Source organism: Symphalangus syndactylus, chromosome 1, assembly GCF_028878055.3.
Source record: "Symphalangus syndactylus isolate Jambi chromosome 1, NHGRI_mSymSyn1-v2.1_pri, whole genome shotgun sequence".
In the NCBI taxonomy this organism is placed as follows: Eukaryota; Metazoa; Chordata; class Mammalia; order Primates; family Hylobatidae; genus Symphalangus; species Symphalangus syndactylus.
In genome coordinates, this window is record NC_072423.2 from 93,667,907 (window position 1) to 93,775,564 (window position 107,658).

At 50.3% G+C, this 107,658-nt stretch overlaps 5 protein-coding genes across 16 annotated transcripts in view; 1 reads left to right on the forward strand and 4 right to left on the reverse strand.

Annotated features, from left to right (window-relative positions):
- The window catches only part of ATG2A (autophagy related 2A), a 23,113-nt gene extending 12,280 nt beyond the window's left edge, over window positions 1-10,833 (reverse strand). For 4 of the 7 annotated variants that reach the window (XM_063635543.1, XM_055247551.2, XM_063635538.1 and 1 more), the window contains exons 1-21: window positions 10,556-10,833; window positions 7,975-8,137; window positions 7,718-7,870; window positions 7,458-7,560; window positions 6,903-7,038; window positions 6,674-6,772; window positions 5,957-6,053; window positions 5,715-5,879; window positions 5,482-5,622; window positions 4,678-4,915; window positions 4,447-4,594; window positions 4,256-4,348; window positions 3,672-3,827; window positions 3,314-3,557; window positions 2,906-3,002; window positions 2,626-2,785; window positions 1,254-1,396; window positions 1,031-1,170; window positions 761-921; window positions 171-321; window positions 1-39 (exon numbers count right to left, since the gene is read on the reverse strand). The exon at window positions 1-39 is cut by the window's left edge and continues 161 nt beyond it. In XM_063635543.1, the coding sequence (XP_063491613.1) occupies window positions 1-39; window positions 171-321; window positions 761-921; window positions 1,031-1,170; window positions 1,254-1,396; window positions 2,626-2,785; window positions 2,906-3,002; window positions 3,314-3,557; window positions 3,672-3,827; window positions 4,256-4,348; window positions 4,447-4,594; window positions 4,678-4,915; window positions 5,482-5,622; window positions 5,715-5,879; window positions 5,957-6,053; window positions 6,674-6,772; window positions 6,903-7,038; window positions 7,458-7,560; window positions 7,718-7,870; window positions 7,975-8,137; window positions 10,556-10,726 (2,998 nt within the window). In that variant the 5' untranslated portion in view covers window positions 10,727-10,833. Of the gene's footprint in view, window positions 40-170; window positions 322-760; window positions 946-1,030; window positions 1,171-1,253; window positions 1,397-2,625; window positions 2,786-2,905; window positions 3,003-3,313; window positions 3,558-3,671; window positions 3,828-4,255; window positions 4,349-4,446; window positions 4,595-4,677; window positions 4,916-5,481; window positions 5,623-5,714; window positions 5,880-5,956; window positions 6,054-6,673; window positions 6,773-6,902; window positions 7,039-7,457; window positions 7,561-7,717; window positions 7,871-7,974; window positions 8,138-10,555 lie in introns of all 7 variants that reach the window. The other 3 variants (XM_055247384.2, XM_055247299.2, XM_063635536.1) reach the window with 2 other exon arrangements.
- A 7,514-nt stretch (window positions 10,834-18,347) lies between these two features.
- Window positions 18,348-28,441, forward strand: PPP2R5B (protein phosphatase 2 regulatory subunit B'beta). Of its 2 annotated transcripts, XM_055247927.2 has the most exons (14): window positions 18,348-19,221; window positions 19,664-20,129; window positions 20,908-21,104; window positions 21,998-22,099; window positions 22,262-22,354; window positions 22,485-22,615; window positions 24,305-24,364; window positions 24,464-24,572; window positions 25,415-25,468; window positions 25,542-25,592; window positions 25,732-25,851; window positions 26,750-26,877; window positions 27,125-27,226; window positions 27,660-28,441. In XM_055247927.2, the coding sequence occupies exons 2-14, from the start codon at window positions 19,931-19,933 to the stop codon at window positions 27,805-27,807; spliced, it is 1,494 nt and encodes a 497-aa protein (XP_055103902.1). In that variant the 5' UTR covers window positions 18,348-19,221; window positions 19,664-19,930; the 3' UTR covers window positions 27,808-28,441. The 2 variants fall into 2 exon arrangements, with proteins under 2 accessions (XP_055103902.1, XP_055103988.1); XM_055248013.2 differs by lacking the exon at window positions 22,262-22,354 and having other exon boundaries at window positions 18,395-19,221.
- GPHA2 (glycoprotein hormone subunit alpha 2) lies at window positions 28,434-29,932 on the reverse strand. The gene is made up of 4 exons (XM_055249864.2): window positions 29,802-29,932; window positions 29,334-29,436; window positions 28,963-29,147; window positions 28,434-28,838 (listed from the first exon to the last, which is right to left on the reverse strand). Exons 1-4 carry the CDS (start codon window positions 29,898-29,900, stop codon window positions 28,737-28,739), a joined length of 489 nt encoding a protein of 162 aa, XP_055105839.2. The 5' UTR covers window positions 29,901-29,932; the 3' UTR covers window positions 28,434-28,736.
- Window positions 29,933-32,169: 2,237 nt separating this feature from the next.
- MAJIN (membrane anchored junction protein) lies at window positions 32,170-65,391 on the reverse strand. 3 transcript variants are annotated; one of them, XM_055248729.2, is made up of 12 exons: window positions 65,170-65,369; window positions 53,431-53,477; window positions 52,351-52,468; window positions 49,005-49,050; window positions 44,577-44,652; window positions 43,966-44,091; window positions 42,053-42,084; window positions 41,638-41,729; window positions 40,360-40,423; window positions 34,508-34,580; window positions 33,596-33,701; window positions 32,170-32,518 (listed from the first exon to the last, which is right to left on the reverse strand). In XM_055248729.2, exons 3-12 carry the CDS (start codon window positions 52,449-52,451, stop codon window positions 32,470-32,472), a joined length of 765 nt encoding a protein of 254 aa, XP_055104704.2. In that variant the 5' UTR covers window positions 52,452-52,468; window positions 53,431-53,477; window positions 65,170-65,369; the 3' UTR covers window positions 32,170-32,469. The 3 variants fall into 3 exon arrangements, with proteins under 3 accessions (XP_055104704.2, XP_055104551.2, XP_055105061.2); XM_055248576.2 differs by having other exon boundaries at window positions 41,638-41,846; XM_055249086.2 differs by lacking the exons at window positions 42,053-42,084; window positions 43,966-44,091; window positions 44,577-44,652 and having other exon boundaries at window positions 65,170-65,391.
- Window positions 65,392-80,509: 15,118 nt separating this feature from the next.
- On the reverse strand, window positions 80,510-89,637 carry BATF2 (basic leucine zipper ATF-like transcription factor 2). Of its 3 annotated transcripts, none has more exons than XM_055249358.2 (3): window positions 89,525-89,637; window positions 87,053-87,154; window positions 80,510-82,377 (listed from the first exon to the last, which is right to left on the reverse strand). In XM_055249358.2, the coding sequence occupies exons 1-3, from the start codon at window positions 89,561-89,563 to the stop codon at window positions 81,694-81,696; spliced, it is 825 nt and encodes a 274-aa protein (XP_055105333.2). In that variant the 5' UTR covers window positions 89,564-89,637; the 3' UTR covers window positions 80,510-81,693. The 3 variants fall into 3 exon arrangements, with proteins under 3 accessions (XP_055105333.2, XP_055105423.2, XP_063499339.1); XM_063643269.1 differs by having other exon boundaries at window positions 81,694-82,374; XM_055249448.2 differs by lacking the exons at window positions 87,053-87,154; window positions 89,525-89,637 and adding an exon at window positions 82,638-82,841.
- Window positions 89,638-107,658: the final 18,021 nt, after the last annotated feature.

Here is a 107,658-nt window from a genome sequence, read left to right on the forward strand (position 1 = left end):
GGTCCAGGTGACTGGGCAGCGGGTAGTCATCCACGGCCGCTGGGGAGGGGTCTCATGAGCCCCCTGCCAAGCCAACTGGCTACCCACTCCACCCAGGGCCCACATCTGTCCTGAAAGCCCTCCACCCCCAACCCTGGGCCCCAGTGGTGACCCGCCCCCAGGCCTCACACCTCGGTGGTAGAGTGTTGCCTTTTCAGCTTCCAGACAGAAGTAGCCAAGTCCTGGCTGGCCACAGTACTGGGAGACACTGAAGAGGGTACCATGCTCCATGTCCAGCACCAGCTCCCCATGCACAGCCTCCAGCCGCTTCCCACACTCATCCTGCAGAAGGAGCACACGGCCTGGCTTCCCCAGCTGCACTCAGCAACCCTCAAGCCCTCGGGGGGTTGGCGGCTCCTGGAGCCCTGGCCTAAGAGGGTCAGCTCCAGTTTCCACCACGGACGCTGCTGGAGGCCCTGGATGGCACTTGCCTCTTCTGCCAGGAGAAAAATAATCTCTTCCGGGTCTGCCCCCTCAGAGTGGGAACGGTGGGTGCTCCATGCCCATCCCGACCCCTAGCATGGTGCTTTACATACAGCAGGGGGTCAGAAGGAGCTGATGGGCTGTGATAGGGTGGGCAGGCTGGCGTGGGTGGGCTGGTGCTGCCCACTAAGGCCTCCTGCTCTCCACATTCTTGACCTGGAGCTGCTCGTGCTGGTCTTGCTTTGCCGCCAATGGGAGCTCTGAAGTTTGGGGCCCACCTGCCCAGGGCTGCACTCACCTTGGTCTCACAGAGGGCTGTGATCCGCCCCTTCAGCACTGTCACCAGTGTAGAGAAGGTGCTCTGCAAGTGAAGACTTGGGGCCTCAGGGGCAGGGGCCTGTGGGCCGCCTGATGCCCCCACTGAGAAGAAGTGGGCATCCTCGTCATCCGAGTCCGAGTCTGGGGTGAGATCAAAGCAGTTGGCTGGGAAGGAGACCGCGAAGGGCTAGCCTGGCCCTTCCCAGACCTGGGGGTCCTCCCTCTAGCCCTGCATTAGCACCTCTCATACCCAGCTTGAAGGTTGACTTGCACATCTTAAAGCTGTCGTGCCAGAAGCCTGAGGGGCCGGGGAAGCCCGAGGGCTGGGTGGCGGGGTCAGGGGTGGGAAGCAGATCTGCGGGCTCCCACATGAGCAGGTCGTTGTTGATCCTGAGACAGGCGGGTGGACAGCAGGTAAGGGAGGCCAGGCCCACGCCGTGTCCAGTCCCGCCCTGCTGGCCCCGCGTCTCCACCTGTTGTAGATGCTCTCGTAGACCTCCTTGCTGGGCAGAAAGATGTGGACACTGGGCAGGATCACTTCCAGGCTGTAGCGGGACAGTGCCAGGGTCCGGCTCTGGAACGTCCTCATCTCCTCAGGGTCTCCAGGGATCACCATCTGGACAGGGTGAGGTGGAAAGAGCAGGAGGGCCATCTTAGAGATGCTGGCTGGGGCCTGTCTCTGGTCTCAGTCCTGCCCTCCTATCGTTCATCATTCATTCATTCATAGGAGCCCTTCTCTACTGGGGATGCATGATAGCCATATGGATACAGTGCTGATGGCACACCTGTGCTGTTCTAAGGGCTTCAGGTATGTTAACTCCTTTCATCCTCACAACAGGCCTATGACACAGGTCATGGTTAGGCTGGGCGCAGTGCCTCGCACCTGTAATCCTAGCACTTGTGGGAGGGTGAGGAGGGCAGATCACTTGAGGTCAGGAGTTTGAGACCAGCCTGGCCAACATGGTGAAACCCTGTGTCTACTAAAAATACAAAATTAGGCCGGGCGCGGTGGCTCATGCCTATAATCCCAGCACTTTGGGAGGCTGAGGCGGGTGATCATTTGAGGTCAGGAGTTCGAGACCAGCCTGGCCAACATGGTGAAACCCTGTGTCTACTAAAAATACAAAATTAGGCCGGGCACGGTGGCTCACGCCTATAATCCCAGCACTTTGGGAGGCTGAGGCGGGTGATCATTTGAGGTCAGGAGTTCGAGACCAGCCTGGCCAACATGGTGAAACCCCGTCTCTACTAAAAATATAAAAATTAGCCAGGCGTGGTGGCACGCGCCTGTAATCCCAGCTACTCAGGAGGCTGAGGCAGGAGAATCGCTTGAGCCTGGGAGGTGGAGGTTGTGGTGAGCTGAGATCGTGCCACTGCACTCCAGCCTCGGCGACAGAGCAAAACTCTATCTCAAAAAAAAAAAAGAAAAAAAAGAGAGACAGGTCATGGTGCCCATTTTCCAGGGGAAGAAACTCATCTATAGGTAACTCTTCAAGGTCAGGTAACTCCCCAAGGTGATGACACAGTCCCAAGTGGCAGAGCCTGGCCCTTAACTGCCTCTCCAAGTGTACAGTGCTGATCGACCAGTCAGGTGGGGCGGGACCTGATCTTTCCAATTGAGGACTCATGCTCCCGAGGGGCCTGCCCTCACCAGTGCCCTTTCAGAAAGACTCTGATTGGCTGGAAAGAATGGAAGAGCCGAAATCCTCACTGGTCTTGGGTCAGCTCATGCCCACCCCAGCTGGTCGTGCTGCCCTGGCCCACAGCCACACAGGTGGCTTCTATGGCAGGAACCCGGGCGGTGGGCGGGAGGGGGTCCTGGGAAGAGGTAGGGCCAAGTCTCACCTCCTCTGTCTCATACATGGTCCTCTTAGAGGAGAAGGGCGAGGGCTCAGGTTCCCGCAGCTCACAGGGACTCTCCACTGACAGCTCCAGCTCCTCTCCCTTCTCCTGGGCCACCTCCCACTGTGTGCTGCTGGACTGGGGGTTCACAGTCACCACTACCCTGCCGGGGCACAGGCCTGTCACTGGCCTGCAGGGCCCCCGGCACCCAGTTCCAAACTGGCCCCCTGCCACCCCCAGCAGAACCCTCCTCTCCTGGGCCCCATCCAGAGCCCCTACTTACTGGGGCAGGAAGTACTTGCGCCCAGTGCTCTTGGGGTCCAGGGCTTTGGAGACACGCAGGCAGGGGACAGGTGGCTTCCCTCCATCTTCATAGATACCTGGAGGGGGATGGGGAATTAGGGGGGTCATCACTGCTGCCTTTTCCTATTTCTTCCCCAATGCCCGGGTCAGCTCAGAGCTGTGCCCCCGACTCCACACACACCTTGGTGGGCAGAGAAAGCCAGAGACAAAGGGTCCACCCTTTGTCAGCGAGGAGGCCAGGGACAGGCAGTGCTGGGACCCCAAGAGCTGGTAAAGGCCTGGGCCAGGGGCTGCTCGGGTTGTGACTGGGCCCCTTCCATAGCCCCAAGCCCACCTCTCCCAGAAGCCAGGCCTCTTGCCCCAAGTTCTGTCACTCAGGGGCTCTTACCATGTAGGTCGGAGCAGGTGAGTTCCAGGTGGGTGGGGACTGGGGGACCAGGCCCACTGCTAAGCTCTGACCGGAACTGGGGCTCACTCAGCTCCAGCCGAAGCTGCTCAGCCCGCACGGCCTGGCCCGCCCAGGGGTCCCGCTCAGGCCGCAGGTCGGCAATGGGGAAGCGCAGACGCAGCGTGGCCCGGGGTGCAGAGAGCCGAAATACCGTCTGCTGCTCCATTGCCGGCAGGGGCTCTGTCTGCAGGAGGATTGGGGGTCAGAGCCGCCATCGGAGCCCCTCCCACTGTGACCAAGAGCTGAAGGACACAGGCCCTGCACCCACCCCCGGCCTGGCCCTGGCGGGGCCTCTCACCAACAGGCCGGCTGGAGGCTTGGCAGGTACAGTGGCCAGGCGCAGTAGGGCGGCCAGCCGGTCCAGGGCCCCCAGCTCCACGTCCGCCTGGAAATTGGCCAGGTCCAGGGCCAGTTCTGAGTGGTAGTGGCAGGCAACTGAGCGCCGGGGTCGGCTCTGAGGGCAAGGGCGTTCAGGTCAGTGAGGGCTGAGTGGTACTCAGGGGGTGGGACAGGAAGGCCCTCTCTGGTAGTGGGAGAAAAGCTGGGGCAGGGGCCACGAGGGCACTAAGGAGGCCTGCCCCACCTTTGCCCGATGCACAAAATGTGCTTGTTTACTTGTAAAAGCCACCCGACATGCGCCACTCTTAGCCACAGAGGCCAGCCAGGGGGCCATGTTGAGACAGGGCAAGGGCATGACCAGGCTCAGAGACTGGCATGGGAAGGGCCAGGCAGATATTTGAGGGCCCCAGCATGGTGACATGTGGAGCACAGGGGAAGAGGGACAGGGCTGGGCAGCAGAGGAGGCCCTGGCAGAGGCCAGGGTGGGGTCAACATGCCATGGGGAGCAGCCGACAGCCTGGTGGCCTGGAGCGGGTGGGTTACCTTAGGCACACGGCGCAGGGTCTGTGTGTGGCGCAGATGGGCGCAGGGCCGAGCTGAGGCCTGGGAGCCCAGCATACCAGGAAAGGTCAGGATCTGGGATGGGACCCGGGAGGCACATAGGGTCAGGCCTGGCCCCACAGCCACCCAAACCTCCAGACCCCGCCTCGCACACATTCTGCCTCTGCCCTCACCTCCGTGTACTCAGGCTCGGAGGTGCCCCGGGGCCACAGACACTCCAGCACCTCCAGCTGCCCGAAGTGCACTTCCATGCTGGTTGTCCGCCGGCCCCGACTGCCCGTCCGTAGCTCCCAGGACAGCTGCACAGCTGTGCCCGTTAGCCTGCGGGGAAGAGGACAGGCGTCAAAAGGTGCACTTAGGGGGCTCTGATGGTCTCTCCTCAGGCCCTGGCCTCGGGCTTATACCGAACATGGCTACAGGGACAGGCCCTCTGGAAGCATGGTCGAAGGTGGTGGAAGTCTCGGGAACCGAAGGGCCCATCCTTGGTGGCATCAAACTTGGTGAAAAAGTGCGTGGCGAGGTCAGGTGGTCCGGAAGATGGGGCAGACGTCTGAAGCAAGGTCAGGGTCACACCCCCTAAGGTCATCTTCAGCAGCGAGTCAGGGCGCATGGTGTCCAGGAGGGGGTTGGGGGCCATCTTGCCTGAGGGGACAGAGGCTTCACCAGGGGCTCCCAAGAGATTCTGGGTACCCCAGGTGGAGCAATAGTTCGCCACCAGGCTGGGGGTTGGGAGGCCAAGTCTGCCCCACCATGTGGCTCTGGCAGAAGGCTTGGTCAGGAAGGGGTGACACCGGTGCCTCCAGTAGGCCAGGCCCTCTGCCCAGGCTCAACTGAACCCTCCACAGTGTGCTGGAAGGATAGGATGTGATAAAGCACCCAGCCTAGCACCCACCCACAATAAGCTCTCAATAAACATGAACCCAAATATACAGCCTGGCAAAGGGCGATCTCACCATTCTCTTCCTATGGAAGAGGAAGCTGAGTCTCAGAGAGTTTAAGTGCTTGACTAAGATCAATGACTGAAAAACCTAGGCTCTGTCCACTGTATCACCAGCTCCCACCTCGTTTGGTCCCCAGGGAACCAAGTCACAGATGGTAGATATCCAGGCATCGCTGGGGATTTCCTGTGTGCCTCTGACATCCCACGGCACTAAGGCCTCTTCCAGTCCTTCCTGTCCCTGGAGTACCCCCAGGGTGCTCCAACTCACCAGCTGAGTGGGCCTGGGCAGAGAGCCGGCGGGAGGCCATGTCGCTGTGCACAGAAGAGGCCAGGTCTACATCGGAGAGGGAGAGCTCAGAGAGGGCTGAGGCCACACTGCTTGTGAGGCCAGCCATGGAGAAGAAGAGGTCTGTGGGTGAAGTAAGGAGTGTCAGGGACAGCCCCTAGGCTCCTGCACCCACACTAGCTGCCCCTCCAACCACGGTCTGACCCCACACCCACCAGTGCTATCCAGGTTGAGAAGGGGGTTGGTAAGAGGGTCTGGGTTGAGGGGCTCAGCCACCACCCCTGCCTGCAGCTGCTGGTTCAGGTCCTGCTCAATCAGCCACAGGTCTTCGGCACCTAGCGGGCGGCTCTTGTTCAGCTTGTCAGCCAGGCCCTCGTGGTCTGCAGGGGAGGAGACTTCAGTCTGGGCTGGCTGGCCCTCCCAGCCACCCCACCCCCATGCCACCCAGAGGCCTCACCTGTAAGGCTCAAGGCGCTGAGCAGTTCCTGAAGTTGCTGGAGCTGCTTCGGGGTCAGGAGCAGGTGCAGGGAGCCCAGCTGTCCCGCCACTTCCAACTGGGGGCCAAGGGGGCAGCCATGGAGCCTAGGCCCACCACCCAGCTCCTCTAAGAGCTACCACCCGCCGGTCCTCGCCCTGGGAAAGCAGGATGCTGGCTGCCAAGCTAAACTCTTGTTACCAACTAGCTGTATGAACCGGGCCACAACTTGCCCTCTCAGCCTCAGTTTCTTTTTTTCTTTTTTTTGAGATGGAGTTTCGCTCTTGTTGCCCAGGCTGCAGTGCAATGGTGCAATCTTGGCTCACTGCAACGTCTGCCTCCTGGGTTCAAGCGATTCTCCTGCCTCAGCCTCCCAAGAAGTTGGGATTACAGGCATGTGCCACCACGCCTGGCTAATTTTGTATTTTTAGTAGAGACGGGGTTTCACCATGTTGGCCAGGCTGGTCTTGAACTCCTGACCTCAGATGATCCACCCACCTTGGCCTCCCAAAGTGCTGGGATTACAGGCGTGAATCCTGCGCCTGACCTACAGCCTCAGTTTCTTTAGCTGCCAAGAAGGAAGTAAATCCCCCACTTGACATCCATCCCCCACTCTGGTCTGCAGATAATCAGCCTTGCTGAGGAGGAGGAGTCTTGAGATGGGGCACTCACCCCGTCCCCAGGAACCTGGGGACCCACCTTGGGGCCAGGGAAGGCCTCATTTTGCTTCAACTTCACCATCAGCTCCATGTACCCTGAGCAGCTGCCGATCTGCAAGGGGGGCTCTGGAGGCTCTTCCTGGGAGGCGGGAGGATACAAGAGGGGAAGGTTGAGAAAATAGAGTCAGAGATGGTCAGAAAGGATGGGAGGGGGGTCAGCGGGCTCAAGGGATAGGAGACAGGGGCTGTGGGAATCAGAGCCCGCTCACCTGTGCAGGGAGCTCCTCGTAGTGCAGGCGGACCCCTGCCAGCTGCAGCAGCTTGTGCAGGAAGGCAGGCGGCTGATGCACGTCCACCGGCGGCACCTGGCTTGGGTCCCGCACTGCCTCGTCACAGTACTCCAGTCTAGAGAGTGTAGGGTCAGCCCGTGCCCTGGCCACCCCAGGCCTGGAGCCCCTCTCTCCACACAGTGCTCTGTTCTAGGGGCACGGGCTCAGGAAGCCTGGCCTGCAGAGCTGCCCCATCATCCCCAGGCCGTCCTGAACCGCCATGTCCAGCCCAGAGGCTCAGGCCAGCCGTTGCTCCTCAGACCCTCAGCATCTAACTTGGTTCTTGGGGCCTCGGCCACTCTGGGCCGGTATCACCTGGCCTCTGGACACCAGTCCAGGGTCACGATGCAGCCCACCTCCCCAACCCTACCACCACCGAGGCCCATCCAGATCCACCCTGCCTCTTCCCAGGAACCTAGGCTGCGGGTGGGGGCCATCCAGCAGCCCCCACTCCCCATCTTCACACCAGTCCACCCCAGATCAGCCTGCCCTTACCTCTGCACACGGACCTCGACGGCCACACCACGTTCCCCATCACCCGGAGAGTGCTCCACCCTCACGACAGTGTCCAGGAAGGTCACTTTGATCCTCCGAAGCACTGAGGAGTCGGGGAGGGGTCTCAGGTCAGGTGGAGCAGCAAAAGGGAGGTAGAATTTCCCATCTGGGCACCAGGGTGGCCATGCCGTTGTCTGGAGCCCCTGTTCTGTGTGCCACTGAAGGGCAGGAGACAGGGCGGCCAGGAGGGGCCTGCTCACCAGTCTCAATGGTCTGGGCAAACATCTCCAGCCCCTCCAGGGGCTGTGGTGGTTCAGAAGGCTCTGGTAGCCCATCCCGCAGACACTCCTGGGCCAGCTGCAGGCTTGTGGTCATGCATGAGGCCCAGCTCTGTGGGTCGGCAGCCCCTGGCGCTGTAGGGAGAAACGAGGTCTCAAGGCAGGCAGGCCCAGTCAGGTCCTGGACGCCCTGGCCCACTCTCCCCACTTGCCTGCCCCCAGCCTCGCCCTGCCCTCACCTGGACCCCGGCGGGGCTGCAAGGTGAGCTGGAGGCCGGACACGCGCACTGTGCAGTGGTCGGTGAGCAGAGCAGCCCAGGGCACGGCCACCTCGATGGAGCCCACGAAGCCTTCCACCAGCTCCAGCGGTGACTCCATCGACTCCAGCACCTCGTTCACAGACTGGGAGCAAGCAAGAGACAAAACCAGCTCAGGGAAACCCCAAATCCCACAGGCTGGCACAGCCTTATCTGGCCATGGTGCTTTGGAGAGCACCCTTGGCTTGCCCGTCCCTCCACGCGTTATCTACAAGGTCCTACCTATGCTCATGCTGTCCCCTACTACAGGCCAGCCCCCCTACCCCATCACCCAAAGGTGCCTAATCCTTCAAGCCAGAGCAAATGTTTCCCTCACCACTTAATTCAAGATAATATTTACTGAGCACTTTCTACATGCTGACACTGAGACTAGATGGGTAAATAAAATGTCTTCATTCCCCAGCCAAGCTAGGCTCCAGGCAGGGACTCAGAGCAACTAGGATGAAACTCAGAGGTGAGCAGGTGCTGGGAGGTGGTGAGGGGGCCGGTGGGGGAGCCATGGGGAAGACGCCTAACCCAGCCTGGGCCGTCAGAGGAGGGGCAAGCTGAAGAATAAAGGGAGGGGGGATAGGTGCTGGTAGAAGGTGGTGTGTTGCATGCCCAGAACAACATGGGCATATGTGTGGCAGAGTCCGGAATACCCATGTTCACCCTGGTGAGCAGAGTTCAAAGGGACAGTGTCCAAGAGAGGGGCTGACCTGATGCCAGATGGGACCCCCCAACCCCAAACACCTAGTGTAGCTATACCTCTCTGTGAGGCACAAGGCTGAGCCCCTGGCTAAAATGTCCATGCTGGAGTTGTACCCTGCCAACCTGGAGGGCTGTACCCCACCTACCTCCCCCGTGACCCCAGATGCCACCCAGAAAGGGCCTCAGTAAACTGATTGGATCCAAGAATAAAAAAGCACATGGCAGAGCAGATGGGAGTCCAAATTCCTCACCCAGAGACCCACAGCTCGGGAAACTGAGGCCTAGAGACAGGACTAATCTAGTCACCCAGTATACAACAGGGACTGAGACTGGGATCCGGGCCTCTCTCTCCTTATGCCACTTCAGAGGCCCCAGATACTCAGTTTCTTTGGGGGCCTTCAAAGCGGGGCCTGCAAGCTGAACTGGGAGGAGGGGCTGGTTATCAAGAAAGTGCCTGCATTCCACCAGGGCCCTAGAGAAGCCAATTCAATCCCCAACAAGAGGGCAGGGAACAGGAGTAGGGCGTTTTCTGGAGCTGAAAGTAAGAAGGGGAAGCCTAGGGCTGGGTATGGTAGTTCACGCCTATAATCTCAGCACTTTGGGAGGCTGAGGTGGGAGGATCCCTTCAGGAGTTCAAGACTAGCCTGGGCAACATAGCGAAATCCTGTCTCTATAAAAATAAAAAAGGGGCAGCCTAGAAACGGCCCTAGAGGCTAAGGTTAGAGGTCAGAGAGGGCTTCCTACACCAGAATTCACAGACAGCAGGCCACTGGGGGGTGCCCCCAGTTCAGGGCCCAGGGTTATCCTACCCCACATTTGCTCACCAGGGCCTGGCCTACCCCCAAAGCCTAGCTCTTCTGCCCAGATTAGCAGACCCCTGAGTCCAGCCACAAAACTGGGAAGTCCCTGCCTCCATGCCCACCCCTGCTGCTCTGGACCTGGTGGATTGACCAGGACGCGCCTCTAATTGGTGGCTCCTTCAAAGCTCCCCGGGTCAGCTGAGCTGTGCATCAGGGCTCCTCACCGTTCCCAGCCTCAAGCCTCTGACCTTACACCTCTTGGCCTCCCTAGCATCTCCCTTGGCCTCCTCCCGGCTTGAAGCCAGATCTCCCCACCTTTCCTCCAGGGTCTCCCTCCAGGCAGGGACACTGAGCTGGCAGGTCGGTGGGAAATGTGGGTGGGGGCCATCCAGTCCCTCCCTAGACACCCACTTGGCCCATCCCACTCTCCCAAAAGCAGGAAGTAGGCAGCGACCCAGGCACACGAGGTGTTGATCAACACTGGTACTGACGCGGTTGTTGACATACACATCCGGTGGTTTGTTGATCCCACCTACGGGCCCAGGACCGTGGGGTCAAGAGGTCAGGGCACATGATCCACAGGTGTCCTCGCCAGGGCTCCGGACCCCTACGAGCTTCCCCCACCAGCTGCGCAGGCCCAAGTCTGTCACTGCCCTGGCCCACCTCTGTTCGTACGCTCCCTCCCCAGCCACTCCTCAGCCCGAGAGCCACCCTCCTTAACTCAGCCCCCAAACTAGACGAGTTTGTCTTGCATTCTCCAGACAGGTGATCTCGCCCTCTCCAGCCTCAGTTTCTCCTCCCGTGGAGACAGAAACCCCTTCCCGCTCAGTTTCTGGCTCTGGTAAGGAACTGAAGAGGCCAGCCGGGGTGCCTCTGACGCCTGGAGAGGGCAAGATTCCCCTGGCCTCTCTACGCTCGGTGCCTGATCCCCCAGCCCGATCCTGCCGCAGGGAGCCTCAGGTCGCTGCGCTCCCACCCTCCGCACCTTCCTAGACTCGGGCCTGGCTCCTCACCCAGATTTCCAGGTGGATGTCTCGCAGGGCAACGCTGCCCTTGTACAGATCGAGGCTGAGCTGGTCCAGGCTGAGGTGCTCTTGGAAGAAGTGACCTAAGTAGTGGTGCAGCAAGTAGCGGCAGACCCGCTCTTTCACACAGTTTGACCATGGCCACAGCCATCGTGACATCTCGGAGACCGCCGGGCCTGGGCCGCCTCCGCTTGCCGCCCGCCGGCAATCCCCGTCCGGCTCCGCTGTTCACTAGAGCCCCCGGCTCGCCCCGCCGCTTCTCTCGGCGCCAGGCCGCGCCCCCGGACGCCCAGCCACGCCCCCTACGCTCACTGTCATTGGCTATTGTAAAGGGCGAGGCCTACTGATTGGCTGCGCGGGGCGGAGCCTTCGGGCGCGAAAAAGGGACTGGGCTCTCTGCATGATATAGTGCCCTCAGTCATGATTTACGCTTGCGTAAAGTACTGTGTGGGCGGACCTTTAACCCCCTCTACAGGCTCTGGGAAGGCTGTTGCTCCAGGTGCCGGCCCCTCAAAGGAATGCGCATGTGCTGATTCGTCCAACCACTTTAAGTGGTTGGGGAGGATTTAAAGGGACAGTGTCCCATCAAACTTCGTAGAAGCCTTCCCCACAGGAGTAAACTCAGTGCGCGATCTTAAGCGCGCATCTGTGGAAACAATTAAGTGAGTAAACATTTGCATTTTGCAAAATCCTTTACCATCCTTTATCTCATTGAGCCCTCTTAACAATCGTTCAAGGTAGGGATTATTGCCACCCCTTTACAGGTAAGAAAAACAGATTTAGATACGAGAAAGACCCTGCCTCAAAAACAAACAAAAATAAATAAAGGCTCTGAATCCATCACCAAGGAAGGTCTTTTTTTCCCTCCTCACCCCAGAATGCTCAGAGGGAGATTAACTGACCCTCCCTTCTCTCTGCCGTCGGTCAGGCCTTGGGCCCCTCTCTGGAATAATAATAGCTTTTCATATCTCTAGTCCTAAAATCAAAGAGTGGATTCTGCCTCCTTTAAGCAGGGGGGCGTTATTTTTGTACAGCCTTTGAGCTAAGTATGGTTTTTATGTTTTTTAAGTGGTTAGGGGAAAAATCAAAAGAAGAATGAACTTTTCATGGCATGTGAAAATCATATGAAATTCACATTCCAGTGTTTATACTTAACGTTTTAGTGTCCCACAGTCTTGCTCATTTGCTTAAGTTCTGTCCAGGGCTGCTTTCTTGCTACAAGAGCAGAATTCAGTACTTGAGACAGAGGCCTGCAAAGCCTAAAATATTTATTTTCTGGCCCTTCACAGAAAAAGTTTGCCAACCACTGCTCCGTAGGGGGAGGCCACACAAAACCTCTTACATCATGGGCGACTTCAGGAACAGCCATAGGTAATTATGTTTCTTTTCTTTCTGAGACAGACTCTGTCACCCAGGCTGGAGTGCAGTGGCACAATCTTGGCTCACTGCAACCTCTGCCTCCTGGGGTCAAATGATTCTCCTGCCTTGGCCTCCTGGAGTAGCTGGGATTACAGACGTGCACCACCGCACCTGGCTAATTATCGTGTTGGCCAGGCTGGTCTCGAACTCCTGACCTTAGGTGATCAGCCTGCCTTGGCCTCCCAAAGTGTTGGGATTACAGGCATCAACCACCGTGCCCGGCCTATGTTTCTATTTTTTTTTTTTTTTTTTGAGACGGAGTCTTGCTCTGTTTGCCAGGCTGGAGTGCAGTGGTGCAGTCTCGGCTCACGCAACCTCTGCCTCCTGGGTTCAAATGATTCTCCTGCCTTGGCCTCCTGGAGTAGCTGGGATTACAGGCATGCGCCAGCACACCTGGCTGTGTTGGCCAGGCTGGTCTCAAACTCCTGACCTTAGGTAATCAGCCTGCCTTGGCCTCCCAAAGTGTTGGGATTACAGGCATGAGCCACCGCGCCCAGCCTGTGTTTCTATTTTATTTATTTTTTATTTATTTATCTTTTTTGAGACGGAGTCACGCTCTGTTGCTGAGGCTGGAGTGCAGTGGTGCAGTCTCGGCTCACGCAACCTCTGCCTCCTGGGTTCAAGGGATTCTGAGTAGCTGGGATTATGGGTGTGAGCTATCCCGCCTAGCCTGTTTCTATTTTAATCTTACTTGGGAGCTGGACTCCTACATTCTAATGCCAAAACTCAGCCTAAAGCAAGGACAACCGCCCTGGCCCATGGGGCAGGGACCTGTATTCCAGTCCCACCCATGGGTGGTTTCTTCTCCTCTTGTGACCCTCAGTTTTATCCTCTGTAACTGGGGTTGGGTTAGTAGGTGGAGATAGTTCATTACCTGGAAGGAACAGGCTCCATTCAGGGAGGCAGGCTGATAGGACAGCCATTCAGAAAGTGCTTATGGGCCGGGCGCCATGGCTCATGCCTGTAATCCCAGCACTTTGGGAGGTCCCGGCGGTTGGATCATGAGGTCAGGAGATTGAGACCACCCTGGCTAACACGGTGAAACCCCATCTCTACTAAAAAATACAAAAAAAATTAGCTGAGCTTGATGGCGGGCGCCTGTAGTCCCAGCTACTCGAGAGGCTGAGGCAGGAAAATGATATGAACCCGGGAGGCGGAGCTTCCAGTGAGCCGAGTTTGTGCCACTGCATTCCAGCCTGGGCGACAGAGCGAGACTCCGTTTCAAAAAAAAAGAGAAACTGCTTGTGGAAGGAATCGAGAGCTCTGCCTTCTTCCATGGCAGGCGGGGGGCAGTACTGTGCTCACCAACTGATTATTACATTAATAATAATAGACCGGGTTGGGTTGCTCACTCCTGTAATCCCAGCACTTTGGGAGGCTGAGGCAGAAGGATCGCTTGAGCCTAGGAGTTTGAGACCAGCCTGGGCAACATAGCTGAATCCCTGTGTCTACAAAAAAAAAAAAAAAATGTTTCAAAAAATTAGCTGGGCATGGTGGTGTGTGCCTGTGGTCATTTGAGCCCAGGAGTTTGAAGTTGCAGTGAAGCTATGAATGCACCACTGCACTCCGGCCTGGGTGACAGACGGAGATCTTGTCTAAAAAAAAATTAATAGTAAATAGAATTGCCGCCATGAATTAAGCCTGTGTGATGTCCTAGGCTTTGGGCTTGTTACTTTACATGCACGATCTCATCTGCTCTGCTGTTCACCATATGCTCATGAGGGAGGTTCTATTAATATCCCCATTCTTAAGGGAGAGGAGACCAAGGCTACGTGCCTAAATGCTGTGGAGCGAATGAATGAAAAAGCATTAAGATTCAGAAATCACAAAAAGAAAAAAGAGGCTGGGAACAGTGGCTTATGCGTGTAATCCCAGCATTTTTGGGAGGCTGAGGTGGCCAGAGTCACTTGATCCCGGGAGGCAGAGGTTGCAGTGAGCTGAGATTGCACCACTGCACTCCAGCCTGGGCGACAGAGCAAGACTCCATCTCAAAAACACAAAAAAGGAAAGAAAAAAGAAAAAACACCACTTCTCCTCCTTCCAAAGGCAGTGGGGATAGCAGGGGATATTCTCTTGGTCCAAGAAAAGTTGTCCTTTCTAGGCCCCTGGCGCCACTCTGGAAGTTTGCTCTCCTCCAGTGAGGGAGACCCCAGGGTCAGGCTGCACTCACATCTGTCTCTTGTAACTTAACTGGTGGGCACATCCGTCTCTTAAGAGTTGGTGCCTGCGGGTCCATTCCTGAGCCCCAGTTCCCAGTGCCGTGTGTGTGCCACAGCAGAAGATTAGACAGGACTGAGAGGATGCAAAGATACTTCCCCAGACAAGCTCAGTAGAAAACCAACTCCAGAGACAGTCATTCTCCAACCTAGCCTCGGAGGAGGAGCTAAAGGAGTGAGCAAAAAATCCTTGCACAGTAAAGGGGATGATATTCTCTTGGGAGGAAATGGGGTGTTGGGAACCCCATGGGGCATTCTGCAACGAAGCCCCAAGCCCCACTTTAGGTCCAGCAGTTATTTTTTTTTTTTTTTTTGAGACGGAGTCTCGCTCTGTCTCCCAGCCTGGAGTGCAGTGGCGCAATCTCAGCTCGCTGCGACTTCTACCTCCAGGGTTCAAGTGATTCTCCTGCCTCAGCTTCCTGAGTAGCTGGAATTACAGGTGCCCACCATCACGCCTGGCTAATTTTTCTATTTTTAGTAGAGACGGGGTTTCACTGTGTTGGTCAGGTTGGTCTCGAAGTTTTGACCTCGTGATCTGCCCGCCTCAGCCTCCCAAAGTGCTGGGATTACAGGTGTGAGCCACTGCGCCCAGCCTTAGGTCCAGCAGTTCTGTGTGTGTGTGTGTATATATATATATATATATATATATATATATGTAATTTTTTTTTGAGACAGTACCTCACTCTTGCTCAGGCTGGAGTGCAGGGGCGTGATCACAGTTCACTGCAACCTCTGCCTCCCGTCCTCAAGCAATCCTCCCACCTCAGCCTCCCCGAGTAGCTGGGACTACAGGCTCATGCCACCATGCCCAGCTAATTTTTCTATTTTTTGTAGAGATGGAGGTTTACCATGTGGCCCAGGCTGGTCTTGAACTCTTGGGCTCAAGCAATCCGCCTGCCTCTGCCTCCCAAAGTGCTGGGATTACAGGCGTGAGCCCCTGCACCTGGCCTAGGTCCAGCAGTGCTAACAAATACACTGGCCCTGGGCACTGCATTTAGGGGCTTCCTCTACTGGACAACTGGATTGCAGTCAACTCAAGAGGTCAGGGGAAGTTTGGGGTCAGGATTCCTCCCCGTAGAGAGAAAATGGGGAGGGCCAGGCTTTGCCCAGGCCGGGGGGCATCCTTCCCACCTTAGATTAAGTGAAAACTCATCAGGCAAACTGTGTGCTCCAGGCCTCAGGGGCCCTGAAGGAGTCTCTCGCTTCCCCCAGGGATGGCCCACCCTCTGGGGTGAGAAAGGGATCACGGAGGTGGCCTGGGGGCTGTGGCTTTTGACTCTGTCCTGGGTGGAGAGCTTGGGTTTTATCAGAGGGAAGGGCTTTCATGGAGGAAGACAGGCCATCCCTCAAGGATGGGTGGAGCTGGAGGGAGGAGATCCTAGGCAGATGGCAGGGAACTGGGTGTCCAGGCCAGAGGAGCTCCTCCAGGTAGCTCAGGGGCACCAGGAGAACAGGGGGATCTGGACACACCTGAAAAAGCAAACTTCATCTATAAATACATGGAACTTCATCTATAAATACAATACTGTTGAATTGTACAACTAAAATGGGTGACTTTTTTTTGTTTTGAACATACATCTGTCGTTGCATATAACACAATGTAATGCATTTCTTTTTTTTTTTTTTTTTGAGACGGAGTCTTGCTCTGTCACCCAGGCTGGAGTGCAGTGGCGCAATCTCGGCTCACTGCAAGCTCCGCCTCCCGGGTTCACGCCATTCTCCTGCCTCAGCCTCTCCGAGTAGCTGGGACTACAGGCGCCCGCCACCACGCCCGGCTAATTTTTTTGTATTTTTTTTTAGTAGAGACGGGGTTTCACCGTGGTCTCGATCTCCTGACCTCGTGATCCACCCGCCTCAGCCTCCCAAAGTGCTGGGATTACAGGCGTGAGCCACCGCGCCCGGCTTAATGCATTTCATTTAAATTGTGGTAAAAGCCACACATGGTGGCTCACACCTGTAGTCCCAGCATTTTGGGAGGCCAAGGCGGGAGGATCACTTGAGCCCAGGAGTTAGAGACCAGTCTGGGCAACATGGCAAAACCCTGTCTCTACAAAGAATACAAAAAATTAGCCAGGAGTGGTGGCATGCGCCTGTGGTCTCAGTTACTCGGGACTGAGGCTGAGGTGGGAGGACTGCTTGAGCCTGGGAGGCAGAGGTTGCAGTGAGCCAGGATCGCGCCACTGCAAAAAAAAAAAAAAAAAAAAAAGCCGGGTGCAGTGGCTCACGCCTGTTATCCCAGCATTTAGGAGGCTGCGGCAAATGGATCACTTGAGCTCAGGAGTTTGAGACCAGCCTGCGCAACATGGCGAAACCCTGTCTCTACCAAAAAAACAAAAATTAGCCTGGCATGATGGTGTGCGTCTGTGGTTCCAGCTACTTGGGAGGCTGAGGCAGGAGGATTGCTTGGGCCCGGGAGGTGGAGGTTGCAGCAGTGAGCTGAGATGGTGCCACTGCACTCAAGCCTGGGTGACACAGTGAGACTCTGTCTCAAAAACAAAAAAAAGAATGTTCAACCTTGCATCCCCCAAGTGACACTGTGCCTATTTTGAGACCCAGTTCAAATGCCACCACTTCAGAAGTCTCTTTTTTCAGCCGGGCACGGTGGCTCACGCCTGTAATCCCAGCAGTTTGGGAGGCCGAGGTGGGCGGATCACGAGGTCAGGAGATCGAGACCATCCTGGCTAACACGGTGAAACCCCGTCTCTACTAAAAATACAAAAAAACTAGCTGGGCTTGGTGGTGGGTGCCTGAAGTCCCAGCTATTCAGGAGGCTGAGGCAGGAGAATGGTGTGAACCCAGGAGGCAGAGCTTGCAGTGAGCCGAGTTTGTGCCACTGCACTCCAGCTTGGGCGACAGAGCCAGACTCCGTCTCAAAAAAAAAAAATTTTTTTTTTTCTTCCAGGAGTCTTATCCCTCTCCTCTACTCTTCAGTGCCCCATTTCTCAAATGGAACATCTCTGTTTTTTGTTTTGTGTTTGGGCCAGGGTCTCTGTCACCCAGGCTGGAATGCAACAGCACAATCACAGCTTACTGCAGCCTCTAACTCCTGGGCTTATGTGATCTTCCCACCTCAGCCTCCCAAAGTATCCAGACTACAGGTGTGAGCCATCACACCTGGCCTTAGCACTTCCTTTATATAAAACACCAGTCCTGTGTGGTCAGTCTAGCTTGAGACCAGGGCACTGGTACCCAGGGGGCTTGTGGAGGTGGGCTGTAGCCAGCTGGGAGGTGGAAGCCTGGCCCCTGGCCCGAACTTTTGATGACACGCTGTGTGACACTGGGCAAGGCGCTTCTCCTCTCTTTGCCTCCAGGTCCTTGCCTGGCTGCAGAGGCTCTGTGGGCCTGCCCTCCCTCAGCTTGTTCAGGGATGCAGAGGAGCCTGGGAGGTGGGCAAGGAGGGAGATCATGGATTCCCATTGGACAGACAGAGACACCAAGGGCTGGATGGGCAAGGCCTGCCGGAGGTTCCTGAGCAAGCACAGCACTTGCTGGGTCTCCAGTGCCGGAGTCCCGGACCCCAGCCTGGTGAACTGCGGCCCTCAGTGCAGGCCTCTGCCTTCTGTTGCTTTGGTAGGCGGGCACTTCTTGGGCACCCAGGCTTCCTCTGCAACCGAGAGGATGGCTGGGTGGTTCCGCTGGAGCACTGAGTGGTCACCAATACCCAAAGCAGGATGGGGCAGACTCTGAAAAGGCCCCTAGTCCCCTCCCCGACCTCATTATCTGGTTTCATCACCCTTTCCTGCTGCTCACCATGGACCAGCTGCTCATCCAGGCAACATTTCAGGGTGGAGATTTCACAGCAGTGTAGCAGGATGGAGTTCAGGGCTATAAAGAGTGTTGGGGTCCAGGATCCTAGGAGGGGGGCCCAGGACTGCAGGCTGGGAACTTTTGGTTAGCATGCCAAACTCCTAGACTCCCACTTGTGCCTTGCATACCAGCAGCAGGATTTTGAGCAAGAGGCACTGTCCCACCCAGCCCATCTTAGGGTCCAGGGGGGCTGAAAGGTCCATCCGGGAAGGCCAGGCTGCCTGGGATGAGGTGGCAGCTCCAGGAGAAAACCTCCTCCTCTCGGGCTTTGCCACTCCAGGACTGGCCCTTTAAACCGGAGACCATGATGTCACCATAGACAGCAAGGGACGGGAGGGGGACTGCAGGCCTGAGGATGGACTGCATCTCCCAGCAGGCTTGGGTGTACCACACCCCTCCCAGCAAGCACTGACTCATCGCAGACTTTTAACTAGTCCAGTGCTGGTTTCCAAGGGGTTTCTGAAGTGTCTGGTGGTTCTGGGGTGAGGGTGAGGTTCCTGGGGTGATGGCCTAGGGCATAGAAGGCCCAGGCCAAATCTGTGGGCCTGGCATAGCTTGCTGCGACTCCTTCCTGTCAGTGTCCTGGCATCACCCCACTTTCCTGGTGCAAACTCCTAAGCCCTCCTCTTTCCCTATGCAGCCTCCCTTCTAGAATCCAGGCTTCCCGCCCCCGGCTAGAGCCCATCCCACTCTGCTCTCTGGCTGCAAAAGCTTCGGTCTTCATCCCGAGTCTGCCCTCAAGGGTGTCCCCTTTGGTCTGGCAGCTCACTTTAAACGGCGCGGGGACTACATCTCCCAGCGGCCCCGGGCCTTCCTGACGCAGCCCCCCCTTTCAGCCCGCGGGGAGGTGCGGGCCGGGCGGGGGGAGGTGACTTGATGTCATCCTGAGCAGCTGGGCGGCGGGTGCCGGTGCGCACGGAGCCGAGCCGGGGCTCCCGCTGCGCTGCACCGCGTTGGGTCGGAGTCCCAGGACTTCAGCGGAGATCCGCGCGCTGCGACGGCCGGTGCAGAGCCCGCCGAGCGCCCAGTCCCGGCCCGGGGCTGAGTTGGGGGCATGCTCTAGCCCCCCCGGAGCCCGGGAGAGAACCCAGGAGCGCCGCCGCCCAGCCCCAGCGCCCCGAGCGGAACCGCTGCGAAGGGGCCCTGAACGGCCGTCGCCCTCCCTAGGGGCAGCCCCCGGGGGTTGGCGACCGAAGTCTGGGTTTTCGAGAAGTGAGTGTCCCCCACCCCATGAGGTTTGGGGGGCCAGGAAGGAGGAGCTGAGGTGGGGGAGGGTGCCGGGTTCTAGGAGCGGGGTGGCATCGGGACAGCACCTCCAGTCTTGGGGTTGTCCCAAGTGGCCGGGTTTAGTGGAGCAGCGATGTGTTCCATTCTGAAAGGGGCAAGGATGACGATCGGGGCTCCATTCGGAGTCGGGGCTGGCTTAGGGGATAGGCCCTGTTCTGGGAGGGGTTGTTTTGGAGCCTTTCTGTCTGAGAGAAGGGAGGGACATGTCCAGGATGGGAGGGGGCTGCACCCCTATTTTAGGGTCTGGGCAAGGATAGGAGGGAAAAGACCTGGGCACTCCACGCAGCCTCCCGGCTCTCCTGAGGAACTGATGGGCTTTCTCTGTCTCTTTCTTGTTGACCTTTCTGCCTGACTTCGTTTTCAAAAGAGCCAGGGTGGGAACCCTAACTGGACTCTTCAGGACCCCCAGGAAGGATCTGAGGCCTGAGCCATCCTCCTTTCTACTCTGCCTGCCCCCCAGGACTGGGCAGTTGCAGGAGGCCCTGGGGGGGGGCCCAGGACTGTGGTTGTGCCCCCCCCCCCCCCACGCCTGGACAGGATGGGACCAAGTTAGTCTGTCCAGTCTCACCCAGCACCTCCCAGGCCCAGAGAGAACCCCCGGGGCTCTGAAAGCTTGACCTGCTGCCTGACCGCCATGGAGACGAAGCTGCCCCCTGCAAGCACTCCCACTAGCCCCTCCTCCCCCGGGCTGTCGCCTGTGCCCCCACCCGACAAGGTGGACGGCTTCTCCCGCCGTTCCCTCCGCAGAGCCCGGCCCCGCCGCTCCCACAGCTCCTCTCAGTTCCGCTATCAGAGCAACCAGCAGGAGCTCACGCCGCTGCCCCTGCTCAAAGGTGAGCTGGCTGCTGGCCACTGGGGGAACCGAACCCCCGAGGGGACCAGCAGGGCCGTGGGGTGGAGTGGGAGGCAGCGGGCAGCTGCCAAGAGAGGGAGTTTGGATACCCCTCCAGGCTAGGTTCTCCGCCATCAGAACTGACCCCAGCTCTCCAGCCCTCTCTGCTGACGCATGGCCTGACTGGCCTGTCATCGTTGGAGGTGGGACATCCGAAGGTGGTGCCACCCTAGGGGCAGACCAGGGCCAAGGGTGGGGCCCATAACCTGGGTTCCAGGGGACCACTATCAGCCCAGCCAGCTGCCGGATCCCTGGAGCAGGCACTTGGCAGGGTTCCCTGGGATCACCACATAGCTCCCTTCCCCAGCCTTGGGCCATAGGGCCAGACTGGCCAAGCCTAAGGACACCGTAGAGATCCTTGGCCCTGAACCCCTCTCCATTTCTGGCCCTTAGAACAGGGTGCCACCTGAGAGGGAGGCAGCAGCTGTTTGGGGCACCTGTGGAAAGCTGCTGCATCCAGGACTTGTGATCTTGCTTTAAAACTCAGGCCATCATACTCTCTGAGCCTGGATTAGGAGGAAGAAAAGCAACCCTCGACCCCCAGGAATGGAGGAAGGGACAGTAGTTGTTTGCTGTCTGCAAGGAGCGGGAGATGGCACAAGAGCATGGGGCCTGGGGACAGCAGAGGCAGCCCTGGAGATTAGGAGGGTCTGCCCCACCCAGAGCTGGGGCAGCTGGGGGAGCTGGGGCCCAGGCTCAGGATGCCCTCTCCTCCCCAGATGTGCCGGCTTCGGAGCTGCATGAGCTGCTGAGCCGGAAGCTGGCCCAGTGTGGGGTGATGTTTGACTTCTTGGACTGTGTGGCCGACCTCAAGGGGAAGGAGGTGAAGCGGGCAGCCCTCAATGAGCTGGTGGAGTGCGTGGGGAGCACCCGGGGTGTCCTCATCGAGCCCGTCTACCCAGACATCATCCGCATGGTGAGCACCTGCCACCCAGGCTCCGAGGGCCGGCCGAGAGGGCGTGTGAGCCCCGTTTCCTGTCCACAGGACCCCTGCGTGGAGAATAACCCTGTACTCATCGGCCTGGCCTCAGTCCACGTCTTCCTTCCCCCCGACCCGCTGCTGCCCAACACCCACTGAATGCCTCCTGGCCTGCCCCACCTCCACACCTTTGCTTATGCTTGCCTGAGACCTGGAGTGCCCTGCCCCACACCCCATACCATCCATGGCCTGGCTCAGGTGCCACCTCTGCCAAGAAGCCACTCTCAATACCCAAGCTGGAAATCTCCCTTTTCCTGCCCATAGACCTCACAGCTTCTAGCCTTGTTCTCCCCACTGGACTGCACCTGCCTAGAAGGCAGTGATGTGTCCCATTCACCCTTGGGTTCCCAGCCCCTGGCCCAGGGCTTGCACGAACTAGGCGTTCAGGTGATGATTGCCCAAGGAATGAACTGCTTGCTGGGGCAGATGCTGAAATCAACCCATTAGAACTTTAAATGAGGGCCAGGAGCAGCAGCTCACATCTGTAATCCCAGCACTTTGGGCCGAGGCAAGAGGATCACTTGAGGCAAGGGGTTTGAGACCAGCCTGACAGTGAGACTGCATCACTACAAAAATTTAAAAATTTCTGGGCATGGTGGTGTGCTACTGTAGTCCAGCTACTCAGAAGGCTGAGGTGAGAGGATCGCTTGAGCCTGCCTCGGAGGTTGAGGTTGCAGTCAGTCGAGATTGCACCACTGTGCTCCAGCTTGGGCAACAGAGCGAGACCCTGTCTTGGGAAAGAAAAAAAAAGAAAAGAACTTTGAATGAGGGACTCCCTGGCTTCTGGCTTCAAGGGCTTTTCCTTAATGAACCCCAACTCTGCCACTCAGATCTCAGTGAATATCTTCCGGACTCTGCCGCCCAGTGAGAACCCTGAATTTGACCCTGAAGAGGATGAGCCCAACCTTGAGCCTTCGTGGCCACACCTGCAGGTCTGAAGGGTTGGGGAAGACAGAGATCCAAGTTTCAGAAGAGATCCAAGGCATGGGGAGAGGGCCTCTTTAGCCCCTAGACAGTTGGATGAGGGCCATAGGGTGGAATGAGTGGGTGAGGCTGTTACTGAACTCACCTTTTTGTCTGTCCCCCTCCCCCAGCTGGTATATGAGTTTTTCCTGCGTTTCTTGGAGAGCCCAGACTTCCAGCCCTCCGTGGCCAAGAGATATGTGGATCAAAAGTTTGTCCTGATGGTGAAGTGGGGAGCCCAGGCTGGGTGGTACCACAAGGCAGGGGCAGACTCTCTGAGGGGCCAGGGATAGGATGGAAGCAATCTGGGGTGGACCTTTCCCCTGACCCTGACCCTGAATCTGGTTCCCACAGCTCCTGGAGCTATTTGATAGCGAGGACCCCCGGGAGCGTGAGTACCTCAAGACCATCCTGCACCGGGTCTACGGCAAGTTCCTGGGTCTCCGGGCCTACATCCGCAAACAGTGCAACCACATCTTCCTCCGGTGAGTGGCTGCTGCCTGCCAAGCAGAGACCTGGGGAGGGTGAGAGGGCTGTTAGAAGACTGTGGCAAAGGCCATGTGTGGTGGCTCATACCTGTAATCCCAGCACTTTGGGAAGCTGAGGTGGATGGATCACCTAAGGTGAGGAGTTTGAGACCAACCTGGCCAACATGGTGAAACCTCATCTCTAATAAAAATACAAACATTAGCTGGGCATGGTGGTGGGCACCTGTAATCTCAGCTACTAGGGAGGCTGAGACAAGGATTATTTGAACCCAGGAGGTGGAGGTTGCAGTGAGCCGAGATCATGCCACTGCACTCCAGCCTGGGCGACAGAGGGAGACTGTGTCTCAAAAAAAAAAAGAAAAGAAAAGAAAAAAAAGAAGACTGCAGCAAAGGCTCCTGGGCTGCAGGGGCCCTTGTGGAACTTCTGTTTCCCAAGCCCTTTCTCAGTAACGTATTACATATTGATTATACAAAGCCTGTGAAGTTGACAGAGAATGGGTATTTATTTCCATCGTATAGACGAGAAAGTAGAGGCCAAGAGAGATGAAATGGTTTGCAGGGACTGGGTCAGTCCAGGGGCCTAGGAGCTAAATCATTTGACCCTTATCATGCCAGGCCATAAGGACCCAGAGAGAGATTCTTTCTGCAAACATGCACTGAGCACCAGCACCCACTGGGCATCAAGGCTCACGTGACCTTGTAGTTGAGACCATGGCTCTGAAGCTATATGGCCTACATTTGAGTTTGGTTCCAACGTTTGGGTGAACTTTGGCAAATTACTTAAGCTCTCTCCTAGTTTGCTCGTCTTTAAAATGGGAATGCTGGCTGGGTGCAGTGGCTCATGCCTGTAATCCCAGCACTTTGGGAGTCAGAGGTGGGCAGATCACTTGAGATCAGGAGTTCGAGACCAGCCTGGCCAATGTGGTGAAACCCCGTCTCTACTGAAAATACAAAAATTAGCTGAGTGTGGTGGTAAACACCTGTAATCCCAGCTACTTGGGAGGCTGAGGCAGGAGAATCGCTTGAGCCTGGGAGGTGGAGGTTGCAATGAGCCAAGATTGCACCACTGAACTCCTGCCTGGGCAACAGAGGGAGATTCCATCTCAAAGATAAGATAAAAATGGGGATGCTGCTTGTACTAACTCAGGGACCATCATCAAGGTGACATGGGGCCTTGCCTCCAAAGCACTCAGCATAGCTCCTAGACTGAGGCTGGGACTCTGAAACATTAGTTGTTATTGTTATTAGCTACAAAATGGGTGAGCCATGATCCCTGTCCTCCAGCACCTTGGAGTCCATTAGATTCCCTATTAACATTGGGGTTGTTTTATTTAACTGCTGAGTCTTGATTTCTTCATCCATGTGATGGATTTCATAAGCCCCATCTCCCTGGATAATTTTGAGACTTACATGGTACAGAGTAGATGCGCTAAGTGTTTGTCATTCTCTTGGTTGACTGGCAAGAGAGCCTTGAGCTTGGGACTCAGTGCAGAGGTGGCTGGGCTGAGAAGGGCATTTCAGTGTGGAGGGACGGGGACCTCAATGGCGCCTGATTTGGGATGTTGGGAAGGGAGTGTGGCCTCTGGGTTGGGGGAGAGTTGGATGAGCATGCCGTGCAGGTGAGGGTGGGCAGGCAGGATGCCTAAGGGGGCACTGGGCCTACCCACCTGCGTTCTTCTCTTGCAGGTTCATCTATGAATTCGAGCACTTCAATGGTGTGGCTGAGCTGCTGGAGATCCTAGGAAGGTGATTCTCCCTGGGCCTCAGCTGGAGCTCAGGATTCCGGAAGGAGGGACTGGGGCCAGGTCACCTGAGCCCTCTTCCTCTCTTCTGCCTCCTCCTCAGCATCATCAATGGCTTTGCGCTGCCCCTGAAGACAGAGCACAAGCAGTTCCTGGTTCGCGTCCTGATCCCCCTGCACTCTGTCAAGTCGCTGTCTGTCTTCCATGCCCAGGTGAGGCCCAGGCCTGGCCCTGCTGCAGCAGGAGCTCCAGACAGTCAGGGCAGCCAGTGGGTCCTGGAGGTCAGATCCTCCAGGGATCCTATCTCACCTTCTTTGTCTTTATAATTCTGTTCCATCTACCTTAGAAAATTCCCACCGGCACTTTAAAGCTAACCTCAGATATCAGCTCTGTGAAGCCAGGCTTTTCTTCTCTACCCTCCCTTGGCAGAATTACATTCTTCTCCCTCTATATTCCCAAATATTTGGATACACAAATCTATTATGGGAGATTTTGATACACAAATTTTTCTTGAGACAAAACCCTACTCTGTTGCCTCAGCTGGAAAGCAGTGGTAGGAACATGGCTCACTGAAGCCTCTACCTCCTAGGCTCAAGCAGTCCTCCCTTCTCAGCCTCCCAAGTAGCTAGGACCACAGATGTATGCCACATGCCTGGCTAATTTAAAAAAAAAATTTTTTTGTAGAGACAGTGTCTTGCTCTGTTACCTAGGCTGGTCTCAAACTCCTGGGCTCAAGTGATTCTGCCGCCTCGGCCTCCCATAGTGCTTGGATTACAGGCATGAGCCACCACACTAGCCATATTATGGAACCTTTTGCAAAACTTATAAAGATGAGTTTGTTGACTGTCCCCACTCCCCGCGAGATCATAGTTGTATTCCCAGCACACTGAGTGTGATGCCTGGTACATCCTAGGCAGGTGATACATGCTTGGTGAGTAAGAAAGTAACAGGCCGTGGGTGAGCAGTGTTTGGCATTCTGTCCTGGGCAGCAAGTCCTTGGCACCTGGTGCCTTCCTGACCTGTCTTCCTTCCCTCCACCTGTCACCCCCTGCAGCTGGCATACTGTGTGGTGCAGTTCCTGGAGAAGGATGCCACTCTGACGGAGCACGTGAGTACCTCTGGGGGCTAAGGCAGCCTCTCACCTCTGCAGGCGTGACTCCTTTCTGTCTCACCTCCCACAGGTGATCCGGGGGCTGCTCAAATACTGGCCAAAAACCTGCACCCAGAAGGAGGTATGAAGAAGGGCTTCAATGCCCACCAGAGGGAGGCTGGGAGGGCTCGGCCTCTAGAAGGCAGTCAGGTGTGTGTATGTGTAGGGGGAGATGTGAGCTGCTGCCCCTCTGTCCCTACTCCCCTCCCCAACCCACCCAGGTGATGTTTCTGGGGGAGATGGAAGAGATTCTTGATGTCATCGAGCCCTCCCAGTTTGTGAAGATCCAGGAGCCCCTTTTTAAGCAGGTGGCTCGCTGTGTTTCCAGCCCCCATTTCCAGGTATGAGGCAGGACAGGCGGGGATGGGAGCAGGGCTGGCCTGGAAAGGTTGGGTAGCTGACCTAATAAAGCTCCCTTTGCCCTCAGTTTCTCCTCCAATCCCGGGTCTGGTAATGGGGAGATGCTGGACTTAGGGTCAGGAGACCTAGGGTGAAGCCTTGGACCTGCCTTCCACTGGCTGAGGGGCCTTGAGCAAATCACTGCGCCGCTCTGATTCTGATTAAGCTTCCGCAGCTATAAAATGGGCCAACGACCTCTTCACAGGGTGGGGATAAGGATGGAAGAGATTGTGAGTGTAAACGTGTTTGGTAAACTGAAGTGTGCTCCAGAATGCGATGGAGGACTGTTATCGCTTTTCCCCTTTTGCTAGTGGCCTTAGATTTCATTAGACTCACTTTGGGATGCAGCCAGGCTTCCCCACACCATCCCAGCTAACTCTAACTCATGTTCTGCTGCAAGCATGTGTAGACTTCCTCCCGTTCTTATGGGCCATAACCCAGTGGAAGTCAAGTCTTCCTCAAAGTGATTCTGGCACTTCGGTTCATTAAACACCTAGAAGTCTAGTATCTCATTTGATTCTTATAACATCCTGTTGAGATAGGTATTATTAGCCCATTTTACAGATGAGAAAACTGAGGCTGGGAGGTTAAATGCCTCTCCCAAGGTCGCAGGGCGTAGTGGAGTCTGTAGTGGTTAGGATTCACCCCGCAGCATTGGATTCCGTATCTAGTACTCTTTTCCCTTCAACAACGTTGCTTCCTCCAGGGCTCAGATAAGCCCTGAAGGTGGGGTGTGTGAAGGTCAGGGGGCCTGGGCGTTGAGGTAGTGATGGACACCAGACCTTGCACACAGAGAGAAGCCACTGCCAGTTAATCACTCTGCCATCTTGTCTGCCCCAGGTTGCAGAGCGGGCTCTGTATTTCTGGAACAATGAGTATATCCTAAGCCTCATTGAGGACAACTGCCATACTGTGCTGCCTGCTGTGTTTGGGACCCTCTACCAAGTCTCCAAGGAGCACTGGAACCAGTGAGTGCCAGGCCATGACCTAACTCACAGAAACTGGGACCAGGGCCAGCCAGTCCAGACCCTAGGGTTACTCCTAGCTGGAGAGTATCAGAGAAAGCATCAAAACATGGCCCAGGGGTGGTGAAAAGGACAGGAAAGTGGGCAGTGCTTGTGTTCAGGTGGAATGCTGTATGTGAAGGGCAGGGAAAGGGAGAGGTGGGAAAACCGAAGCTGTTTCATCTCCTCGTCCCTCCTTGACCCTGCCAAGAACCATCGTATCACTGATCTACAATGTGCTCAAGACCTTCATGGAGATGAATGGGAAGCTGTTTGATGAGCTCACAGCCTCCTACAAGCTGGAAAAGCAGCAGTGAGTGTTGGGGGCTGGGCGTGGGGGAAGGGAGATGAGCAGGGAGGAATCAGACCCCCATGGCTGGAGGGAACCCGAGGACCACCCCAAACTCTGTCTGATCAGATGCTGCAAGACTGTCCATGCTCCTGCCATCCTATGCCTGACTGTCTGCCCCTGTATCCTCCTGTCATTCTTCGAGTAGCTCAGACTTGTTCTGACTCCCTGTAGCTTCCTACAGAAGCCAGAACCACTCAGGCCCCACCCATCATCTTCTCCGTGACTGCAGGCTGGGATCTGTCTGTCCTCTGCTCTCTTCCCTCAGTAGAGGGTTTTTATGGAGTCACAGAACAAAAATGGTTCCATGCCTTCCCTTTGCCGGTGGGGTGGTAGTGAGAGAGTTTGGACTGTGGGGGGCCCCAGGAAAGGGAGCTGCCTCACCCTCTCTCCCCAGGGAGCAGCAGAAGGCCCAGGAGCGTCAGGAGTTATGGCAAGGTCTGGAGGAGCTGCGGCTACGCCGGCTACAGGGGACCCAGGGGGCCAAGGAGGCCCCCCTCCAGCGGCTTACACCCCAGGTGGCCACCAGTGGGGGTCAGAGCTAGACAGCACCTCAGAAGGGGAGAAGCTAAACCCAGAGCTGTCAGTCCCTCTATCCCTTCTCCTGTCCAGGGGCCCAGAGAGAAACACACCTACCCCTGGCCTTGCCAGAGTGGCTTCTGAGGACTCCCTGCCCAGCCCAGCTTTCACTGGGGGGAGACAAGGAGAGGCAATGGTGGTCTTGGCAACAGAATGCTCAGCCCCTCGTGGCAGGACTTGACAAGGGCAAGCTTGACCAGGAAGCTGCCATCAGGGATCTTCCCCTGCCCCACAAAGCTGGGCTCCGACTGCAGGCGGGCTCCCACCCTCTGCTTCTGGCCTTGGGCAAGGGCACTCAGCGCCTCGCCTGCCCCTGCCTCGGCCAACACGAGGTCCTTCCTCATCCCCACCATGGGGTCCATGGTCTATTTATTCTCGCCCAGCTCACCCTCTACACAGACACTGTCCTGGGTGCACACTCCTCCCTTCCCTCGCTGTGTACTTCCTTGTCCCCTTTTTATTTATTGGGCAGGGGGAGGGTGAGGGCACAGGCAAGAAGAGATTCACAGTGTCCTGGGGTGAGGGGGGGTTCACAGTAATCATGGTCTACCCCTCTTTCCCTGGCTGGGGGTAGTCTTAATAAAGAGAGAAATTCAAGAACTGCTTGCTTTATTTAGGGGTAAGGGCAAAGAGGGAAGTAAAATGATGAAAGATTAGTTTAGAAGGGCCCGGCAGAGGCAGGGAAGAAGCAGAAACTCCCCTCTTCTCAGGTGACAGTCACAAAATCTTACAAAGGGTCAAAGCTGGAACAACCCTCCCCTTATTAAAAAAAAATTCCATAGCAAGTAACCAGCAGGAATGGAGCTCCTTCCAGTTTTTGAATCTCAAACACAGGTTTCCCCCACCAGAATGTCAAGCCCTGTGACCCAGGGGAGAAAGGAGGGGAGAGGATGGGCTAGTAGCGAGAGAGGCGACACATGTCACACTGGCAGGCCCTGGCCGTGAAGATCTCGAGCTCCTCCCTCCGGCTCCCCACACACTGCAGCTGTACTTTGACCTGCGGGAGATGGGAGTCCGGGAGTCCGTGCTGCAGTCCCCTTTCTCAGGGCTGTCTTAGATCTCCATCTCCCCGGTCTTCCCCGGATCCCAACATCCATCCACTGGGTTCGGGCCCTTCTCACCTTCTTCAGGCCACTGATGGTGCAGCACTGAGAGATGGAGGTGATGTTGTGTCGGTAACCACTGGCCACCAGCACAGAGTACCGAGAAGGGAAGGCACTGGACTCACAGTGGCCCACACAGGCCTGTGCCACGTGGGAGCCCTGGCAGGTGCCTTGGCGGTCACTTCGCACTGTCACATTGAAGGCTAGAAGGAGATAGGCAAGCAGTAGACGGCGCCTCTGCCAAGGTTTGCCTCCCCCCAGCTCCTGTTGCCTGTGCCTCAGTGTGGGGCCCTCTAGGGTACTGCCGGCATCACCATCCACTCTATTAGCTCTTCGCTCCCACCCAGAACCTCCACTCCTCCTAGCCCTCCGGTCTCAGAGGTACTCACGGTGCAAGTGGCAGCCTGGGATGACTGCCTCCTGGCCCCAGGCTTCAGTGACTGCCAGGACCAGCAGACAGAGGACCAGGGTTTGAGGGGACGCCATAGGCATCTGAAACACAGTGGGGAGATGTCTCTACGTGGGTGTGCTGGTGGTATGGCGAGTTCTTTAAATACTGCATTCCAGGTGAGCGAGCCAGGGCTGGCTGGTCTGACAGGTGAGGTGTGCCTGAATGGTGCTGCCTTTTCCCTGTATCTGCCTTTGTGTGTGTGTGTATGGGTGTGAGTGTGAGCAGCTGTCTCTGGAAAGGACCTGTGTGTCAGCCCTCTGTGCAGTGATTCTCCCTTCCCTGGAATTTCCTTCACCATCTGGAGCGCAAACATCTTCCTCCCTCCATCTGCCCCATCTTGGCCTGCAGGGCCCTCGTCCACATTCCCAGACCCTCCCCAGAGCTCCTCCTGCCTCAGCGAGCTCACCACTTCCGAGGCCCAGGAACAGAGCGGCTTGCAGTTTTCCTGTGCCTCCTGCTGGTCTCCAGCTTGGTGCTGGCTCTCCAGGCTTTTATTTGCCAGCATTTTGGAGCCACGCCCTCTTGGAGATCGGCTTTCAAAACAGCCTCCCCTGCCTGAAGCCTCAGAGCGATCCCACCTGGAGGATCTTGCTCTTTGAGGTGCGGTCCTCGGAGAGCAGCTCCTGCTGCTTTCTGCTTCTTTCTGTCCAAAAAGCTACCCACAGCCCAGGCCTGGAAAAGTCAGATGTGGAGAGAAGCCTAGGAGCTGGTGGAGTGTGCAGCGTGTGTGCAGTTGACACAGGGGTCAAGACTTTTGGCTGAGTTGTGGGCACCTGGGTTCTCTTTGCTCTGTGACCTTGGACAGAACATTTCCCTGTTCAGGGCCTGATCACCCCTAACTTTATTATTATTTATTACTATTATTTTGAGAGGGTCTGGCTCTGTCACCTAGGCTGGAGTGTGGTGGTGTTATCTCGGCTCACTGCAACTCTCAGCCTCCCAGGCTCAAGCCATCCTCTCCCTTAGCCTCCCCAGTAGCTGGGACCACAGGCGCACCACTAAGACCAACTAACTTTTATATTTTTTTGTAGAGATGGGATTTCACCATGTTGCCCACGGTGGTCTTGAACTGCTAAGCTCAAGTGATCCGCCTGCCTAGGCCTCCCAAAGTGCTAGAATTACAGGCATGAGACACTGTGCCTGGCCACACCCCTAATTTTAAAACCACTAAACTCAGCCCTGCTTGCCTTTTTCTAACTGCAAAGGAAAGGGATTGGAGAAGGAGATTCTTAGGGACAAAGGAAATTATACCAGTGGAGGTCTCCTGAGATGCGCTTGGTGGCAGGGCCGGGGGTTTGGGGGTTGCTGTCTGTTTCAGAGCTGCATGGCCATGGTGTCAGTGGATGATTCGCATCCTGTGCTACAGAGTGACGTTCTGAGCTGGAGTGCTCCCCTAGCCCTGGAATAACAGGGACCTGACTCCTGGAAGGGCCTGAAGTCATCAACCCCAGCAAAGCTGATCTATTTGTCCAGCTCCGGTTTTATAGATGAGGCAACTAAGGCTCGAAGAAGGAAAGTTACTAAAAGTCACCCAGCTAGTTAATGTTGGGGCTGATTTCAAATTCAAATCTGCTGTCCATCCATGGTGCTAAGCTACACTTGAGCAAGAATGTGGCAAGTTGGAGAAAGACCCCTAGACAGCAGTGGCCAGAGGGGTTGGGGCAAGGTGGAGAGCCAAAGGAAGCCTGTGGTGATTCTGGGCAGCCCCCTTCGGGGTCATTGCCTCACTGGTCTGCTCAGAAAGAGCAGGGCCAGTCACAGACTGCTAGAGCTAGAAGGCACTTTATAACTCACCAAATCCTACCCCCTCATTTTCTGGATGAGAAAATAAGAGCTCAGCGGAAAACAACTTCCTAAAGCTTCACTGTAAGCTAGTCAGAGTCAGGGCAGGCACTCACAGCTCCAGATTTGGAGCTGTGCTTCTTAGCAGCTTTGTAAAACAGGCAATGTTTGGGACAGTCGAGTAAAGGCTGTAAACACAATTTGAGAGGAATTGATGTTACTGATGTCACTAATCCTTAAATTCCCACACCCTACGGTTTCCCCATCAGCCCCCATCCCCTCAAGACCTGGGTCCTCGTTTGCCAGGTCCTCCACAGCAGTCCACCTCTTCTCCCCACCAAGGGTGCAGGCAGCATAGCAACAGGACGCAGCGGGAACTCAGCAGTTCAGCCTCTACTCTCCCACTCATGAGGGGCACCCTCTGGCATGTGACAGATGATGACTTCTGTTTAAAGCATTTGGGTGACAAGGCTCATTACCTTATGAGGTAGCCCACTCTAATATTGGACATCTCTAACAGGTAAAAAGTGACTCCTTTGTTGTGAGCTAAAATGAGTTTCCCTACATTTCCATAGATCATTTTGGTTCTCCACGGCCACACAAGGCTAAAGTGTCTGTTACAGATCAGTCCTTTAGTTGAAGGCAGCTCAGGTGCCCAGGCCTTCTCCAGGGGTGCCAACCTGGATTGACTTCCAGTTAATCTGATAAACGAATCTGTATTGCTGTCAAACAGAGGGATAGAGAGGTGGGAAACATTTTGTCTATGGAGAGGCAACCATTTGGGGCCAAACTGGAACTGGGGAAGAGGTCTCTTAGGTGAGCAGTGCTCAGGACAGTGAGTCTTGAAAGACCCCATTCCCTAACCTCTGGCACCTACCCAAAGTGATCCTGTGAATAGTAACCAGGTAGACCTAGGGAAGTTTCATGCATTTTCTCTGTATCTTCAGGGAAGAATTTGTTCTCTTTTACTCTATTCCACTAAATTCAATCAATAACTCTTCATAAATAATTTATTGTCATTAGGATCCTAAGTGCCGAAGACAAAAGGCCTAAACTGGCCCTCAGGACATGAACATTTTAGAAAGTTCCATTCTTAATGTTTTAAATTGGGGAAAAATAATCTATTATAAAGGGGCAAAGGACAGGATAAAACCACAGAGGACTCAGCATGGGGACCTCATTCCCTGCGACTGAAGTGTCATAAGAAAAGGATAGAGTTGGAGGAAGAATGGCTTGGGAGGAGTCACTGCAAGAAAGAGATGATCCTCTTTCCAGCGCTGCATTTGGAAGGCTCAAGAATGGCTGCTCTTCCTGAAGAAATATCGAAATGGGAAGAGAGAGCTGCAAGAATGAGAACAGAGTAGACTGAGACTATATGAGGTCTCCTTCCCTTCTCCCCATTTCCCATTAGTGCTTCACTAGCTAGGGCATTTTTGCTCTGGGGAACCATTGAATGGAAATTCAAGACTGGAATAGCATTTGAAAAGGTACCCAAATTAGATTATACTCAGGAGGGGGAAATAAAGAAAAAGAATTGCAATGGGATGGCAGAGAGAGAGAGAGACATTTGCTAACTGTCCTCTGCAAACACAACCTAGATTCAGAGGGGAGAATGGAAATGTTTGGTAACCAAATCATCTGAATGGCTCAAGTAAACTAAGAATAGACTTTGTTCAAGTTAATGTTTTTGTTTGGTTGGTTTTTTTGAGACACAGTCTTGCTCTGTTGCCCAGGCTGGAGTGCAATGGCACGATCTCAGCTCACTGCAACCTCTGCCTCCCAGGTTAAAGCAATTCTCCTGCCTCCGCACCCCCTAGTAGCTGGGATTATAGGATTGTGCCACCACATCTGGCTAATTTTATTTTATTTTTTTAATCTCGGCTCACTGCAACCTCTAACTCTCGGGTTCAAGAGATTCTCCTGCCTCAGCCTCACCACCACCTCCCAGGGTCAAGCGATTCTCCTGCCTCAGCCTCCCTCCCAAGTAGCTGGTATTATAGGCATGTGCCACCATGCCCAGCTAATTTTGTATTTTTAGTAGAGATGGGGCTTCACCATGTTGGCCAGGCTGGTCTTGAACTTCTGACCTCAAGTGATCTACCTGCCTTGGCCTCCCAAAGTGCTGAGATTATAGGTGTGAGCCACCCAGCCTGGCCCAAGTTACTGTTTATGAGCTTGGCTTTATCCCAGACACATCAGGGTGGAGGTGGGTTGTGTAAAAATAAGTAAAACACAGTCTTTATTAAATGCACAATTAGGGATTTTGTTCTTAATCTCATTTCCATCATCTATCCTAGACATAAGTGAGAAGCCTCTGTGAGTAATCTGCTTTCTTTTCTATTCTAATTTCCCTGAAAGACTCAGTGAGCCACTCTGAGCTGGATCTTGAGTCTGATGGCCGCACAGAAGCTGTCTTACCTTAGAAACCCAATGAAGCCGCTGGCTGCTTGCTCCTTAGGTGGAGGTGAGTTGTGCTGCAGGGGTGGGACAATTCGCCCTGGCAGGCTGTGCCCCCACTCAGAATCTGTAAGGAAAACAATCAGGCAGGAGCAAGATGTTTGTCCATAGGCCGTTTTCATGTGAGCAGAAGGCAAAACACTCAGTATGAGCCAGAGGCAGTCTCACGCCAAGAGTTCTTTAAAGTCAGGTGAATTGTTTGTTCTGACCTTCCCAATTTCATCTCAGCTCAGTAAGATGCTATTCTGACCTCAGAGTATTTTCAGTCAAGCTTCTGGGATATTTACACAGCTCAAGTTCCAGCCATACACTCCGGCTGGTATGTCTTCACATAAAATGACAAGTTGTTGAAGGACTCACTGGCCTACATCCCTGTTTCTGTGATAACTGCAGTCCACATTGAATCCTCGTGCTGGGTAAAAGATCAGCAAGTAGGGAGGGCAATAGCTCGACATGCATTCCCAGCCCTTGCAAAGCATCCATTTGTAACTTCAATATTAACTCTAATGCCTCAAAGGGAAGAGATCATTCTCCAACAGTACAGAAAAGGGAAACACATCCCTCTCAACATTTCTATAAAGTTTATCACCTCACTCGGAAATGTTTTGAAATAGTGAGAGCATAACTTCACTATCAGAAGCAGAGGAAGGGCATGCACTACCTCCCTTCACTCCTTCTGGGAGCTGGGGGGCTTCTATTACTCTAGGACAGGCCCCCAGACCAGAGGATGGCTAACAAGCACCTCCACGGGAGCAAGGCACATTACCCACTGAGGGTACCCAGACTCAGCTCTGTGCTGCTCTACATATCAGAGAACTACAAGGGAAAGGGTGATTATTAAAGGAGAATAAATGGAAATTTCCCAGGACCTACCTTGTTTCTGGACATCAGTGATATCAGAGGCCAGAGTCTCCTGCAATCCTTGTTGGGTTTTTCTTTCCCTATTCTGTTAAAAAGAAGACCAAGAAAAGTCTTAAACTTTCCTCCTACACTGCCTGGCGATCTGAATGCTATTTGCTGGTGAACTGATTTCACATCAGCACTGGGGCCTGGCTTCTGACTGCCTAGACAGATTCTATATTTCTTTCCATTTCTTTCCATAGGACTGTCCTTTTTTCTTTTCTTTCTTTCTTTTTTTTTTTTTTTTTTTGAGACTGAGTCTCACTCTGTCACCCAGGCTGGAGTGCAGTGGCACCATCTCAGCTCACTGCAAGCTCTGCCTCTCCAGTTCACACCATTCTCCTGCCTCAGCCTCCTGAGTAGCTGGGACTACAGGTGCCCGCCACCACACCCGGCTAAATTTTCATATTTTTAGTAGAGACAGGGTTTCACTGTGTTAGCCAGGATGGTCTCGATCTCCTGACTTCATGATCCACCCGTCTCCGCCTCCCAAAGTGCTGGAATTATAGGCGTGAGCCACCGCGCCTGGCCAGGACTGTCCTTTTTTCATCTCAACATCCAAACTACTGTCCCTCTAAAACCATAAGATTTAAGAGCCAAGAATAAATCAAGCTGGGATTAACTTATCATCCCATGTTACTGAGTACCTACTATTACCAAGGACAGAACATTGAGGTTTCAGAAATCAGGAGGACCTTAAATTTACCTTGGAGAAATGTATAATCTATGGAGCAAAATGGACATAAACTAAGTCAAGACAGTGTGATGGCCGGGTATGGTGACTCATGCCTGTAATCCCAGCAATTTGGGAGGCCAAGGCGGATGGATCATCCAAGGTCAGCAGTTCGAGACCAGCCTGGCCAACATGGTCAAACCCTGTCTCTACTAAAAATACAAAAAAATCAGCCGGGCATGCTGGCGGGCACCTGTAATCTCAACTACTCAGGAGGCTGAGGCAGGAGAATCGCTTGAACCCAGGAGGCAGAGTGAACCAAGATCGCGCCATTGCATTCCAGCCTGGGGCGACAGAGCGAGACTCCATCCCCAAAAAAAAGAAAAAGAAAAAGAAAAAAAAAAAGAGTGTAATAAGACCACCCAACGAATCCATATAGAGTGCTGTGGTTGCTGAAAGGACATTAATGGAGCAGGTGGCGTTAGTCAAGGAAGGCTTCACAGGGGAAGTGAAATTTGAATGGAGCCTTGATGGATGAGTGGGATGTTGTCATAATGGGGGTGAGGAGGTGGTCAGTCACAGCAGGGCATTCCAGACAGGGACATGATATATGAGGGCACAGTGCCATTAAAGAATAAATAGGATCAGCATGGCTAGAGCCAGGCATGGTAGAAACATGACTGTGGCATTAGCAACCAGCACAATATAACACAATCTTATTATTTCTCCATGTGCTGCTGCTTTATAGAAATTTCTTTGTACTCTGAAGAGGACATTTTACAACCTGATTCCAGGCCCACAACATTTTCCAGTAAACACCCTGATAATCAGAAATATGGTTATTATATTTTCTTTGGGAATCTCTGCCACTGGCTACTACTCTCTTCGCCCAGTCAGAAACTAGGGGCTTTACCCAGCAGTGATGGAGCTCCTCAAGCTGTTTTGCTGGTGAAGAGTTCTTTTTTTTCTTTTGGGTGTGCAGTTCTGTGAATTTTTTTCCCATTTTTTAAAATTTATTTTTTATTTCAATAGGTTTTTGGGGAGTGAGTGGTGGCTGGTTACATGAATAAGTTTTTTTAGTGGTGATTTCTGAGATTTTGGTGCACCCATCACCCAAGTAGTGTACGCTATACCCAATGTATAGTCTTTTATCCCTCACCCCCTTCCCACCCTTTCCCCCAAGTCCCCAAAGTCCATTGTATCATTCTTAAGGCTTTGCAACCTCATAGCTTAGCTCCCATGGCGAAGAGTTCTAGAGCAAGGGGCTGCAGACTGTAAAGGTAGGTTCTGGGAGGCAGAGGCATGGCAAGTCTCTAGAAAAGCTAGGACTAGCCCCCATCCTAAGAATAAACTTCGGATTAGAATGGCATATATCTCTGAACTAAGCCTCTTCACAAACCGCTCAAATCCCAGACCACATGGGCAGCCACCGAAGTCATATTCCTATAAAAGCAACAGGGAACTCTGGGGAGGAAGGAGACCATTCTTACCTTTTCTATAGAGAGTGGAGATGGAATTTAGAGGGCCAAGCTCTGGTTTCTGGCTTGAGGGAATGATTCTTACAAATTTAATGAAACTATGGTTTGGGGCTTTAATTCTGCTGCATACAGTAGCCCTAATGAAAGCATCTGTTAAGGGTGGGAGGAGGAACAGGAGGGCAAAGGCCCTGGGATAGAGGTACAGCCTACCTCTGAACCAGGGAAGAGTCTCCTCACAAGACAGTGTAGCCTTTTTGTGATCTCTCAAAATCTTGAGAGATGTCTTCTCAAGAAAAAGTCTTAAGAGAGGAAAAATATTATAGCTGGAATTCAGACTGAAGGTATCATCTTGGACCTCTATCAGAACATAATACTCTGAAAACCTGATGCAAGACTGTCCTCCGTATGTTCAGGACCAGATCTGTTTAGAAGTGCAGTTCAAACAGATATAGCAAAACAACAACAACAACAAAATGCGACGTGCAGTTACTCTGTTTCATTTCTGGGCCATTCATCTGCTCCCTCCCATTTTTTATCCTTCCAAAGTCTGGATCTCTAGATCTGGGACCTGAAGTAACAAAGGCAAGGGGGTTTTCTCTTCCTTCGCATTCTCCCTAAACACTTCTTATGAAACAGAGGTACATGTTGTATTCTTCTAAGCTTTCCCCACACAGGCTCCCAATGTGTTCAGACATGCACATGCACAGTGACTGTGATCCTACACCCTAACTCCCTGCAAAGGGGGCAGAACATATTAAGCAATGGACCATAGGAGCAAATTCAATTTTTCCAGCTCAAGTGACTTACACTGAGAGTCACTGTGATCACCTTAATTTAGGAGAAATCATCTTCCTGGGAACAGGGTCCATGATGGTGAATGTCTTTGGGCCTTGAGTCAAAATCAATAAACATGTTCCTTTTACTAGAGTTTTTTCTAAAGCCAGAATCAGGTTGAAAAGGTAATTATGTTGAGTAAGAAGCTGTGGGTACTGTTCTTGAGGGAGATGATGTGTCAAATTAAGAATAGGAAGATACAAAGGGTAGAGAGCATGGAAAATGTTCCTTTAATAATAATTATCTTGGTTGTATAAAGTGTCTTTGTTCTCCAGAGCTTCAAGTACTCCGCATGTACTTTCTCATTTCTTTTTCTTACCCCCTAAAGGATGGGAGGCATAGAAGGGGTTGACTATCTGCCCAAAATCACTCAGTGGGCCAGCTGGCCACAGCACAACTGGGGCCCTGGACTCTTCCTCTGCACACAGAGGCAGAGGTATAAATCCCCAAGGATATACTCCTTCCCCAACTAAATTACAAGCTCCTAGAAAAAAGAAATCAGGGTTTACATATGTTTGTGTGTGCCCCAGCACCCAACACAATGCCTTGTGAGAAAGAGACAGAACAATCCTTTAGAAATGAAAATAACTTCATTTTTCTACTTAAAAATGTTTTACAGAATTCCTGTGATCTTGAAGGTAGTCTCAAGGCTTTTCATGATCCAGTCCATTCGGACTTCTCCAGTAACATTTCTCAGCACTGGACTTTAAGCTATTCTGGGAATCCTTCCCTCCTGGCCACTTTATGCTCCCTTTGTATCCTGTGCTTCCTTCTACCCCTGCACATGACACATCTATCAGTAACTGTCTGCCTAGCTGTACATTGTTGGTGTATCCCTGGTACTTGGCACATAGTAGACACTCAATGAAAATTTGTTGAATGCATTCTGGGCAACATGGCAAAACCCCATCTCTACAAAAAATACAAAAATCAGCCAGGTGTGATGACACATGCCAGTAGTCCTAGCTACTCTAGAGGCTGAAATGAGAGGATCACTTGAGCCTGAGAGGTGGAGGTTGCTGTGAGCCAAGATTGCACCACTGCACTCCAGCCTGGACAATAGAGTGTGACCCTGTCTCAAAAAAGAAAAAAAAGGCCGGGCGTGGTGGCTCACGCCTGTAATCCCAGCACTTTGGGAGGCCAAGGCGGGCGGATCACAAGGTCAGGAGATCGAGGCCATCCTGGCTAACACAGTGAAACCCCGTCTCTACTAAAAAATACAAAAAATTAGCCGGGCGTGGTGGCGGGCGCCTGTAGTCCCAGCTACGCGGGAGGCTGAGGCAGGAGAATGGTGTGAACCCGGGAGGCAGAGCTTGCAGTGAGCCGAGATCGCGCCATTGCACTCCAGCCTGAGCGACAGAGCGAGACTCCGTCTCAGAACAAAACAAAACAAAAAATTTGTTGAATGAATGCATATGTAAATGTTTACTCGATAACTGCTCATGTTATGAGTCCTGGGAAGGTGAAGAAAGTGAGTTGTTTGTGTTTGGATACTTAGGGTCACAGCAACTTTGGAGACATACAGAAAAAAAGAAAGGATCTTTAAGGCATCGCTTCTCGGCCTTTTGGCTAAGATCAAGTGTGGATCTTTAAGGCATGGATACCAGCTAACAGCTATTTAAAGAGGGGAGAACAAGAAAAAGTCACTATTTTAGAGAATATATAGAAAAGAAGTCCTGAAATGGAGGAAGGGTATCAGATATATGAATATCTAAATGGGAAACATACCCCATAAATGAAATCTAATTCCATCAGGGGCCAGCCCTTCACTGCTCTAGAAGTTTTCTCTTACCAGTTATCAGTGCTGATACATGCCTAGCTCATTTGTTAAAACTAGATGTTCTGGCCGGGCTCGGTGGCTCACGCCTGTAATCCTAGCACTTTGGGAGGCCGAGGCAGGTGGATCACGAGGTTAGGAGGTCGAGACCATCCTGGCTAACATGGTGAAACCCCGTCTCTACTAAAAAATACAAAAAATTAGCCGGGCGTGGTGGCACACGCCTGTAGTCCCAGCTACTCGGGAGGCTGAGGCAGGAGAATGGCATGAACCCGGGAGGCAGAGCTTGCAGTGAGCCAAGATCGCACCACTGCACTCCAGCCTGGGTGACAGAGTGAGACTCCGTCTCAAAAAACAAAGAAACAAAAAAACAAACTAGATGTTCCCAGACTCAGACCCCAGTGTAGATGAAGGCAAAGTTTCCTAAAGGGAAAATTCTATACTGGATCCCACCTTAATTCTATACAGACATATTTTCTTATTTCAACTGCAGAGTACAAGTAGCTTTTTAAGCTGAGAAGAGAGGATTTTTTTTTTTTTTTTTTTGAGATGGAGTCTCATTCTGTTGCCCAGGCTGGAGGGCAGTGGCATGAACTTGGCTCACTGCAACCTCTGCCTCCTGGGTTCAAGAGATTCTCTTGCCTCAGCCTCCCCAGTAGCTGGGATTACAGAAGCCCACCACCACACTTGGCTAATTTTTTGTATTTTTAGTAGAGACTGGGTCTCACCAGGTTGGCCAGCCTGGTCTTGAACTCCTGACTTCAGGTGATCCGCCCGCCTCAGCCTCCCAAAATGCTGGAATTACAGGCATGAGCCACCGTACCAGGCAAAGAGAGGACTTTTTAACAAAAAAATTCATCGATGCATGTATTATGCAGTCACTTTGGGATGCGTTGTGACAAGGGCATAATAGTTGAATGTTATTCTGCAGACAGTGAAATCCAAGAATGAGTTCAGTCAATTCAATCTGCACGAAAAACCAAGATGTGCTGGTAACCGGAATCCTGACTTGTAATGGAACAGGAATAGCTAACAGCCTCTAAGGCTCCATTTTAGTACTTACTCTCCTGGTTTCCACAGGGGGCTTCTTTTTGCTGGGTCCTTGGCTGGAAGTCCCTATCTTGGCCCTGAGGTGGGGGGAAAATATGCAGGAAATGTTACTGGCAGAGGCAATATCACTACATTCAAGCAAATGTGGCCCAAATGAATATTTCAGCAGGTTGGCTATTTTTATACTACTCCTGGCTGGCAGAATAAATTGGGTGGCCAAATTTTCTTTGGGTGCTGCTTTACTTCACAGCAGAATCCCAGTTTGAGACACTTAGGGATCTGGGATTTGAGAAAGTGAAAATGTGATTGACAGCAGGTATCAGATTTTGAAATACTTGATTGTGCATCAAAACCCAGAGAAAGGGAAGATCTGAGACCTAATTTGCATGGAAAATTCAGTCGAATGGAACAGAGCAAAGCTTCATACCTCCAAGTACCCTCACATTCCACCTAGCTTGGAAAGGAGCTCCCTACCTCTTCACCTACATGTGCATCTGGAGAGCATGGGGTCAGCTTCCTAGTGGTCTACCTTATTTCTCCTGTATGTCTAGGGGTCCACAGAGTCCCAGGAAAAGGGTAGCTGTTCTCTGTGGGCCCAGGGTGGAAGCATCTTGGGCTAGAGAACAAACCACACCTTGGATTATTCCAGCAGCATTGTTATTAGCTTTCTAGGGTGCTAATAAGAATGACTGAATTGTCTTACTGACTCATTTTGTCCCTGATAGAGAATTGAAAGAAGAACATAAGTGGCCTCCACAATATGTTAGGGATGTACTCAACATTCCCCCTAATATCACAGCACTCCACCCAATGATTGATACATACCCTCTTGCAAACATTTATATTTTAGTCTGGACTGCATCTTAAGGTTCCAAAAGCTAACTGCTCACTGGGTAAAATAGAATTATATTTTATTTGTTCTTACTCTTTCAAGAGTTTCCCTATGTTTTTGTAAATATTCTGAGACTTCATAAGTCTTGTGCCTTCTGGTGACATTAACATAGTAAGTATTACTGAATGTGCTGAATTCAATTGTTTAGATCAGATTGTATTTCTTCTCAGCCTTCATCTTGAAAAGAAAAATCATACTTTGCTGAAAAAGGGACTGTGTTCAAATTATATTGTAAATATTAACTTGCTCCCTTTCCTTAGTCCACCCACTGTAATAGGCAGATACTGATGAAGTCCTGCAAAAGAAAGTGACTCGCCCAAGGACAGGATTAACCAACGGTAATAGCTGGCAAAGCCTAACTAGGACGCAGGAGCGAGCCTCTCTCCCCGCACCACTGACCCGTCCAGCCCTGGCCTGCTGGGGGAGCTGGGCTCGTCCATGTGTTTTCGTTTCCTCATCACAGCTCCTACTGCTGTCTTCTCAGCTGGGACCTTCAGGAGGAAGCAGATGCCTGTTACTCCTCCTTTCCAGAGTTGCTCACAGCTCATGAAGGCACAGTGAAGAAAACTCCCCATCTTTAAACTGCCAAAGGCAACTTTTAACACCAGCTTTGCAAGAAAGAATAGACATTCTATTACAGACATGGTCTCAGAAATCTAGCCAAGGGTGAAAATATGGTCTTATGTTTACAATTCTGACTGGACCTGGGCAGCAACTGAGGGGCAAAGTAAGGGGAAGAGGCAAGAGCAGGACTTTTTGGACAAAAGAAGGTGATAAAGGCAATTTTCATTTTGTACGGAAAAGGTAAACTTACCAACCCAAGAGGACTGTCACTTATTGGTTTCCCTACAATAGGAAATTTGAGTGTCATAATAGACTTAAGACTTTTTTTTTTTTTTTGAGATTAAGTCTCTGTCCCCCAGACTGGAGTGCAGTGGTGCGATCTCGGCTCACTGCAGCCTCCGTCTCTTGAGTTCAAGCGATTCTCCTCCCTCAGCCTCCCGAGTAGCTGGGACTACAGGCACATGCCACCACACCTGGCTAATTTTTGTATTTTTAGTAGAGAGAGGGGTTTCACCACATTGGCCAGGTTGGTCTCAAACTCCTGACCTCAGGTGATCCACCTGCCTTGGCCTCCCGAAGTGAGCCACCAGGCCTAGCCACAATGCTGTTTTACCTGGATTTCTGGCTACTATTTATTTCTTGGAACTGACCCCAGACAAAGACTCCTCATGTGCCCTTCTCCCTTCTACCTGGTACCATTTTCCCTAAAAATAGTGTCTTCAAACTCTCTTCCTCCCGTTTCAGAATGATTGTAATCTACGAGCTAGAAAGGGTTTGAAAAGGGAGGGGACGATCCTTACTAAAAAAGAAAAAAAGTAGAACTTCAGCTACCTGTGACAAATGAAAAGGGGAGATATTTTGAGGCAAGGCCTTTGCACCCCTTTTTTCTTTTTCCTTTTTTGAGACAGAGCTAGCTCTGTTGCCCAGGCAGGAGTGCAGTGGTGTGATCTTGGCTCACCAGAACCTCTGCCTCCCAGGTTCAAGCAATTCTCTTCCCTCAGCCTCCAGAGTAGCTGGGACTACAGGCATGCACCACCACCATGCCGGGCTACATCATATACATATATATATATATATATATTTTTTTTTTTTTTTTTCAGATGTCATCTTGCTCTGCCACCCAGGCTGGAGTGCAGTGGCGTGATCTCAGCTCACTGCTATCTCTGCCTCCCGGGTTCAAGCGATTCTTCTGCTTCAGCTTCCTGAGTAGCTAGGATTACAGGTGCACACCACCATGCCTGGCTAAATTTACTTTTAGTAGAGATGGGGTTTCACCGTATTGGTCAGGCTGGTCTTGAACTCCTGGCCTCAAGTGATCCTCCTGCCTTGGCCTCCCAAAGTACTGGGATTACAGGCATAAGCCACCATGCCCAGCCTGCACCCCTTTTCAAATCAAAAGGGTAGGTGTTTACTTGTCCCTCAATCAACAAAAACGCCCATGGCCTTCAGAGAATAAAAATTTGGGCTAGGCACAGTGGCTCATGCCTGTAATCCCCGTGTTTTGGGAGGCCAAGGTGGGAGGATCGCTTGAGCCCAGGAGTTTGAGACCCAACGGTGCAATATAGTCAGACCCCTGTCTCTACTAAAAAAAAAAAAATTAGCCGGGGGTGGTCGCACACACCTATAGTCCTAGCTACTTGGGAAGCTGAGGCAGGAGGATCACTTGAGCCCAGGAGTTAGAGGTTACAGTGAACTATGATCACACCACTGTACTCCAGCCTGGGTGACAGAGTGAGACCCTGTCTAAATAAAAATAAAATTGGGAGATACCTTTAAGACAGCTCTAAGGAGAAAATCATGGAATTCTCTCTAATGGAAGGGTTTATATAATAGTTATCTTTCATTCAGTGATTAAGTCAGGCTTTGTACTTTTCATCTACTAGTATTTATTTAATCCTTTTAACAACTCAGTGATATAGGTAGTAATATTATTCTTCACTATTTCACAAGGGAGGCACAGAAAGATTAATTTATCTAACTTCACACAGCTATTAAGTGGCAGGACCACCAGTATTTGAACTGGTCATTCTGGCCTGGAGCACATGATCCTGACCTGTGCACTGTATGACTGGAGCCCAATCTGGTAGCCCATTTCGCCATACCCAGCTGGCACGGCTAAATAATTTTCTTCTCTGCCATCCACATTCACATCATTCCACTTACCAGGTGACAGGTTTTCATGGAACCATTTCATCTCCACGTATAGAGTAAAAACAAATGGGTAGGGGATCAAGATAATTTCCCCATGTTTGAATTTCAGGTGGGAAACTCTCTCCCATTTGCTTTTATCTGGAAAATGGTGCTAAGGAGTAAGGAAAGATGCCAGTATGCATTCCTAAGTACCATTTTAGGGATGAGACTCTCTCTCCTTCCCCTGACCTACCCTCCAAACTGCCTATGGTTTTGCTACTTCCATTTGAGTCTAAAATGTGAGCTGTAGCTCATTTCCAGCCAGAAAAGAAAGGATAGGCTGGGCGCAGTGGCTCATGGCTGTAATCCCAGCACTTTGGGAGGCCGAGGCGGGTGGATCACCTGAGGTCAGGAGTTCAAGACCAGTCTGGCTAACATGGTGAAATAGCGCCTCTACGAAAAATACCAAAATTAGCCAGGTGCGGTGGCACATGCCTGTAATCCCAGCTACTCAAGAGGCTGAGGCAAGAGAATCGCTTGAACCTGGGAGGCTGAGGTTGCAGTGAGCCAAGATCATGCCATTGCACTCCAGCCTGGGCAACAGAGCAAGACTCCATCTCAAAAAAAAAAAAAAAAAAGGATACAGGGAAATATAATGAAGTGTTCTGTAGCAAAGGGCTGAAGATTGTCCAAGTTTCCCAAGACCACGCGGACAGAATCCTGAAAAACATATTTGAAATGACTTTAACACTGTTGAGTCTCAGCCAATCTTTGTTTATATTTGTCACTGCTACTCACATACCCTATACAGTATCAAAACTGAACTATTTGCTGTTCCTTTAACACGTGTTCTGATTCTCCATTTCTTTTCTTTCTTTCTTTTTTCTTTTTGAGAGAGTCTTGTTTTGTGGGCTAGGCTGAAGTGCAGTTGCATGATCTCTGCTCACTGCAATCTCTGCCTCCTGGGCTCAAGTGATCTTCCCACCTCAGCCTCCCCAGTAACCGGGACTACAGGCGTGCATCACCATACCCGTCTAATTTTTTTATTTTTTGTAGAGATGTGGTTTCATCATGTTGCCCAGGATGGTCTTGAACTCCTGGGCTCAAGTGCTCTGCCCTCCTCGGTCTCCCAAAGTGCTGGGATTACAGGCGTGAGCCACTGCACCCAGCCCGCTTCTCCATTTCTATGCTTTTGCATAGAAAGGGAATTTCTCTTCCTGAAATGCCCTTTCCACCCATCAGCACTTGTCCAAATCTGACCTATCCTTTCAGGCATAGTTCAAAAGCCATCTCCTCCAGAAATCTTTCCCTGATTTACCAAGTTATAATTAACTGTTAGTATCAAACTTCACAGTAGTTAGCCTGGAGTCTTTACTACATTCCACATACAAATGTTTTATATTCCTTACCGGGAGATCTACTTGAAGTAGAATATACACCTGATTTATCTTAGTATCCCTTCTATGGTGTCTACCACCATGAATAATGCATAACAAGTCCTCACTAAATGTACATTGAATGAATGAATAATACTGGTATTAACTGATATATAGTATTTTGCTTTTGTTTAAGTCAAACCTTTTTTTCACTCACTTTAAATTTTAATTGATTAGTCCCTAATTAAGCTATATGCTTATTAGTCTATACTAATTAATTTGGCATCATAAAGACTACTAAATTTCTATGGGGAAAAAAGTCTCAATTTCAGTCCCAGCCTTGTCATTTCACCCTTAAGCTTCAGTGTTCTCATGTTTGTGTTCAAAGAAGATAGAAACTGTGGCCAGCGCAGTGGCTCATGCCTGTTATCCCAGCACTCTGGGAGGCCAAGGCAGGTGGATTGCTTCAGCCCAGGAGTTCAAGACTGGCCTGGGCAACATGGCAATACTCTATCTCTACAAAATATACAAAAATGAGTTGGGTGTAGTGGCACATGCCAGTAGTCCCAGCTACTTGGGAGGCTGAGGTGGGAGGGTCACCTGAACCTCGGAGGTCGAGGCTGCAGTGAGCTATGATTGCGTCACTGCCCTCTAGCCTAGGCGACAGAGCGAAACCTTGTCTCAAAAAAAAAAAAAAAGAAATTGTGTCTTGTTTATCTTTGTATTCTCCATAGTAGCACAGTGTCTAGCTTGTAATTATACTGGCTAATATTTATTGAGTAATTACTGTGGGAAGTGTTACTGTTTTTTGTTTTTTTGAGACAGAATCTCGTTGTGTCACCCAGGCTGGAGTGCAGTGGCACAATCTTGGCTCACTGCAACCTCCACCTCCTGGGTTCAAGCAGTGCTATACCTCAACCTCCCAAGTAGCTAGGATTATAGGCACGCACTACCATGCCCAGCTAATTTTTTGTATTTTTAGTAGAGATGGGGTTTCGCCATGTTGCCCAGGCTGGTCTCAAATCCCTGAGCTCAGGCAATCCACCCACCTTGGCCTCCCAAAGTGCTAGGATTACAGGCATGAGCGACCATGCCCGGCCTTTTTTTTTGTTTTTTTTGAGATGAAGTTTTGTTCTTGCCCAGGCTGGAGTCTGGAGTGCAATGGCTTGGTCTCCACTCACTGCAACCTCTGCCTCCCAGGTTCAAGTGATTCTCCTGCCTCAGCCTCCTGAGTAGCTGGGATTACAGGTGCCTGCCACCATACCTGGCTAACTTTTGTATTTTTGGTAGAGATGGGGTTTCACTATGTTGGCCAGGCCGGTCATGAACCCCTGACCTCAAGTGATCTGCCCACCTTGGCCTTCCAAAGTGCTGGGATTACAGGCGTGAGCCACCAAGCCTGGCTGTGTTTTTATACATATTAATTAATTTAACTCTCACAAAAACCCTGTGAGATAGGCAATTCTGTTATTCCCATTTTACAGACGGGGAAACAGACAAAGAGAGGTGAAAAAATGTAGTCTAGGTTACATAACTAGAACTAGCGGGCCCAAGACCTGAACCAAGGCAGCGGGGTTCCAGAGCTCCTAGTCTTAACCCCTAGGCTAGCCTGCTTCTCAGTAAATGTTTTCTTTTTTTTTTTTTTTTTTTGAGACGGAGTCTCACTCTGTTGCCCAGGCTGGAGTGCAGTGGTGCGATCTCGGCTCACTGCAACCTCCGCCTCCCAGGTTCAAGCAATTCTCCTGCCTCAGCCTCCTGAGTAGCTTAGACTACAGCTATGTGCCACCACACCCAGCTAATTTTTGTATTTTTAGTAGAAACAGGGTTTCGCCATGTTGGCCAGTCTGGTCTTAAACTCCTGACCTCAGGTGATCCACCTGCCTCGGCCTCCCAAAGTGCTGGGATTAAAGGTGTGAGCCACAGCGCCTAGCCTCAGTAAGTGTTTTCTAAATGAAGAAAAGAGAATGATAACATCTGACCCCAAACTAGTGAGCATAACAGAAAGATATATATGCATATCAAATGCACCTTGGAAATATGACATATGTTGAATGTAAATACCCTCGAGCTACTAATTATTGAGCTGTGTGGCAGGCATTGCAGACATCTATTTCTAATCCTCAGTCTTGAAACAGGCCTTCTTTATTAACTTCATTTGACAGGTAAGGAAACAGACTCAGAGAGGGTAGGTATTTTGCCCAGAGTCAAACTGTGAATGGCAGAACACTTCCCATAGTAATTACTCAATAAATATTAGCTATTATAATTAGAAGCTAGACACTATCCTAGTATGGAGACTTCAAATCCAGGTTTGACTGGCTCTAAAGTCTGTGTTCCCTCCTCTCTGTTATGCTTCTGTGAGCTTTTCACTGCTCAGGTTAACTGAAGCAAAGTGAAATAAAGCCCACTCTGCTCATAATTAAAATAGGTAGAATGGCCGGGCGCAGTGGCTCACACCTGTAATCCCAACACTTTGGGAGGCCGAGGCGGGTGGATCACAAGGTCAAGAGATCGAGACCATCCTGGCCAACACGATGAAACCCCATCTCTACTAAAAATACAAAAATTAGCTGGGCGTGGTGGTGCACACCGGTAGTCCCAGCTACTTGGGAGGCTGAGGCAGGAGAATCGCTGGTACCCAGGAGATGGAGGTTACATTGAGCCAAAATCGTGCCACTGCACTCCAGCCTGGTGACAGAGCGAAACTCCGTCTCAAACAAAACAAAACAAAACAAAACAAAACAAAACAAAAACAGGTAGAACATTTTCTTGGTCCTATGTTAAAATAACTTATTCATAATGATATCCTTGAGGGTCCTGCAAGATCCTAATGTATCTTTTAACACTTAGCCAAAGAGGTACCTTCTTAAGGGTATGACTCAGTTTTGGTTTCACGAGTTTTGTGTTTAAGTGTATTTAATTGCTTTAAAATGTGGAGGCATATGTCTTAAGAAATCACAATAGTCATAAATCACTGAATTGTGAAGTCAGAAGAGGAAAAGCTAGTTTAGACCTCTCATTTTCCAAATGAGGCAATTAAGATCCAAGTTGATATATGATTTGCCAACAGTCACACAGCTAAGTGGTGGCTACGCCAGGACTGGAATCCAGGGCCAACCCCCAGAACCCTAACTCCTTGTCCATTGCTTCCACCAATTTGTAAAGTTGATCACCTGCTCAGTCTTCTTCTGTAGGCAAACCTAAAGCTAGAGGAACTGGGTAGAAAGGAATGAAAATGAAGTCGGAATAAGGCAATTGCAAATGTTTCCAATTAAAATGAAGACACAGCAGCCTTGTCTGTGTATTTACAGTCGAGTTTCCTGAACGTCAAGTACCAGGCAGTGGTTGGGATGGTGAGGTTTCCCGGAACCCTGGAAGGAGGCAGTCCTCCGGAATCTTTCTCTATGCCAGCTGCAACAAAAGAGAGCTGCCCAAGGCTGGAAACTCTGTTGAAAACAAAAAGCTCTCAGCCTCAAAGGTGCTGACACTTCAACTAGGAAAACTGAGCAAGAATACAGGTTTTAAATTCCCATGGAAAAACATAAAGTTCCTTTGCAAAAGAGATGTAGCAGGAAGAAGCCAAGTTACCGAGTGGAGGTTGTGACTCAGTATGTAGGAAATAATTAAAACCTGAATGTGGATGCATCCTTAGCTGAAAGAGTAACTTTTCCAGAAGTCGTATGCTTCTTTCCTTACCTCCAGCTCCTGGGTGATGACTTCCTTATTTTCTATCTCTTCTCCTCTAGAAGGTAAACAGAAAAGAGACAAGTAAGACATGAAGGAAAGCTCTGGAGACAGTAGACTCTACTAGGGCAAAAATAACACTTCCACTGAGCTAAAGAAACATAAGTAAAACTGTGTATGCTGACCCAGTGCTCACGGAGAAGAAGAGATCACCTAGGTAGTATGGTCTAAACATTGGCATAAAATGACTTCTCTCAACCTGCCAAGACCTGAAATTCCCACTGTGAAAGTTAATCATTTGTTAGAACAGTTGTACTTTAAGTGTGCTTTGGGGACCCTTTCAATGGGTCTTCAAGGGTAAAACTATTTTCATAATACTAAGGTATTATTTGCCTTTCTCACTGTGTTAATATTTGTAACCATGATTGCAAAAGCAATGGTGGGCAAAATTGCCAGTGCCTTAGCACAAATCTAGCCAGTTGCACTAGGCTGTACTATCAGTCAAAGTAATCTTTACTGCTGCATAGGAAAAAAAAAAATCCAGTTTCACTGAATATCCTTGAGGAAGCAGAAAAAAAAAAAGCAATCATTTTATAAAATCTCAATCTTCAACTACACGTCTCTTTAAATGTTATGTGATAAAACACGAAGTATGCACAAAGCACTTCTGCTGCATACCAAAATATGATAGTTATTTTAGGGAAACTCACTTGTGTGACTGTTTAAGCTGCAAACTGAACTGTCTGCTTTTCTTCATGGAATATTTTACTTGAATGATCAGCTAACAGACAAACTAAGGTTGTTATTCACACTTGGAAGTTTGACAGACACTTTCTTAAAAATGAATAAAATAGGCATGTCAACTCAAGGAAAAGAACTGACAATACTTGTTGTCAACAGTAAATTTTGGGCTTTCAAGTGAAAATTTAAATTTTGGAAAATTTCCGTCCACCATTTTGAGTTTGACAGTTTCCAGATATGTCAACACTTTTAAGATTGTGGTGATATTAACAAATATTTTTTGATACTGTATAATGAAATGTATCAATATTTGGAGGATGTGCATAATTCAGTGAACCAAAATATTCCAAATGACCAATGAAACACATCATGTTACAAAATCATCCTAGGTCAGGCCGGGCACAGTGGCTCACACCTGTTAATCCTGGCGCTTTGGGAGGCCAGGCGGGTGGATCACCTGAGGTCAGGAGTTCGAGACCAGCCTGGCGAACGTGGTGAAACCCCGTCTCTACTAAAAATACAAAAAAGGCCCAGTGCGGTGGCTTACGCCTGCAATCCCAGCACTTTGGGAGGCTGAGGCAGGTGGATCACCTGAGGTTGGGAGTTTGAAACTAGCCTGATCAACATGGAGAAACCCCATCTCTACTAAAAATAAAAAATTAGCCGGGCATGGTGGTGCATGCCTGTAATCCTAGCTACTTGGGAGGCTGAGGCAGGAGAATTGCTTGAACCGGGAGGCAGAGGTTTTGGTGAGCTGAGATCGTGCCATTGCACTCCAGCCTGGGCAACAAGAGTGAAACTCCATCTCAAAAAAAAAATAAATAAATAAAAATAAAAATACAAAAAATTAGCTGGGTGTGGTAGCAGGCGCCTGTAATTCCAGCTACTTGGGAGGTTGCAGTAGGAGAATCACTTGAACCCGGGAGGTGGAGGTTGCAGTGAGCCAAGATCGCACCATTGCACTCCAGCCTGGGTGACAAGAGTGAAACACGGTCTCAAAACAAAACAAAAACAAAAATCATCCTAGGTCAAACATCCATTCAAAGAACAACTAAGACCAGTGGATTTTAATGTAACAGAGTTAAAAAAGTTCATGACATAATTTCAGATTCCACATTGCAACTAATCTTAAAAATAACTACCATTAATTTAAAAAAAAAACCCAAACTACAATCTGTCCAGTTTTGTCGTAGGGTCAAAGAATATCCACAATGATCTGAGAGGGCTACTAATATAGTCCTACCTTTCCAAACTACAAATACATATAAGCTGTTTTTTTTTTTTTTTTTTTTTTTTTTGAGACGTTGTTTCACTCTTGTTGCCCAGGCTGGAGTGTACAGTGTGATTTCGGTCCATTGCAACCTCCACCTCCCCGGTTCAAGCGATTCTCCTACCTCAGCCTCCCAAGTAGCTGGGATTACATGCACCCACCGCCACGCCTCGCTAATTTTTGTATTTTTAGTAGAGATGGGGTTTCACCATGTTGGCCAGACTGGTCTCAAACTCCTCAGATGATCCGCTTGCCTCGGCCTACCAATGTGCTGGGATTACAGGTGTGAGCCACTGTGCCTGGCCAAATTTTTGCTTTAATTTTTATGACAAATATTGACAGATTAATCAAAAGCTCTTTGGGGTCCTTAATAATTTTAAAGAGTGCAAGTTGGGTGCGGGTGGCTCATGCCTGGAATTCCAACACTTTGGAAAGCTAAAGAGGGAGGATCCCTTGGGCCCAGGAGTTTGAGACCAGCCTGAGCAACATAGTGAGACTTCATTCCTACAAAAAATAATTTTAAAATTAGCCTGGTGTGGTGGCACTATGCCTGTAGTCCTAGCTTCTGTGGAGGCGGAGGGGGGAGGATCCCTTGAGCCCAGCAGGTCAAGGCTGCAGTGATCACACTACTACATGTGAAACCCTGTCTTGGGAGAAAAAAAAAAAAAAAGAAAGAAAAATTGCAAGGCAGTCGAGATGAAAAATATATATACTTTTTGAGACGGAGTCTCACTCTGTGGCCCAGGCTGGAGTACAGTGGCACAATCTCAGCTCACTGCAACCTCCATCTCCCAGGTTCAAGCAATTCTCCTGCCTCAGCCTCCCACCACCATGCCTGGCTAATTTTTGTATTTTTAGTAGAGACGGGGTTTCACCATGTTGGCCAGGCTGGTCTTGAACTCCTGACCTCAAGTGATCCATCCACCTCGGCCTCCCAAAGTGCTGGGATTATAGGTGTGAGCCACTATGCCCATCCCTGAGATGTAAAATTTTGAGAAACACTGCTTCAAAGATATGTTGTCCTAGGCTGGGTGTGGTGCCTCACACCTATAATCCCAACACTTGGGGAGACAGAGGTGAGAGGATTGCTTGAGGCCAGGGGTTTGAGACTAGCTTGGACAACATAGCGAGATCTGCTTCTTTAAAAAAAAAAAAAAAAGTTGTCTCTAATTTAGAAACTCATATGAATAATATATATACTGAATATAAAATTCCTGGGAAAGAGCCCTGCAAGATGCTACTTTACCAGTCTCCTGAACTGGGTGAAGGTAAAGAAGAGGTGACCTGTGGGAATGCAGTAGCACTAACTGGTGTTTGCACAGGCTACCCTCCTACCTTTGAAATTACCTGATACTCTTCCCATATCTGATTTTGAATTTATACACATTGGGTCCTGCATGAAGAAACCTCGTCTCTGGAAACGGGTAGGTAAAGGGTTTTAAACTCATTGCCCCCAAACGATAGCCTAAATAAAATAGAAATATTAGATAATTACTAAAAAGCTAACGATTGTTCCTTATTTACAGGAAAGGGAACCTGCCCAATCTGTAACATCTCTTCATGAGTAAAATGTCCAGCACTCAGCACTACTGCCTATGTACCAGGATCATCACTTGTAGCATTCTCCTACCTGCATGGGGAAAATACAGTGTGTTGGGATAAGCTTTATGCTTGCAGTCAAAAGCCCAGAATTCAAGTTTGATCATTTATGACCTTGTGTAAATCATTTCTCTTCAAGAAGACTCATGTCCCAGCACTTTGGGAGGCCCAGGCGGGCGGATCATGAGGTCAGGAGATCGAGACCACGATGAAACCCAGTCTCTACTAAAAATACAAAAAATTAGCCGGGCGTGGTGGCGGGCGCCTGTAGTCCCAGCTACTCGGAGAGGCTGAGGCAGGAGAATGGCGTGAACCTGAGAGGCAGGAGAATGGCGTGAACCTGAGAGGCGGAGCTTGCAGTGAGCCGAGATTGCGCCACTGCACTCCAGCCTTGGCGACAGAGCGAGACTCCGTCTCAAAAAAAAAAGAAGACTAATGATACTAGTTATCTGCCCTGATGACTCAGAGTCTTTGTTAGAATTAAATGTTTCTCCCAAGTTATCTCTTGAATCTGTTCTTCTCTCCCATCCCCACTTTCACTGGAATCTCAGTGGATACAGAGAGGGTGCAAGTTAAATAATGACACAATCCAAAGGATACACCAATTACAAGCCAATTAGGAGGACGTTTGGTATCAATTTTAGATGAAATTAAGGTATTACTACAACTTTCTGCCACAACCAATGCAGCAAATAAGGATGTACACTAATGTTTTTGAGTGGCACCAAGGAATGGCTTATTTTCCAGATCTATCAATTACTCTTCCTTTCCCCCACTTGTGAGGCTTCCCTGTGTTCCAAGAGTGCCTACTATACCCCTAGCACTTACTGTTTTATTTCTCCTGTTCTAGAATCTCTGTCCACTTAAGGTCATCTCTGTGGGGAGTTAAGGGGAGAGATGGAAAAAATAAAAATAAATAATTAGAGGAGATCCAGAGTTCCTAAGGATCAAAACTAGTTATATACATCAGTACAAGTATACAAATATACATGGTATTGGTTTCAGAGGCAGCTGAGATGGAGTCGACAAAACAGGCCCAAAATAAGGAGAATCTGAGTGTGAACCTCAGTCCAATGTCCTTAATTTCTCTGAGCCTTGGTTTTCTTACTTACACCATAACAATTCTCAATAACAACTTTTGCCATGCCCTATTCTAAGTTTAATCTCACTTAATCCTCACAACAAGCCTGTAAGTCTAAATTTGATAGGTCAGGAAACTGAGGCACTGAGGAATGAAGTAAACTGCCCATAGCTATGAATGTTGGAATTTGAATTTAAACTAAGGCAATACAGATGCAGAATTGATATTCTTAACCACTCTGCCAGTCTGCTTCCTGGGGTTATAAGGAAGAAAAAACAAGATAATAAACATAAAATCACTTTTTAAGCAGTAAAATATCATATACACATAAAGGACTATTTTCATTATGCTTTTCTCCACATTATTCTGATGCCATTTCTACTCAGCAGGGAAAACTCTTCTATGGTAGAAACTCTATGGTAGAGTCACAAGTTCTACGTGCCCAAAGAATGGAATTTCCCACAGTTTCCAAAGTTCAAGTCTGGGGCTGCCAGTAAAGAGATACCCCAGTGTCTGATCTTGGCTGCTTGGGATTAGAATGACATGAGACTGGAGCCAGAGTCCATGAGACTATTTAGACTAGAATTGCAGTCAAAAATGAAAAGAAATAATTGTGCCAACTGCAAAGTCCCCAGAGGGGAAATACTGATCATATCCTGAGAAAAAACTTACTGATGCCCCACACTAAAGGCATGGCAGGAACCCAGGCTAGTTTTGATGTTTTAGTGCCAGATGACTCTTCTCAGTAGGTGGTGAGCCCACCTGGTGAGACTTACATTGCTGCCACAGAAATTTAACTCTTAATTCTTACAAGGATTCTTTTTTTATTTTTGTGGTGTTTTTTTTTTTGAGACAGGGTCTCACTCTGTCACCCAGTCTGGAGTGAAGTGGCATGATCTCGGCTCACTGCAACTTCTGCCTCCCAGGTTCAAGTGATCCTCCTGCCTCAGCCTCCCGAGTAGCAGGGACTACAGGCATACGCCACCACGCCCAGCTAATTTTTGTATTTTTAGTAGAGACGGGCTTCACCATGTTGGCCAGACTGGTCTTGAAGTCCTGACCTCAGGTGATCTGCCTGCTTCGGCCTCCCAAAGTGCTGGGATTACAGGCATGAGCCATTGTGCCCGGCAATTTTTTTTTTTTTTTTTTTTTTGAGACAGAGTCTTGCTCTGTCTCCCAGGCTGGAGTGCAGTGGCGCGATCTCTGCTCACTGCAAGCTCTGCCTCCCAGGTTCATGCCATTCTCCTGCCTCAGCCTCCAGAGTAGCTGGGACTATAGGCGCCCGCCACCACACCCAGCTAATTTTTTTGTATTTTTAGTAGAGACGGGGTTTCACCGTGTTAGCCAGGACGGTCTCGATCTCTGGGCCTCGTGATCCACCCGCCTCGGCCTCTCAAAGTGCTGAGATTACAGCGTGAGCCACTGCGCCTGGCTTTTTTTTTTCTTTTCCTTTTTTTTTTTTTTTTTTTTTTAAGAGACAGGGTCTTGCTCTGCCATCCAGGCTGGAGTACAGTGGTATACTCATGGCTCACTGCAGCATCAAACTCCTAGGCTCAAGGGATCCTCCCACCTTAGCCTCCAGACTAGCTAGGACTACAGATGCACACCATCATGCCCAGCTAATTTTTAAAATTTTTGGAGACAGGGTCTCACTATGTTGCCCAGGCTGGTCTCGAACTCCTGGCCTCAAGTGATCCTTCTGCCTCGGCCTCCCAAAGTGCTGGATTATAGGCATGAGCCACTGCCATCTGGCCAGGGGATTCTACTAGGATGCAATGACTTGCCTCCCGCCCCACCCCCAACAGAGGGATGGGGCATCACAGCAAAGGAAATGAAGGACATTTGCTGGAAATGCCAGTCCAAAGAGGAAATTTCATGTGCTGTACCACAGCTGGCTGTCTGAAAGAAGGAAAAACAGCCCTCTTCTAGCTAGGGCCTGTTCATGTTAATTGCTGGCTGCCCAATTCAGAAACAAACACCATACACTAATTACCTCATTTGAAAATAAAGATTAGACAGTGTATCCAAACAACCACATAGGAGTAATGGTTCAAATATTTCACAGGGTTATTTTCCAACACTGAGTACTGTGGCCATGGTGATATTATGTCCCAGTAACTATTATTAAGTTGATGAGATCTTGCATATGAAGGGTCAGACTCTCCACGCATTTTTAGATGACCACAAATCATGGCTTTAAAACAAAGGAAGAAAACTTACAGGCAGTATGGGATAGTGCAAAAGACGTAAGATTTGGAATTGGAGGACCAAGGCTTGAGTCCTGCTTCTGCTTCTATTAGTCATTAGTCCCTGAGCAAGTCACTTAACTTCTTCATTTCCTAGTTTCTATGTCTACAAATGGGGATTCCAACGACCCCTGGAATGTGGGGATTAAATGAGATAATGCTGTAAGTAGCTACTTTGGAAATTCCAGAGTATTATATAAACATTAGCCCTTATGATAGATTTGAAGAGTTTCTCCCTAAATGCTTCACTAGAAAAGCAAATTCAAAGCCGGGCACGGTAGCTCACGCCTGTAATCTCAGCACTTTAGGAGGCCGAGGTAGGAGATCACCCGAGGTCAGGAGTTTGAGACCAGTCTGGCCAATGTGGCGAAACCCCGCCTCTACTAAAAATACAAAAATTAGCCGGGCGTGGTGGGGGGCACCTGCAATCCCAGCTACTCGGGAGGCTAAAGCACGAAAATTGCTTGAACCCAGGTTGTGGAGGTTGCAGTGAGCCAAGATCGTGCCACTGCACTCCAGCATGGGAGATAGAGCGAGACTCAAAAAAACAAAAAACAAAAAAGCAAATTCAAGAGAGCAGTACTTTCCAGGAAATCAATTCTTGAGACAGAGAGCACACATGTGCAAAACTGATTAGCTTTAATCTCAATGCAAAATCTGAAAAATTCCAACCAAGAACTTTTCCTTGAAAATACCCAAGAATTAGATGTAAATGACACATAGGGACTGATGTTTGAAGGAAAATTATTTTTCAAGATTTTGGTAATTTGCTTCACATAAACACCTGGGTCAGCACATAGAACCTGAAGCAGGGCCAAATGCTATATAAGGATAATAATATTGACTACTGAGGCAAAAGGAGCTTATGATTTAGCACTCTGCTACTAAATATGTCTGGTGACAGTTGATAAAGTCTTTCACAGTGTTGAGAAATAAAAGAGCTTCCATAAGCACTTATTCAAAATACAGTGACTGGGCTGGGCGCAGTGGCTCACGCCTGTAATCTCAGCACTTTAGGAGGCTGCAGCGGGTGGATCACCTGAGGTCGGGTGTTTGAGACCAGGCTGGCCAACATGGTGAAACCCCGTCGTTACTAAAAACACAAAACTTAGCCGGGCATGGTGGTGGGCGCCTGTAATCCCAGCTACTTGGGAGACTGAGGCAAAAGAATCGCTTGAACCTGGGGAGGTGGAAGCTGTGATGAACCAAGATTGTGCCACTGCACTCCAGCCTGGGCAACAGAGCAAGACCCCATCTCAAGACCATTAATGAGTGTAGGTAACAAAATATACGAAAATCTGATGCTATGAATCCAACACCCATGTTTTAGAAATGAGATCGAGGACAGATGACTAGCTGCTCCTTCCACATTTTTTTTGAGATGGAGTCTCACTCTGTTGCCCAAGCTGGAGTGCAGTAGCATGATCTCAGCTCACTGCAACCTCTGCCTCCCGGGTTCAAGTGATTCTCCTGTCTCAGCCTCCCACGTAGCTGGGATTACAGGCATGTGCCAACACACCTAAGTTTTGTGTTTTTTTTTAGTAGAGACAGGGTTTCACCATGTTGGCCAGCCTGGTCTTGAACTCCGGACCTCAGGTGATCTACCTGCCTGGGCCTCCCAAAGTGCTGGGATTACAGGTGTAAGCCACTGCGCCCAGCCTCCTTCCACTTTCAAAAGTCCTTGGCTGGTCTCAGAGGTCTGTTCACCTTTGCTGAAGTAGATTCAGTCTGTATGTCCAACTAGAGACTCATGAACGCCTATATCTGGAAACGCCTTCCATTTTGGTGGGGATGACAGGGAAGTGACTTCTCCAAAGAAGGAAATGACTTCCACAAAGTTACATAATCCAGGATTAGCCCCTCAAGATTGTTGACTTCTTTGGCACACACGTTTTTCATTACAACATATCATTCGGTCAGTCATTTTACCAAACTGTAACCCTGGTCACGCTCACCACCCTGCGTGACAAAGGCAATTAATTATGGATACAAAGACATCAAAGCAAAATTTTTTTTTTTTTTTTTTTTGAGACAGAGTCTCGCTCTGTCATCCATGCTGCAGTATGATGTCAGCTCACTGTAACCTCTGCCTCCGAGGTTCAAGCAATTCTCATGCCTCGGCGTCTCAAGTAGCTTGTACTACAGGCGCCCACTACCACATCTGGCTAATTTTTGTATTTTCTGTAGATATGGGGTTTCACTCTGCTGCCTGGCTGGTCTCGAACTCCTGAGCTCAAGAGATCCACCCACTTTGGCCTCCCAAAGTGCTGGCATTACAGGTGTGAGCCACTGCACCTGGCCTAATGTAAGCTTTTTGATTAAAAGTTCTTAGAATTGTAATTTTGGACATAAAGGGTTACATCCACATTTGTTTATCATAAAGCTCTATTATCTATTCTCAGTTTTCTCACCTTGCACGGTGATTAGGATGATTAGTGAAATAATGCATGTATAATTGTTTTTTCTAGTACTTAGTACACAGATTACTGGATAAAGTCTTTTTTATAAGTGTTAAAATATGGAACAGGAAGAGACTAATGACATAAGACTACCCAGAATACTTTCATGTTTATTGACGTCATTCTGTTTTCTCATAGGTTTCTTCCTATCCTTTCTGGTAAGATGCAACCTTTAAAATGCCATTTGTGCAGGAATGGATTTGCCCTTAGAACTGTGTCAGACTTAATTTTGTTTCGTTTGGTGGGAATAGGGGGAATAACTAAACCTTGTTTGGGGGTAGGGGGGATAACTAAACCTAACAGAGAATTAGGAAGCTGTTCTGAAGTGAAATGAAAAGGCCTCAGTGGGTAACTCAATAAACCAGAAAGGAGTCTAAATTAACCCTTAAGTTAACTTAGTTTCTCTGTTACTCTTTGCACTTAAGTTACTCTTTGCACAAAAATGCATCTTCCCTTTTCACCTTAACCATCCTAACAGCTAACGAAAAACTACCTTTGGCCAGTAAGTCCAGGATGTGCTCCTTATTCTGGAAATGCAATAGTGTCTCACCTCACCACCCTGTCCAGTAGTTGTGGCTTGTTACATGAAGATTAACCTGTCCATTAAAATTCACATCATGCAGCCGGGCGCAGTGGCTCACGCCTGTAATCCCAGCACTTTGGGAGGCTGAGGCAGGCAGATCACGAGGTCAGGAGTTCAAGACCATCCTGGCTAACATGGTGAAACCCCGTCTCTACTAAAAATACAAAAAATTAGCCACGCGTGGTGGCAGGCGTCTGTAGTCCCAGCTACTCAGGAGGGTGAGGCAGGAGAATGGCGTGAACCCAGGAGGCAGAGCCTGCAGTGAGCCAAGACTACGCCACTGCACTCCAGCCTGGGCAACAGAGCAAGACTCGGTCTCAAAAAAAAAAAAAAAAAAAAGAATTCACATCATGCTGAATTCACTGCAGCACTCTAAATATCCTACCAACCGCAGGAACCCAAAAAGCACTTGGATGTAAAACTGCAGGCAAGGACGGCCATTTTATTTTTTTGGTTACACCATTGGGTGAGCTGCCCAGAAGCAGTACATGTAAGGAAGAAGATTAAAAATGAAAAAAAAAAAAAAAAAAGCAGCAACAGTAGTTTCAGAAGGGCAAATGATGGAGAGAATATCCTTAGCTGGAAACAAAGAAAGCAACTTTAACAATTGATACAGCCAGGCACAGTGGCTCACCCCTGTAATCTTAGCACTCTGGGAGGCCAAGGCAGGAGGATCACCTGAGATCAGGAGTTCAGGACCAGCCTGGCCAACATGGTGAAACCCTGTCTCTACTAAAAATACAAAAATTAGCCGGGCATTGCGGTGGAAGCCTGTAGTCCCAGCTACTCCGGAGGCTGAGGTAGGAGAATTGCTTGAACCCAGGAGGCGGAGGTTGCAGTGAGCCAAGATTCTGCCACAGCAATCCGGCCTGGGTGACACAGAGTGAGACTCCATCTCAAAAAAAGAAAAGGAAAGAAAAAAGAAAATGACTTTTTATATAAAGAGGGCAAATTTTACTAACCTTAGTCCGATTCTGGTGAGATATTGAGGAGATAAGAATTGTACTCATGGCCAGGTGTGCAGTGGCTCACGCCTTGTAATCCCAGCACTCTGGGAGGCCAAGGCAGGCAGATCACTTGAGGTCAGGAGTTCGAGACCAGCCTGACCAACATGGTGAAACCCAGTCCCTACTAAAAATACAAAAACTAGCCGGGAATGGTGGCTAGTGCCTGTAATCCCAGCTACTCAGGGGGCTGAGGCAGGAGAATCACTTGACCCCGGGAGATGGAGGCTGTAGTGAGCTGAGATCACACCATTGCACTCCAGCCTGAGCGACAGAATGACTGTCTCAAAAAAAAAAAAGAAATGTACTTGCTAGGTTTATAGAAAGATATACTTGGCCAGGTGTTGTGGCTCATCCCTATAATCCCACTTTCAGAGGCTGAGGCAGGACTACTTGAGCCCAGGAGTTCGAGACCAGCCCGGGCAACACAGTGAGCCCTCATCTGTATCATATATAAAAAAGAAAAAGGCCAGGTGCTGTGGCTCATACCTGTAATCCCAGCACTTTGGGAGGCTGAGTCGGGCAGATCACTTCAGGTCAGGAGTTCGAGATGAACCTGGCCAACATGGTGAAAGCCCGCCTCTACTAGAATATAAAAATTAACCGGGCGTGGTGGTGGCACCTGTAATCCCAGCTACTCTGGAGGCTGAGGCAGGAGAATCACTTGAACTCAGGAGGCAGAGGGTGCAATGAGCTGAGATCATACCACTGCACTCCAGCCTGGGCAACAAGAGCGAAACTCTGTCTCAAAAAAAAAAAAAAAAAAAAAAGAAAAAAGAAAAAGGAAAAGAAAAAGAAACTAAGTGCTGGTTTCCCTGTAACATGTCAGGGAAGCCCACTCTAAGTAAGTGACTAATTTCTAAAGGAAAAATATGAGCTAGTGAGGCACAAATGGAGAGTGAATGGCGGGTCTGGGGTGGGTAGAGGAAATAGCAGGTACAAGAGTACTCAGTTGAGAAAAAGCATGGCACTTTCAAAAGAGAGAAGTACAGTAACCCGAACACAGTGGGCAAGAAAGACAATGCTACAAGGTGAGACTATACAGATAACTGATTCAGTCAGCACATATCTGAGACCCTACAGTGCATCAGGCACTGTTCTGGGCACTAATTTGGTAAGTAACAAGAGAGACATGATCCCTCGTCTTTAAGGGCTTACATTTCAAGAGGTGTGGAGAGCAACATTCAACATATAAATAAATAAATATAAATTGAGGTACTCTAAATAGCATGAAGAAAATAATATGTGGTTTTATTTAGGATGACTAGAAGGCTGCTTTAGCTAGTATGGCCAGTGATGGCCTTTCAGAAGAAACACAACTGACTTGAGGCCTTCATGGAAAGGAGCAATGATCATGGGGAAAAGCATTCCAAGCAGAAAAATCAGCAAGCGCAGATGTCTGTGATGAGTTTAATGGACAGAAAGGTCAGTGTGGCTAGAACATTGAGAATGAAGACAGAGAGGAGGGAGATGAAGATGGGGTGTTAGGCAGGGACCAGATCGTGTAAGGCTTGTAGGCCATTGTAAAAAGTCCAGATTTTATGCTAAGGATTTTATAAAGGGGAGATAAATGATTTGATATATGCTTTATAAATATCTAAATATCTATTTTATTTTAGAGACAGGATTTCTCTCTGGCGCCCAGGCTGGAGTATAGCGACACAATCACAGCTCAGTGCAGCCTCAACCTCCCAGGCTCAAGCAATCCTCCCATCTCAGCCTCCCAAGTAGCTGGGACTACAGGTGCCCACCACTATACCCAGATAATTTTTGCAGAGATGGGGTTTCACTATGTTGCCCACGCTGGTCTCAAACTCCTGAGCTCAAGTGATCTGCCCATCTCGGCTTCCCTAAATGCTGGGATTACAAGCACGAGCCACCAGGCCAGGCGTGGTGGCTCACGCCTGTAATCCCAGCACTTTCGGAGGCCGAGGCGGGCGGATCACAAGGTCAGGAGATCGAGACCATCCCGTGAATGGTGAAACCCCATCTCTACTAAAAATACAAAAAATTAGCTGGGCGTGGTGGCGGGCGCCTGTAGTCCCAGCTACTCAGGAGGCTGAGGTGGGAGAATGGCATGAACCCAGGAGGCGGAGCTCGCAGTGAGCCGAGATTGCACCACTGCACTCTAGCCTGGGCCACAGAGCGAGACTCCGTCTCAAAAAAAAAAAAAAAAGCATGAGCCACCAAGCTTGGTCCAAAATATCTAAATATCTGGTGACTGAAAGGAAGGTGACCTGTAAGGGGACAGGAGGAGAAGAAGGGAGACCAGTTAAGAAGCTTCTATACTTGTCCAGGAGAAAGATGCTGCTGATTTGGACTTGGGATTTTAGAAATTAATAAATAGTTAGATTTGAGATATACTTTAACTAATGGACTAGATGTGGGAATCAAGGATGGCTCTCAGATTTTTTGCCTTTGCAATTAGGTAGACAATGGTACATACTCTACTGAGATGGGGAGTAATTCTAGGGAAAGAGATTTGGGGTGGGAGGGAGCAGGGAAAATTAGTAGTTGTGTTTCAAGTCTAAGAGGCCTATGAGACATCCAAGTGGATATACCGAGGAGGCAGTCTCCTAGTGTGTAAGGGACAGAAATCAGGACGGAAATATACATTTGAGTCACCAGTGTTTAGATGGTATGTGAAACTACTGGAATAGATGATGAGATCATCCAGGCAGAAATTATAGAGAAGGGATGAGGGCCTTCCTTATAAGCCAGGTTACGGATTGTGGAATCTATTGTCAGAGCAATCAGAAGGCACTGAAGGGTATAATAAAAAAACGACATGACCAGATCACTGTGACTCAAAAAAAAAAAAAAAAAAAAAATTCCCTCCTGGCTGCAATGTGGGTAACAACTCGGAACAAGAACAGATGAAAGGAGACCAGCTAGGTGCCTCCTACAGCTCAAGGCAGAAGCTGATAGTAGCCTGGTCTACAGTGATAAAAGTGAAGATGAGGAAAGGTGGACTGATTTGGAAGATGCTACTCGGGAAGCTGAGGCAGGCAAGACTCGGTCTTTTTTTTTTTTTTTTTTTTTTTTTGAGACGGAGTCTTGCTCTGTTGCCCAGGCTGGAGTGCAGCGGTGCGATCTTGGCTCACTGCAAACTCTGCCTCCCGGGTTCGAGTGATTCTCCTGCCTCAGTAATGACTTGATAAGGTGAGGGAGAGCGATGACTCCTGGTTGCTTGAGCAACTAACTGAAGAGGTAAAAGCAACATTTTCTGAAAATAGGAGCCTTGGAAAGTAAATTTTTGAGGGCAAGATGTTGAGTCTGTATCTGGAGATGCTCAAGTTTGAGATGCCAATGAGATAGCCAAAGAGAGATTCTAGATAAGACTGCTGGAAACTGGCTTCCTACCTGCAGATGCATACATGAAGGAACTAGAGTTCAAAAAAGGAAAGGATGGGCCAGGCGCAGTGACTCTCACCTGTAATCCCAGCACTTTGGGAGGACAAAGTGGGTGGATCACCTGAGGTCAGGAGTTCGAGACCAGCTGGGCCAACATGGTGAAACCCCATCTCTACTAAAAATACAAAAATTAGCCGGTTGTGGTGGCAGACATCTGTAATCCCAGCTACTTGAGAGGCTGAGGCAGGAGAATCGCTTGAACCCAGGAGGCAGAGGTTGCAGTGAGCACAAATCTCACCACTGCACTCCAGCCTGGGCGACAAGGGCAAGACTCCGTCTTTTTTTTTTTTTTTTTTTTTTGAGACGGAGTCTTGTTCTGTTGCCCAGGCTGGAGTGCAATGGTGCAATCCTGGCTCACTGCAACCTCCACCTCCTGGGTTCAAGTGATTCTCCTGCCTCAGCCTCCTGAGTAGCTGGGACTACAGGGGCCCGCCACCACACCCGGCTAATCTTTTATTTTCAGTAGAGACGAGGTTTCACCATGTTGGCCAGGATAATCTCCATCTCCTGACCTCGTGATCCACCTGCCTCAGCCTCCCAAAGTGCTGGGATTACAGGCATGAGCCACCGTGCCCGGCTGACACTGTCATAAAAAAAAAAAGAAGAAAAAGAAAAGGATGTTCAGCAAAGTATACCTGCTGGCATCTTTCTGCCCACTTGCCCAGATGCCAAGATTCAATCAAGGCTCTGGGGAGCGGCACAGAGATCTCAGTGCCATGACTCATATTTACTTGCAAGGTGCAATCAGGCATTTGAAAGCCAGAAACTCATTCAAATCAAGACATGATGTGACAGGAAATGTTTCAATGGAAAAAATCTTGTTTTCATGGCAACTGCTAGGCCGGGGTTGGAGGGTGGGTATAGACCAGAGGAGCCCTTTAGTTCCTGGGGAAAGTTTGTGGTAAGAAGGTGGGGTGTGGCCGGGCAAAGTGGCTCACGCCTGTAATCCCAGCACTTTGGGATGCCGAGGCGGGTGGATCACCTGAGGTCAGGAGTTCGAGCCCAGTCTGGCCAACGTGGTGAAACTGTCTCTACTAAAAACGCCAAAATTAGCCGGGTGTGATGGCGGGCACCTGTAACCCCAGCACTTTGGGAGGCAGAGGTGGGTGGATCACTTGCGGTCAGGAGTTCAAGACCAGCCTGGCCAAGATGGTGAAACCCCATCTCGACCAAAAATACAAAAATTAACCAGGCGTGGCGGCGCATGCCTGTAATCCCAGCTACTCAGGAGGCTGAGGCAGGAGAATCGCTTGAACCCAGGAGGCGGAGGTTGCAGTGAGTCAATATCGCCCCACTGAACTCCAGCCTGGGCGACAGAGCCAGACTCCGTCTCAAAAAAAAAAAAATAAATAAAAAAGAGAGAGGGAGTTGGGGGGGGGCGGAGGAGGAGGAGGAGGGAGAGGCGCCGGGTGTGGAGTGGGGAAAGGGCAGTCTCTGGAGTCGGCGGACGACAGCAGGGATCCCGTACTCTGTGCCGGTCACTCGCCCGAGGGAGGGGACACAGGCCTGGAGCCCCCCGGTCTCCCTCGCACGCTCCCGACCTGCGACCCGCGCTCCAGTCCCGCGGCCTCCCTGTGGGAGACCTGCAGTGGCACGGCCTGCACCCTGGGCGAGCTTGCTGGGTGTCCCGGGAGCCCGGCGCTGAGAAAGGGACCTCAGGGGGCAGGGGGGACTGCACTTCGGGGGCGGTGGGTGGGGCCCGGCCCGGAAACTTCCCTCAGAAATAAACAGAGACGCAAAGACAACTTCCCGAGGGCCCGGGGCCGTCGTGTGCCGTTACCTCAGCCCCAGGTGGTTCCCAGGCTATGTCTCACACACTGACTAGGGGTCCTTCGGCCTCAGAAAAGTGGCACCGGACGGAATACCCACTAAGTAGTGCTCTCTGAAAAGGGCGGGCGCCAACCTCGAACGAAGTCGTTTTGAGGGACTGGCTCGCCCGCTCCTGAGCGACTTCGGGGCTCGTGCCGCGCACCCGTCAGGCCTTCTGCGCACGCGCAAGTGCGCTTCCCACCGCCCCTTCGGGCGCAGCTCCAAGGCCTGGCCGCGGTCTGCGCGTGCGCATTTCACTGTCGACGCCGGGAGGACGCGCGCAGCCCCACCCACCGGACGCCTTGGCGCCTTCAGGTCCCTCCTGGATTTACCAGCCCATTGTTTATTTCGCGCCTGCTTTCGCGTGGTGTGGTCGGGAACTAGCGACTGCAGAGTCCTTACTGTGTGCTAGGCGTTATGCAGGGTACCTTCCTTTATTCCTCGGCGACATGCTCTGCCGCAGGCATTAATGTCCCAAATTTAGGATCGCTTGAGCTCAGGAGGCCGAGGCTGCAGTGAGCCGAGATCGCGCCACTGCACTCCAGCCTGGGCAACAAGAGCAAAACTCCCTCTCAAAAAAGAAGAAAAAAGCGGGGGGCGGGGGGAGAGGGGTGCCGGGCGCGGTGGCTCACTTCTGTAATCCCAGCACTTTGGGAGTCCAAGACAGGCAAATTACGAGGTCAGGAGTTCAAGACCAGCCTGGGCAACATGGTGAAACTCCGTCTCTACTAGAAATACGAAAATTAGAGTTGGGCATGGTGGCCGCGTGCCTGCAATCCCAGCTACTCTGGAGGCTGAGGCAGGAGAATTGCTTGAACCTGGGAGGCGGAGGTTGCAGTGAGCTGAGATCACGCCACTGCACTCCAGCCTGGGCTACAGAGCGAGGCTCCATCTCAAAAAAAAAAAAAGAAACTGCGAAGCAGTTTTCCAGAGTGGCTGTACCATTCTGCACTCCTGCCAGCAAAGTGTGAAAGTTGCTCTGCATCCTTGTCAGCACTTGATATTTTCAGTTAAAATTTTTTTGCCATCCTAATAGATGTGTAGTGGTATCTAGTTATAGATTTAATTTGCATTTCCCTAACGACTAATAACGTTGAGCACCTTTTTATGGGCCCTTGGGATTCTTGAGAATTAATAAACCTATACCCTAACTCAGAAATAATTTACAGTGCTAAAGAGACTTGTATGGATTCAGACTTAGCCTGCCATACTGGCACATTTCAACAGCAATGCTCGCAGATGACAACAGAATTCAAAGCACATATACCAGATCTGTCAAGCCAGCCAGCACATGGCAAAAGCCTGGCAACAAAAAATAGCCTGCTGTGTGTGTGTCTGTCTCCAAGAAGTTCAGTGTTACTTAACTATAAGAAACAAGTGGCCGGGTGCGGTGGCTCACACCTGTAATCCCAGCACTTTGGGAGGCGGAGGCAGGCAGATCACCTGAGGTCAGGAGTTCGAGACCAGCCTGGCCAACATGGTGAAACCCTGTCTCTACTAAAACAAACAAACAAACAAACACACCACAAAATTAGCCAGGCGAGATGGCACGCACTTTAATCCCAGCTACTCGGAGGCTGAGGCAGGAGAATCACTTGAAATCAAGGGGTGGAGGTTGCAGTTAGCTGAGATTGCACCATTGCACTCCAGCCCGGTCAAAAAATGTGAAACTTCATCTCAAAAAAAAAAAGAAAAGAAAGAAAGCAACAGGTGTGGAGTGGCAGGAGATAGGGTTGAGGGGGAACACGGGCTAGACTATGAAGAAGCTTGTGCTGAGGTACTTGAATTTATCCCTACAGCAATAAGATGCTTTTAAAAGTTGGATTTTGGTTTCAGAAAAATATTCCTGAGGCCAGGCGTGATGGTTCACACCTGTAATCCCAACACGTTGGGAGGCCGAGACAGGAGGATCTCTTGAGGCCAGGAGTTCAAGACTAGCCTGGGCAACATAGTAAGACTCCATCTCTACAAAAAAATTAAAATATTAGCCAGACATGGAAGTGCATGCCTGTATTCCCAGCTACTCGGGAGGCTGAGGGGGAGGATTGCTTGAGCCTAGGGGTTCAAGGCTGCAGTGAGCTGTGATCATGCCACTGCAGTCTGGCCTGGGGGACAGATCGAGCCCCACCTCCCCGCCAAAAAAAGTTCCTGGAACCTGGCTTCTTCATTTTCATTTTCATTTTCTGCCTATTTATTCTTACTTATCTTTCAAGGCCCAGCCCAAATGCCACCTCCTCTGAGAAGCCCTCTGTAATCCCCCTAGCCAGAAGATCAGGTCCTTTTTTTTTTTTTTTTTTTTTTTTGCCTGTCCTTGTATTGACTGGCCAGTCTGCCTGGAGGGTGGGAACTGCAATTTACACCACTTTGGGCTTTTTTTTTTTTTGAGACAGAGTCTCTCTCTGTCGCCCAGGCTGGAGTGCAGTGGCGCGATCACTGCTCACTGCAAGCTCCGCCTCCCGGGTTCACGCCATTCTCCTGCCTCAGCCTCCTGAGTAGCTGGGACTACAGGCATCTGCCACCACGCCTGGCTAATTTTTTGTATTTTTAGTAGAGACGGGGTTTCACCGTGTTAGCCAGGATGGTCTAGATCTCCTGACCTCGTGATCTGCCCGCCTTGGCCTCCCGAAGTGGTGGGATTACAGGTGTGAGCCACCGCGCCCGGCCACTTTGGGCTTCTTATGTGGCTTGACAAGGGATCTAGCACATAGAAGGTGCTAATCCATGTTTGATGAATGTTGATGAATTTTCAAATGAAGGAAGTTTACTGGGCAATCCAGCTCTGGAGTCCTGTCAGATTACACCAGTATTAGTTCTCAAACTTGGGCATGCATCAGAACTACCTAGAGGGCTTGTAGATTGTTGGACCGAGCCCGCAAGTTTCCGATTTAGTAGATCTGGGGGTCTGAGAATTTGCCTTTTGAACAAGTAAGTTCCCAGGTGCTGCTGCTGCTGGCGGAAGGGACCATACTCAGATAAACTTTGGATGAAACATTCGCTACACGTGGCTGTGGGTACAGTTCAAGTGCTTCTGAGAATCACACTCTGGCAGGGACACTCTCAAGGGACCATGATTCCTGTGCTTTATCACAACCATCTGACCACCTGACCCTTCAAGGGTTGTCCTTAGTCTTGACTACTGTCTCACTCCTTTGACTTGGAGGCAGGATTACTTTACCCTCTCCTGGTCCCTTTATTTATTTATTTATTTTATTTATTTTTGAGACAGAGTGTCACTCCACTGTCGCCCAGGCTGGAGTGCAATGGCACAATCTCGGCTCACTGCAACCTCTGCCTCCTGGGTTCAAGCAATTCTCCTGCCTCAGCCTCCCAAGTAGCTGGGATTACAGGCACCCACCACCACGCCTATCTAATTTTTTTTATATTTTTAGTAGAGACGGGGTTTCGCCATGTTGGCCAGGCTGGTCTTTAACGCCTGACCTCTGGTGTGCCACCCACCTCGGCCTCCCAAAGTGCTGGGATTGCAAACGTGAGCCACTGTGCCTGGGCTATTTATTTATTTATTTGAGACAGAGTCTCACTGTTGCCCAGGCTGGAGTGCAGTGGTACAATCTGGGCTCACTGCAACCTCTGCTTCCAGGGTTCAAGCAGTTCTCCTGCCTCAGCCTCCCAAGTAGCTGGGATTACAAGTGTGCACCACCACACCCGGCTAATTTTTGTATTTTTAGTAGAGATGGGTGTTCACCATGTTGGCCAGGCTGGTCTGGAACTCCCGATCTCAGGTGATCCGCCTGCCTTGGCCTCCCAAAGTGCTGGGATTACAGGTGTGAGCCACCGTGCCCGGCCCTCTCCTGGCCCCTTTCTCCCAGGGACTCCCAGAAAGGCTTCTCAGCAGGGCCCTGGTCACACTGTCACATTCTGTAACTGGCTTTCTTCCCCCTAAGCCGTTCAGTCTGAGAGCCCCAGAGGACAAAACAAATCCTGTCCTAGGAAGAAGCCTAGCACGTACAGAGGAAGAATTGAGTGCTGGGAATAGGGCCCCCACTAACTGCCAGCCCCTGAAGCTCTTAGGGAAATGCTCTGCAGACCCATGATCTCCCTGAGAGGGTCAGAACCAGGTCTTGTTCCTTAGAGAGCTGCTGCTGCTTCTTGGGCCTGTGCAGCTTCCCAGCCTCCAAGGCTGAGGGAAGGAGCCACTTAATCAACAGCTCCATTTCCTGCAGCACCTGGGGCTCCCCAACCCCTACCACCTCCCTTTGGGCTTCCCAGGTCAATTACCTGCCAGGCAATGGGCCTCAGCTCAGAAAATCTGACCAGCCAGAGACTGGTCTGAGGGGGCCATGGGGAATTGAAATGACTTGACTCAGAGAGGCAACCCTGGGGGTAGGGGCAGGGGGATCTGCCCCTACCCCTAGGGTAGTGTAATTCAGTCTTCAGTTTACCACTTCCTCTCTGTGTGTTGGGTGTCTGACTCACAGTAAGGCTGTGAAACCCATTGACCATCCAGGTATTAGCCTTGTGGAGCTTGAGGAGGTGATGGGGTGGGATAGGTTTGCTCAAAGAGGCCTCCAAATCCTTCCAGGCTCAGCCCAAACCTTGAAGGCCTTTGTGCAGTTTTAGTAACAGGAGCTGATTCCTATGGTTGGTGGCTGTCACAGGACAGAAGCAGAGGACCCCAAGAAGGAGGTGAAACTTCCAAGAAGGAGGTGAACCACTAACCCAGGAGTCCCCTCCCTAACCACAGAGATCTTCAGAAGAGCTCTCTTTGGCGACGTTTTGTGTTTGAATCTAACTCAAAAGACCGAGCTGTTAGAGGCTCAAGTGTTCCCAAGAATCGTCCATGAAAACTGTTCTAGACACTGAGTCCAGGCCCACCCCAGGGAGTCATACTTGGGAGTCTTGGCATGATTGAGAGATCTGTCCTAGGTTATTTTTACCCTGACTGGAGTCTCTTCCCTGTCCGCCCCCTCACCAGATAAACAGAAGCCAAGACACAAGGAGGAAAGCTTGCAAGGGCCTGGGTACGCTGTCGGATGTAGTGGAGGCAGGACTGGCCTCTCTGGAGAGACTTCAGCATTCTCTGCTTTGAAAAACGGGGCTGTAGACCTTTTAAAATGGCATGCATTTCTGCAGGAACACACACACAGACACTTACAGTCCCCAAGGAATAGTCTCTCTCCTGCAGGATGAGAATGCCCCCAGAAGGCACTGAACCACTAATCCAAGAGGAAAGGTCTCAGATTCCTTCTTGCCTCAGGTCCCCCATTTCAGACCTGAGGTTTTTCCTTCAACCTTCCCTGAGCACAGGCTCTGATCTGTCCATGGTTCTGATTTTTAATGGATTTCACTTGGGGGCAAGTCATGAGTTTTTTCATTCATTTGGAGTAGCTAACATTTACTGAACACTTACTATATGCCAGGGACTGTGAGCTACTCCTTACATGCAACCCCCTTTTTCCAAAGTAACCAGACATAATAGAAAAAACCACAGGTCAGGCTGGGCGCGGTGGCGCACGCCTGTAATCCCAGCACTTTGGGAGGCCGAGGTGGGCAGATCACGAGGTCAGGAGATCGAGACCATCCTGGCTAACACGGTGAAACCCCGTCTCTACTAAAAATACAAAAAATTAGCCGAGTGTGGTGGCGGGCGCCAGTAGTCCCAGCTACTCGGGAGGCTGAAGCAGGAGAATGGTGCGAACCCGGGAGGCGGAGCTTGCAGTGAGCCGAGATCCCTCCGCTACGCTGCAGCCCGGGCGACAGAGCGAGACTCTGTCTCAAAAAAAAAAAAAAAAAAACAAAAAAACAAAAAACAAAAAACAAAACAAAACAAAACAAAAAAACCCACCACAGATCATAAATGTGTAGCTCAGTGAATTTTCTTTATCTTTTTCTTTTTTGAGACAGTCTCTCTCTGTCGCCCAGGCTGGTCTTGAACTCCTGGGCTCAAGCCATCCTCTCACCTGGCTTCCCAAAGTGTTGGGATTACAAGTGTGAGCCACCATGCCTGGCTGAACATATACTTTTCTATTATACCTATCGTATTAGTTCGTTTTCACACTGCTGACAAAGACATACCTGAAACTGGGAAAAAAAAGAGGTTTAATTGGACTTATAGTTCCACATGGCTGGGGAGGCCTCAGCATGGCGGGAGGCAAAAGACACTTCTTACATGACAGCGGCAAGAGAAAAATGAGGAAGAAGCAAATGAAGAAACCCCTGATAAACCCATCAGATCTCGTGAGACTTACTATCACGAGAATGGCACGGGAAAGGCAGACCCCCATGATTGAATTACCTTTCCCTGAGTCCCTCCCACAACACGCGGGAATTCTGGGAGATACAATTCAAGTTGAGATTTGGGTGGGGACACAACCAAACCATATCACCTATCTACATTATACATTCATATATTTGTGTATATACACACACACACATATATGTTGGGTGGAGTGTAGGTGGGTACATTTTTAAATCTCCGTTTTCCAGATGAGAAACTGAGTCTTGAAGTTGAATGAGGAAATAATAGAGCTGGGATTTGAACCTAATCCTATCTGGCCCTGGAGCCTAAGCTGTCTCACCACTAACCACTATGCTCCACTGCCTCCGAAAGCATAGGCTTTTTTTTTTTTTTGAGACGGAGTCTTGCTGTCACCCAGGTTGGAGTGCAGTGGCACGATCTTGGCTCACTGCAGGCTCCATCCCCCGGGGTTCACACCACTCTCCTGCCTCAGCCTCCCGATTAGCTGGGACTACAGGCGCCCGCCACCTCGCCCGGCTAATTTTTTTTTGTATTTTTAGTAGAGATGGGGTTTCACCACGTTAGCCAGGATGGTCTCGATCTCCTGACCTTGTGATCCACCCACCTCGGCCTCCCAAAGTGCTGGGATTACAGGCGTGAGCCACCACGCCCGGCCAGCATAGGCTTTTTAAAAGCACTCATTGGCTGGAGACAGTGGCTCATGCGTGTAACCACAGAACTTTGGGAGGCCAAGATGGGAGAATCGTTTGAGGCCAGGAGTTCGAGACCAGCCTGGTCAACATAGTGAGACCCCATCTCTAACAAAAATTTTAAAAAGTAAAAAATTAAAAAATAAAAGTATTCTTTATGTGTCGACCAGGTGTGGTGACTCAAACCTGAAAATCTAGCACCTTGGGAGGCCGAGAGGGAGAATCACTTGAGCCTGGGAGGTCAAGGCTGCAGTGAGTTGTGTTTGTGCCATTACACTCCAGCCTGGGCCTCCCTGTCTCATTAATAATAATAATCATAATCATTATGTGCCACACTGGTTGCTGTCACTGAGGGAGGGAAGAGGGTAGCAAGACACAGTCACACAAAAAGGAAGATGATAGAAAAACACAGGTAAGGCATGGTGAGGAAAGCAGGTCACTTTTTTTTTTTTTTTGAGATGGATTTTTGCTCTTGTTGCCCAGGCTGGAATGCAATGGCATAGTCTTGGCTCACCACAACCTCCGCCTCCTGGGTTCAAGCGATTCTCCTGCCTCAACCTCCCTAGTAGGTGGGATTACAGGCATGTATCACCATGCCCGGCTAATTTTGTATTTTTAGTAGAGACGGGGTTTCTCCATGTTGGTCAGGCTGGTCTTGAACTCCCAACCTCAGATGATCTGCCCGCTTTGGCCCCCCAAAGTGCTGGGATTACAGGCGTGAGCCAACGCGCCGGGCCTGCAGGTCACTTTTATCTTGGAAGATTACAGGAGGCTTCCTGGAGGAAGGAGCATTTGAAAAGGAAGGATGGGGGCAAATTCTGGGCATGAAGGAGTGATAAGGGAAAGACTATCAGGCTGAGAGCTCTGGGTGCACAAGAAAACACAGGCTGCAAAGGCCCTCAGAGGTCATCTTGCCCATCTCTCATTGTCCACCAACCTACTGATGGCTTCCAAATTTATTTATCCAGTCCTGACATTTCCCAGACTCCAGACTCTTATTTAAACCAGTTGGATGTCAAATAGGTATCCCAAATTTAACATGGCCAAAACAGGGCTCCTGAGCCCCACCACCAAACCCCAAACTGCCAGTCTTCCAGCCTTTCTTGGTTTTTGGCACCACCAACCATCAATTGCTCAGGTCCCAAATCTCAGAGTCATCCTTCCTTCCTCCCTTTCACCACACTCAATCCATGAGCATATCCCATCAGCTCTATCTGTAAAGCACACTCTGAATCTGATCACTTCTTTTTTGTCAATTTTTAAGTTTTGTGAATGCACAGTAGGCATGCATGAGATGTTTTGATACAAGCATGCAATGCACAATAATCACATCATGGAGAATGAGGTATCCACCCCTTAAGCATTTATCGTTGGTGTTACAAACAATACAATTACACTCTTTTAATTATTTCCAAGTGTACAATTAAATGATTATTGACTATAGTCACCCTATTATATGCCATCAAATAGTAGGTCTTATTCTTTCTTTCTATTTTTTTTTTTTTTTTGTATCTCTTAATCATCCCCACCTCCCCCCATCCACCCCTAATCCTCTTCCTAGCCTTTGGTAATTATCCTTCTACTCTCTATCTCCATTAGTTCAATTATTTTGAATTTTAGATCCCACAAATAAGTGAAAACATGTGATGTTTGTCTTTCTGTGCCTGGCTTATTTCAGTTAACATAATGATCTTCAGTTCCATCCATGTTGCAAATGACAGAATCTCATTCTTTTTATAGCTGAATAGTACTCCATTGTGTATATGTACCACATTTTCCGTATCCATTCTTCTGTTGATGGACGCTTAGGTTGGTTCCTCATCTTGGCTACTGTGAACAGTGCTGCAACATGGGAGTGCAGATATTTCTTCGATATACTGATTTCCTTTCTTTTGGATCTATACCCAGCAGTGAGAGTGCTGGATCATATAGTAGCTCTATTTTTAGTTTTTTGGGGAACCTCCAAACTGTTCTCCATAGTGGTTGTACTAATTTACATTCCCACCAACAGTGTTCAAGGGTTCCCTTTCTTCCACATCCTCGCCAGCATTTGTTATTGACTGTTTTTGGGTATAAGCCATTTGAACTGGAGTGAGATGATATCTCATTGTAGTTTTCATCAGCATTACTCTGATGATTAATGATGTTAGCACCTTTTCGTATGTCTATTTGCCATTTGTATATCTTCTTTTGAGAAATGTCTACTGGAATCTTTTGCCTCCCCCCACCTTTTTTTTTTAATTTTTTTTATTTTTATTTTTTTTTGAGATGAAGTCTTGCTCTGTCACCCAGGCTGGAGTGCAGTGGCATGATCTGAGTTCACTGCAACCTTCGCCTCCTGGGTTCATGCAATTCTCATGCCTCAGCCTCCCGAATAGCTGGGATTATAGGCACATGCCTCTCAAAGTGCTGGGATTACAGGCACCCGCCACCACACCTGGCTAATTTTTTTTTTTTTTTTTTTTTTGAGACGGAGTCTCGCTCTGTCGCCCAGGCTGGAGTGCAGTGGCGCAATCTCGGCTCACTGCAAGCTCCGCCTCCGGGGTTCACGCCATTCTCCTGCCTCAGCCTCTCCGAGTAGCTGGGACTACAGGCGCCCGCCACCACGCCCGGCTAATTTTTTGTATTTTTAGTAGAGACGGGGTTTCACCGTGGTCTCGATCTCCTGACCTTGTGATCCGCCCGCCTCAGCCTCCCAAAGTGCTGGGATTACAAGCGTGAGCCACCGCGCCTGGCCTCTGGCTAATTTTTGTATTTTTAGTAGAGACAGGGTTTCGCCATGTTGGCCAGACTGGTCTCAAATTCCTGACTTCAAGTGATCTGCCTGCCTCAGCGTCCCAAAGTTCTGATATTACAGGCATGAGCCACTGTGCCCAGAATTTTTGCCCATTTTTAAATCAGATTATTAGGTTTCTTTCAACAAAATAGGAAGAAAAATTTTTAAAAAAGATTATTAGATCTTTTCCTATAGAGTTGTTTGAGCTCCTTATATATTCTGGTTATTAATCCCTTGTCAGATGGGCTGACCTCTTCTTACCACCTCACTGCTTCCACTCTCACCCCTGAACAATCTGATCTTTTTTAAATGTCAGGCTTCCTGATTCATGGAAAAAAGGCAACGTCCTTACAGTGGTCTGTATGATCTGGCCCTTGGTTACCTCTCCCACCTTATCCCTGACCAACTGACCATCTCTGACTCTCCTTCATTCCCTCCAGCCACACCAGCCTCCTGGCTCAAATGTTCCAGGCTCACACCTGCCCCCGGGCCTCGGCACTGACTATTTCCTCTGCCTGGAACTCATCTCCAGCTGGCTAATTCAGTGCCTTCTTCAAGACCTTGCTCAAATGTCCTCCGCCTTTTTTTTTTTTTTTTTTTTTTGAGATGGAGTCTCAGTCTATCACCCAGCGTGGAGTGCAGTGGCGTGATCTCTGCTCACTGCAACCTCCACCTTCTGGGTTCCAGAGATGCTTGTGCCTCAGCCTCCCAAGTAGTGGAGACTACAGGCATGAGCCACCATGCTCTGCTAATTTTCTTTTTTCTTTTCTTTCTTTCTTTCTTTTTTTTTTTTTTGAGATGGAGTCTTGCTCTGTTGCCCAGGCTGGAGTGCAATAGCGTGATCTCAGCTCACTGCAACCTCTGCCTCTTGGGTTCAAGCAATTCTCCTGCTTCGGCCTCCCAAGTAGCTAGGATTACAGGCATGTTCTACCATGCCCAGCTAATTTTTTTGTATTTTTAGTAGAGATGGGGTTTCATGTTGGCCAGTCTGGTCTGAAACTCCTGAATTCAGGTGATCCGCTCACCTTGGCCTCCCAAAGTCCTGGGATTACAGGCGTGAGCCTCCGTGCCCAGCTGCTAATTTTCTTTTTGTGTGTGTGTATTTTTAGTAGAGAAGGAGTTTGAGTTTTGCCATGTTGGCCAGGCTGGTCTTGAACTCCTGGCCTCTAGTGATCTGACCACCTCAGCCTTCCAAAGTGCTGGGATTTGAAGCCAACACACCTGGCTTCAAATACTGTCTTCCTATTGAACTGACGTTTACCACCCTATTTTCTTTTATTTTATTTTATTTTATTTATTTTTTTGAGACTGAGTCTCGCTCTATCACCCAGGCTGGAGTGCAGTGGCGCGATCTCGGCTCACTGCAACCTCCACCTCCCAGGTTCAAGCGATTCTTGTGCCTCAGCCTCCTGAGTAGCTGGGATCACAGGTGCCTGCCACCACGCCTGGCTAATTTTTGTATTTTTAGTAGAGACGGCGTTTTGCCATGTTGGCCAGGCTAGTCTCGAACTCCTGACCTCAAGTGATCCTCCCACCTCAGCCTCCCAAAGTGCTGGGATTACAGGCATGAGCCACCGTGCCTGGGCGACCACCCTATTTTAAATTGTACCTTCTCCACCCTGGCCTTCTCAATTCCTCTTTTCTTGTCTTACCCCTCTTGACCCAGCTTCCCTATTAAATATAAGCATTTTTGTCTGTTTTGTTCTCTTCTTTATCCCAAATGCCTAGGATAGTGTTTGAAAAGAGGAGTTGAATATATTTTAGATGAATTTAAAAATCAGAGGCTGGGCACGGTGGCTCACGCCTGTAATCCCAGCACTTTGGGAGGCTGAGGTGGCTGGGTCAATTGAGGTCAGGAGTTTGAGACCAGCCTGGCCAACATGGTGAAACCCTGTCCCTACCAAAAATATAAAAAATTAGCTGTGCGTGGTGGCAGGCACCTGTAATCCCAGCTACTCAGGAGGCTGAGGCAGGAGAATTGCTTGAACCCAGGAGGCGGAGATTGCAGTGAGCCGATATCATGCACTGCACTCCAGCCTGGACAACAGAGCAAGACTCTGTCTCAAAAAAAAAAAAATCAGTGTACATCTCTGTTTAAAATTCTCCCATTCACGGCTGGGCGTGGTGGCTCACGCCTGTAATGCCAGCACTTTGGGAGGCTGAGGCAGGCAGATCATGAGGTCAGGAGATCGAGACCATCCTGGCTAACACGGTGAAACCCCGTCACTACTACAAATACAAAAAATTAGCTGTGCGTGGTGGCGGGCGCCTGTAGTCCCAGCTACTCGGGAGGCTGAGACAGGAGAATGGAGTGAACCCGGGAGGCAGAGCTTGCAGTGAGCCTAGATCGCGCCACTGCACTCCAGCCTGGGCGACAGAGCGAGACTCCATCTCAAAAGAAGAAAAAAATTCTCCCACTCACATAGGAAGAATCTCACATCCTTCTCACGGCTTGCACAATTTTTCTGGCCTCTTCTCAGATTTCATCTTTCCTTTCCTCTTCCCTGATTCTCCTCCTCCTTTCTTTTCTCTTCTTCCTTTTTTTTTTTTTTTTTTTGAGACAGGTCTTGTCACCCAGTGTGCAGGGGCATGATCATGCCTCACTGTAGCCTTGACTTCCTGGGCTCAAGCAATTCTCCCATCTCAGCCTCTCGAATAGCTGGGACTACAAGTGCATGCCACCATGCCCGGCTAATGCTTTGAATTTTTAGTAGAGACAAGATCAAACTCATGGGCTCAAGCCACCTCGGCCTCCCAAAGTACCAGGATTAGAGGTGTGCACCACCGCGCCCAGCTGGCCTACTCCTTTCTATTCCTCCAACACGTTTAGCGCTTTTTTTTTTTTTTTTTTTTTTGAGATGGAGTCTCACTCTGTCACCCAGGCTGGAGCGCAGTGGTGCAATCTCGGCTCACTGCAAGCTCCGCCTCCCGGGTTCACATCATTCTCCTGCCTCAGCCTCCCCAGTAGCTGGGACTACAGGCACCCGCCACCACGCCTGGCTAATTTTTTGTATTTTTGGTAGAGACGGGGTTTCACTGTGTTAGCCAGGATGGTCTCGATCTCCTGACCTCGTGATCCGCCCGCCTCAGCCTCCCAAAGTGCTGGGATTACAGGCGTGAGCCACCGTGCCCAGCCTACGTTTAGCGCTTTTTCCAGACCCAGAGTTTTTACACATGGTATTGCCTCTGCCTGGCATGTTCTTTCCCTATATCTTTGCATGGCTGACTCTCTCTTGTCATTCTCATCTTGTCAGGTCTCATCCTGAATAACACCTCCTGAAAGACCCTTCCCTTGAATTCTCTCTCTCTCTATTTTTTTTTTTTTTTTTTTTTTTGAGGCAGGATCTCACTCTGTCACCCAGACTGGAGTGCAGTGGCTCAATCATGGCTCACTGCAGCCTCAACCTTCCTGGCTCAAGCAATCTTCCCACCTCAGCCACTCAAGTAACTTTTTTTTCCGCCCAAGACGGAGTGTTGTTCCATCGCCCAGGCTAGAGTACAGTGGTATGATCTCAGCTCACTGCAACCTCTGCCTCCCAGGTTCAAGCAATTCTCCTGCCTCAGCCTCCCGAGTAGTTGGGATTACAGGCACCCGCCACAGTGCCCAGCTAATTTTTGTATTTTTATTAGAATGGGGTTTCACCATGTTGGCCAAGCTGGTCTTGATCTCCTGACCTCGTGATCGCCTGCCTTAGCCTTCCAAAGTGCTGGGATTATAGGCGTGAGCCACTGCACCCGGCTAAGCATTCTTTATTCAGCTTTTCAGTAGTCCATCATATGAGTTTACCAGCATAAATTGAATCACCCCCATCTATTTGTTTGAGGGTGGGGTAGAGTTTTACCTTCTTGGGTCATATCTATTAGCATGTGCTGCCGCTGAAGTCAGGGCCTGCAATGAGAACCCAGGAAGGTTGAAGGCTGGGTTGCCTGCAGCTGAGGGCTCCTGGTTGTTGAGCCAAGTCTATATAGTTTCCTAGCTATGTGACCTTGGACTTATTACTTACTACCTCTGGGCCTCAGTTTCCCTTTCTCTCTCTTTCTTACAGCCCTAGCTCAAAGACAGTTTCCTCTTCTGAACAGTGGGGTTGAGAAGCATACGTCACAGAGTTACTGGAGGCATCATTGAGTTAATCCAAGTAAAACAACACAGAGCCTGCTATACTTTAGGGTATACAGATACAGCACAACCATGGTGTCCTCATCGCCCACTGAGTCCTCGTGCCCAGAGTATGTTGAATCCTGTCCCAGATTCCAGCCCACCTCCAATCAACAGCACCTTGGCTTCGCTTCCACCTGTTTGCTTTCCCTGAATTGCTGGTGACCATGGCTCTGCTGTCATCCACAGCCCTGTGACTTCCCTTTGCTATGTGAACCTGGCACAATGCTTACTTGTATGTGTCCTCTTGGCTGAGCCACAGTGCCCAGATATGTGGTCAAACATTATTCTGAATGTTTCTGTGAATGTGTTTTTGGATGAGATCAACATTGAAATTGGTGGGCTTTGAATAAAGCAGGTTGCCCTCCATAATGTAGGTGGGCCTCATCCAATCGACTGGAGGCCTGAATAGAACAAAAAGACTAGCCTTTTCCAAGCCAGAGTAAGTTCTGCATCTGGTGGCCTTTGGACTTGAACTGCAACAGCAGCCCTTTCCCGGGGCTCCAGCCTGACAGTTCACCCTGAAAAATCTGGACTTGCCAATCTCCATAATCACATGAGCCAATTTTTTACAATAAGTCTCTCTCAGCGGGGCATGGTGGCTCACACCTGTAATCCCAGCACTTTGGGAGGCCAAGGTGGGCAGATCACTTGAGGTCAGGAGTTCGAGACCAGCCTGGCCAACATGGTGGAACCCCGTCTCTACTAAAAATACAAAAATTAGCTGGGCATGAGGCTGGGCATGTGGCTCATGCCTGTAATCCCAGCACTTTGGGAGGCTGAGGTGGGCGGATCACGAGGTCAGGAGATTGAGACCATCCTGGCTAACACGGTGAAACCCTGTCTCTACTAAAAATACAAAAAAAATTAGCCAGGCGTGGTGGCAGGCGCCTGTAGTCCCAGCTACTCGGGAGGCTGAGACAGGATAATGGAGTGAACCCGGGAGGCGGAGCTTGCAGTGAGCCGAGATTGCGCCACTGCACTCCAGCGTGGGCGACAGAGCGAGACTCTGTCTCGAAAAAAAAAAAATTAGCTGGGCGTGGTGGTGGGCACCTATAATCCCAGCTACTGGGGAGGCTGAGGCGGGAGAATCACTTGAACCCGGGAGGCAGAGGTTGTAGTGAGCCGAGTCTGCACCCTTGCACTCCAGCCTGGGTGACAAGAGTGAAATCCATCTCAAAAAAAACAAAACAACATAAAAAAAAAATCTCTCTGTCTCTCTTCTCACACACACACACACACACACACACACACACACACACACACACTCTATTGGTTCTATTTCTCTAGAGAACACTGACTAATACACGTGGGCAAGTCCATCTCATCTCTGAGCCTCAGTTTCCTCATCTGTAGTATTGGAGGGAGATTAATTAGCCGGTTCATGAGGGGTTGCCCATCTCTATTATTCTCTCTTCTTTCCAAGATTCTATAGGTTACAACCAGAGGTTTAAGCAACTAGGCAAAGCAGAAAAAATTGCAAAACACTTTAATTTATTTCCATCACATATGTGACAAGACATGTGTTCTGTATCCAGGAGTGTGTTAGATACTGACAGTGTTTCATTTACATGTGTGTGAAACCTGGGTGAAAAGCCAGGATTTCTCTCCCCAATTTGCCTTAGAGTGCTTGTCCTAGAATCAGAGTGTAAAACCCCCTCTTAAAGCAGACACCATCACTGAACTCCCACCGGGTCCTGGGCCCTGCTCTTCTTTCTGTCAGCCCAGGCCAAACAGCAATGAGGGAACTGCTTAGGAGGGGTCTGAGGGTGATAGGGGCCTGGGGTCCACACAGGGGTGGGTGCTGTCAGATACAAGCCCATCCCTGCCTGAAAATAACCTTGCACAGGGTCCTTCCTCATTCTTTCCTCTTGCTTTTTGTTTATGAGATGAATGGCTCTTCTGCTGTGGCTTTAGGGGCAGTGGGGAGGCAGGGAGCTATTTGGGAACAGCTTGGAAAGCTGACTCTGCAGAATCTCCCAGAAGCCTTGGTGTGACTATGGGTACCCAGGCTGTAGAAATCCCAGATGGTCCTCTTCCAGGCCTCTCCCCAACTCCAGCCCACAGGTTCAGCTTCTTGGCACTGAAAACACTACTACAGGAAGCAAGAGTCCACTTCAGGGCTTCTGCTTGGCCTCTACCCACCAAGGCTTGGACTCTGGACCTGCCCCAGCTAGGTCGGGGTTTCTGGGACTGCAGGGCTCTGGCCCTGGAATCACGAAGCAGCAGGGAGAGCCCTTCTCTGCTCTGAGCATGAACCTTCTCACACCAGCCCACGGTTTCCAGGATTTCAGCTCCTAGGATGCCTGGGCCAGGACAGGAGAAGGAGGAGCAGAGGGTGGTGTTTCGGGCTCCAAGAAAGGCTTCGTGACCTTAGACTTGTCACTTGACTTCCCTGAGCCTCAGTTTCCTTGTCTAAAAAAGTGGAGTGATAATCTCGATTTCTCAGGTCAACTGTGAGGTTGAAATATGATATTGGTGGTGATAGGGCCTGTCACAGTGCGAGGCATCAGTGGTGGCTTCCTTTTCCACTGTGAAATCCTGAGCCAGCTGGTCAGCCACGCAGGGCAGCACCCAGTAGCGAGGGAGGAGAGGCCTGTGTGCTAAGGCTGCTTCCTGAGCCCAAAGAATGGGCCAGCCCAGCTCCGGAGACCAGGTTAGAAGTGGACTTGAGCAGAGGAGAGCAGAGGAAAGGCCAGGAGAGGGTGAGGGCTGGGATCCACACCCAGCCCTTGCCAAGCGGCTGCTGAGAGAGCAGGTTTGTGCTCCCTGCTCTGCAGACATGCAAGCCCCAGGGCAGAGAAAGGGTTGTCGGGAGAGGACCCCAGCTTCCCTCTGGTGGGATGCTCCAGCTCGAGGGGCTGTGGAGGGGCAGTTTGGGCCGTGAGGCTGGGCTGGAGGGCACTGAGCTTAGAGGAAGACCCCGGCAGGCTGGAACCAGTGTGTAAGGGAAACAGGAGAGGGCTGGGGGACAGTTGGACAGGAGGTTCAGCAACCACAGCGGGGCCAAGGGACAGTGAGGGCAGAGGGGACTGGAGGAGGCTGGGGGAATCATGAGGCTGTGGACCTGGAGAGAGCGGCTGAGCTGGGGAACAGGAACCCGGGGTCTGGAACAGCTCCAGCTGCTCCCGGCAGCCATGTTGTCCCTGTGGGCTGGGGCCCAGGAGCCCCTCAGCCTGGTCCCAGCAGCCCAGGAGCCCTGGAGCTGAGCAGGAGGCACAATCCATGGGGCACAGGCGCTCATGCACATGCAGGGTCCGGCTCCACCACGCCAGCTCGGCCTGCAGGGCCTGGATCTCCTTCCGCAGGGCGAGGTTGTCTTTCTCCAGAGACTCGTGCTGCTGCGGAGAAGCAGATGGGCGGGGAGGGGACCCTCAGCCAGTGTCAGGGGCCCCGCATGAGCCTTAGCCCCTTCCAGGGTCCTCAACTTCAGGAGAAAGGTGCCACCACCATTGGAAGAGCCAAGTGAGGTCTCTTGGCCACTCTCTGGCCAGCCCTTCATAGCCACCTACCAAGTCTCCCCTGTCCCACCCCCTGAGGGGGCTCAGATCCACCTGCTCTCATCCCACCGCTAGTGCCCTCAGCCGGTGCCATTTCTCACCTGGGATTTCCACAGGCCTCCAACCCGTGTGCCCCCCAAACCACCTATTCTCTTGCCCACAGGAGCCATTCGGCAACCACGTCATTAATTGCAGGTTAAAGCCCTTTAGAGGCGCCCACCAAAGTCCCTGTGGTAGAATTCCAGGCCTGTGTGGTGGCCGCAGCTCAGACCTCTGGTCTCCTCTCTCCCGCCTTCTTTCTTGCTCCCCTCCCTTCCTGACCCTCACATGAACTCTGCTTCCCGGCCACATTTCCTGTTTCCTCTGCCTGGCACCCTTCCGCCGCCCTTCCCTGCGCAAATCCCAACAGGGCCTTCCTGTGGCAACTTTGATGTCATTCTGTCCTAGATTGCTTATTGCCACTGCCAGACCTTTTGAGGGCCCAGAACTCGCCCCTGCGAGCGCTGTGGGAGGATTCAGGGGATTGTTTTACAGGTCGACAGCATGAGTGTGTTCAATTCTGCATCCCTGAATCAGCATTTATTAAGTTCTATTCTGCTGAACGCCGGTTCTGAGAACCCCTGAGACACAATCAATGTGCAGTTCTAAATAACCATTTATGATAACAATAATGGTAAAAATGCAGAAAGAATTTTATATCCACATCTCACAGGGCTGAATAAATTGAACGACTTCCTTCAGTCCCCCCACCCCCTTTTCTGGATAACAAGAAGAAGTTGCAAAGGTGTTCTGCATAAAAGTGTGGTTTTGGCCCTGGACTCAAAGTTCTTTTTTTTGAGACGGAGTCTGGCTCTGTCGCCCAGGCTGGAGTGCAGTGGCTCGATCTCGGCTCACTGCAAGCTCAACCTCCCAGGTTCACACCATTCTCCTGCCTCAACCTCATGAGTAGCTGGGATCACAGGCACCTGCCACCACGCCTGGCTAATTTTTTGTATTTTTAGTAGAGACGGGGTTTCACCATGTTAGCCAGGATGGTCTTGATCTCCTGACCTCGTGATCCGCCTGTCTCGGCCTCCCAAAGTTCTGGGATTACAGGCGTGAGCCACCACGCCTGGCCCTGGACTCAACCTGAAAGCCACCAGCCCCATTCCCACACTGGTTTCTGCACGTGGAATGATGAATTTTTTTTTTTTTTTTTTTTTGAGATGGAGTTTTGCTCTGTCGCCCTGGCTGGAGTGCAGTGGCGCAATCTCAGCTCACTGCAACCTCCACCTCCCAGATTCAAACGATTCTCCTGCCTCAGCCTCCCGAGTAGCTGGGACTACAGGTGCGCACAACCATGCCCAGCTAATTTTTGTATTTTTACCAGAGATGGGGTTTCACCATGTTGGTCAGGCTGGTCTCGAACTCCTGACCTGGTGATCTGCCAGCCTTGGCCTCCCAAAGTGCTGATATTGCAGGCGTGAGCCAACGTGCCTGGCTGGAATGATGGACATTTCTAAAATGTATGATTAGGTCACCCTTCACCTAAATTCTCCAAAGGCTTCAACTCACCTCCAGGAACTGAGTCACTCACTCATTCATTTATTCATTGGTTTGCCACCTTCAGGAGGCTCAAGGAGTAACAATTTCAATTTCGTCCCTTCCCTCTTCCCTGCGTTAGTTTTCCCGACAGGATTTAACACCATCTGACATCCTGACCACTCTAGGGACTTTTTGTTTGTGGGTCTGGCTTCCCCAGGAGAATATGAGCCCTGTGGGTGGGGCTGGGGTGGGCGTTTGTCTACTGTGTCTACACCTCTATATCCAGTGCTTAGAAATGTGCCTGGCACACGGGAGACGCTCAATAGGCATTTCCAGAAGGAAGGAATAAACGGATGCGTGGGTCTGAGCACCAGTCCTCACTCTCACCTGGTCTACAGGGTACTGCTCCCCACGCCTGTGCCAGCACTGTGTCATTTGTCCCCAATGCATTTTCTTACCTTCATCCTCTGGGAAAACGCCCATTTGTGCTTAAGCTCAGGCTTCATCGCTTTTTGTTGTTGTTGTTGTTGTTGTTGTTGTTGTTGTTGTTGTTGTTTTTGAGACAGAGCCTCTCTCTGTCTCCCAGGCTGAAGTGCAGTGGCATGACCTCAGCTCACTGCAACCTCTGCCTCCCAGGTTCAAGCAATTCTCCTGCCTCAGCTACTGGGATTGGCTAATTAGCTACCACGTCCCTGTAATCCCAGCTACTGGGGCTGCCTAATTAGCTACGATGCTTTGCTAATTTTTGTATTTTTAGTAGAGATGGGGTTTTACCATGTTGGCCAGGCTGGTCTCGAACTCCTGGCCTCAAGTAATCCACCCATCTCAGCCTCCCAAAGTGCTGGGATTACAGGCGTGAGCCACCGCGCCTGGCTCATCTCCTCTTTAGACCACTCAATGCCACTACCTATGTGCTATGGACTCTATTGTGTTCCCTCCAAAATTTATATGTTGAAGCCATAACCCCCAATGTGATTGCATTTAGAGATAAGGCTCTTAGAAGGTAATTTAGATTAAATGAGGTCCTAGGATAGACGATAGGGTTGTAATCTGATAAGACTGGTGGCCTTATAAGAAGAGGGAGGGAGGCTGGGAGCGGTGGCTCAAGCCTGTAATCCCAGCACTTTGGGAAGCCGAGGTAGGTGGATAAATTGAGTCCGGGAGTTCAAGACCAGCCTGGGCTCCGTGGAGAAACTCTGTCTCTACAAAAAATACGAAAGTTAGCCAAGTGTGATGGTGCATGCCTGTAGTCCCAGCTACTTGGGAGACTAAGGTAGGGAGGATCACTTGAGCCTGGGAAGCTGAGGTTGCATTGAGCCAAGATCGTGGACTGCCCTCTAGCCTGGACAACAGAGCAAGACCCTCTCAAAAAAAAAAGAAAAAAGAGGAAGGGGCCAGGCATGGTGGCTCATGCCTGTAATCCCAGCACTTTGGGATGTGGAGGTGGGAGGATTGCCTGAGCCCAGGAGTTGAAGACCAGCCTGGGCAACATAGCAAGACCCCCATCTCTATTAAAAAATAAAAACTATGAAGAAATAAAAAAGAAAGAATAAATAAATAATAAGTGAATAAAAAATTAAAACAAAAAGGAGGCAGCCAGGTGCGGTGGTTCACGCCTGTAATCCCGCACTTTGGGAGGCCGAGGCGGGCAGATCACTTAAAGCCAGGAGTTTGAGACCAGCCTGGCCAACATGGTGAAACCCCGTCTCTGCTAAAAATACAAAAATTAGGTGGGCATAGTGGCGCATGCCTGTAATCCTAGCTACTCAGGAGGCTGAGGCAGGAGAATCACTTGAACCCAGGAGGCAGAGGTTGTAGTGAGCCAAGTGGCGCCACTGCACTCCAGTCTGGGCAACAGAGTGAGACTCTGTCTCAAAAATGACAACAACAACAACAACAAAAATCTCAAAAAGGAGAGGAAGGGAAAGAGATCACTCTGTCCTCTCACATGCACTGAGCACACAACGAGAAGGCAGCCACTTACGAGTCAGGAAGAGCACCCTCATCTGGAACTGAATTGGCTGGCACCTTGATCTTGGGCTTCCCAGCCTCCAAAACTGTGAGAAATAAATGTCTGTTGTTTAAGCCACTGTCTATGGTATTTTCAGATGAGCATGAAGCTCAGTAAAGGAAGCAACTTGCAACTGGGACTGGAAACCCTGCCCATTTTAACCCTGAACCAGAGTTCTCACGTATGGTCTTGGCCACCTCCTGAAATCTGACCCCTGGGCGATTAATCACAGATCACCATGCAGGTCCCTGGACCCACCTGGCCTCATGAGGTGGGACCTGGCAGAGGAAGAATAATCCACTTTTTGAGGTGGGACCTGGCAGAGGAAGAATAATCCACTTTTTTTTTTTCTATAGACAGGGTCTCAATCTGTTGCCCAGGTTGGGTGCAGTGGTGCAATCATGGCTCACTGCAGCCTTGAACTTCTGGGCTCAAGCGATCCTCCTGCCTCAGTTTCCTGAGTAGCTGGGACTACAGGTGTGCACCATCATGCCCGGCTAACTATTTTTTAATTTTTGTAGAGACAGAGTCTCGCTATATTGCCCAGGCTGGTCTTGAACTCCTGGGCTCAAACAATCCTCCAGCCTCAGCCTCCCAAAGTGCTAGGATTACAGGTGTGAGCCACTGTGCCCAGCCTGGAATCTGCATTTTAACCAGTGTCTCAGCTGGCCATTGTGTTGGGGTCTCCCTATTTGCCTCCACTTCCTGTCTTCCTTCCCCTAGACTGCGGACACCTTAGGACACGGCTGGGCTGAGGATAACCCTGTGTGTCCCTGGAGCCTGGTGTGTGTACCTGGCACATGGTTTGTACTCAACACCCAGAACTTTCCAAATCTCAGCCACAGGACGCTTTCCTCATCCCAAACTCAGGTGACCTAGAAAAATACAGGAGTTTGGGGGAGGTCTGCTCATAGGTGGGATGGAGAAGAGGTGGCTGGGCCAGTAAGTGGAGTCAGAGACAAGAAAAGAGGTTGTCCGCACCTGGTGCAGGGCATCTGCCTTGTCTGTGTGCTTCTGCCGGCTTCGCTGCGCGGCTGCCCGGTTCTTCTGCTTCTTCAGCTGCCTTTGTTCCTCCTTAGGGTCCTATGGGGCACGAGGCAGAGGACTCAGGGGGCCCAGCCAGGTCTTGTGCCCTCCATCCTGGCCCGCCATTTGTAAAGCCAAGTCTTTCCCCTTGAGTCAAGTTCCCAGGGGTCTTTTTTCTCCCAGAAGCTCCCTTGGCACCCACACCCCCTATAGCAGGTGCTACACACCTTGTTGGAATGTCAGCCTCACCCCTGTGTCCTGCTCACCGGCTCATGTAGAGGGCGGGAGGGCAAGCAGGGAAGATGGGAAGCCTGAGATTCAAACTCAGACAGAGCTGACTTCAAACCCCACATTCTTTTTTCCTTTTTTTTGAGACAGAGTCTCACTCTGTTGCCCAGGCTGGAGTAGTGCAGCGGCACTATCTTGGCTCACTGCAAACTCTGACTCCCGGGTTCAAGCAATTCTCCTGCTTCAGCCTCTGAAGTAGCTGGGACTACAGGCACCTGCCACCACTCCTGCTAATTTTTGTACTTTTAGTAGAGATGGTGTTTCATCATGTTGGCCAGGCTCATCTCAAACTGGTCTCGAACTCCTGACCTCAGGTGATTCACCAGCCTTGGCCTCCCAAAGTGCTGGGATTACAGGTGTGAGCCACCGCGCCCAGCCAAGCCCCACATTCTTGAACCCAATCGCCCTATCCCTGCAATGGAAGCCACAGCAGAGGGTTAAAGCCCATGCGGCAGGCAGCCCAGAGCCGGCGTGGCATAAAGCTCAGCTTCCATTCTTCTCATTGCCATGATTTCCACACCAGGTGTGAACTTTCCTAATTGTGAGCTCCATGAGGGCAGATGTGGTTCTCTGTGCTCATGCCCAGCTCAAGCCCAAAGCAGATATTCACTTACTCAACAAACATGTATAAGCACCTGCTATGTTCCAGGGAGTAAGCTAGGGGCACACGATAGCAAGCAAAATACACACAAATCCCTGCCCTCAAATTGCTCATATTGTAGTGGGGTGGTAGCAGAGGATGAATGAATGAAGGGTTTATTCCGGTGGAAGAGTGGACTCAAAGGTTGACAGTTGTGACCACCTTGTACCCTGGGATCAATGAAACTTAGATAAAATATTTTACGCAAATGTCCAGAGCTCTGCAAAGTCAGAGCAAGAGGGACTGTTGGAGAGCTCACAGCCCAGCCCCCTCCCCCAAGTCTCTTTGGGGTATGTGTTTTGAGGGTAAGGACCTCAGGCAAGGCCCTGGCCACCCTGGCTGCAGATTCTGAATGCTCCTAGGTTCCTGCCACAGCTCCACCCTGGCCATATGCTCCCTGGGGCCATGTCCACAGCAGGCTCACTGTAGACACTGGGGCACCAAGAGACTAAAGGCTGAGACAGGACCCACAGTGAGTGAAGGGGGCTCCTGTGAGATGAGCACAGCCTCCAAGGGAAACCATGGCCCAGGGAATTTTTATTTTATTTTATTTTATATTTTATTTTATTTTACTTTATTTTATTTTATTGAGACAGAGTCTCTCTCTTTCGCCCAGGCTGGAGTGCAGTGGTGTGATCTCAGCTCACTGCAGCCACCGCCTCCCAGTTTCAAGCGATTCTCCCCCTTAAGCCTTCCGAGTAGCTCGGATTAAAGGTACCTGCCATCATGCCCGGCTAATTTTTGTATTTTTAGTAGAAGCGGGGGTTTCACCACGTTGGCCAGGCTGGTCTCGATCTCCTGACCTCAGGTGATCTGCCCGCCTCAGCCTCCCAAAGTGCTGGGATTACAGGTGTGAGCCACCAAGCCCGGCCTATTTTATTTTATTGAGACAGAGTCTCTCTCTGTCGCCCAGGCTGGAGTGCAGTGGCACGATCTCAGCTTACTGCAACCTCCATCTCCCGGGTTCAAGCAACTCTCCTGCCTCAGCCTCTCGAGTAGCTGAGACTACAGACGTGCCCTGCCACACCTGGCTAATTTTTGTATTTTTAGTAGAGACAGGGTTTTGCCATGTTGGCCAGGCTGATCTTGAACTCCTGACCTCATGTTAGCTGTCAGCCTCGGCCTCCCAAGGGGCTGGGACTACAGGCGTGAGCCACGGCGCCCAGCCGGTCTGGGTTATTTGGAGAAGGAAGGAAAGGCTGCTATGAGCGTAGTGAGGGAGGACCAGGTACATTAGGAGAGAGCAAGTACACAGAGGCCAAGTTCTAAACCGAAGGCTGGATCTGCAACGTGAGAGCTGGAAACAACTCATTCCAATCCCGACTTCAGGGGAGGAAAGTGAGACCCAGAGAGGGGCATGCAGAGCCCTCTGTCACACTGCTCAGAGTATAGAGCTGGGACCAGGAGCTCCCGACTGCAGCCCTCACTGCCTGGGCACTGAGGACCCTTGGGATCCCAGCTCCCCTTCTCATCCCCGATCCCCAGTCCCCTGTACTCACTGTCCCGGTCAGCAGCCCATTGCCCCCACAGAGGTGCATGGCTTAGGCGGGGGAGAGCCGAGTCGTCCCTCAGCAGCTGTGACTTCCCAGTGCCCTCTGGAGGCCTAAGGAAGTGGCAGCTCTTTAAATCCCCAGTGGCCACTCCGCCCCCAGAGAGCCAAGTTTCAGTTTCTCCTAAAGCCACCAACTGCTCAGAATCCCTGGCTCAGGCTTGCTCACGTGGCTAGAATTTCCTAACATGAACTGGCCTTCCTGTTGGGCCCCTTCTCTGGAAAGAGGATGGTGGAGGGTGGAGAGGAGGGAAGACCAAAGGCCAGGTATGAGGAGGGTGTTCCGGGGGAGGGAGGACAGGTGGCCAGGGACTGAGATGAGAGGAGAAGCCAGTGGGGACTGATGCTCATGTGGGGTAGAGAGAGCCCTTGAGCTCTGGAATTGGGGGAACTCTGGATCACAGCACACATTGGAGCTGTCCAGCTTTCAGAAAGTGACTCTCCTTCTCTGAGCCCTAGTTTTCTCATCTGTAAGGGTATGGGCTGGAGGATGGTACAACTACCCACTCCATTGCAGGAACTAAGCCAGAAAATACAACCACCCCCAAACCTTCTGAGACCACTATGGAAGCATGTCTGCAAAAATAAGCAATGGCTGTTGGATGGAACAGATGGATACATTACTGTTTTCATACAACAGACCACGTAGCAGTGGAAAGATTGATGTCCAGTGGTTAGGAGCCCAGCTTCCAAGCTATGTGACTTGGGTTCATAATTTCATCTGTGTTTCTGTTTCCAAATCTGTAAAGTGGGGATAAAAACAATTTTGTTAGGCCAGATGCAGTGATTCATGCCTGTAATCCAAATATTCTGGGAGGCCAAGGCAGGAGGATCGCTTGAGCTCAGGAGTTTGAGACCAGCCTGGGCAACATAGCAAGACCTTGTCTCTACTAAAAATAAAAAAAATTAACTGAGCATGGTGGCACACACCTGTATTCCCAGTTACTCAGGAGGCTGAGATGAGAGGATCACTTGAGCCCAGGAGTTCAAGGCTGTAGTGAGCTATAATCTTGCCACTGCACTCCAGCCTGGGCAATAGAGCAAGACCTTGTTTCAAAAAAATTAATTAATTAAGAATTAAAAAATAAAGACCTAGCAAACCCTGAAGCCCTGGGCATATCTGCATGGTTGTTGTATCTCTAAGAGGGACCACACTTGGATGGGGCATCTGTTTGGGGGCCACAGGGGCCAGTAATTCCTGTCCAAGAACAGCATGCATGCAGTATGTAGAGTCCTATGGTCTGGGGACTAGAGCATCTTGGGGTTGTACCTGAGACCTGAGGACTCATGGCTGATGATGTGGTATCACAAGAATGGCAAATACAGATATGATCTTCTGATAGGTGATGGTGGCTGGAATGTTGTTTTAAAGAGTTCATGGACACCTCTGAACTTAGTAAAAAAGAGTACTGCAGTTGATTAGCAATGTCTGCCACACCATCGATTAGTGATGTCTGTCATGGGCAGAGGTGTGGAGAGTGCAGTCCCCTGCTGTCCCTAGAACCAGGTATAAAACAAGTCTGGGTTTCAGAGACAAATGACTTGACTCTCAGTCCTGGCACTCCACTCACCCAGTTTATCACCTGGAGCCTCAGTGTCTTCAAATATATGCTGGTAATCACAAAGAAATGATACCCATTTGACAGTTGTTTTGAAGATGGGAAAGAATGAGATGAGAAGAAAGCTCTTGGGATATTGTACAGTACTATGTGGCAAGGATTCCCCCTCCTGAGATTTGTGGTGTCATATTCTGGATTCTAAGATTATTAATGCAGACTCCTAATTTAAAATGCCTGGGTGGGTGGGATTGGGCATAACAGCTGGGCCTTGCCCTCCTAGCTTCTGAGGGGCCTGGGAGCAGAGGCGGAAGTGGGATGCCCCACGCGGTGAGGCCATCCCTGTTTCTCTGAATTATTGTTTCCTGGACACCAGGAAGGCTGGGGTGTCTTGCCTGAGGCAGGCACCTGAAGGGCTCATTAAGCCAGCCCATGAGCTCCCCTGGGAGGATCTGCAGGCACCTTGTGCATGATGCAACTACGAAGAAACACCTGTGTGTATGTGTGTGTGTGTGTGTGTGTGCATGGAGGGGCTAGGGCCTGAGTGTCCCATTCCAGATCCCAGGCCCCGCCCCAGACCCCCGGCCTTTCTTCTCCAGACCCTGGCTTCTGGCAGAGGTGAGACAGCAGGTATAGCTCTTCCCAGAACACCACAGCCCTGGGAGAAGACCAAAGAAGGCAGCGTTTATGGCTCCCTGAGGAGGTGGCTGGGAGAGGGAGTGGCAGGGAGGGAGGTAGGGTGGGTAATGTTTAACTAGGAATGGCTGTGGGAGACTTCTCCCAGGCCGGTGGGACCATCCAATCTGACCTCGCCCTAGACGGTGTCTCAGTCAGCTCAGGCTGCTATAATGCAATACCAGAAACTGGGTGGCTTAATGACAGCCTTTTATTTCTCGCAGCTCTGAGGGCTGAGAAATCCAACAGCAAGGTGCTGGTAGGTTTGGCTCCTGGCAAGGCCTCTTCCTGGCTGGAAGATGGTGGCACTCTTGCCATGTTCTCACATTGTCTCTCTGCCTTCTTATAAAGACACTTGTCCCATTGTAGGGTGCCACCCTCACGACCTTATCTAAGCCTAATTACCTCCTGAAGGCCCCACCTCCAAATACCATCTTACCAAGGGTTGGCACTTCAGTGTGTGAGTTTGGAGGGGACACAAACTTTCAGTCCATAAAAGAGGGTGAGGAAACTAATGCCCAGAGGGGCAAGGTCACCCCACAGGAGGGGCAGAGCTGCAGGGAGAACACAACCTCTCTCTTCTAGGCCTCAGTCCTGCTCCACACCCTGCTTGGAAAGGCCTGGTCCATTAGTCCAGAGCCAGCAGCCCCAGTGGGTGGAGGGTTGGAGGCCTTTCAAATACCACAGCTATCAATGAGCTCCTATATGGCAGGACTGGTTCTTTGAAGGATCCCCCGTGCTTCAAACACTGCCTTCACATAATAGATGCTCAGTTAATGAATTAATGAATTAAAGTCCAGCAGGCAGCTTGCCACCCAGGAACCCCAAAACTTTCCTGAGGAAAGAAACTTTTCACTCATTCCCATAGGACCTGCCCTGGGTTCCTGGTGGGCTCTCCCCAATCAACTTCATCATTTTACCAACGAAGAAACTGAATTATAGGGAAGAAGAAGTCACACCACTGTTTTGGAAGAAGCCAGAATGCCCTGAAGCCCTGTCCCTTTCTTTTTTTTTTGAGACGGAGTCCCACTCTGTCACCCAGGCTAGAGTACAGTGGCACAATCTTGGCTAACTGCAACCTCTGTCTCCAGGGTTCCAGTGATTCACCCGCCTCAGCCTCCCAAGTAGCTGGAATTACAGGTGTGCGCCACCACACCCAGCTAATTTTTTGTATTTTTAGTAGAGATAGGGTTTCATCAGGTTGGCCAGGCTGATCTCGAACTCCTGACCTCAAGTGATCTGCCCACCTCGGCCTCCCAAAGTGCTGGGATTACAGGCATGAGTGAGCCACTGTGTCCAGCCCCTACCCTGTCCCAATTCTTTCCCACACTTCCTGGAGTTGGACAGACACTCAGATCTCCAGCTGCTGAAGGATGAGGACCCTTCGGTCTAGGTCCTTCCACCACGTGCATCCCTCATATTAGGGATTAGGCCATATTAGGCATGGCCTCCTCAGGGCACCTCCAGGGAGCTACAGATGAAAGCAGAAAAAGAAGCCAGTAAATTGCTGACAGGGCTGACTTGGCTACTGACTTCCCATCCACACCTGAGTGGGAGCCAAGCCTCAGCTGGGAGGAGCTTACAACCCAAGGGTGTGTGGGACACGCCTGTTGGGGAAGGCACTTCCTGCCGTAGAACTTCCCATTGGGGAGATCACTTTCTGCTGGGGAGGTCAGGGAAGGATTTCTAGAGCAGGAGCTCTTTTGAAGGGACATTGAAGGATGGGCAGGCTCTATCCTAAGACCTGGAACTTGTTCTTGCACAAGTTACTTAACTAATCTCTTTATGCCTCATCTGTAAAATGGGGATAATATGTTATGGTGGTTGTCTTTATGGCAAAGAGAAACATACTTTTTTTTTCTGAGACATAATCTTGCTCTGTTGCCCAGGCTGGAGTGCAGTGGCACGATATCAGTTCACCGCAAGTTCCGCCTCCCGGGTTCACGCCATTCTCCTGCCTCAGCCTCCCGAGTAGATGGGACTACAGGCGCCCGCCACCATGCCCAGCTAATTTTTTGTATTTTTAGTAGAGACGAGGTTTCACCATGTTAGCCAGGATGGTCTCGATCTCTTGACCTCGTGATCTGCCCGCCTCGACCTCCCAAAGTGCTGGGATTACAGGCATCAGCCACCACACCTGGCCTGTTTTTTGTTTTTTGTATTTTTTTTGAGACGGAGTCTTGCTCTGTCTCCCAGGCTAGAGTGCAGTGGCACAATCTCGGCTCACTGCAACCTCCGCCTCCCAGGTTCATGCGATTCTCCTGCCTCAGCCTCCCAAGTAGCTGGGATTACAGGTGCGAGCCACCATGCCCAGCTAATTTTTATATTTTTAGTACAGACAGGGTTTTACCATGTTGACCTGGCTGGTCTCGAACTCCTGACCTTAGGTGATCTGCCAGCCTTGGCCTCCCAAAGTGCTGGGATTATAGGCATGTGCCACCGCGCCTGGCCAATGGGGATAATAATAGAAGGATTTAAGTAATTTATGTAAAGGGCTTAGAACAGTGCACAGCTCACAGTTAAGTCACATAAACATCTGTTAAACTTAACAAAGGCACTCAATACATATCTGTAATTTTTATTCATGTAACAACAGGCTTGTATTTCCCTCCCTCCCTCCCTCCTTTCTTTCTCTCTCCCTCTCTCTTTCTTTCTTTCTTTTGATGGAGTCTTGCTCTGTCCCCAGGCTAAAGTGCAGTGGTGGGATCTCAGCTCACTGCAACCTCTGCCTCCTGGGTTCAAGCGATTCTCCTGGCTCAGCCTCCTAAGTAGCTGGGACTACAGGCACGCACCACCATGCCCAGCAAAATTTTTGTATTTTTAGTAGAGATGGGGTTTCACCACGTTGGCCAGGCTAGTCTCAAACTCCTGGCCTCAAGTGATCCACCTGCCTCAGCCTCCCAAAGTGCTGGGATTACAGGCATAAGCCACTGCACCTAGCCTTTTTTTTTTTTTTTTTTTTTTTTTGAGACAGGATTTTGCTCTTGTCACCCAGACTGGAGTACAGTGGCACGATCTTGCCTCACTGCAAACTCCGCCTCCTGGGTTCAAGCAATTATCCTGCCTCAGCCTCCTGAGTAGCTGGGATTAAAGATGTGCAACACCACGCCTGGCTAATTTTTGTATTTTTAGTAGAGACGGGGTTTCACCATGTTGGCCAGGCTGGTCTTGAACTCCTGACCTCGTGATCCTCCTGCCTCAGCCTCCCAAAATGCTGGGATTACATGCATCAGCCACTGCACCCAGCCGTAAGTGAAGTATTCCCCATGCAGCTGCTCATGAAACCTTCACCGGGAGGCAGCCGATATCTGTGTTAGAGGAGTCTCTCTCCCTTATTAGATGATCTCAGTTAAGTTACTACCAAGTCTAGAGTGCACCAGCTTCAGACACGAGGCCCAAACGATGTCATCGGGAGTCAGACTCTTATTCTATTTGCTGTCCTCCGGGCTGGCTACATTCTCAGGCAGAGCCTGCTCATGGGAGTAGGATGGCCACCAGAAACACCAGCTTCACAGCAACCCAGGGCAGGCACATCCCCAGCCCCTCCCACTTTCCCAATAGCTCCAACAAAAGTCCCAGGCCTGTCCTTCCTTGGTCTGGCTTGGGTCATGTGCCTATTCCTGACATCAATCACTGTGACCAGGTGAGATTGGCAAGGCCAGGGCCTCAAGCCCATCCTGGAGCCCAGGGTTGGGGTTAGCCCCATCTAAACCATAAGGACTAGGGGTGAAGAAGGGGCAGTTCCCCAGGGCATTGGGGTACTGTTGGCAAAAGAAGGGTGAGTAGATGCCAGCTGATCCCACAACCTCAGCTCAGCTTCCGACATGAGGAAGCTGCTACTCAGCAGCACGTCCCGGGCTCTGGTCACCTCCCAGGTAGATGGACTCCAATCCCCCCGTGTCTCTGATACCAAGCCCGGCACTCTTCCTGTCCATTATTTCACACTGCCCAAGATGCAGAGGAAGGCCCCAGCAGTCAAGGACCCGTGGACAGGAAAGCAAGGGCTTGCCAAAAGATGATTCCAGACGTACTGAATGCTGGGCAGGGACAGGGGAAGCCAGGAGACTCCCCAGGGCATGGGGAGAGAAGAACAGACTTTTGCTTCAGCACATTGTGCATAGCACATTTCAGTGATCATTTAAGATGGAGTCTGGGCGGGGCACGGTGGCTCACACCTGTAATCCCAGGACTTCGGGAGGCTGAGGTTGGCAAATTAAGAGTTCAAGACCAGCCTGGCCTACCTGGTGAAACCCTGTCTCTACTAAAAATACAAAAATTAGCCAGGCATGGTGGCACATGCCTGTATTCCCAGCTACTCGGGAGGTTGAGGCAGGAAAGTCGCTGGAACCCGGGAGGCAGAAGTTGCAGTGAGCCGAGATTGCGCCATTTTGCACTCCAGCCCGGACAACAGAGAGAGACTCTGTGTCAAAAAATAAAAATAAAAAAAGATGGAGTCTGCAAATAGCTGGGCCTCCCAGGAACTAAGTGACTTCCCTGGGCTCTATGGGGCTCTTCACTGCCCAGTCCTCAGTGCACCTTCCCACGCTCACTCCCCTCTCCAACCCCCAGTCCTGCTGGCCCTTTGCAACCTCCAATGCCTTGTGCTTCTGAGTCTCTGCCATTCCTTTAATGTACTCAGACATCTTTCTGGGAAGCAGTCTGGGACTTCTGGAAACGGGCAGGCAGTATAAATTATAAACAGCTGAGCTCTGAAGAGTCTGAGAGCATCCCAGGGCTTTGTTTGCAAATGGCAGTTGGGACCACAGCTCCTGGATTTTTCCAGGCCGTTCAAGCCCCAGAAAGACCAGGATTCAAATCCTCGCTCTGTCCTGCTACTGTGTGAGCTTGGACAAGGCCCTTGGTTTCTCTGGGCTCTCATTGTCCTTGTCTGTAAAATGGTGATAATTCCCTCACTTTGCCAGGGCTGCCATGATGACTGAAACAAAGTATGGAAAGTGGTCACCAGTGACCTCAGAAAGGATAAGTCCCTCGCTCTTGTCCTAGTTACCCCTAAAGACGGGAGGGCCTCATGTGGAGGCTGGTGCCGGGGAGTGGCCAGCCAAGCTAATGGAGCAAGGGACTGGAGGGCTGGCTGGGGTGCAGTGGGGTGGGAAATGAAGCCCAACCCAGACTAGCTAGCGACTCGAAATGCAACAGACAAGACAGTGCTGCCCTTGGCAGAACCAGCACCAAGGATAGCACCAAGGGTGCAGGAGAGCTTTGGCCATGCAGGTCAGCAGTCAGTCATGGCCAGAGGACTCCAGAGATTCTCCAGTTTCTTTGTTTTGCAACTGGGGAAACTGAGGCCTGGCAAGAAGAGGGGAACTGGCCAAGTACAAGGAGGTGGCAGAAACAGGCAGATCCAGGTTCTGCTGCAGCCTCCGTGTGCTCTTCTCATCTTATTCCTCGCTGATCCAGCAAACATCTCGGGGCCTGGAGTGGAAATAACAGGGGCACAGGACACCCTTAGAGGGCAGGGAGCATTTGTACCTGTTGTTGGTCTGCAGGAGCAGGTCTGATTCCCAGACACCCCAGACCAGGGTCCCAGGAGCTGGAAAGGGGGCCCCATCCAGAAGAAAATCTGGGGATGGGGTGCCCTGGAGAACTGAGTTCACCTGCAGCTCACGTTCACCAAGCTTCGAGGTCTCAGACAGCCTTGTGCCCTCTTTGGACCTGTTTCCTCATGTGTAAAATGAAGGAACTTGCCGGGCGCGGTGGCTCACGCTTGTAATCCCAGCACTTTGGGAGGCTGAGGCGGGCGGATCACAAGGTCAGGAGATCGAGACCATGGTGAAACCCCGTCTCTACTAAAAATACAAAAAATTAGCCGGGCGTGGTGGCGGGCGCCTGTAGTCCAGCTACTCGGAGAGGCTGAGGCAGGAGAATGGCGTGAACCTGGGAGGCGGAGCTTGCAGTGAGCCGAGACTGAGCCACTGCACTCCAGCCTGGGTGAAAAAGCGAGACTCCGTCTCAAAAAAAAAAATGAAGGAACTTAACCAGGCGCCATGGCTCACACCTATAATCCCGGTACTTTGGGAAGCCAAGGCAGGAGGATTACTTGAGCCCAGGAGTTCGAGACCAACCTGGGCAACACGGCAAGACCCCATCTCTACCAAACAAACAAACAAACAAAAAACCCAAAAACAAAAACAAAAATTAGCTGGGCGTGGTGGCATGAGCCTGTAGTACCAGCTACTCAGGAGGCTGAGGTGGGAGGATCACTTGAGCCTGGGAGGCAGAGGTTGCAGTGAACTGAGATCACATCACTGCACTCCAGCCTGGGCGACAGAGCGAGACCCTGTCTCAAAATAAATAAAATAAAATGAAGGAACTTGACAATGACTTCTCAGGGTCCTTCTTGCTGTGCTGGAGGCCGGGGCCTGCCTGTGCCTCTTGGGAGGCCTTTTTCTAAACAAGGGACTAGCAATGAACCGAGGCTGGTGCTGCAGACAGAGACCTGGGTGCCTCCCCCAGCCCTGCCATCTGCCTTCCACTATGGGGCTCAGTCTTCCCTTCCCGGCACCTGTCGGGAGGGGGTACCTATGAGATGCCCTTTTTTTTTTGAGACAGAGTCTCGCTCTGTCGCCCAGGCTGGAGTGCAGTGGCGTGATCTCAGCTCACTGTAACCTCTGTCTCCTGAGTTCAAGCAATTCTTCTGCCTCAGCCTCCCAAGTAGCTGGGATTACAGGTGCCCAGCACCATGCCCAGCACCACACCCAGCTAGTTTTTGTATTTTTAGTAGAGATAGGGTTTCACCATGTTGGCCAGGGTGGTCTCGAACTCCTGACCTCAGGTAATCCACCCACCTCAGCTTCCGAAAGTGCTGGGATTACAGGCATGAGCCACCGTGCCCAGCCAAGACGCCCTTTTTGATTTGGGCCTGGTGTGGGAGTTGGAATCTGTGGGGATCTCAGAGAGTGGGAGCCGGGTCTGCCTTGGTTTGGGGGCTGAGAAACCTGATGTGAGAACAAGGCTGGTGAAGCCCTGCTGCTTCCTGTCTGTGTGAGCAGCTAGAAAGCAATTCACAAACCTCTATCCCTATTTCTGTCACGCAGCCACTATTTCCTGAGCATCTCCTATGTGGCAGGCCCTGCTCTAGGTGCTGGGAGACATCCGTTTTTTAAAAAAAGATCCAAATCCTGCCCTTGTGAAATTTCCATCCTAGGGAGGAGCAGGGAGACGACAATTACATTAAGTGAATTATCTAGTCTGGTGGGAGTCCACAGGTACCACGGGGAAAAGAGAGCTAGGTAAGGGCCGTGGGGAGTGTGGGGTGGGGGATTTCTCATGTAAATAGTGGGGTCAGACTGAGCCTCGTTGAGACATTTGAACAACAAAAAAATTGTTTTTGACATTGGACATTTGAGCAAAGAATTGAAGAGGAGAGAACCGTGACAGTGAGGTACTGGCTGGGGTCGGGGGCAGAGTGGTGTAGTGGACTCCTGGGACTGGCAGGGTCCGGGGAGCAAGAGATTGGGGTGGAGGCCATGGGCCATTCACGCAGGGGCTCATAGGCCAGTGAGAACCTTGGGCTTTTACTCTGAAAGATACAGAGAGCACCAGAGAGCTCTGAGCAGAGGAGAATGTGATCTGACGCATAGGTTAAAAGGGTCCCTGGTCGGGCATGGTGGCTCACACCTGTAATCCCAGCACTTTGGGAGGCCGAGGCAGGAGGATCACTTGAGGTCAGGAGTTCGAGACCAGCCTGGCCAACATGATGAAAACCCGCCTTTATTAAAAATACAAAAATTAGCCGGACGTAGTGGTGCATGCTTGGAAGGCTGAGGTGGGAGGATCACTTGAACCCAGGAGGTAGTGGCTGCAGTGAGCCGAGATTGCACCACTGAGCAAGACTGTGTCTCAAAATAAATAAATAGGCGGGGCATGATAGCTCACACCTGCAATCCCAGCACTTTAGGAGGCAGATGTGGGCGGAACACCAGAGGTCAGGAGTTCGAGACCAGCCTGGCCAACATGATGAAACCCCATCTCTACTAAAAATACAAAAATTAGCCAGACGTGGTGGCTCATGCCTGTAGTCCCAGCTACTCTGGAAGCCGTGACACAAGAATCATTTGAACCCGGGAGGCGGAGGTTGCAGTAAGCCAAGATCATGCCACTGCACTCCAGCCTGGGCGACAGAGTGAGACTCTGACTCAATACATAAATAAATAAATAAATAAATAAATAAATAAGGGTCCCTGTGCCTTGGAGCAGGGGAGCGGGAAGCCGGTCAGGAGGCTGCTGCAGTGATCCAGGTGAGTGGGGGGGGTCTGTCATGTGGAGAGAAGAGTGGTACCTGCCTCTTATGTTCCGGAGTGAGGGCACAGCAGGACACGGGCAACCAGGGGCAGCAGCTGCTCCTGCGTTCATTCACCAGGCCTGGCCCCATGGAGGCAAGAAGCATCTAGCGCTGCTTTGTTCCCGAGGGGCCACAGGCAACAGGTGAGGTATATGAGCACGTGGCTGTTGGAAGATCTCAGATTTTCAAGTCCTTTCTACCTCCTAAGGTTCCGGAAAAGCTTGCAGATGTCATGTGCCTTTGCGTGGTGAGTAACACCTCCTTTTGTCATCTGGAAGTTGGAGAGGATGCCTCTGCTGCCTCCCACACAGGCAGCTGGGCTAAGACCTGTAATGCAGATGCTTGAACACTCTGACTTGTCTTATGAGGCATGCAGCAGTGGCATGCAGGATGTACACACCCACTGAATCATCATTGACCAGCACTGGGGACCTGGCTGCCTTTGGATATGTAAAACCTACAGAGGCTGAGCACAGCAGCTCACGCCTGTAATCCTAGCACTTTGGGAGGCCGAAGTGGGTGGATCACTTGAACCCAGGAGTTCAAGACAAGCCTGGCCAACATGGTGAAACCCTATCTCTTCTAAAAATACAAAAATTAGCCAGGGGTGGTGGTGCATGCCTGTAATCCCAGCTACTCGGGAGGCTGAGGCAGAAGAATCACTTGAACCCGGTAGGTGGAGGTTGCAGTGAGCCGAGGTTGCAGTGAGCCAAGATTGCACCACTGCACTCCAGCCTGGGTGACAGAGCGAGACTGTCTAAAACAAAACAAAACAAAACAAAACAAAACAAAACAAAACAAAATCTACAGGAAGATTAGCAGTGGGAAGGCAGAACTGTGGTCTGTATGCAGTTGCCATCTCTGTGCTTCTAGTTCTTTGCTTATTAATTAGTAGGACAAAACCTACACTTGGGTAAGCTGCCAGCACGTGCTGGTTGGTGCCTCTGTCACAGGCATGTGGTCCAAAAAATAAGACTGGCATCCTAGATTGTCTTATCAGAGAGGGAAAACATGTTTTCTGTCTTCTCATTAAAACTGTGACTTTATTATAAACAATCTAATATAAACAATGTAGTTTAAAAGAATTAAATAGGCTGGACATGGTGGCTCACACCTGTAATCCCAACGCTTTGGGAGGCCAAGGTGGGGAGATCACTTGAGCCTAGGATTTTGAGGTTAGCCTGGGCAACAAGGTGACCCCAACCGTGTGCTCCAGCATGGGCCTGGGGCCCTGGCCTTGCCAATCTCACCTGTTCACAGTGGTTGATGTCAGGAATAGGCACATGACCCAAGCCAGACCAAGGAAGGACAGGCCTGGGAGTTTTGTTGGAGTTACTGGGAAAGTGGCAGGGGCTGGGGATGTGCCCCCCTGGGGTGATACTAAGCTGGTGTTTCTGGTGGCCGTCCTACTCCCATGAGCAGGTTCTGCCTGAGAATGTAGCCAGCCCGGAGGACAGCAGATAGAGTAAGAGTCTGACTCCCAGTGACATCGTTTGGGCCTCATGTCTGAAGCTCGTGCACTCTAGACTTGGTAGTAATTTAATTTAGATCATCTATAAGAGAAAGAGACTCCTCTAACACAGATATCTGCCGCCTCCCGGTGAAAGTTTCATGAGCAGCTGCATGGAGAATACTTCACTTGCTGCAACACTGCAGAAAAATAAGGCAAGTCCACAGAGGGCAACAAATGACAGTGAAGGGTTAAACAGGGAAAACTAAGAATCCAGAGAACCCAATTTCCCACCTCTTCGTCAGACTCCTTTGTAAGCATAAGAAATCTGGAGCAATTTACACCAGACATAAGTGCTGCTTCTCACACATGAACACAATCATAAGTTGCTCCTTCTTTTTTTTTTTTAATTTTCTTTTGAGACAGTCTCATTCTGTCTCATACAGGCTGGAGTGCAGTGGTGCAATCTTGGCTCACTGCAACCTCCGCTGCCGCCCACCACCCCCGGGGTTCAAGTGATTCTCGTGCCTCAGCCTCCCAAGTAGCTGGGACCACAAGTGCGCGTGACCACACCTGGCCAATTTTTCGTATTTTTAGTAGAGATGAGGTTTTGCCATGTTGGCCAGGCTGGTCTCAAACTCTTGGCCTCAAATGATCCACCCAGCTCGGCCTCCCAAAGTACTGGGATTACAGGCGTGAGCCACCGTGCCCAGCCTCATCATTATCTAAGAAAAAAAATTTAAAAATAAAAAAAATAGCTGGGCATGGTGGCATGTGCCTGTGGTCCCAGCTACTTGGGATGCTGAAGTGGGAGGATCATGTGAGCCTGGGAGGACGAGGCTGCAGTGAGCTGTGATCATGCTACTGCACTTCAGCCTGGATGACAGAACGAGACCCTGTCTCAAAAAAAAAAAAAAAAAAAAGAAACAGAAACTGTGTGTCTAGAGCAAACTTAAAAATAAATATTTAGATATATAAACAAATAAATAAATAAATAAAATACTTGGGTATACTCCTTGCTATTGCTTAATGGTCAGCAATTCTAATTTAAGCAGAGTCTTCTCCCCCAGCCTTTTTTTCTTCTGGTTCCAGAATATAGAGTTTTGTTACTTTTCTTATTATTATAAAGGTAATACATTAAATATAATGGCTGATTAAAATTATTTACTTTTTAAAATTAAAACTACAATGCCAAATTTTCAGGCCCGGCACAGCGGGTCACGCCTGTAATCCCAGCACTTTGGGAGGTCATGATGAGAGGATCGCTTGGGGCCCAGAGTTCGAGATCAGTCTAGGCAACATGGCAAAACTCAGTCTCTACAAAAAATACAAAAATTAGCTGCGTGTGGTGGCACAGAACTTTAGTCCCAGCTACTCAGGTGGCTGAGATGGGAGGATCACCTGAGTCCAGGGAAATCAAGGTTGCAGTGAGCCATGATTGTGCCACTGCACTTCAGCCTGGATGACAGAGTGAGACCCTGTCTCAATAATAATAATGTGAGACCTTGTCTTAAAAATAATAATAATAATGCCAAATTTTTCTTTCTAGACGTTGGGTAAACATGCCTTGTTAAAAGGCTCTAGATCTCTATCCTCAAGTTACAAGCCACTTAGCCCTAAGAAGTTTCCCCTTCAAAAGCAGGTTTCACAGATGTCACGATTTGGGTATTTTAATTTCACGATTCTTTCCTGTGGAAAAAAAAAATATATATATATATATATGTATATATATTCATATTCACAGTTATATATAACTACAGCTCTATACATCTTCTTTCCTAGTTTTCTTCCAAAGGTATTTCCCAAAGATTTTATTTAAGAGCTCTCTTCTGTTCCTCTGCTTGAAAGAAAAAAAAAGGGCTGGAGGCGCGGTTTCGCCATGTTGGCCACGCTGCTCTCCGGCTCCTGACCTCGAGTGGTCTGCCCGCCTCGGCCTCCCGAGGTGCTGGGACTGCAGACGGAGTCTCGCTCACTCGGTGCTCCGTGTTCCCCGGGCTGGAGTGCGGTGGCGCGGTCTTGGCTCGCTGCAGCCTCCGCCTCCCAGCCGCCTGCCTTGGCCTCCCAGGGTGCTGGGATTGCAGCCTCTGCCTGGCGGCCGCTCCGTCTGGGAGGTGGGGAGCGTCTCTGCCTGGTCGCCCATCGTCTGGGAGGTGAGGAGCGCCTCTGCCCGGCCGCCCCGTCTGGGAGGTGAGGAGCGCCTCTGCCCGGCCGCCCTGCCTGGGAAGAAGTGAGGAGCGTCTCTGCCCGGCCGCCCCGTCTGGGAAGTGAGGAGCACCTCTGCCCGGCCGCCCTGTCTGGGACGTGGGGAGCACCTCTGCCTGGCCGCCCGGTCTGGGAAGTGGGGAGCACCTCTGCCCAGCCGCCCCGTCTGGGAGGTCCACCACGGAGGCCAGACGCAATGTGGGGGCTGGACGTGGTGGCTCACGCCTGTAGTCCCGGCACTCTAGGAGGTCGAGGAGGGTTGATCACTTGAGGCTAAGAGTTCGAGACCAGCCTGGCCAACATGGCGAAACATATGAAAAATATAACAGACAAACCAACCAACCAACCCAGCAACAACAAAACAGGTCTACCCTGGAGTCATACTCTAATTTTTTCTATTTTCCTCCCTTTCTGATCCTTTATCCCACTTTCTTTTTCTTCCTCTTCCTTCTCCTTCTTCGTCAAATAGAGGATTGAGTTATTATCATTGATCCATACAAAGTCCCTCTCTCATTTATTTTCTTTAATTCCTACCCCCCATTTCTATTCCCCGTCTTCCCATGTGCAACCTTCCTAATATGTTTGATATGCATCTTTTTGTTTGTATGTATTTTTAGAAAATGTTTATTGTTTTGTGTGCAAAAAAAATTAATAAAAAAAAGAAAAAAAAAAGAAAGAAGAAAAAAAGAAAGAAAAAAGCCAGGTGCATTGGCTCATGCCTGTAATCCCAGCACTTTGGGAGGCCGAGGTGGGTGACTTGAGGTCAGGAGTTCGAGACCAGCCTGACCAACATGGTGAAACCCCATCTCTACCAAAAATACACAATTAGCCAGGTGTGATGGTGCATGCCTGTAATCCCAGTTACTTGGGAGGCTGAGGCAGGAGAACCGCTTGAACCTGGGAGATGGAGGTTGCAGTGAGCTGAGATTTCGCCATTGCACTCCAACCTGGGCAACAAGAGCAAAACTTCGTCTCAAAGAAAAAGAAAAAAAAAAAAAGAGCTCTCTTCCTCCTTTCCATGAGGCAAATGAAAACACAGCTTGTAATGAGGCCCCTTACTTGTCTTTAAACGCCTCTCCACCCAATTTCTAGCTAGTCAGTTCTTCAAAAGTTAAACACAGGCCAAGTGGAGTGGCTCATGCCTGTAATCCCAGCACTTTGGAAGGCTGAGGTGAGAGGATCACCTAAGCACAGGAATTCAAGACCAGCCCGGGTAACACAGCGAGACCCTCGTCTCTACAAAAAAATTTAAAAAATTAGCCAGGCTTGATGGCATGCACCTGTAGTCCCAGCTACTCAGGAGACTGACATGGGAGGACTACTTGAGGCTGCAGTGAGCCATGATTGTGCCACTGCACTCCAGCCTGGGTGACGGAGTGAGATCCTGTCTCTAAAATATGTTTAAAAAGTTAAACATAGTTGGCCGGGCACGGTGGCTCACGCCTGTAACCCCAGCACTTTGGGAGGCCGAGGCGGGCGGATCACGAAGTCAGGAGATCGAGACCATCCTGGCTAACACGGTGAAATCCCGTCTCTACTAAAAATACAAAAAATTAGCCAGGCGTAGTGGCAGGCGCCTTTAGTCCCAGCTACTTGGGAGGCTGAGGCAGGAGAATGGCGTAAACCCAGGAGGCGGAGATTGCAGTGAGCCGAGATCGCACCACTGCACTCCAGCTTGGGCAACAGAGCAAGACTCTGTCTCAAAAAAAAATTAAACATAGTTACTTCCTGAACTCCCCCTTTTTCACAGAGCTTGAATTTTTTTTTTTTTTTAATTTCTATTCACTGAAATTCTACTATGTGGCCCCTGGGAACAACAGCATGGACAGGCAAGACTTTACGCCAGACATTTGTGGGGAAAAGAAAGAGAGATCAGCCTGTTACTGTGTCTATATAGAAGGAAGTAGACATAAGAGACTCCATTTAGTTCTGTATTTGAGATGCTGTTAATCTGTGACCCTACCCCCAACCTTGTCCTTGCAAGAGACATGTGCTGTGATGACTTAAGGTTAAAAGGATTTTGGGTGGTGCAGAATGTGCTTTGTTAAACAAGTGCCTAAAGGCTGCTTATGGTTAAAGGTCATCACCATTCTCTTTAATCTAGAGAAAAAGAAAAACATTTGTCTTCTGCCCGTCCCTGGGCGATGGAACATCTCAAAGCACAGCACTGGTGATGGTAAAGATAATTGTGAAAACCGCCTTTAGGAATAAGATGGGGCTTGCTGGAGCAATACTGCTAAAAGGTTTATGGAGAGGTTCGCATATACATCTCAAAGCACAGCACCGGTGATGGTAAAGATAATTGTGAATAAATACTAAGGGAACTCAGAGACCGGTGCTGTGCTTACAGAGGACCCACACCGGCACCGGCCTCTGAGTTCCGCTTTTCCTTCTCTACACTTTGTCTCTGTGTCTTATTCCTTTTCTCAAGTCTTTCGTCCCACCTAACGAGAAGCACCCACAGGTGTGGAGGGGCAGACCACCCCTTCACAGGCAAGACTTTACGCCAGACATTTGAACAAGTTCTTTCAATGCTACTGGTAGGAAATAAAACAATCCAAGGCTGGGTGCGGTGGCTCACACCTGTAATCCCAGCCCTTTGGGAGGCTGAGGAAGGCAAGTATCTTGAGGCTAGGAGTTCGTGACCAGCCTGGCCAACATGGGGAAACCCTGTATTTACTGAAAATATAAAAATTAGCTGGGCATGGTGGCTCATGCCTGTAATCCCAGCTACTCAGGAGGCTGAGGCAGGAGAATCGCTTGAACCCGGGAGGCAGAGTTGCAGTGAGCCGGGATTGTGCCACTGCACTCCAGCCTGGGTGACACAGCCAGACTCTGTCTCAAAGAAAAAAAAGAAAATATAGAAACGCCCAAGGCAATAATTTTATGTTCTCCCAAACTTACTCCTCAGTTAACAGCTGCATTGCACTGATTTTCAAACTTTTGTGACTGTGATTCACAAGAAGTACACATATCTGTATAAATATCTAAAACAAATGTTTCACCAAACACTACTTACCTTTACTACATGGGTAAAGGTAGTAATGTTTTCAGTTCTGTTCATTCTATTTCATTCTCGTTAATGCTACTAGGCTGAACCATTTGAAATACATCTGTGTAGTCAAAACTGTCAAATATGGGCAATTTCATATAGTTCAACCTATTTGTGACACTAATTTTACAATCCACTTCCTTAATGGAATGCATCTCATAGATTAAAAAATATTGCTAAGTGGGCATATTTCCAGTTAATGTTATTTTTAAAACTAAAACAGGATTGAATTTGTATTTGTTTTTGTTTTTCATTTAATATGGCGCAGACATCTTTCCACACTGGTATCTTAAGCTCCACCTCACTGTTTTCTGTTTCTTTGAGACAGGGTCTAACTCTGTCATGAAAGCTACAGTGCAGTGGCATGATCATGGCTCACTGCAGCCTCGTCCTCCTGGGCTCCCACCTCAGCCTCCTAGGTAGCTGGGACTACAGATATGCACCACCACAGTGCACCATCACATCTAATTTTTTTTTTTTTTTTTTGAGACAGACTCTTTTGCCCAGGCTGGAGTGCAGTGGCACAATTTCAGCTCATTGCAACCTTCGCCTCCTGGGTTCAAGTGAGCCCGTCTGGCTAATTTTTGTATTTTTTGTAGAGATGGGAGTCTCCCTAAGTTGGCCAGGCTGGTCTTGAACTCCTGGGCTCAAGCAGTCCACTCACCTCTGCCTTCCAAAGTGCTGGGATTAGACATGAGCCACTGCACCTGGCCCACTTCACTGTTTTAAGGGCTTCATGAATCCACATGCACCTACCCCGGCTCAGGTAGCCTGCCCTCACTGGAGGCAGTTAGGTTTTTTCCAATTTCTCGCTGTTCCAAACCATGCCACAGTGAACTTCGTTGTC

Coding starts and splice junctions, on each gene's coding strand:
- PPP2R5B (XM_055247927.2), top strand. CDS start 19,931: ATGGAGACGAAGCTGCCCCCTGCAAGCACTCCCACTAGCCCCTCCTCC. Junction 22,355..22,484: donor ATCAAAAGTTTGTCCTGATG/GTGAAGTGGGGA, acceptor TGGTTCCCACAG/CTCCTGGAGCTATTTGATAG. Junction 24,573..25,414: donor TGTCTGTCTTCCATGCCCAG/GTGAGGCCCAGG, acceptor CACCCCCTGCAG/CTGGCATACTGTGTGGTGCA.
- GPHA2 (XM_055249864.2), bottom strand. CDS start 29,900: ATGCTGGCAAATAAAAGCCTGGAGAGCCAGCACCAAGCTGGAGACCAG. Junction 29,437..29,801: donor GTTCCTGGGCCTCGGAAGTG/GTGAGCTCGCTG, acceptor ACTGTGTTTCAG/ATGCCTATGGCGTCCCCTCA. Junction 29,148..29,333: donor CCCAGGCTGCCACTTGCACC/GTGAGTACCTCT, acceptor ATCTCCTTCTAG/CCTTCAATGTGACAGTGCGA.
- BATF2 (XM_055249358.2), bottom strand. CDS start 89,563: ATGCACCTCTGTGGGGGCAATGGGCTGCTGACCGGGACA. Junction 87,155..89,524: donor ATGGGCTGCTGACCGGGACA/GTGAGTACAGGG, acceptor CGTGCCCCATAG/GACCCTAAGGAGGAACAAAG. Junction 82,378..87,052: donor AGGCAGATGCCCTGCACCAG/GTGCGGACAACC, acceptor GCTTCTCCGCAG/CAGCACGAGTCTCTGGAGAA.
- MAJIN (XM_055248576.2), bottom strand. CDS start 52,451: ATGAGTTTAAAACCCTTTACCTACCCGTTTCCAGAGACGAGGTTTCTT. Junction 41,847..42,052: donor GTGACAGTCCTCTTGGGTTG/GTAAGTTTACCT, acceptor TTTCTTGCAAAG/CTGGTGTTAAAAGTTGCCTT. Junction 33,702..34,507: donor CACTGATGTCCAGAAACAAG/GTAGGTCCTGGG, acceptor TTTTCCTTACAG/ATTCTGAGTGGGGGCACAGC.